The sequence below is a fragment of the Eulemur rufifrons genome, chromosome 6 (genome assembly GCF_041146395.1).
Source record: "Eulemur rufifrons isolate Redbay chromosome 6, OSU_ERuf_1, whole genome shotgun sequence".
Lineage (NCBI taxonomy): Eukaryota > Metazoa > Chordata > Mammalia > Primates > Lemuridae > Eulemur > Eulemur rufifrons.
Window position 1 is genome coordinate 10,846,920 of NC_090988.1, and position 144,179 is coordinate 10,991,098.

The 144,179-nt window shown below is 41.6% G+C and overlaps 5 protein-coding genes and 1 non-coding gene across 7 annotated transcripts in view; 2 read left to right on the forward strand and 4 right to left on the reverse strand.

The window, feature by feature from the left end:
* Positions 1-13,244: 13,244 nt before the first annotated feature.
* Positions 13,245-83,421, reverse strand: CCDC15 (coiled-coil domain containing 15). Its single transcript, XM_069468726.1, has 16 exons — positions 83,261-83,421; positions 82,710-82,898; positions 77,548-77,697; positions 76,737-76,928; positions 67,685-67,798; positions 62,670-62,789; positions 61,458-62,414; positions 58,394-58,504; positions 58,020-58,142; positions 56,669-56,743; positions 55,637-55,759; positions 42,818-42,910; positions 41,589-41,692; positions 15,123-15,299; positions 14,648-14,796; positions 13,245-13,423 (listed from the first exon to the last, which is right to left on the reverse strand). The coding sequence occupies exons 2-16, from the start codon at positions 82,887-82,889 to the stop codon at positions 13,302-13,304; spliced, it is 2,790 nt and encodes a 929-aa protein (XP_069324827.1). The 5' UTR covers positions 82,890-82,898; positions 83,261-83,421; the 3' UTR covers positions 13,245-13,301.
* Positions 83,422-94,901: 11,480 nt separating this feature from the next.
* Positions 94,902-104,524, forward strand: HEPACAM (hepatic and glial cell adhesion molecule). Of its 2 annotated transcripts, none has more exons than XM_069468727.1 (7): positions 94,902-94,986; positions 100,653-100,994; positions 102,058-102,339; positions 102,615-102,708; positions 103,254-103,483; positions 103,614-103,684; positions 104,222-104,524. In XM_069468727.1, the coding sequence occupies exons 1-7, from the start codon at positions 94,902-94,904 to the stop codon at positions 104,522-104,524; spliced, it is 1,407 nt and encodes a 468-aa protein (XP_069324828.1). The 2 variants fall into 2 exon arrangements, with proteins under 2 accessions (XP_069324828.1, XP_069324829.1); XM_069468728.1 differs by having other exon boundaries at positions 103,254-103,327.
* Positions 104,525-105,562: 1,038 nt separating this feature from the next.
* On the reverse strand, positions 105,563-105,830 carry HEPN1 (hepatocellular carcinoma, down-regulated 1). Its single transcript, XM_069468729.1, is given in 1 exon segment — positions 105,563-105,830. A coding segment is annotated over 1 exon segment (186 nt). The 3' UTR covers positions 105,563-105,644.
* A 16,015-nt stretch (positions 105,831-121,845) lies between these two features.
* ROBO4 (roundabout guidance receptor 4) lies at positions 121,846-135,446 on the forward strand. The gene is made up of 18 exons (XM_069468730.1): positions 121,846-121,915; positions 122,254-122,583; positions 122,841-122,998; positions 123,172-123,292; positions 123,576-123,703; positions 123,802-124,030; positions 124,293-124,405; positions 125,099-125,267; positions 125,425-125,610; positions 125,739-125,781; positions 127,718-127,854; positions 127,961-128,224; positions 132,201-132,308; positions 132,501-132,639; positions 132,764-133,000; positions 133,161-133,516; positions 134,461-134,667; positions 134,790-135,446. Exons 1-18 carry the CDS (start codon positions 121,846-121,848, stop codon positions 134,810-134,812), a joined length of 3,018 nt encoding a protein of 1,005 aa, XP_069324831.1. The 3' UTR covers positions 134,813-135,446.
* On the reverse strand, positions 131,351-131,457 carry LOC138385516 (U6 spliceosomal RNA). The gene has a single exon (XR_011233750.1). It is a non-coding gene; the product is annotated as a U6 spliceosomal RNA (small nuclear RNA).
* A 1,726-nt stretch (positions 135,447-137,172) lies between the features above and the next one.
* Positions 137,173-144,179, reverse strand: part of ROBO3 (roundabout guidance receptor 3) — a 15,308-nt gene continuing 8,301 nt past the window's right edge. Inside the window, exons 12-28 of the mRNA XM_069468731.1 lie at positions 143,883-144,049; positions 143,225-143,346; positions 142,813-143,038; positions 142,479-142,600; positions 142,052-142,223; positions 141,704-141,889; positions 140,967-140,990; positions 140,845-140,887; positions 140,489-140,628; positions 139,989-140,183; positions 139,679-139,817; positions 139,310-139,522; positions 138,776-138,927; positions 138,541-138,651; positions 138,172-138,330; positions 137,508-137,692; positions 137,173-137,210 (exon numbers count right to left, since the gene is read on the reverse strand). Of these exons, the coding sequence (XP_069324832.1) occupies positions 137,199-137,210; positions 137,508-137,692; positions 138,172-138,330; positions 138,541-138,651; positions 138,776-138,927; positions 139,310-139,522; positions 139,679-139,817; positions 139,989-140,183; positions 140,489-140,628; positions 140,845-140,887; positions 140,967-140,990; positions 141,704-141,889; positions 142,052-142,223; positions 142,479-142,600; positions 142,813-143,038; positions 143,225-143,346; positions 143,883-144,049 (2,368 nt within the window). The 3' untranslated portion in view covers positions 137,173-137,198. The remainder of the gene's footprint in view (positions 137,211-137,507; positions 137,693-138,171; positions 138,331-138,540; positions 138,652-138,775; positions 138,928-139,309; positions 139,523-139,678; positions 139,818-139,988; positions 140,184-140,488; positions 140,629-140,844; positions 140,888-140,966; positions 140,991-141,703; positions 141,890-142,051; positions 142,224-142,478; positions 142,601-142,812; positions 143,039-143,224; positions 143,347-143,882; positions 144,050-144,179) is intronic.

The window sequence follows — 144,179 nt, forward strand, 5'->3', positions numbered from 1 at the left end:
CCAATCTGAGATCTATATGGTAAATTTAACACTCTTGTTGCATCTGTAGAAATATTAATAATCGGATCCAATCTCATGAGATCAGCCTTATAACTTATTTTGTGATCAAGCATAGTCTTTCTTTGAGGCTATTTTTGATCAAAATGGGGAGGCTATAGAAAAAATTTTACGTTTCCAGTGGAAAATTATCCATTGTCTAGAGGACACCCCTCCGAAGTTATACGATTTTAGCCTATAGTTCTCCTAGAATTTTTTTACAATTCTGCAAATTGTAGATAAATGTGAAAAAGATCAGTTTCATCTCCATTTGCACATTCAAGCCAACATTCCCCTACCTGTATAAATTTGTACATTTTTTCCTCAACCTGGAACCAGTTATAACATCTACTTACTTCCCTCATGAATTAAATAAAATCTTTAGCACATGTTCATTTTGTATCTGTATGAGAGTCATGATTTTATCTTTTTCTGAAAAGTATCTTTTAACATATACAAACAATTATCACGGAAGGCAGAAAACCTACATGCTAAATAGAGTTACAAGTAGTATACTATGGTTAGATGGGGTAATTGCTTCTGAATGAAAGAAATCAGATAACTTTCCAGAGAGCAGGTGATAGTAGTACTTCGCCTTAAGGGTTATTGGAATTTTAAGATTGAGAATTTGAAGAACATTTCAGACAAACAAAAAGCCTGTTAATTCTAAGAGACACGCTTGCCAACTGACCTTGAATGCCAGCACCCAGCTTCCAGTGTCCCAAGCAGAGGCCAGCCTCAACACCATGATATTCATGTAGGGACGATACCCAACTCGGAACCAATCCCAGTGAATCTCCCTATAGATCATCCTACCTGGCAAGGCTTATCGTCCCAACTGCTGAGCTGAGGAAGGGCTCCTGGCAAACACAAAAGCATGAGGCATGATGGTAACTGGGATAAGAGGCTCATCCATTCAAAGCAATGTGTCTATTTCCTGTATGTCATATAGCAGACCTATACCACACACCATTCTATAGCCTAAACAAATTCCCCATCCCCTGCTGCCTCAGTGGGCCAGGTAGGTAGTGATATGAATCCAACTGTATCTTACTTCTGGAATCAAACTAAGTTTCATTAGTCGCTATTCATCTATATATTTCCATTTTGCAAAAGGTCAACAGGAGGAGGTAGGTAAGGGGTTCAGAAAGTGTTATACTTAGAAAGATACATATTTACAGAGCATTACCTAAGTCTCCAGCTCTCATTGTTTACCTGTGTCAGATCACATTCTTTGATGAATGGAGTCTACTAGACTAATAACAAATACCTTCACAGTTGTCAGAGACCTATGTCTAGCTAAACTACTGATTCCTGTTGTGTTGGCTCAAGCTCCAATCTTGCTCAGCTTTAAACTCTCTTCCCTTGATGTTCTATCGTTCATCTCAGTCTCAGTCCTACTCTTTGCCTTGTGTCTGTATAATCTCCCTCTCAGTCTCAGCTCTGTTTCAGGTCCCCACTAGTCTACAATCTTTGACCCAAGTTACTTCTAAGGTAAGAACAAGAAGTTACAGCCATGTGGAACAAGACTACCTGGTCCTAAGCCCTAAAAGACGAGCTGTATCACAGTCAAGTTTTATGTGTAGTATGTAAAGTCCTAATGTGTGACAGAAAAAGTTGTATTGGTCACCTGCATGGCAAATGCTTTGAACTCCGTAGAGAAACCACTGTGCCCACCTGGGAAAATAGGGTAGACATGTCCTCCTCCAGCTAAACCATAACTCAATCTTGGCAATGTGATAAGGTGGGTGGAACTTGTCAGATGAGGGTACCTACAGCTTTGAACCAGGAAGGATTTAAACATAGGCATCATCTAATCCTCAGGCTGAGCAATAAAGAAGGCGTGCTAATTTGCAATTTAAATGACACACCCATCCATTTGGCAAACTCTCTCTTCCTTTGATCCTCCACCTTCAAAAAAATCTGGTTTTAGTGGCAAGAAGGCTCAATGTAGGTTGGACCACTGAATAAAATCAAGTAACTAAATACAAATCAAATGCTAATGCAATCACAATCTAGGGACATAGAAAACTTCTCTTAGGCTGTAATACAAAAGCCCAAATTGGATATCCCTGTGTTCCTTTGCCTAACTAGCTTATTCTGGCTAAAATATCTGAACATCAAGGATTCCATGTACAGAATGTAAGAGACGAACACCCTGTCTCTTGAATTATTAAACACCAAGAACAAGGAATGAGTAAGAATATTCAGATATAGGACAGAGGACATATCATGGTGGTGGTGGTGATGACAATGGAGCTAATAATTCTGATATTACTGTCCAACATTTACTGCACCTACCATGTGCCAGCACTATGCTAACCGCTGTACATGCACTTTCACTGAATTCTCACAACTCTATGGAGTAAACACTATTACTATTCTCATTTTGCAGGCGATAAAACCGATGGTCAGAGACCCTAAGTAACTGGCTTAAGGTTACACAGCCAATATGTGGTAGAACCAGAATTTAAACTGTGATCACAATCTGAACCACTGCACAGACTACCCCAAGCAATAGGGCCTTTGAAGACAGCAAGAAAGAGCTTTGACAACAAAGAGCAATTTTTTCAATCTCTAGAGACTCTATTCAGAGGCAAGATAGAAACACAAATGACCTTTAGTATCCCCAAATTGAACTACATAAATATTCTCTCTTACCCTCATCTCACCCTAAGATTTCAAAGCTGCTTTTATTTACTAAATTACTATTTTGTTCTTTTGTCATTTCTATCCTATGTTCTCTATGGTCTTTCATCCTTGATTTCTTAACTTTTATATGCCTGGGAATTCACCAGATACATTTCATAAAACCAGGTGAGTGGGTGTCTATCTGATTACTCAGGGTGTGAGCTACATTAAGGAGCTTCATACAGATCTGGTCTCTGGAATGAACCTAATTTCTATTTAATCAGCCTTTTTTATAGAAGGCCACATGACACTGTAGGCTCTAGGTTCTCGTCACTGCTTGATTATAACTATGTCAGAAATCCAAGAACTAAGGCATACTACTTTCTCATTCAAACCTCCTATTATTTGGGAGGGTGGAGAGGAGGACAGTTATACTGTTAACAAAGTCATTTCGGGCTTAAGTTTTTTGAGGTAAATTACTTTAAAAAATCCAAACATACACTAAAATAGAGTGAACATCATGATGAAACCCCACAAACCTGTACCTACATTGACTATTACCAAGCTTTTGCTATACTTACTTCATTTCTGTCCCATTTTATTAAGTTATTTTAAAGTAAATCTCAAATATAATTTTATTTCATCCTTATATAGTTCAGTATCCATCTCTATATATTTTCTTACACATAACCATAATGCCATCATCATACCTAACCAAATAAATCACTTAGACTCTATTCAAATTTCTGACTGCTTCCAAGTTACCTTTTTTCAGACTGTTTCTTTTTTTTTTTTTTTTTTTTTTTTGAGACAGAGTCTCACTCTGTTGCCCAGGCTAGAGTGAGTGCCGTGGCGTCAGCCTAGCTCACAGCAACCTCAAACTCCTGAGCTCAAGCGATCCTCCTGTCTCAGCCTCCCGAGTAGCTGGGACTACAGGCATGCGCCACCATGCCCGGCTAATTTTTTCTATATATATTTTTTTTAGCTGTCCATATAATTTCTTTCTATTTTTAGTAGAGGTGGGGTCTCGCTCTTGCTCAGGCTGGTCTCGAACTCCTGAGCTCAAACAATCCGCCCACCTCGGCCTCCCAGAGTGCTAGGATTACAGGCGTGAGCCACCGCGCCCGGCCCAGACTGTTTCTTTAAATCAGGATCCAAACAAGGTACATACATTATATTTCGTGGTCACTATCCCTACCAATCTCTCTTAATCTAGAGCTATCTCCGCATTTTTTAAATTGAAGCCATTAACTTGCAGAAGACATTGGGGTCAGTTTTCCTATAGAATGACCCATATTCTGGATTTCTGCTTCTTGTGGCATAATTTAACCTGTTTAGTTCTAGTTCCTATAAATGGAATCCTCACAGCTTTTCTCTTTACATATTGTCATCATCTAAACCAGAAAATGATTTCAATGACTATTTTCTCAATCCCCTTAAGGATGGTATATAACTTGTACCATTCTAGGTGAATAGGAGAGAAGTTAATTTATTATTTAAATACATACAATGGATTCCTTAGAACATTACGGCTTGATTTTCTCCCAGACCCCAGATGAGAAAGGCTGAAAGGCTTGATTACATTCAGTTTCAATCTTTATTCTTTTGGCAGAAATACTTTATACAAGGCCTTGTACGCTTCATATTGCATCACATCAGTAGGCACACAGTGTCTCCTTCTGTCTCTTTTGGTGATGCTAAGACAGATTCATGGGTTCAGTTGTCTAATACATTCATCCATTAATTATCGTGGTACATGTTTAAGCATGAAGGGGACCTATGGCAAGAATTGAGTGGTAACTTCTACCAGGAGTACTCTCATCTTAGGGCCTGGAAAAGATGACTCATGTGGTACAACACCAAATTGTCTTAATCAAAAGGAATCAATCTGATGATTTCTCCTTGGCATACTCCTCAAATGGTAGTAATACTGAAAGCAAGATGAGAGATGGACCATTTCTTTCTACCCTGAAAGAGTTTTAAAAACCTAAATCAACCTATTTAAAGTTTTTTACCCAGCATTCCAGAAGGATATTTGCTTTTGTCTTTCTCTAAAATATTTCCAAACTCCCAAACACTTTTTCTAAGAAACATGAAAAAATATCCAATATAATACACAAAGCAAGTGATGCTCACTACACTTAGAAACTAAAAGAAATAGGCCGGGCGCGGTGGCACACGCCTGTAATCCTAGCACTCTGGGAGGCCGAGGCGGGTGGATCACTCGAAGTCAGGAGTTCGAGACCAGCCTGAGCAAGAGCGAGACCCCATCTCTACTAAAAATAGAAAGAAATTACCTGGCCAACTAAAATATATATAGAAAAAAAATTAGCCGGGCATGGTGGCGCATGCCTGTAGTCCCAGCTACTTGGGAGGCTGAGGCAGTAGGATTGCTTAAGCCCAGGAGTTTGAGGTTGCTGTGAGCTAGGCTGACGCCACGGCACTCACTCTAGCCAGGGCAACAAAGCGACACTCTGTCTCAAAAAAAAAAAGAAACTAAAAGAAATATTTTGCTTTCAAACACAGACTCTACATAAATAAACAGAAAATAATACCTGTTACCTCCTTTTTCACATCTTAAATGCCTAGAAGGTATGAAAGCAGCAGTTTTTAGCCTCTGCACCAATAGTCAGTAAAGTTGTTGACAGGCTTATTCCTGCCCATCATAAAAGGGCTTAAATAGGTAAGGGTGACGCCTGGACAATTAAGTAATATAGTGAAACAATGCAAGGGAGAGAATAAAGAAGTTTACCAAATCAAAGCAATTAGCACAAGATGTTTCAGGTTGGACTGCTCAGGAAAACATGTTGTACGAGCTTTTTGACGGTTATTACAGGAAAATTGGTACATGTATATCCTCTGCTACTACCATAATCCTGGAATTGCCTCTATCACACACACGGTTCCATCTCTTGGCACAGATTCTAGAAATTAATAAAGTTCCCTTCTGGGTAAGAGCCAAAGCTATGCTTTTATGGGGTTGTGCCTCTCTTGCTGGACTCTCCCATACTCTCCTAAACCCTTCTATTCTGCCTTCCTCTTCTACTTTGACCTACAAAAATTGCACTATGAGAACACGATCAGTGCTGGGGTCACAATAGAGGAAAATAAACTTGTACCACCCTTATTTCGTTGTCCACAAGTAAAAGCTACCACGAGTCCACATCTCAGCATGAAGAGTGAATGAAAAATGAGAGATCAAAAGTATAAAACATAATTAATAAATTCACAGAATGCTGAAGCTACAGGAAAGACGGAGGTATAACCTTCTTATTTTACAAAAGAGAAAACTGTTGCCCAGAGAAATTAAATTACTGGCACCAAGTCACAATGGCAATGAGGAAATGGAAAACAAAGCAAAATGATTCCTAATGACCTTATTGAGTAAAGATCACATTAGGCAAAACTACTAATCATGTAGGAATATTTGAAATTTTAAAAAGACATTTATTCATTCATTTAACAAATATTTATTAAGAGCCTATTATGTGCCAATCATAGCCTTAATAACTGTAGCATTGAACAAAAACAGACAAGAATCCTTGTCATCATGAAGTGTACAATCTAGTGGGCAGAGAGAGAAAATAAACATTAAGTAAAATATATAGCATGTTATACAGCTGTAAGTATCATGAAGAAAAAATAAGGAGACGGGATAGAGAACACTTATGTTTGGGGGTAGGTGAGAAGGTTGCATTTTGAAACAGGATGGTTAGGGAAGGCCCTCTGATAAGGCCTATTTGAGCAAAGATTTGAAGGAGGTAAGGAGAGGAGCCAAACATCTAAGGGAGAAGTGTCCCCAGGCACAGCAAACAACAAATGAAAAAAATCTGAAGTGTCCCTGGAATGTCCAGAGAAGAACAAGGTCAATGTAGCTGAGTAGAATGAGCAAGGGGAAAAGTAGTAGGAGATAGAGCCTCAGAAATAATCAGGATCAGATTTTGTAGGGCCTTTGTAAGGACTCTGGTTTTCCTGAGTAAAATGAATCGCCAAAGGAGGCTTTGAGCAGAGAAGCGGCATGTTCTTACTTATTTTGAGGACTGTTCTTTGGCTGCTGTGCTAAGAACAGTTTGTAGGGGACAAGTATGGAGGCAAGAAAACCAACTGGGGGGCTATTACAGTAACTCAGGTGAGACATGATGACGACTTGGACCAGGCTTGTAGTGGGGAAGGTACTGAAAAATAGTTGTATTTTGAGTATATTTTCAAGGCAGAGCTAACAAAGATTGGATATGGGTTGTATAAGAGACAGGAGTGAAGGTTGACTCCATGAAGAAATAGAGGATGGAGTTATTATTTACTGAGAAGGGGAAAACTATAGTAAGGAGAGGAAATTTTTTGTTTGTTGGTTTTATCAGTGAGTATGTGTAGGAGTGGAGATCAGGAGATTGGTTTGGGGATGTGTTAACTTTGGCTGCTGTATTGAGAAAATACATAGGGTGCAAGCAGGGAGATTACTTGGGAAACTCTTATAATAATCCATAGAGAGACAATGGTGGTTTGGACCAGGCATCTGGCAGTGGAAGTAATGTGAACTGCAGGTATATTTTGAAGTTAGAGCTGACACAATTTGCTGATGCAGTGACTGAAGATGGATGAGAAAGAGAGGGACAAAGAGGGGAGTCAATGATTTTTACAAGGCTTTTGCCTCAATAGCTAGAAAGATGGAATTGCTATTGACTGATATAAGGAAGACTGTAGCAAGAGCAAATCTGTGGAAAACCAAATGTCAAGTGGGCAGTCAGGGTTATAAGAGTCTGAGGTTTAGAGGAGCCATCTGGACCAGAGATATAAATTTGGGAGTTATCAGTAGATAGATGACATTTAAAGTCACGAGATAAGAAGAGATCACCAAACAAGCAAGTGAAAAGTAAGATAGAAAAGATGTCCCAGGACTGAGCTCTGGGACACTCCAATATTAAGAGATTGGAGATGGGGTAAAACATGGCAAAGGAAACTAAGAAGTAACAGCCAGTTGAAGTTGGAACACAGTCTCACTAAAATGTATTTAAGAGCAAATGTGAGGAGAGGAATAGGAGCAGCAAGTATAGACAACTCAAGAAGTTTTGTTATAAAAGGCAGCAGAGAAGTTTGGTGGTAGCTGAAGGAAGATGTGGGATAAAGAAAGGCGGTTTTTTTTTCTTTCTCTCCTTTCTTTAGTTGGTTGGTGCTTACGATGGGAGAAATCACAACAGTTTTATATACTTACTGATGGGAATACTCTAGTAGTCAGGAAAAAATTGATGATGCAGAAGAGAGAGGGAAGAAATGGTGAAGCAATGAGTAGGTGGGAGGGAACTGAATCTAGCAACAAGTCAGGGTAGGCCTACGATAGCAGAACAAACAGCTCATCCACATTAATAGGAATTAACAGATGCAAGTAGGTGGGTACATATGATGAGCTTGTGGAAGTTCCCTTTTGACTGCTTATTTTTTCAGTGATAGGGAAAGCACTGTCACCAACTGAGGGAGAACATGAGGAAAAACCTATCGAAATTTGAAGAAAGTAATGAAACAGTTATCTAGAAAAAGTTCATTTTTATTCAATGAATTTTCAGTCAAAATGCCTGCCACCTACTTGAAAGTTTGGGCCCAAATTTCATCCTGTTACCCCAACCCCCACCCCAGAAATCAAAATCTACTCATTTATGCTCAGTTCTTACCTTTAGGCCTTTTCTTTCTTTTAAGTCCCTGCTAATCTAGAAAATTGGTAGAATTTGTCCTTACAACTCTGATTTCACAAACTTGAAAATTCAATAAAAACTCTTAAGATTCTACCTCCTTTCCAAAGCATATTCATCCAATTCAAACAGGATTCACCACACTGCCATCATGAAAGGTCATGAAACTCAGGCTTCCTCTTTGGTGGCTGCTAGCTAGCCCAGCATTCTCAAACCCCACAAAGATAAATCACCAGACACTGGCTACATATGACTAAATTACAATGGAAAAACATACCCATTCTCAGTTGAAATTTATATTCATAGGCTGAACCTAAAAGAAGACTTGAAAGTTTCCTAATCCTATGCAGATCTAATCCCCTCATCATTCTGCTATTAACTTGATGTTGGTCAAGTCAAATCACCTGTTCCAGATTATGACACTAAAAAAATGAAACAAAATAAGCAAAAACCTTGTTGTGTAAGGCCAAAGAAACAAATAAATAAAAATCAATACAACTTATCCAAGGAATGCAAAGTGGTTTACCATATGAAAACCAATTAATGTAATATATACTATTAACAGAAAAAAACCACAACACATAATATTAACAGATGCAGAAAAAGCGTTTGACAAAATCCAACATCTTTCCATGATAAAAATACCCCATGAACTAGTAATAGAAGGAAAGGAAACTTCATCAACCTGATAAAGGGCATCCAGGAAATAACCACAGCGACCATCCTACATAATGGTAAAAGAGTAAATGTTTTCCCCCTAAAATCAGGAACAAAACAAGGACGCCCACTTTGCCATTTCTATACAACACTGTACTGGGTAGTATAGCCAGGGCAATTAGGAAAGAAAAAAAAAGTTCAAGTTGAAAAGAAAGAAGTAAAATTATCTCTTATTTGTGGAGTACAGAATCTTATATATAATATAAAAAAATCCCAAGATGTCCTCTAAAAAAGTGATTAGAACTAATAAATGCAAAAGTCAACTGGGTTTACACTTGTGATGCACAATCTGAAAATGAAATTAAGAAAACAATTCCATTTACAATAACATCAAAGAGAATAAAATACTTGGGAATAAATTTAACAAAGTACAAATTTTATGCTCTAAAAACTATAAAACATTGTTGAAAGACATTAAAGAAGACCTAAATGAATGGGAAGACATCCTATTTTCATGGATCAGATGGTAATAGTCCCCAAATTATCAACAGATTTAATGTAATCCCTATCAGGATCTCAGCTGGCTTTTTGTAGGAAGATGTTCTTAAAATGCATATGAAGCGGCCGGGCGCGGTGGCTCACACCTGTAATTCTAGCACTCTGGGAGGCCGAGGTGGGCGGATCGTTTGAGCTCAGGAGTTCGAGACCAGCCTGAGCAAGAGCGAGACCCCATCTCTACTAAAAATAGAAAGAAATTATATGGACAGCTAAAAATATATATATAGAAAAAATTAGCCGGGCATGGTGGTGCATGCCTGTAGTCCCAGCTACTCGGGAGGCTGAGACAGGAGGATCGCTTGAGCTCAGGAGTTTGAGGTTGCTGTGAGTAGGCTGATGCCATGGCACTCACTCTAGCCTGGGCAATAGAGTGAGACTCTGTCTCAAAAAAAAAAAAAAAAAAAAAAAAAAAAAAATGCATATGAAGCAAGGGACTCAGAACAGCAAAACAATGTTGAAAAAGAACAAAGTTGGAAGCCTCACACTTTTCAACTTCAAAACTTACTACAAACATACAGTAATCAAGACAGATTGTACTGGCATAAGAACAAACATTAAATCAATGGAACAGAATTGAGAATTCAGGAACAAACCCTTACATCTATTGTCATTCCAATGGCACAAATAATAGTCTCTTCAACAAATGGTGCTAGAACACAGGTTATCCACATGCAAATGAATGAAGCTGGACCCCTATCTAATACCATATATAAAAATTAGCTTACAATGGATCATGGGCCTAAATATAAGAGCCACACTATAAGACTCTTAGAAGAACACACAGGAGTAAATCTTTGCAACCTTGGATTAGGTAATTAATGATTTCTTAGGTATGACAAAAAAAGCACAATTCTCCAAAAGGTAAATGAATTGGACTTTATCAAAATTAAAAAACCTGTGTGCTGCAAAGAAAACCACCAAGAAAGCAAAAAGACAATCCACAGAATGGGAGAAAACATTTGTAAATCATGTATCTGATAAGAGAACTATACATAAGATATATTAAGAACTCCTGGGGGGAGGGACATATACCTACATGATGGGTGCAACGCGCACTACCTGGGGAACGGACACGCCTGGAGCTCTGACTTGGGGGGAAAGGCGGTACATGGGCAACGTATGTAACCTGTAATTCTGTATCCCCCATAACAATAAGATGAAATAAAATAAATAAATAAATAAAAAAATAAGAACTCCTGTAACTCAAAAATAAAAAGATAAATAACTCAATTATATAATGGACAAAGGATCTGAAAAGATAGTTCTCCAAAAGAGACCTTTAAATGCCCAATAAGCACATGAACGTCAACAGCCACTAGGAAAATGTAAATTAAAAATACAATGAGATACCACTTCATATCCACTGGGATGGCTGTAAGTAAAAAGACAGATAATGACAAATGTTGATGAAGATGTGAAGAAATTTGAACCTTTATACACTGCTGGCAGGAATGTAAAATGGTAAAGCCACTTTGGAAAACAGTTCACAGTTTCTTAAAAGGTTAAACACAGAGGTACCGCAGGACCCGGTAACTCCATTCCCAGGTATACACCCAAGAGAAATGAAACATGTCTATCAAAAAAACTTTTAAACAAACGTTCAAAGCAGTAATTTGTAATAGCTAAGAAGTGAAAACAATCCAAATGTCCATTGACTAATGAATGGATAAATAAAATGTGGTATATCCATAGAATAAACTGTTATACAATAGTAAAAAGCAATGAAGTACTGATACATGCTATAACATGGACGAATTTTGAAAATATTATGCTAAAGGAAAGAATCTAGTCACAAAAGATCACATATCATATATTCTATTTATATGAAAAGTCCAGAATAGGCAAATCTATAGGACAGAAAGTAGATCAGTGATTACCTAGGGTTGGAGGAGGCTTGGGGGAGGGAAAATGACGACTGACTACCAATGGGTATGAGGGATTTCTTTTCTTTATTTCTAATTTAAAAAATCTTTAATTGCCTTAAAAATAACCTAAAATTTATCACTGTAACCATTTTTAAGTATATAACAGTTCAGTAAAGTATATTTACACTGTGAAACTGATGTCTAGAACTTTTTCATTCTGTAAAACTGGAACTCTATACCCATTAAACAACTCCCCATTTCCTCCTAACCCCAGCTCCTGGCAACCACCATTTACTTTCTGTCTCTATGAATTTGACTACTTTAGTATCTCATAAAACAGTATTTGCTCTTTTGTGACTGCCTTATTTCACTTAGCATAATGTGGCAGTATGTGACAGGATTTCCTTCCATTTTAAGACTGAATAATATTCTATTGGATATACCACAAATTATTTATCCATTCATCCATTGGTGAACACTTGAGTTGCTTCTACCTCTTGCCTATTGTTAATAATGCTACTATGAATATGGGTGTGCAAGTATCTATTTGAGATTCTACTTTCAATTCTTTTGGATATACACCAGAAATGGGATTGCTGGATCATGGGGTCTTCTTTTTAGAGTGTTGAAAATGTTCTAAAATTTGATAGTGGTGATAGTTGCACAACCCTGTTGAATATACTAAAAACCACTAAATCTTACACTTTAAACAGGTGAATTGTATATGAATGTATATAATATGCATATTATATCTCAATAGAGCTATTAAAAAATACAGCTCTTAAAGGCTGAATCCAGTATATAATTACTTCAAGGACTTTGACTGAATGGGATAATTAATCTGGTTAAATACCAGTTAATTTTGTCATTCAGGTAATTTTGTCTCTTATTTTCAATGCCCTGGCTAGATGTTTAGGCATTTTTTGAGACATAACTTAAGTACTTCTTCAGCACTGAACATTAGAGAAAGTAGGAAAAAGAAACTGTCAGTATCTATCTTTAATTTATAATATTAAACCTTTTCATGTTTTGCATCAGGAAATACTGTGAAGAAATAACAAATTCATATCAACTATGGCAATTTTTATTTCATTTTCCCTTAGCCATATCATTCACCAGATATTTTAAAGATGAAAAAATAAGGCAGGACTTTATACATTTTGACTTCAGATTCCCTTTCTGAAATGTCACTCACAATTATTTCACATAGAACATATTCAAAAGACAGAGGGTTTATTCCCCTTTTTTGCAATAAAAAATTATACAATTAAAAAGTCCTATGTCCAATGTCGCTGACTAGGGAGAGAGGCAATACATTAAAAAAAAATAATGGAGCAAAAAAATTTTGAGAAAAAACATGCATCAAATTCAGATTCTTCTCATCTTTAATTCGTATACACAACTAGAAAAGCTAATGGCAATACAGATGGCCACTGATGCTCAGAAACTCATTTCATCACTTTCTTTTTGCTTCATCTAGGCCATTTTCAGTATTGTCAAGCTCAAAGATACAGTTTTAGAAAGATGATAAATGAGATAATCTCAAAGACTTCTCATGACCTCTTCTGATGAGAGCAAAGCAAAGTAAGAGAAATCTTACTTGTCTAACTAATCATTTTTTAAAATAATAAGCTCCATATGGTTCACAACAACGATGAGACAGGTTTGGAAGTCAACTTTCAACTTTCAGTCTTGGTTCCAAGGCAGAGATTGAAACAATGGTTTATGGTTTCATTATAAAGATAGTTATTATGTGGGACAGTATTTCCTTCCAGATTATACATCCTATATACTTTAACAACTTTTCTTAAAAAAAATCTCTCTTAAATGGGGAATGAAGGCCAAAATACTACCAGTTGATTTCAGAGTCTTATTACAGATTTTTCAAAGTCCGTCTGTGTGCAGAAGCAAAATTATGAATGGCAATTCGAAGAGTTGAGTTTCCCTCAGAGGTATCACAGGAATTGATGACTGAATGCAGTGCCCGAGTATATGCTGCAAATAAAGGTTTGTATAGTGATCAATAAAGTCAGATTCTAAACAACTCTCTTACTCTCTATCCTATTAGTACTGCTTCTCTACCCAGAGTCTCATAGGCATACACTTTAATTATCCACTGAATAAATATTTATTGAGTATTAACTACATGACAAGCAGTCGGTGAGGATAGAAAAGATAATGAAGAGGATGGATACAAAAATAATTAAATTGCCATGTAATATTTCCAAACCAGAGGCATATACAAAATGTCATCACAGAATGAAGTTGGGAATGAATGAATAATTATCTAGGAAAGGATGGAAATAATTTCCAGAAGTGGTAACATTTAAGGTAGGTCTTGAAGGATTAACAGGAGTAAAGGAAAGAAGGCATTATAAGCAGAGAACTGAGTGAGGTGCAAATGGTGTAAAAAATATGGCATATAATGGGAATAGCAAGTCTGATAAGGCTAGAGTAGAGCTTGGGGCCAGAGAGAAAATATGGCAAACATGGCATGCATTTTGGACTGTAATGTTTTAGAATAGAGGAATGGCATGACCAGATTTGTGTTTTAAAAAATATTAACTCATAGGACTGATAAGAAACTCAAATCATACAGATGCGGCACTAAGAATATGAATACTGGCAGTATTTTCATTGTGTACATGAGGCCTACATAATCTCCACAATGTATAAATCAATATATTTAAGGAGGGACAGGAAACAGAAACATTAGTGACAATAGGACAGACTCCATTTTTTTCTAGCTGGGTCTCCTAATATAGTATATACTGCTCCTCATTTTCTTTTGTTTCCTGGTAGAACTGGCAGTCTGATGTGCATATATACGGTAGTAAGTCTGTGTTACATACCACTAAAGTATTAATATTTGGGTTAATAGGGAATTCAACTGGACAGAGTCCTAACTTACATAGCCATAAAAGATAAAGTATAATAGTCTTCAGTTAAAAAAGGACCTTGAACCTAAGCCCTCCTACAACAGAATGAGCTGAAAATATTTCCTCAGCATAAATGGGGACAAAAAAATAACTGATCTCGAAGAGAAATATATAATAACTCACTATAATTATTTTTATTGCCTCATATCATTGTTTTGTAAAGAGTTTATAACAGTCTCTGATATAGAGTAAACAATCAATGGTAAATGACTACTATCACTATTCTTAATGGATTTTTAAAATTGTCATTAGGCTGTAACTATTCTTTCAAGAAACTTACCTCTGTGGTTTTTATAGAAAATACAATTATTGGCACAGGTATCAGGATGGGCATCCCAAAAATCAGGACCACAACAGCACAGCGGAGGTAAAGTAATATTATACAGCTGCATTTTCTCCTGGATCTGGGCTCGTAAAGCTTCTACATATCTATAAAAATAAAGTATGATCAGGCAAAGTGAACTACTAGAAAGAGAGTGAGTACGAATCCTGATTTTACAACCAGCTTTAACTGTTAAAACTATTTCATAGCTCTGTGTCTCAACTTTTCCTCTTTGTACTGGGAAAATTGCAGTGCTATTCCCAAACAGTACTAGGGAATCAAGAAAGATTCCCTATTTGGTGAAGTTATGAACCCCTAAATGAGGAAAAGTATGAGAAGACACAGTCAATTCTCATTTAAGAAAAATGAGAACACTGACTCCCTACTAAGTCTCCTCTAGAGCCAGAATTTCATGCAGAACTTTTCAGATTACCTTAGGTATTCCTTTTCTCTCTGTTGCTGTTTTTCTCTGGCTCCTTTTATTTCTTCAAGTTGTAACTGGGCTAATACCTCACTCATCCTCTCCTCTGGATATGGTTCTTCATGAACACTCATTCTTAAGATCCTCTGCTCTTCAGCATAACGTTGTTGCTCTCTCTTTTTCTTAATTCTGAGAATAAAATTATAATGTAGTTAGGAATTTCATAAAATTATTATTTAAAATTAGCTTCTAGATCCAAATAACTCAAGAAATTCCCAGAAACAAAGGAATCAGGAAATCAGTTTAATACCCAAAGAATATCTGTAAAAATTCCTGCTGGCTGATTTGAGTTTATCCTCTATCTCATCTATCTACATATTCTTTTAAAAGAGAATGAGCAACGGCTGCTATTAAAAGAGTTTTTCTATAAGAATTCCAGCACAAGAGCCTTCTCAGGTCAAAACTACAAGTAAACAGGACTTCTGTTTCTGGCCAAAATAGAGTAGCAAGGCCTGGATTTGTCCTCCTACCTTAAACAACCAAAAAAAAAAATTTAAAAAGTAAAGAAGTAAACCAGACAAATACAAGAAACAATGGTTTTCAAGACACTGGACATCAGGCAACAAAAGGCACTGGTTCCCGACAGATGGGAAACAAGTGAAGTAAGTAAGCTCTGTAAGTGCCGAAGATTACTACCTTAAAAGTTTCTGGACAGTGGCATGGGACAAGGGAATTAAAGTGGAGACCGGTGGGCTCCTTGAGTTGAGGAGACAGAGCTATGAGTGCAGGGAGACAAAGGCAAGTAGAGTTCACAAGACAAAATACCAGAGAGAAGAAAGCTGCTCAGAGAGAGAACCCAAGAGTTGAACAAAGAGTCTCCTCCTAGCACACAGCAGAGCACTGACTGGCCCACGTGTGCGAGGAAATGACCTGAGGCTAGGGAAAGAACCACCCCAAATAAGAGGCAACAGTGCCTACAGTTCACACAGCACTGGAAATAGTGCTTGTTCCCACGAGTCAGACGTGAAAAACTCATAATTCACAGGGATTTAGGTAGAGTATTCAGGAAAATCTTACCTTAGTCGTAGGGACTAACATTAGTTCTAGACTGAGCACTGCTCATGAGCCACCTAACAAATTATAAAATCAAGTCCTCTAAGTAACTTAACAGCATACCGAAACAAAGCCCAAGGAAATTTATAGGAATGCAAAGATATTCAGCAATCAACAAGGTAAAATTCACAATGTCAGACATCCAACCAAAGATTACCAAGCATGCAAAGAGGCAGGAAAACAAGAGGAGAATAATCAATCAATTAAAATGACCTAGAACTGACACAGGTGTTAGAATTAGCAGAGAAGGACATCAAAATGGTTACTACAATTATATTCTATATGTTCAAAAAGTTAAGATATAAAAAAGACTGAAATCAAACTTACAGAAATAAAAACTACAGTTTCAAAACTACAATGAGATAGAAATTATCCAAAATGAACCACAGGAAAAGAATCCGAAACAATAAAAAGAGTACAAAAACCTCCAAATAATCAGATTAAAAAATGGGTAAAGAACTTAAACATTTCTCCAAAGATGATATACAAATCGGCCAATATGCATATGAAAAGATGCTCATTATCACTAATCATCAGGGAAATGCAAACCAAAACCACACTGAAATTATCACCTCACACCCATTAGGATGGCTACTATCAAAAAACCAGAAAGTAACAAGTGTTGGTGAGGATATAGGAAAGTAAAACCCTTGTGCACTGTTGCTGGTGCAGCCACTATGAAAAACATATGGAGGTTTCTCAAGACAGTATAAATAGAGCCACCATATGATCAACAATCTCACTTCTGGGTACACATTCAGAATAATTGAAAGCAGGGTCTCAAGGAGATATTTGCACACACATGTTCACAACAGCATTAATTCATTACAGCTAAGAGGTGAAAGCAACCCAAATGTCCATCAGAGGATGAATGGGTAAACAAAATGTAGTATATACATACAATGGAATATTAATCAGCCTTAAAAAGAAAAACTTGTCATATTCAACAACATGGATGAGCCTTAAGGACACTATGCCAAATGAAATAAGCCAGTCACAAAAAGACAATGTTCTACTTATATGAAGACAATTCTACTTATATGAAGGCCTAAGAAAGTCAAACTCACAGAATTACAAAGTATAATAGAATAGCAGTTACTGGAGGGTTAGAGCAAAGAGAAAAGGGGAGTTGTTTAATGGATATAGAATTTCAGATTTGCAAGATGAAAAAAAGTTCCAGAGATCTGTTTCAAAACAATGTGACTAAGGCCGGGCGCGGTGGCTCACGCCTGTAATCCTAGCACTCTGGGAGGCCGAGGCGGGTGGATTGCTCAAGGTCAGGAGTTCGAGACCAGCCTGAGCGAGACCCCGTCTCTACTAAAAATAGAAAGACATTATATGGACACCTAAAAATCTATATAGAAAAAATTAGCCGGGCTTAGTGGCGCATGCCTGTAGTCCCAGCTACTCGGGAGGCTGAGGCAGTAGGATCGCTTAAGCCCAGGAGTTTGAGGTTGCTGTGAGCTAAGCTGACGCCACGGCACTCACTCTAGCCTGGGCAACAAAGTGAGACTCTGTCTCAACAACAAAAAAAAAAAAACAAAAAAAAAAACAATGTGACTATACTTAACACTACTGAAATGTACACTTAAAAATGAGTTAAGATGGTAAATTTTATGTGTTTTTACAATTTAAAAAACATGTCACATAAATACATGAATAAGTGAATTTAAAAAAGATGAAATAACTTGTTTTCAAACATATAAAGCTGAAAGAATTCATCTCCAGTAGACTTACAACTACAACAAATGTTAAAAGATGTCCTTCAGGCAGGAGGAAAATGATATTATAGGTCATATACATATATAAGGTTTTTCTTATTATTTAAATCTCTGTAAGTAACAACTGTCTATTTAAAACAAAATAATAATAATAATGTATTTTGTATGTAAAAGTAAAAAGCATAAAGGATGAAGTGGGAGAAATGGAAGTATACTATTGTAAGATTTCTTAAACTATTCATGAAGTAATACAGTATCACTTGAAGGTAGACTGTGAAAAGTTAGTGCTACATACAATAAACCCTAGAACCAATAAAATGACAAAACAAAGGGTTATAGTTAATATGTCAACAAAGGAGATCAAACGGAATCATAAAAATACAAAAGTAATTCAAAAGAAGACAGCAAAAGAGAAAAAAGGGGACAAAGAACAGGTAGAACAAATGAAAAACAAACAGCAAGATGATATACTATTTAATGCAATTAATAATTATATCAAAGGTAAATGGCCTAAACACCACAATTAAAAGGCAGAGACTATCAGATCTGACAAAAGTCAAGACCCAAATATATGCTGTGAACAAGAAATGCATCTTAAATATAAAGGTGCAAATAAGTTAAAAATAAAATGATAGAAAAGATATACCATGATAGACTAGTTAAAAGAAGGCTGGAGTGGAGATTAGCTATATAGGTAATATCAGACAATTCAGATTTCAGAGCAAAGAAAATTATCAGAGATAAAGATCACTTCATAATTATAAAAGAGTGAATCAATTAAGGAGATATAACAACCCTAAACATTTATGTACCTAACAACAGAGCTTCAAAATATGTGAAGCATTGTCTGACAGAACTACAAGGAGATACAAATCCGGTTACAGCACAGATTTCAACACCCTTCTCTCAATTGTTGATAGAATAAGTAGGCAGAAAATGGCAAGGATATAGTAGAGTTGACCAACACTATTAACAAACTTGTCTTAATGGACATTTACAGAACACTCCACAACACTTACAGAACAGCAGAATACATATTCTTATATTGTTAGGTTTTGAACTTGGAATATTTAGCAAGAGAGGCCACATTCTGGGCTATAAAACTGAAAGGATTCAAGCCCCATATATGGCACACTACTCTTGCACCATAATGGAATCAAATTAGAAATCAGTAACAAACAGATCCTTGTAAAATCCCCAAATGCATGGAAACTAAATACACTTACTTCTAAATAACCTATGCTCAAAGAAGAAAAAAAAAGAGAAAATGAGAAAAAAATATGTATTTTTTAGAGATGGTGTTTCGCCATGTTGCCTGGTTGGTCTTGAACTCCTGGGTTCAAGTGATCTTCCCGCCCATGCACCCACCTGAAATTAAAAGGAATTTTAAAGTGAATAAAAATGAATCTATTCATGTTGCTAAAGAGTATTTAGTGGAAATTTATATCACTAAATACTTATATTAGAAAAAAAAAAGGTCTCACATCAATGACCTCAGAAAAAAAAAGAAGAAGAGAAAATCAAGGCTAAAGAAAGCAGAAGAAAAAGTATAAAGGTTGAGTATCCCTAATCCAAAAATTTGAAATCCGAAATGCTCCAAAATCTGAAACTTTTTCAGCACCAACATGATATTCAAAGGACATGCTCACTGGAGCACTTTGGATTTTAGACTAGGGATGCTGAACTATTAATAGTATAATGCAAATATTTCAAAGTCTGAAAAAATCTGGAATCCAAAACACTTCTAGTCCCAAGCATTTCAGAAAAGGGATACTCAACCTGTAATAGAGATTGAAACAGAAATCAGTGAAATAGGAAACAGAAACATAATAGAAAAAAAATTAACACAATCAAAAGCTAGTTCTTTGAAAAGATCAATAAAATTGATAGATCTCAAGCCAGTCTGATCATGAAAAAAAGGACAGATTATTAATATCAAAAATAAAAGGTGATATCACTACAGATTCTACAGATATTAAGAGGATAATGGAAGACTAAGAACAACTTTATACTAATAAATTTTGTAACTTAATAACTAAATTTGGCAACTTAGAAATACTACCAATTCTATATAAACTTTTCCAATAAAATTGAAGAGGGAATACTTCCCAACTCATTCTATGAGGCCAGCATTACCCTTAAATCAAAACCTGACAAATATATTACACAAATAGCTTTTTAGAGAAAGAAAAGTACAAGCCAATATCTTGCAGAACATGGATACAAAAATTCCAAACAAAACGTTATCAAATCTAATCAAACAACATATTATTATAAAAAGATAATACATTATTACCAAGTTAGTGTACCCCAGGAACACAGAGTTGCTTTAATATTCAAAAATTAAACAATGTAATTCACATACACACAAACTTTAAAAAGCATATGATTATTTCAACAGAGAGAAAAATAATTTGAAAAAATTCAACCCCCTTCCTGATAAGAATTCTCAACAAACTAGGAAGAGAAGGAAACGTCCTCAGTCTGATAATGGGTATGTACGAAAAAGCTACAGCTAACATTATACACTTAATGGCGAAAGACTGGTCAAATGCTTTCTCTCTAAGATCAGGGACTGGCCATTCTCACCACTTTTATTCAACATTGTACTAGAGGTTCTAGCCAGTGCAGTCTCGTAAGAAAAAGAAATAAAAGACATCTAGATTTAAAGAAAGAAGAAAAACTGTCTTTATTTGAAAATGACTTAATCACCATGTAAAAAAATCCAATGGAACTAATAAATAAGTTTAGTAAGGTTGCAGGGCATAGAATAAATATCCAAAAATCAATCCAAAATTGTACATTTCCATATACAATCAGAAATGGAAATTTTAAAAAAGTACCATTTATAATAGCATCAAAAATATGAAGTACTTAGCGATAGATTTGACAAAAGACATGAATGACCTATACACTAAAAACTATAAAATATTGCTAGTAAAAAATTAAAGAAGGCCTACATAAATGGAGAGATATATCTGTTCATAGGTTAGAAGACTAAATATTGTTAAAATGTCAATTCTAAATTTTCCCCAAATGATCTATAGCATGAACACAATCCCAATCAAAATCCAAGAAGGCTTTTTTGTAGAAACTGAAACACTGATTTTTAAATTCACATAGAAATGCAAGGGCCTTAAAATAGCCAAGACAACTGTGAAAATAAAGAAATGGAAGGCCTAAATCTATCTGATTTCAAACTTTACTACAGAGCTGCACTAATCAGAACCTCATAGTATTAGTGTTAAGTATAGACAAACAGATGAGTGGAACAGAGGAGAAAGTCAGAAATAAATCCATATATATGGACAACTCATTTTCTTTAACACTTTTACTGAGATACAATTTATAAACCACAAAGTTCACCATGACCATAATGTAATTTGAGAACATTTTCATCACCCCATAAAGAAATCTTGTACTCATGAGCAGTCACTCTCCACCTTTGCACCACCAGCCCCCCACCCTAGCAATCACTTATTTTTCTATTTCTATAGATTTGCCTAGTTTAGACATTTCATATAAATGTGATCATAAAATAGGTGGTCTTTTTTTATTAGCTTCTTTCATTTGGCATAATGGTTTCAAAGTGTATCCATGTTATAGTATTAATAGTACTATTTTCATTTTTATTGCTGATATTCCATTGTATGTATATATCACATGTTATTTTTCTATTCATCAGTTTTTAGACATTTGGGGTGTTAGTTTCCAAAATGGCTGAATTTTACATTTCCCACCAGCCATGTACAGGATTCCAATTTTTCCACACTCTCACCAACACTAATTTTTATCTGTCTTCTTTTTCTTATAGCCATTCTAGTAGGTAGAATCTCATGGTTTCGTTTTGTATTTCCCAATAACTAATGATGTTGAGCATATTTTCATGTGCTTATTAGCCATGTATATATTTTCCTGGGAGAAATGTTAAATTTAAAGATTGTGAAAGACTGAAAATTTGAGTATGCAGCGTATGTGACAATAAATTGTGAATTGGTAGGACTTATGTAACAACTTATCAACATTTGAAGACACTGGTACTTGATATCCTCTTAAGGAAAATTTACCTCCACATTTTAAGCTGTAAAGTAACTGTTTAAAAAAGAATTACAATATATGACTTTTTAGATTTTCAGTATGTATTTTATGAATTGGGTACAAATTGAAATGTTTGTGTACTGATCCTCACCACGACCAATAAAATCTCAATTACAAAAAATAAATAAAATAAAACTTCTGCTTTTTAAAAGACAATGTTAAGATGAAAAGACATACCACAGACTGGGAGAAAATCTTTGCAAAGCATATATCTGATAAAGGACTTGTATCTAGATTATATTAAAGAACTCTCAAAACTCAACAATAAGACAACAATCCAATTTAAAAATTTAGGATTGAATGGACCACCAAAAATGATATATGGTTGGCAAATAAACACATGAAGAGATATTCATATACATATACTTTAAATATGTATAATTTATTATGCATCAATTATTCAGGAAATGCACACTACAATTATAAATACCTACTACCACCTACACACCTATTCAAATAGCTAAAATGAAAAAGGCTGACCATGGCAAGTGTCGGTGAGGATGTAAAGAAACTTGAAACCCCCTTGTACACCGCTGGTGGTAATATAAAGTGGTACGAACACTTTGAAAAAGTTTAACAGTCTCTTTAAAAATGAAATATACACCTACCATATGATTCGGCCATTATACTGGTAGGTATTCACCCAAGAGAAAAGGTAATATATGTCTATACAAAGACTTGCATAGTAATGTTGACTGCAGCTTTATAATATCCCCAACTGGAAACAACTCAAATGTTCATCAGTCCATAAATGGATAAACAAATTGTGGCATACCCACACAATAGAATACTATTTAGCAACAAAAAGGAATGAACTCTTGATGCACACAACAAGAAGGATGGATCTCAAAATCATCCAGCTGAGTAAAAAGAGCTGGACTCAAAAGAGTACATGTTGCATGATTCCCTGTATATAAAACACTAGAAAATGTAAACCCATCTAGGGTGACAGAAAGCAGATCAGTAGTTGCCTGGGGAGGAAGTGGTAGGGAGGGGAGGGAAGGAGGGACTTCCAAGGCCATGAGGACACTTTGGGGATGATAGATATATTTACTATCTTACTGTGGGGGTGGTTTTGTGTGCGTGTGTGTGTCACAAATTATCAAATTCTATACTTTAAATATGTATAGTTTATTATGCATCAATTATGCCTATTAAAAAATCTCCACTTACAAGTAGAGAGGAAATAAGCAGCTCATCAAAAAATGTAAGTAAAGAGCTTTTGTTAAGAAATTTGACTGACTCAAGACTAGAACTCATAAACACATGCTGATGAGGCCAGTTGCTAAAATTACTTTGAGACAAATGAGCTATTGTTTTCTGAACAGTAGTATGAGGCCAATCCACACTCGCACCACTTCAATAACCCATGGACTGCTGAAAATTCTGGGCTTCTATCCATTTGTGGCAGGCCATTGACTCCAGTGGAATTACAGCCTTCCATTTTGTTAAGATTAACACAGGTATAAGTTAAAAACCAAGAAGCCATCCTACGAACACTAAAAGATCAGGCGCTGGAAAAATAGACAAGAGGTGGTAGTTGTGAAACCGAGTCTGTCCAGATTCTCACAGCTAATCATTGGCCACCTCTAGTGACAAGGCCACTTTAAACAAGGATTTTCTTACAACTGCTCTCCCACACTTGCTAGTCTTTCCTGAGCTACAACTGCAAATCTAAATTGAGTATTCCTCGAAGAGTATAGAACATAGTTTTTATGGTTTCATTCAAACTCAAATGCAACATAAAGTTATAATAGGGGAGAGGTGAAAATCTCATTATTGCAACTTGGGCAGAGGGATATGTTTTTAAACCAGGGAAGATTAAGATTTAAAGGTATATTAGGCAATGTACTAGGAATGTGAGGAAGGTAATGTGGAAAAAGGCCAAAATAGGCACACACACACATCACACTTGACTTTAAAATATGTGCCACTTTGCTTTCTTAAAATAATGTGTGAAATGAGTTGGAGAATAAATGAAAAAGATTAAGAAAGCACAAAAGTTAAAAATGAGCCTAACATCACATATGCCCTAGGTTAGGGATCTACTACATACAGATCTTATTCTAAAAAGAGCCAGTAAAGGAAAGTAACATTCATATTTGTTAAGTTCAATAACTCCTAACCTTGTGAAATAAGAAAATGCTAAAAGATTTTCCTGTAAACAATGAATCAAATTGAGGTTTTCAATGATGAAGTTTAAATGGATACAAATGAATGACGACAGAGAAACTTACTTAGTGTAATTCTCCATGCCAACGATTCCCTACACCAGTAAACTAAGGGCTAAGGAAACACGTCAGCATTGTTTTTCAAGTGTCAACACCTTAGCTCTTGGTAACAGAATGATTACTAGAAACAATGGAAACAGCCTCTCTCCCTCTTCTCATAGCTATTCCTCTCCTCACAAACATCTTGAAAGAGAGTTGTCTAGATTTTCTGTCTCATTTCCTCACTTCTGGTCCACTCCAATATGGCTTTAAGATCTATCATCCTACCAAAACTTCTTGCCGTAAGGTCATTGGTGGCCTACAGGTTCTTCGTAGGGGCAATATTGTCCCCAAGTGGGCAAAAAGACTTAGATATTACAATAGTTTGTGGCTCTCTAAAAACTCATAGTATATAAACAGAAATACATTATATCTGTGTATTAAAATTTTATGGGGGAGGGGAATTAGGAAAAAAAATGTCTAAAAAGGTTCCATAGGGGAATAATGAAGAAAAGGTTGAGAAACCCTGATTGAGCATTTTAGTCCTCATTTTACTTGCCCTCTCAGAAATATTTAACATTGGTAACCACTCCTTCCTTCTTGAAAACTTTCTCTTCCTCAGCCTCTGTAATATACACTTTCCCTGAATTTCCTTGTATACCCCTCTGCACCATCCTCGTCTCCTTTGCAAGCCTATCTTCCCTACATTTTGTTCCTCACAGATCAGTCCTAAGCCCTCTCCCCAGGTGACTTTATGTATGCCCTCTGCTTCAGTTGCCACCCACTACCACCTGTAACTCACAAAGCTACAGCTCCGCCATAGACCATTCCCCTGAGATTCAAACCTATTTATCTACCTACAATTTGACATCTCCACTTGATGTCTCACAGGTATATTCCTGGGAAAAGAATCCACAGCTTTGGTCAGATTCTCAAGTTAAGAAAAACTGCCATATAGTAGTTTCAGAAGGGATCATAACATTAAACATAATAGTGCCAACCAGAAAAGTTGATAAAAACAATTATTCTAAAACAAGTTTCTATTCTTCTCTAATGTCTTCAAAGCTTTTGTTGTAAATATACCTTTTAGTTGATACACAATAGAAACTAGAGTAGGTCAGAAATCAGTGTCAATACATCTGTTTTTCCCAGAGCAACGAATATGAATACAATGATAGTGCTTTTCTGGTTATGCCAGAAGGGATTCTGAAACCAGTGTCAGGGCTTTCAGTAAAAGAGAGGTAAGAATATAAAAGACTGCTAATTGGTTTATAAACTTGCTAGACTGCACGTTTGCATAACTAAACAACAAGTAGATGTCAGTATTTACATCTTGAAAAGAATCCTGAAAGTATGGTGATACCACAGAGAAACTGCATTAAAAATATACATTCTTATAATTTCAACAATTTATAAACTTTTTGTTAGTCATCTTTCATATGATAAAGCCACACTACTAATTCTTTACAAAGTTGTACTAAAATAGAGTCCTAGAACCAAAAGTGAGGGCTATCTTTTGACTATGGATTCTTTCTTCCTGAGAAATCACAGAAATTTGCCAACACCAATATTTTCAAATAAAAGAAATCCCGCTTCTAAGATTAAGAAACAGGTTTACTTATTTCAGGAGTAAAAGAGGTGTCCTGTTAGAAAAATAACTTCTCAAGAAGGAGGAAGAAATATGCCTTGTTGGTACAACAAGATTAAAGTCTAATCTAACACAGTCTAAATCTCTCCCTACTGAGCTTGTTTTTCTGTTCAACCTTTCTCTCTGTCTCTCCATTCCCTGATTCTGATAGTATTCTTCCTTAGTGATTTCAGAAAGGAGTAAGTTCTAATGCATGATAGCAGACTAGGGTGACTGCAGTTAACAACAATGTATTATACCTTTCAAAATAGCTAGAAAAGAGGACTTGAAATGTACCCAATGGCTAGAAATGATTAATACTCTGAATTTGATCATTATATATTGGATGTAACAAAATTTCACATGTATCCCATTAATATGTAAAAAAAAATAATGTAACAAAAACAAAAAAAAGAAATCACTACTAAGAATAATTTAACATTTCCTACTGGACTCTCTACTTAGATCTCCTTTAAGCACCTTAAACCCAATTATGCCCCAAACTAAACTTATCCTCTTCACCTCTACAGCCTTCCTGGCAAATCTGTTTTATAGTACCCTATGTACCTGGTGGCCCAAACCATAAATCTGGGACTTATCCTTGAATTCTCTCCTGACAAAATCCTATCAGTTCTCTTAACTACTCTTAAAACTGCCTCCTCTTTGCCTCCCTGGCCTTGTCTTATGTGACAGGCCATGTTACAGACTTCAAAGAAGTTAGGTGATGAAGTCCAATAAATGTGGGGTTGAATCCCAGTTCTGCTACTTGCTAAATGTGATCTTAATCTTAGCAAATTACTTAACCTCTCTAGGGCTCATTTTCTCACTGTAAAATGAAAATAATAATCAAATCTACCTTACATAAGGTTATTGAAATGAGTAAATGAGCCAATGCCTCTAAAACACTCAAACACCATGCCTAGAACATGGCAAAAACTCAATGAAGGTCCTTGCAGGACTGTTCCATCTATGTAAAGCACTTGACACACAGAAAGTAGTATATAATAATCTTTTAGAAAATTAATTTCACCTCTCTTCTCTAAGTATGTTACTTTGACAACCTAACATTTAGTCTTAGTCATCTTGTCTATTCCCCATGATGCCTCTAAATGGGCCCTCACTTTTCAGGATAAAGTCCAAATCCTTTTTCATGATATACTAAGCTCTTTATGATCGTGTCTTTCCTTATTTCTTAAGGCTCACCTATTGCCATTCCTTTAGTTCCAACCACATTAAACTCAGAAGCGTCAGGTTCTCTCACGAATCACTGCTTTTGCAATGCTATTCCTTTTGCCCGAATTCCTACCCACTCTTTCCCCAATTCAATTCCATTTTGTCTTATACTATTTCCACTAATCCTTCAAAACTCAGCTCAGGAAGTCTTCCCTTTCCTCCTGCCACCTCATACCCCCAATTTTGGTTTCAAAACAGTCTCTGTGCTCCCATATATTCTTGTACATTTTTCTTCTAATGATAATAGCAGCAACTAACACTTATTGAGCACATACAATATGCCTGATTCTGTACTAAGCACATTTACATGTTACCTCATTTAATCTTCACAGCAAGTTTATGAGGTATATGCCATTATTATCCTTATTTTTACAAAGAAGAAACTGAGGATTACACAGATAACTTTCCCAAAGTCACACAGCTGGTAGGTAGCAGTGCTGGATCTTGAACACATATCTCCCCACGTTCTAAACCACACCTCCCCATGTTCTAACACTAAATACATGGTATTATAATGATCTATTTATAGTCATGCACCACTTATTGATGGAGATATATTCTAAGAAATGCATCTTTAGGTGATTTTGTTGTGACAACATCATAGAGTGTCCTTACATAAACCTAGATGGTACAGCCTATACACACCTAGACTATATGCTATTGCCTACTGCTCAGAGGCTACAAACCTATACAGCATGTTACAGTACTGAATACACAATGGCAAGTATTTGTGTCTATAAACATATCTAAACATAAAAAAAGGTGCAGTAAAAATATGGTATAAAAGATAAAAAATGGTACACTTCTATAAGGCATTTACCAGGAATGGAGCTTGTAGGACTGGAAGATGCTCTGGGTGAGTCAGTGCGTGAGTGGGGAGTAACTGTGAAGGCCTAGAGCATTCCTGGACACTACTGTAGACTATAAACACTGCATACTTAGACTACACTAAGTTTACAAAAAAGTTTTTCTTTCTTCAATAATAAATTAACCTTGGTTTATGGCAACTTTTTACTTTATAAACTTTCATTTTTTAACTTGACTCTTTCGTGATAACACTTAGCTTAAAACACAAATAGATTGTATAGCTGTATAAAACTATTTTCTTTCTGTATACACTTAGTCTATAAGCTTTTTTTTTTCCTGAGATGGGGTCTTGCTCTGTTGTCCAGACTGGAGTGCAGTGCAACCTCCATCTCTCAGGCTCAAGTGATCCCCCTGGCACAGCCTCCGCAGTAGCTAGGAATATAGACATGCGCCATCATGCCTGGCTAATTTCTTTTTTTCCTTTTTGTAGAGACAGGGTCTCAGTATGTTGTGCAGGCTGGTCTTGAACTTCTGGCCTCAAGTGATCCTCCCACCGTATAATCCCAAAGTGCTGGGATTATAAGTATGAGCTATCATGTCTGCCCATTATTTTCTGTTTTTTAAATTTTTTATTATTTCTTTACCTTTTTTTGTGAAAAACTAAGACACAAACACACACATTAACCTAGGCCTACATAGATAGGGCCAGGGCCAGGATCATCAATATCATGTCTTCCTCCTCCACATCCTGTCTCACTGGAAGGTCTTCAGGGGCAATAACACTCAGGAAACTGTCATCTCCTGTGATAACAATGCCTTCTTCTGGAACACCTCCTGAAGGACCTGCCTGAGGCTGTTTTATGGTTAACTTTTTTTTATATGTAGGAGTATACTCTAAGATAACAATAAAAAGTACAGTAAATACATAAACCAGTAACAGAGTTGCTTATTATAATCATCAATTTATTATGTAGTGTACTTATTTTATGTGCTACATTTTTTGGTATTTAATTTTTACTTATTAAAATACTTTAAAATATTAAAAGCCTATAAAATTAAGATAATGCTAGTACCAACTTGTTTTAATTCTTTTTTTTTATTTCAAAATATTAAGGGGGTACAAATGTTTTAGGTTACATGGATCGTTTTTGTAATGCTTGAGTCCCGGCTACCGGTGTGCCCATCACCCAAATAGTGTTCATAGTACTCATTAAGTTTGTTTATTCCTCTCCCCTCCACCCTCATCCCCCCTGGTTGATTTCCACTGAGTTTTACTTCCGTCTGTGCACAGGTGCGCTCATTGATTAGTTCTATTTTAATAGTGAGTACAAATGGTATTTTTTTTTTTCATTCTTGAGATACTTCACTTAGGAAAATGGTCTCCAGTTCCACCCAGATTGTTACAAAAGGTATTAATTCATCTTTTTTATGGCCAAGTAGTACTCCATAGTATACGTATACCGTATTTTATTAAACCACTCATGAACTGATGGGCACTTGGGTTGATTCCACATCTTTGCAACTGTAAATTGTGCTGCCATAAACTTTCGAGTACAGGTGTCTTCTTGATGAAAAGTCTTCTTTTTTTGGGTAAATACCTAATAGTGGGATTGCTAGATTGGATGGTAAGTCTACTTTTAGTTCTTTGAGTAATCTCCAAAGTGTTTTCCACAGAGGTTGTACTAATTTGCAGTTCCACCAACAGTGTGTAAGCAGTCCTTTCTCTCTGCAGCCACACCAGCAGCTATTGTTTTTGGACTTTTTAATAAAAGGCATTCTAACTGGGGTAAGGTGATATCTCATTGTGGTTTTAATTTCCATTTCCCTGATGATAAGTGACATTGGGCATTTTTTCATATGTTTATTAGTCATTCATTTTTCTTCTTTTGAGAAGCTTCTGTTCATGTCTTTTGCCCACTTTTTAATAGGGTTGTTTGGTTCTTTCTTGCTGATTTGCTCGAATTCTTTGTAAACTCTTGTTATTAGCCCTTTATCAGATGTGTAGCTTGCAAATATTTTCTCCCATTCTGTAGGTTGTCTGTTTGCTCTGTTGATTGTTTCCTTAGCTGTGTAGAAGCTTTTTAATCAAGTCCCATTTATTATTTTTTGCTGTTGCCATGATTGCCATTGAAGTCTTAGTTATAAATTATTTGCCTAGGCCAATATCTAGAAGAGTTTTTCCTACATTTTCCTCTAGAATTCTTTTTTTTTTAATTTTTTACTTTTCCAACAGTTAAAGCTGATCCTCTAGAATTCTTATGGTTTCATGCCTTAGATCTAAGTCTTTTATCCATCTTGAATTAATTTTTGTGAGTGATGAGAGGTAGGGGTCCTGTTTCATTCTTCTGCATGTGGCTATCCAATTTTCCCAGCACCATTTATTGAATAGGGCTTCTTTTCCCCAGTATACGTTGTTGTCTGCTTTGTCAAAGATCAGTAGGTTGTAGATAGATGGTTTTATATCTGGGTTCTCTGTTCTGTTCCATCGGTCTATGTCTCTATTTTTGTACCAATACCACACTGTTTTGGTTACTATAGCCTTGTAGTATAGTTTGAAGTCTGGGAATATGATGCCTCCAGATTTTTTTTTTTTTTTTTGCTTAAGATTGCTTTGGCTATTCAGGCTCTTTTCTGGTTCCAAACAAAGCATAGAATTATTTTTTCTAGATCTGTAAAGTATGACTTCAGTAACTTGATAGGGATTGCACTGAATTTATAAATCACTTTGGGTAGTATGGACATTTTAACAATGTTGATTCTACCTATTCATGAACATGATATGTTTTTCCATTTGTTTGAGTCCTCTGAGATTTCTTATGACTGGCAGCACAATAGGTTTGTTTATACCAGCATCACCATAAACACATGATGCACTGTGCTACAACATTAAGATGGCCACAACATCACTAGGTGATAGGAATTTTTCAGCTCCATTATAATCTATGGGACCACCATTGTATTTAGTCTGTCATTGACCAGAACATCTTTATGTGGCACACGATTACATTTATCTGCTTCCCTATTAGTCAGTTAAATCTATCTAGTAAGATCCTTGAGGATTTGGATCATCTCTTTCGTTTCTTGCATACCCTATTTCTAGCATAATGTCTACCAATTAATAGATGTTTAATATATAGTGGCCAAATCAATGAATGAAACCATATCATTTGATTTTTATAACTGGGTGAGGTAAAGGAGTTATCAATTCCCGTTTATAAAGCAGATGTATAACTATTTTATTAATAGAATGTTGCTAAAGTGGTTTTGTCTTCAGGTTAAATCATATAACCTCCATGCAAAGGTGGCATTAAATGATTTAGTTTCTTCAATAAGGAAAAGGCAAAAAATAATTTATAATTTTTTGCCAACTGCCAACTGTCAATAAGATTAAGTCTTGTGATGCCATCTGTAAAACAATCAAAATTTCATATTTTTTCCTGAGGTCAAGAATATAAATCCAAGCAAGAAAAGATTCTCCAGTAGGAAATACCAATAAGACAAAAGCCTTAAGCAGAAAAAGCTTTCTAAGAAGGTCAGTAGTGCTGCTAAAGAGGAATTCCCTACTGACTACACCATGTGGTAGGCATGTCATAAGAAGATTTAGGTGAGGCATAAAATACCCACAGCAGGGGTATATTGGCTTCAGTTAAATGAAATGAACTAAATTTCCACTTTGTCTTTTACCTGATAGCCTGTAAAATGCTTATATATGAGCACTGCAGAACTGAAAGATTTTTTGATGCAGATCAGATCACAATTATGACTAAAATATTAGGTTATAGTGAAACAAATCTGGTCTAGATATAAGAATGAACTTCCTGAGAGACAACATTATTAGATTCTGAAATTATTATACAGAGAGATTATATAACTACAGCTCTAAAAAACATTAAAAATAGAAAAGATCCTTGAAATATTTAAATAGAATTCTGCCTAAAAGTTACACTAGACATCTTCACAAAGATTTTTCTTCTAAGCATCCCCTACCCCAGTCAAAAACACACACACTTTTTTATTGCAACAGTTTTTGTCAAGTTGCTTTTAGGACAATAGTATTATAATGTATTTCAAGAAGGAAAAAAAGTATGAGAGAATAAAAACATATACAAAGAAACTATCAAACACCTCACAGGAAAACTATTCTTACCAGTGGGTTGCCATATAAAAATTTCAGGAGTCCTTGTACCCTTTGTTGCAAAATAAACAGGATATTCAGCAGCAAGGGTCCCCCTATCATATAGATACACTTAGCCTTCAAACAAACTAATGATAAAAACTTAAAAATTAAGAAATATAGAAAGGATAGAAAAAGGCGATTTATTTTACCATCCAAAGACAATTCTTTAACATCTGGAATATTTTATTTTAGTCAATTTTTTCATTGTATAATATGATTGTTATTAATGCAAAATGCTTTGTTTCCATTTGATCCACAGATTGGGAAAAGATCAAAGGTGATTAAGAAGCTGCCCTGGGGCTAGAGGAGGAGGCTCAGACAGAACCTCCAAGGACAGAGGCCTGCAACAGTAACCCTCAAAGGCCACTGTGCTCATATTTTACTTGGGATTTTTTCATTCATGTTCATGAGAGAAATTAGTCTATAACACTGCTTTCTTGTAATATCCTTGTCAGGTCAGTATTAAGGTTATGTCAGCCTCTATAATTATTTGGGAAATATTCTCTGTTTTCCATTCTCTGAAAGAGTTTATGTAAAATTTGATGCTATTTTTTCCCCTATATATTTGAAAAGAATCCCCAATGAAGATATATCAGCCTGGATCTCAACCTGGATTTTTCTTTATGGAAAAAATTTTTAATAACTGATTTTATTTCTTTCAGTGACTTGGGATTACTCAGATATTCTATTTCTTCTCCTGTCCATTTTTGCTGTTTTTTTTCCCCTCCGTAGGAGTTTATTTCATTAAAATTGTCAAATCTTTTTAATGTAAAGTGGTTTACAATGTCCTCTGATTATCATTTAATGTCTGTAGGCTCTGTAGTAATGGCTCCATTTCCATTGCTAATATTGGTAAATTATATTTTCTCTCTTTTTACCAATTAGTAAAAGTGATATATTCCTAGCAAAATTAAATTTTCAAAGAAGCAACTTTTGGCTTTGATTCCCTACATTTGTCTTCTGTTTCATTGATTTCTGCACTTATCTCTATGACTTCTTTTTTCGAATTTGATTTGCAGTTTTTTCCAAGCTTCTTAAGATAGACGGTTAAAACATTGACTTTTTTAGCCTTTTTTCCCCCTAATACTAATAATTGTAATCAAGGCTCTGACATTCCCTCTGAGCACTGCTTTAGCTGCATGTGAGAAATTTTAATGTTTTATCTTTATTATTTTCTTTTAACAGTATTTCCTAATTTCCATTGTAATTTTATCTTTGACCTAGGATCCACAGAAATGCACTGCTTCTTGACCGGGCACTGTGGCTCATGTCTGTAATCCTGGCACTCTGGAAGGCCAAGGTGGGAGGATCCCTTAAGGTCAGGAGTTCGAGACCAGCCTGAGCAAGAGAGAGACCCCATCTCTACTAAAAATAGAAAAAATTAGCCGGATGTGTTGGCACATGGCTGTAGTCCCAGCTACTCAGGAGGCTGAGGCAGGAGGATCCCTTGAGCCCAGGAATTTGAGGTTGCTGTGAGCTAGGCTGACGCCATGGCACTCTAGCCCAGGCAACAGAGCAAGACTCTGTCTCAAAAAAAAAAAAAAGAAAAGAAAAGACATATACTGCTTATTGATTTCTAGCTTAATATCACTGAATTCAGAGAACATACTCTGAAAAATAACCCAAAATATGGCTGACTTTGGAAAATGTTCCATGGGCACTTGAAAAGAATATATTCTGTCACTGTTCATTGTTGTTGTTTTTTTTTTTTACAAATGTTTTCATTTTGCTTAAGTAAATATCTAAAAGTAAAGTGGATGGGTCATAGGGTAGATCTATGCTTAATAGTATAAGACACTAAAAAGCTTTCCGAAGTGGTTGTGCTCTTTTCCATTTACACTATCATTACATGAGTTACAGTTGCTCTACATCCTTGCCACTATCTGGTCACTGTGAAGTTTGTTGTTTTTTTCCCCCTAAGCTATTCTAATGAGTCTGAAGTAGTACCTCATTGTAGATACATAGTGAGTTCATATTTTAAGATTATATTTTTCAATTATAGATTTCCTATTTGATTTTATTTTATAGCTTCCAATTCTGTGAAGAAATTCTCTATATTTTCATTTATTTTTTCTCTTTCTTGAGTTGCTTGAACATATTAATAAATTATTTTAAAGTCTTTGTCTGCTAACACCAATACCTGTGTCACCCATGAGTCTGCTTCTGTTGTCTATTCTTTCTCTTAGCTTTTGGACATCTGGACCTTTCTAAGTATGTACTTAGAAAATTTTGACTGAATATTGACTATTGTTTTTAAAAATTTAAAGGCTCTAAATGATGTTGTCTATAACCAGAGAGAGAGCACTATTTCTCTGCTAGGCAGAAAGTGCAGGGTTCATCATTTTAATCCAGTCCAGTTTGGACTGGATCAAGAATCAGGGCTGCTTTGCAGTTTAGGTAAGGCTTATTCTACAGCTGCTTAGACAAGCTTTTTAGTGCATGCTCTCCCTGGCTTTCAACTGAAATCCTGTTATGTACATTGGGCCCATATTCCTCTCCCCCAAGCCAGTGGGTCCTGAACTCTACATCTTCTCATCACCACAGACTAATAGATTCTTACTCTGCTTTCCAGATGTTTCCCACTTAGCTTTTGGCTTTCTTAGATTTTGGCAAATGTCTTGAAGAGAAAACTGGTCAAATATTTGTGACCCCTCAAGTCTCCAATTTTGTTGCTTCAGTTCCTTAAGATCACCAAAAACTCTGCTTGTTTCTGTCACCCAGCTGTAGCCTGTACCTGATCTAATTTCATGTTGAAACATATGTTGAAAACTCCTAAAGAAATCTTTAGTTCTCATTGTTCCTACAATTCTAGTTCTTTATTTCCAAATGTATGTAAGTCAGCCCTCCATTAGTACTCCACAGGTGCCTCAAACTCACTGTCTAAAACTGAACTCACTAGCTTTCTGACAAATCTGTTCTTTGGGCATTCCCTATCTATGTTAATGGTATTGCCTTTCATTCAGTTATCCAAGAAGAAAGTAAGAAACTACCCTTTACTCCTCTCTCAATACCAAACCCAACTGATCATCAAGTTCTATGGAGTCTAGTTCCTAAATATTATTAAATATGTCACTCTCTGTTCCAAGTGTCCTCATCATTTTCTACCACAACTACTGTACTAACTTCTTAACTGGACTCTGCCTTAGTTTTCTGTCTTATTCAGTCTATTGTGAACTCTGCTGGCTGTCAGAGTGATCTTTATGAGATACAAATCAGATAATAAGATTTTTGACTTAAAATCTTTCAACAGCTTTGTTATAGGTCCTCTGCCACTTTACTTCATTTGGGGTTTAGACACCTCAAGTTTTCACATTATTTCCCAGACATATCTTATGCTTTTATACTAAGTTCCTTGACCATCTGACAAACTTCAATTCATCCTTTAAGATACAGCTTGAGTATTAACTCATCTATAAAGCATTTCTTAACCTCCACAGACTACCCCTGCCTTACTTTTAGCAAAATAATTTTTTTTGTCTCTTTTTCTCCATTTGTCTGGCCATCCTTTGGTAGTAACAAGTACTTTTTATTATAATTCTATTTAATGCCAGATACAATGTTAAGGATGTTACATACATTTCTCTATTTAATTCTATCAACAAACTAGAAGACAGATATGATCCCCATTATATAATTAAGGATAGTGACACTCAGAGGTAAAGTAACTTGCTTAAGGTTACAAAGCTAATAAGCGGTACATTCAATTTAAGTCCATTTGATTCTAAACCTGTACTATGAACCACTATCTTGCCACATATTCAAGTTTATATTGTTAGCATATAGGACAATGTCTGGCATGTAGTGAGTTCTCAATAAATGTTTGCCTTGTTGTTGAAAAGTACTAAACAAGATAACCTATGAAAGCCCTAGTCAATTATAAAACTCTGCCTGAATACTACTATTTCCTTCCACCCTGATTCTGTTTATGTTTGTTTTTCTAATTCACCATCCTTATCCCTGTCCCCCCAAAACATATATTTATCCACCTAGACACAACTGAAATATAATAATTTCTTTTATTCTCCAGAAAGAATCAGTAATACCTTCTTCTGTGCTCTCATGGACTCTGTACCTATTTCTGGAATTGTACTATTAATAATTATATTACTTATTTGCATGCATTTGTTTCTCATCCCCCACCCAAGTTAGATTATGAGTTCTTCAAGAAAAGGAACCACATTTTATTTATCTTTGTATCACCTGAACCTAGGACAAAGCCTGTGATATGGAAGGTACTAAATTAATGTTTTCTGGATAAATGTGGAATCACTCTTAGACCTGGATAAGAGGGAAGTCTTTGCTATAGGACCCACATTTTTAATAGTCCCACTTTGGCCTGCCTCTTACCATCATGCTCCTCGAAAGGTCCACTAAGTGGCCAGGGGAATATGCACACCTGAAACCTATGCCAGCCCATCACAGCCTCTGCTCCAGGTATGCAGGTCACTGAAATTCTTTACTCCAACTTTCCAAGGCCATTTTCAGGGTCTAGACAGCCCTGTTCCCCAGATTTGTACTCCTGAGAGCAAACTGCACCTCTGATGTATGCACCTAAGCTCAGGGGAATGTTAAGGGATAGCTGCTTACAAGGCTTGGGTCTCTGGGCTGTTGAGCATAGCACATATCCAAGATTCTTTGCAGTACAAAATACAGCAATGGGTAAGAAGAGAAAGCGGGTGGGCTGAGGCCTGTCTCTCCCTAAGCTGCCATGTTCCTGCATGTAACTCAAAGTTGTCCAAGAATTACAAATTCGAACCTGAATTTCTAGGTTATTATGAAATCATATTTGTCAAGGTAGGACAACAGAATAAACTTCATTTAAAATTTTTTTAGCTTGGTTTATGTCATTTAAATATTTATCTGTAAGGTATATGAGCCTGCATTTATACTTGAGCTCAGTCCCACAAATGGTAGAGGCAAGCTTAAATGAGTGATTCCCATGAAAAAAGTATAAACATATGAAAATACATGTGAAAGCACTTAAAAGAAGCAATAAATATTTCCTTTGCCATGGCTGCTACACCAGTAGAAAATTTTTTTTTTTTAAAGAATTCATCTAAATAAAGAATATTTCTATTACAGAAACAATCATCCATTAAGATAAAGGAAAACTTATTAGTAATACTAGAGAAGAAAGGGATTATCAATTAAAAGATTTATTTTCTTTCACTGAGTTGAAATAGCATTGGAAAGGAATTAGGAAACTTTTAGGTCCAAAGACTATACATTAAGCTATGTGAACATATTTCTAGCACCTCACAGTAACCCTATAGCAATTTTTGTTATAGTATCATACATTACAAAATAAAGTTTTAGTGCCTTATTATGCATAGTAAGTCAATGACATCTGATGAAATAAAGCCTCAAATTAGATCCATAAGATTTCATTACAACTTTTTATATATTGTTTAGAAGTCAGGCGGCTCTATGAAGCTTGTCAAGACAATTAAGGTTGAGCTCTGAGGGGAATTCAGTAATAACTTGTATATTAAAAAAGATAACTGATAGAAAAGGACTTCCTCAACTTGATAAAGAACATCCACAAAAAATTTACAGCTAACAAAATACTTAATGGTGAGAACTATAAGTTTTTCTGCTAAGATCAGAAACAAGGCAAGAATGTACCCTCACCATTCCTTTATAACATGTACTGAAAGTCCTAGCTAATGAAACCGGACAAGAAAAGGAAACAAAAGGTACACAGATTGGGAAGAAAGAAATAAAACTCTGTTCAGAGATGACATGATCATCTATGTAGAAATAACAAAAGAATCACTAGACAAACTCCTAGAACTAATAAGTGATTACAGAAAGGTTGAAGGATATAAGTTTAATGTACTAACAGAAATACCAATCACTTTCCTATATGCCAGCAATGAACAGGTAGAATTTGAAATTAGACAATACCATTTACATTAGCATCCCCCCAAATGAATACTTAGGTACAAATCTAACAGAATATGTACAAGATCTATATGAGCCAAACAACAAAACTCTGATGAAAGAAATCAAAGAATTAAATAAATGGAGAGATATCCCATGATCATGGATAGAAAGAATCAATATCACTGAGATATCAGTTCTTACCAATTTGATCTACACAATCAATGCAATGCCAATAAAAATTTCATTAAGTTATTTTGTACATATCAACAAACTTGTTCTAAAGTTTACATGGAGAGGCAAAAGGCCCAGAATAGTCAACACAGTATTAAAGGAGAAAAACAAATTTGGAAGGCTGGAAGTACCCAAGTTCAAGACACACTATAAAGCTACACACCCCAAATGCTGCTGCAAGTGGACAGGCCTGCCTCCCCTACCAGCACCATGGCAGGCACCTGCACTTGTCAATTCAGGGGCCTGGGGATCAAACGGCTTCACTCACTACTACTAGTAGTGCCTCAACACACCTTCTGGGGGTCTCAAACAATTCAACAGCAAAAAAGTCAAATAATTCCATTAAAAAGTGGGAAAAGGATCTCAATAAACATTTCTCAAAAGAAGACATATAAATGGCCAATAGGCATATCAAAAAATGCTCAACATCATTAATCATCAGGGAAATGCAAATTAAAAACATAATATTGGCCGGGCTTGGTGGCTCACACCTGTAATCCTAGCACTCTGGGAGGCCGAGGCAGGAGGATCGTTTGAGCTCAGGAGTTTGAGACCAGCCTGAGCAAGAGCGAGATCCCATCTCTACTAACAACAGAAAGAAATTATATCGACAGCTGAAAAAATATATATAGAAAAAATTAGCCGGACATGGTGGCACATGCCTGTAGTCCCAGCTACTTGGGAGGCTGAGGCAGAAGGATTGCTTGAGCCCAGGAGTTTGAGGTTGCTGTGAGCTAGGGTGATGCCACGGCACTCTAGCCCGGGTAACAGAGTGAGACTCTGTCTCAAAAAAAAAAAAACAAAAAAAAACCACAACAAAAAAACCCAATATAATATCATCTCACCCCAGCTAGAATGGCTATTACCAAAAGACAAAAAGTAGCAAATGCTGATGAGGATGCAGACAAAAGGGAATTCTCATACACTGTTGGTAGAAATGTAAATTAGTATAGCAATTATGGAAAATAGTATAGAGGTTTCTCAAAAAACCAGAAATAGAACTTCCATATGATACAGCAATTCCACTACTGGGTATTTAGACAAAGGAAAAGAAATCAGTATATCAAAGGGATACCTGAATCCCCATGTTTACTGCGCCACTTGACAATTCACAATTGTCAAGATATTGAATCAGCCTAAGTGTCCATCAACAGATGAATGGATAAAGACAATGTGGCATAGATACACAATGGAATACTATTATGTTAAATGAAATAAGCCAGGTACAGAAAGACAAATGTCAACATATTCTCACTTATATGTGGGAGCAAAAAAAAAAAAAACGTGATCCCACAGAGGGAGAAGGTAGAATGATAGTTACCAGAGGCTTGGAAGAGGGGAGAGAATAAAGAGTGGCTGGTTAATGGGCACACATATAGAGTTAGATAGAAGAAATAAGTTCTACTTATTGATAGTGCAGGAGGGTGACTATAGTTAACAATAATTTGTTGTATGTTTCAAAATAGCTAAAAGAGAAGATTTGAAAGTTCCCAACACAAAGAAATGAGAAATGTTTGAGGCTATGGATATACTAAATACTCTAATCTGACCATTACACATTATATGCATATATCAAAATATCAAATGTACCCCATATATACAATTTTTACATATCACTAAAAATAAATAAATAAAGCTACAGTAATCAAGACAGTATGGTATTGGCAAAAGAACAGACAAACAGATCAATGGAACAAAACAGAAAGTCCAAATACAGACCCACATAAATACAGTCAACTGATCTTTGACAGAAGAGGAAAGGCAATACAACGAAGAAAAGAGAAGTCTTTTCAACAATTGGTGCTGGAACAACCAGATATCCACATCAAAAAAAAAAAAAAAAAAAAAAAAAAAAAATGACTCTAAACACAGATCTTATGCCTGTCACAAAAATTAACTCAAAATGGATTATAGAGCTAAATGTAAAACACAAAACTGTAAAATTCTTAGAAGATAACACAGGAGAAAATCTAGGTGACTTTGGGCATGGCAATGATTTTTTAACACCAAAGGCACAATCTACGAAAGAAAGAACTGATAAGTTACACTTCATTAAAATTAAAAATGTCCACTCTACAAGAGACACTGTAAGAAATAAAAAGACATGCCACAGACTAGGAAAAATGTTTTCAAAAGAAATGTTATTCAAAATATACAAAGAACTTTTAAAACTTAACAATAAGAAAACCACCAACTAGATTTAAAAATGGGCAAAAGACCTGAACAGACTTGTCACTAAAGACATACAGATAACAAAGCATATGTAAATGTGCTCCATATCTATGTCATCAGGAAATTGAAAATTAAAGCAATGAGATACCACTATACACCTATTAGAATGATCCAAATTCAAAATACTGACAACACCAAATACTGACAAGGATGTGGAGCAACAAGAACTCACATCTATTGATGGTGGAATGCAAAATGCCATAGCCACATTGGGAGACAGTTTGGCCGTGTCTTATAAAGCTAAACATACTCATACTGTATGATCTAGCAACCACACTACTTGTTATTTACCCAAATGAGCTGAAAATGTATGCCCAAACAAAAACCTGCACACAGATATTTATAGTGACTTTATTCATAATTGCCAAATCCTTGGAGCAACCAAGATGTTCTTTAGTAGGTAAATGAATAACTAAAATGTGATACATCCAAACAATGGGATATTATTCAGTGCTATAAAGAAATGAGCTATCAAGCCATAAAAAGGCATTATAGAAACCTTAAATGCATATTTCTAAGTATAGGAAGTCAATCTGAAAAGGTTACATACCTACTGTATCATTCCAACTATATGACATCCTGAAAAAGGCAAAAGCATGCAGACAGTTGAGTTCGATGGTTCCCAGGGGCCAGGGGTAAGGAAGGAGGAAAAAGAAGAGCCCAGAGGATTTTTAGGGCAGTGAAACTACTCTGTATGATACTATAATGCTGGACACATGACATTATATATTTCTCAAAACCCATAAAATGCACAACACCAAGAGGGAACCCTAATGTAAATTATGGACTTTGGGTAACAATCATTGTAGGTTCATCAAATGTAATTAATTATACCACTGTGGTGTACAACAGTGACAGTGGCGGAGACTATGCATGTACACGACATGGGGTATACAGGAACTCTGTGTTTTCCACTCAATTTTGCTGTGAACCTAAAATTTCTCTAAAAAATAAAATCTATTAGAAAATCAAACAAACAAAAAAGACATAACTGTTAACCATCTTCTAATACTCTACCCAGATCAAAAATAGTTGTTTCCAATATAGATCAGAAGTCAAAATCATTGCCTTTTTCTAAAATTTAGCCCCCAAAAACATCATAATTGGTAATTTAACGCTCATAATGAGGATCAAAGAACTTACTTTTCAATTTTCTTCTTTTGTTCTTTTTGCCTTTGTTGTTCTTTTACTTGTTCTCTCTCAATATCCATAAAAAGTCGTCTATGTCTCAGGTATTGCTTTTGACGCTAAAGGAAAGAAGTTAAAATTATTAAGATTCTGCTCTCAGAGGAGCAGAAAGAAAACCATATAATATAGAAATTACATGGGTTAAGTTTTTAATTTCCTTCTGTCTATGGTGACTCAGGATATCATATACAACAAGAATTTTATATTTTCAAGCACATAGCTATTACATGTTAACAGAAAAACCAGAGAAAGACGTACTCACTTAATTTGCCCTTAGTATAGTCCCTTGTCAATAGTACTTGAGGAAATGATTGTATTTGATATAAGATATGTATTATATTTACTCTGTATTCCCAAGTAGTAAGTACCATAAAAGCAGGGCCACAGAAAGAATGTGAGAGGTATTTTACAACAGAATAGTCACTTTAACTTTTCAAAATTAAAACCGTTATCACAAAAGCACCCTCTATGCCTAGCCTAACATGGCAGGGAGAATAGAAGGGCTGAAGTATATTAGAGCATCATACTCATAAATGGAACAAATATAATAAAAGCAAGTGCTACTACACTGCATGTGATCTGTTCACACCTCTGGATTTACATATTCTCTTTTAGGTACACAAGCTACTCAAAGGGCAAAAAGCATACCAGGGTAGTGCAGGGTTTTTTGGTAAAAGTTATTGAAAGCCTAAATAGCAGTTCTTAATATTGAGGAGGTATCAGAATCACCAGTGGTATTTTTTAAAACACAAATGTCCTAAATCTACCTTTCCGCATACTGGTTTAGTACATCTGGTTTGATCCAGATATTTGTATTTTGAAAAAACCTCCACATTTGATTCTGGTGCATGGCCACGGTTAACAACTGCTGGTTTAAACTAACTTTAGGTTGAAAAGAAAAAAAAAGGTATCCATAAACTAGTAATCTTTCTTTAAATAAGTTATAGTGACAAATATACACTAGCTGGAGAAATTCACTAGGATTAGATCTCTGATTTTACATCAATGTACCCTAATTTCTATAAGTTTGGAAGAGAAATTCAATATATTATGATTCAAGCAACTTTTCCTCCTTAATCTATGGAATTTGTGGTATTACCTCCTTAATAACTGTAAATATTTCTAATTTCACACATACTATGATAGTAGAAATATTGGTATCCAAAAGCAGTATTATTACATACCTCTTTCTTATCCTCTTCTTGATCTACTCCAGACTGAAATGCTAGTGGAGCTTGGAATTCAGTGCTTAATCCTGATTGATATTCATCATAAACCTGTTAAAAAGTCCAGTCACATAAAGTGAAAACATTACCAAAAGATACCCCTGTGAACCATTTTGATATTTTTATCTATGGATTCTTTTCTTTTGCAAACTAGAGTTCAACTGGATAAAGCTGTGGTCCCCAATGCCCAGTCCAGTCCATGGCCTGTTAGGGACCGGGCAGCAGAGCTCACCTGCAGCTCGCCCCACCCCCCAGGTCCCTCCCACCCAGTTCCTAAGTTTCATGGAAGACAATTTTTCCACGGACTGGGGGTGAGGGGGGCGTGGAGGGTGGGGGAGTGATCCAAGCATCATCTGTATATTTACAGCAGCACCCCATCACTCGCATCACTGCCTGAGCCCCGCTTCCAGGGGCCCCCACCCCCACCCCTTCCATGGGAAAACTGTCTTCCATGAAACCGGTCCCTGGGACCACTGGGATAAAGAACCAAAGAACAAATATAAAAGAATAAAAGAAAAAAGAATGAAAGGAAGCAGTTTCAAAAGGAATTAACCAAACAAAAAACAATAAACCAAAGAAAAGGATTCAGGTGAAAAGCACAGATGAACAATTAACAAATCAAAATGTTCAGAATGAAAGTTCCTTTAAAGTGGTCACTTGAAATCACTCTGTCATGAGTGTGCTTGGGATTGAATCCAAAATATACAGCCAGATTCTTTCATATCTTAACTCTATATAACCGCTTTCAATTTACACAACTCTCTGGGTGTGGGTCCAGAGAAAATATTGTATCAGTTAACTGGCATGGCATGCAGGAAACTGGGGCTAATTTCTACCCATATTTCCCAAGAAAGCCTTATGACATAACCTGGTATACCTGCTTATACATTGTATGGGTCAAATTATGATCTCGAACTTTTATTTTTTTTATTTTTTTTTTGTCCTTTATAAAATGTATATTTTGCATTTACTAATGCAAATGTGGCACACTGGTGACTACTGTACTATTAATACCAGTCTGTTTCCATGCTATAATTGTCCAATTGTCAGAACTGCAATTATAATGATGCTACAAAAGAACTGTTATACCCCCAAAAAATGAGGAAGTAGGGATGGGGAGTAGGGATGTAAAGAACAGGAAAGAAAGATAGGGTGCTGGTTTGGGCAGAGTATATTGTGGTATGTCATAAAATATTTGTTAATTTTTCAAGCCAAAAACATTTTCTTTACATTCTATAATTTCATACCAATGCCTTCATTCAAATTTGGCAAACATCAAGGAAAAGGTAATTAGTATCATATACCTCACATATCAGAAATATGAATGAGATGCCAATACATCGCTTACTTCTGAATGATGTCTCTGATGGTATGTCTATTTCAAGAATATATATATTTATATACACACACTACACATTGCACAAAACACTTGGGCATTACGGGTTAGGAACAGCACAGGGAGAATCGGAAAGTACTTTTTAGCTTGTTAAAACCCTTACTTGAGACAAAAATATGGTGGCACATTGTTGGGAAATTATGAAAACATAAGGCCCCTGTCCCATTTTTAATAGAACATCATTGAGGTACATTTTTATATGCTGTGCCACAGATTTGGGGTGGGGTGGGGAGATAAACACAAGCTTGACTTAATTCTTAGAACATTGAACTGGGGGTCAACATTAATATCTATAGAAACAAAGATTACTTGGCAAATTTTCCTAAGTCCCAAATGTGATGATCTCGAACTTTTAGAAATAAAAACTTTAAAATTTCTTTTCTCTCTTTAATTTAAAACTTATTTATCTTTCAGAAAGATTACAGGATACAAGATCAATATACAAAAATCAATTGTATTTCTTTTTTTTTTTTTTTTTTTTTGAGACAGAGTCTCACTCTGTTGCCCAGGCTAGAGTGAGTGCCGTGGCGTCAGCCTAGCTCACAGCAACCTCAAACTCCTGCGCTCAAGCGATCCTTCTGTCTCAGCCTCCCGAGTAGCTGGGACTACAGGCATGCACCACCATGCCCGGCTAATTTTTTCTATATATATTTTTAGCTGTCCATATAATTTCTTTCTATTTTTAGTAGAGACGGGGTCTCGCACTTGCTCAGGCTGGATCAATTGTATTTCTATACTTGTTTTTTTTTTTTTTTTTTTTTTTTTTTTGAGACAGAGTCTCACTTTGTTGCCCAGGCTAGAGTGAGTGCCGTGGCGTCAGCCTAGCTCACAGCAACCTCAAACTCCTGGGCTCAAGCGATCCTACTGCCTCAGCCTCCCGAGTAGCTGGGACTACAGGCACGCGCCAACATGCCCGGCTAATTTTTTCTATATATATTTTAGTTGTCCATATAATTTCTTTCTATTTTTAATAGAGACGGGGTCTCGCTCTTGCTCAGGCTGGTCTCGAACTCCTGACCTTGAGCGATCCACCCGCCTCGGCTTCCCAGAGTGCTAGGATTACAGGCGTGAGCCACCGCACCCGGCCTGTATTTCTATACTTGTAATGAACAATCTGGAATAAAATTAAGAAAAAATTTCCGCTAACAATACCATAAAAAAAGGAAATATAAATTTTATACTGTAAAACCTAGAAACATTAAAAGAAATTAAAGAAGACATAAATAAATGGAAAGGAAACCCCCTATGTTTATGGATTGGAAGACCTAATATTGTTAAGATGGCAGTACTCCCCAAATTGATCAACAGATTTAATGAAATCTCCATCAAAATTTCAGCTGACTTCTTTGCAGAAATTGACAAGATGATCCTAAAATTCCTATGAAAATGCATGCAATCCAGAGTAGCTGAGACAATCTTAAAAAAGAACAAAGTTGGAGGACTCACTATTCCCAACATCAAAACTTATTACAAAGGTATAGTAATCAAGACAGATTTTACTGGTATAGATAGACATATATAAATCAATAGAATAGAACTGAGAATTCACAAACTTTTACATTTATGATCAACAGATTTTTGATAAGACTAAGACATTTCAATGGAAAAAGAATAGTCTTTTCAACAAATGGTGCTAGGACACAGGTTATCCACAGGTAAAAGAATGAAGCTGGACCCCTACCTAACACCGTAGCTCAAAGTGAACCATAGGCCTAAATATAGGAGCCAATACTACAAGACTCTTTGAAGAACACATAGGAGTAAATCTTTGTGACCCTGAATTAGGTAATAATGGTTTCTTAGATATGACAACAAAAGCACAATCCATAAAAAAAAGTATTAATAAATAAATTGGACTTCATCAAAATTAAAAACTTTTGGGCCAGGCGTAGCGGCTCATGCCTGTAATCCTAGCACTTGGGGAGGATGAGGTGGGAGGATCGCTGGAGGCCAGGGCTTTGAGACTATCCTGAGCAAGAGCAAGACCTTGTCACTATAAAAAAAAATGAAAATTAGCAGGCAATATTGGCATATGCCTATAGTCCCAGCTTCTCAGGAGGCTGAGGTAGGAGGGTCACTTGAGCCCAGAAGCTTGAGGTTACAGTGAGCTATGACGACACTGCTACACTCCAACCTGGGTAACAGAGCAAGAACCTGTCTCAAAAAACAAACAGACAAACAAAAAACAAAAAAGCAAATACACATGTTCTCACTAGTAAGTCAGAGCTAAACAATGGGTACACATGGTCATAAAGTGGTGTAAAGGACATTGGAAACTTCTAAGAAGGGAAGAGGATGGGAGGGGAGTTAAGAGGTAAAAACTTACTTATCGGGTACAGTGTACCCTATTCTGGTGATGGGCACAGTAAAAGCCCTGACTTCAGCATTATACAATTCATCCATGTAACAAGAACACTTTGTATCCCCTAATATTTTGGAATAAAAGTTATTTTATAAAATTGAAGAAGTAATGGCCAATAATTTCCCAAATTTGGTGAAAGACATAAATTTACAGACTTAAAAAGTTCGTCACACCTGAAATGGGATAAATTAAAAAAGAATTATGCCCAGACACATTGTAATTAAACTGCCAGAAACAAAAACTAAAAAGAATTTTGAAAGCAGCCAGAAAAAACTGACATATTACATATAGAAGAACAATGATTCAAACAGTTACAAATTTGCTATCAGGGCCCAAGGAGACCAGAAAACAGTGGAACAATATTTTTAATGTGCTGAAAGAAAAGAACTGTCAACCCAGAATTCAATACCCAGTACAAATATACTTTAAGACTGATGACAAAATAGACATTCTCAGGTGAAAGAAAACTAAAAGCAAATGTGTCATCAGCAGACCTGCACTTAGAAGAAACGCTAAAGGAAGTTCTTTAGGCTGGAAGAAAATGATACCAGGGAGGAATGTGAAACTTTAGGAATTAAAGACAAGCAACAAAAAGGGTAAATATATAGGTAAATATTGTAGACTATTTTTCTTCCCTTAAGTTTTTAAAAATGATATGATTATTAAAAGCAAAAAAATTATCTGATGGAATTTTCAGTGTAGGTAGATGGCATACATATAACAATTATAAAGGGGAAAGGGTAAAAAGATTTATATGATTGTAAAGCTTCTATATTTACTTAAAGTGGTAAAATATTAACTCAAAGTAGACTGTGAAAGGTTTGGAATGTATATTGTAATCCTCAGAGCAACCACTATAAAATAATATAAAGAGATAGAGCCAAACAGATAACAGATCAATTAGAATGAAATTAAATAAAATTTAAATAAAGACACTTCTTCTTGAAGCCACGATACAATAATAGAATTGGATTTACCCTCCTGCCTGGAATGACTAAACAAACAAACAAACAAAAATCTATGAAAGAGTTGTTTTTGGACATTGGACATAAGGAAGCACAGGACAGTGATTCCTCATAGATGAGAAACAAACATAGTTAAGGACTACAATTGCCCAGCCTATTGCCTAGAGAATTTCCAGCCCACTGCACAAGAAGAGATCCTCAGGGATTCCAGACAGACCCTGCAGTCTCCCTGAAGAGCAATAAAAAGAAACCATACTGCACCTTCAACACTTTGCTTGCAAATCTCCTCAGCTAAATGTCTAAGTTCATTGTTTCCAAGTTCTGCTTTCTACACAAGTGTAGGACACAATTTAGTTAAGTTTTCTGCCACTAAATAGCAAGGATCACCTTTCCTCCAGTTTCCAATAATGTGTTCCTCATTTCCTTGAGCTTCACTGGCAGTGCATTTAATGTCCATATTTCTACCAATATTTTGCTTATGACAATATAGATATTCTCTAAAATGATACAAGCTTCCTGTCATGGACCTCAAAATTCTTCACCTCTACCTGTTTACCCAATCCCAAAGCCATCTCCACATTTTTTAATATATTTGTTGTAGCAGTACCCCATTCTCAGTATCAAATAGGAAACAGCCTAAATGTCCATCAATAGGAGAATGAATAAACAAACTGTGGTATATTCAAATAATGGAATACTGTACAGCAATGCAAAGAACAAACTACTCACGTAACAACATGAATAACTCTCATAAATGTTATCCTTACTGAGAGGAACCTTACATAACACAATTCATACTGTATATAAAGTTCTAGAACAGAGAAAACTGATAGTAGAAAAAAATCAGAACAGTGATTGTTTCTGGTAGAAAAAGAGTAAGGATTGACTGAGAAGGAGCATGAAGGAACTTTCTAGGCTATGCTAATCCTCTATCTCCAGATACAGGTTTGGATTACACAGACATATGTATTTTTCAAAACTAATGAAGGGTATTTAAGAGACCTTAAGGTTTATATAGTCCGTTTATGTAAATTTTACTTCAACGGAGGAAAAAAGCAACTGTAAACAAAATTAAATTCTAGTTAATGATATGCATGCTGAAGTGATCAGGGGTGAAGTGTACTGATGTCTGCATAACTTACTTTGAAATGCATGAGAAATAAGATGGATTGATGGTTGGAGAGATGGATAGATTTAGTAAAATGTTAATTGTGGAATGTAGGTAGTAAATATATGAATGTTCACAATAGCATGCTTTCAATGTTAAGTATGTTTGGAAGTTTTCTTAAAACAATTCCATTTACTATAGCTTCAAAAAGAGCAAAATACTTAGGAATAAAAACTTAACCAAGGAGGTGAAAGACTTGTTCACTGAAAACTCAAACATTGCTGAAAGAAATTAGAGACCAATAAGTGGAAAGACTTCCCATTTTCATGGATCAGAAGACTTATTATTGTTAAAAGTCAATAGTACCCAAAGCAATCTACAGATTGATGCAATCCCTACCAAAATCCCAGTGGTTTTTTTTTGTACAAATAGAAAAATCTATCTCAAAATTCATATGGATCTCAAGAGTTCCCAAATAGCCAAAACATGAAAAAGAACAAAGTTATAGGTCTCACACTTCCTGATTTCAAAACTTATTACAAAGCTACAGTAATCAAAACAGAATAGTACTGGCATAAAGATAGACATATAGACCAATGCAACAAAATAATGAGCTTATTAAAAAAATCCTGGCATATATGGTCAAATGCTATCAACAAGGAAACCAAGACCATACACTGGGGAAAGGACAGTCTCTTCAACAAATGGTGCCGGGAAAACTGAATGTACATATGCAAAAAAATGAACTTGGACCCTTACCGTACACCACGTATAAAAGTTAACTCAAAATGGATCAAAGACATAAACACAAGAGCTAAAATATAAAACTCTTAGAAGAAAACATAGGAGAAATGCTTCATGACATTGGATTTGGCAATGATTTCTTGCATATGATATCAAAAGCAAAAGCAACAAAAGAAAAAATAGATATATTGGACTATATCAAAATTTAAAACTTTTGCACATCGAAGAACACTATCAACAGAGTGAAAAGGCAACCCAGGAAATGGAAGAAATAATGTGTCTGATGAAGTGTTAATATCCAGAATATATATAGAACTCCTATGATTCAAAAACAAAAAAAACAACCTAATTAAAAAACAGGCAAAAGCTTTCAATAGAATTTCTCTTAGGAAGATATACAAATGGCCAATAAGCATATGAAAAGACGTTCAACTTCACTAATTATTAAGGAAATGCAAAAGAGTGCACTCATTGTGATAACCACAATGAGTTATCATTTCACCCCCATTAGGAGGACTATTATCAAAAAAACAGAAAATAACAAATTTTGGCAAGGATGTGGAGGAATGGAATGGAAATCTTGTGTACTGCACGTGGGAATGTAAAATGGTACAACCACTATGGAAACAGTATGATAGTTCCTCAAAAAATTAAAAACAGAATTCCCATATGATTCAGCAATTGCACTTCTGGTTAAATACCCAAAAGAATTTAAAACAGTGACTCAAACAGGTATTTGTATACTCATGTTTATTTTAGCATCATTCACAATAGCTAAGAGTTAGAAGCAACCCAAGTGTCCATCAATGGATAAATGGATAAATAAACCACAGAATATACATATAGAATAATAATATGAATATTATTCAGCCTTAAAAAGGAAAGAAATTAAGTCATGTTATAGCATTATGCTAAGTAAAATATGGCAGTCATAAAAGAGCAAATACTCATGTGAGGAACCTAGCATACTCAACTTCACAGAGAAAGTAGAATAGTGGCTGCCAGGGTCTGGAAGAGCAGAGAATAGGAAGTTATTGTTTAATGGGTATAGAATTTCAGTTTTGCAAGACGAAGAAAGCTCCGGAGACAGATGATGGTAATGGTTGCACAGCAGTGTGAATGGACTTAATGCCACTGAACTGTACACTTAAAAATAGTTAAAATGGGAAACTTTATGTTAAATATATTTTACCACATTTTTTCAAAAAAGATGTGCTTACATTAACATGTATATAAATGCTTATAAAGAGGACTAGAAGGATGAACGTAACTTTTGACAGTGATTAACTTTGAAGAGAGAATTAGAAGAATTAGAAGATGGGGCCTTGAAGAGGGACTTGTACATTTTTTCTGTATATTTCTACATTGTTTGACTATTTTACAATAAGAATTTATTCATGTATTGCATTTATACTTTTAAAAGTATATAAGCAGACTATTATTATCTCCCAACATTTCATTTTTAAACATTAAATTTATCACACATTACAAGAAACATAGAATCATTTCTTCATCATTTCATTCTTTTCTTTCCCAGATTCAGTCTTAAAGTATAAGATTTTTCACTTTTAAACTTTTCCAGGTGAAACTATATCCCATTAACACAGTGGTTTTAATTGAGGGATGGTATTATCCTCCAAGGTACATTTGGCAATTTCTGGAGGCATTTTGTTTGTCACAACCTGGGTGGGAGGACGAATAAAAACTGGGGACAGAATAAAAACCAAGGATGCAAGGAAATGGAAATATCTTCAAGAGGTTGTTAGTATACCTGAGTATCTGCATACCTATGCTACATGTAAAACATCAATGTATTATATTACAGTTTATTACAGTAAGTGAAAGAAGAAAGCTACAGAGCAATTAATATAATACAATGCCATTATATGAAAAGAAACACATGCACACCTATACCCAATCAAAACCACATTTTTGCGTACATGCAAATGCAAAGAAAAAGGTCTGGACAGATGAGCTTCAAACTGTTCATAATACATATGTCTGGAAAAGGGGAGAAGCTGAGGAAATGGAATAGTAAAAGACAACTCTGACGTTTACTTTTTACTACCTTTGCTTTTGTATTTTTTAAATTTTAATGAAAATACGCTCTTTCATTAAGCACTTTTTAGACACTAAAAATTAAACCAATTTCTAAAAATAAAAGGTTCTCTGGCTGTACAATGAAAGATAAATTGGAATGAAGCAGACAGCTTAAAGATAGGGAAATCAGCTGGAAGGCTGCTATAATAGAGAAATAAGGGCCTGAGCTAATATTATGAAAGTGGGAACAGAAAGGAAGATTGAGGTTTAAGAGGTGAAACCACTAAAACCTGGTACTATCAATAGCATCAAAGACTGAGGCAGAAAGGGGACTTGATAATTCCTACAATTCTGGCTTATATGACTAAGTGGGTAGAGGAATTGCTTGAGACTGAGCAATATGTTCAGTTTTGAACATCTTCAGTTTGAGGTATCCATGGAATATCAGAATTGAGATAACTGATAAGTACTAATAGTCAGAAGGTTGGAGCTCAGAAGAAAGAACTGTCCTAAAGACAGATTTCAAAATCATCATCACAACATGTAGTTGCTGAAGCCACAGAAGTAAAAATCACTGAGAGAGAGACTGTATTAAGAGATGGGTAAAATAGGGCAGAGCCTAAGGAACACACCAACAGAAAAGAAACCCAGGAAACAGAGAAGACTCAAAAAAGTGGCGAGAATTTTAGGAGTAAATCTGGAAGCTGTGGTGTTATAAGGCTCACGCCTATAATCCTTGCACTTTGGGAGGCTGAGGCGGGAGGATCACTTGAGGCCAGGAGCCTGACACCAGCCTGAGCAACACAGCAATACTCCATCTCTACAAAAAATAAAAATAAAAAAATTAGCCGGTCACAGTGGCATGTGCCTCAGCTACTCAGGAGGCTGAGGTAGAAGGATTGTCTGAGCCTGGAGTTCAAAGTTATAGTGAGCTATGATCAATCCACAGCACTCTAGCGTGAACAACATAGCAAGACCATAAAAAATAAAAAGTTTCAGTTATGTTATTAACAAGGAGAACACTGGTGACCTTGTAAGAGCAGTTCAAGAGTACTAGTGGGGACAGAAGTCAGATTATAGTTAACTGAGTCATCAATGGATGGCAAGATGGGGATAGTAAACATGGATTATTCTTTCAAGAAATTGGCTGTGATCATGTAAAATTTTATTTACAGGTCACAACTATGTCAAAAAACAAGAGTGACAAAGGAATTATATATGTTCAAAACAATTGTCTTTGAGTGATAGGTGATTTTTTTTTGCTTTCTACTTTTCTATATTTTACATGTTCTATAAATTGCCCATGTACCACTTTTTATTATCAGAAGAGAATAGTTGCTTCATAATTATCTGCTTAAAAGAAACTTGACTTGGAAAGGAAGAGAGAGGAAATGGCAGACAGAGTTAGACATAAACCCGAGGATATTTTTTTAGTGCAAAAGACTTGAGAATATTTATAACTTAAGAGGGAAGAGCTAAGAAAGGGAACGTGGTTAAAGATATGTTCATGATACACGATAATTAATGGAGCAAGGATCTAGAAGTAAAGAAGGCAAGAGAATCCAGAACATGGATCCAAAGAGAGACAACTCTTCCTCTAAGATAGGAAAAATAGGTAACAATGGCAAAAAAAAAAAAAAAAGAAAAGAAAAAGAAATGGTCAAGTGGTGGAGGCAGTTACTGTGTGATGGCTTCTATTTTCTTTACAAAAGTTAAGAGTATGGGGGTATGGCAAGAAGTTTAAGGAGTGCTTAAGGTTTAGAATAGTCAGTGTGGGGCACTAGAGAGGCAGCTAACAGAGAGGACAAGAAAAATGCTAAGCAGCACTGGGAACTCAGCCATGACTGGAAACTCTTAAGTATGAACATGTTACAAATCTATACTATTCAAGTATTTTCTCTCATAAATATGTATTATTTGGGAGCCCAAATGGAAAAAGGACTACTCTAGGATTGAGAATGTTCAGGGATAGCATGGCAGAAGGACAAGAAGAGGTTCAGACCACCAAAGCTGTACCCTGAATTGAATAGTCAAGAATAGGTATCCCTCTTCTGTGCTTTGTGAATGTCCTATGCATCTTTTATCAGTAATTATGTTGCTTCATAATTATCTGTTTATATATAAGTCTCTCTTCTTTAAACTGTCTGAAATTTTATTGTGTCTTATTGACAGCTAGTACTTAATGGCTAACACCTAATAGTTGCTCAATAAATATTTGATTGATGGGCTAATTCGTTTAAAACATATTTGCTGAGAGACTACCGAGTACTAGCCAAACACTGTTCATATAATGGTAAACAAAACAGGTATGGCACTTCTCTCATGAAACTTACGGACCAGTGGGAAATCTCTAGAGTATAAGAAAATATGTAAGTAAATAAATAAATAATTACAAATTGTTTTGAGAAGAAAATAAACAGAATTCAAGGATAGAGAAAAACAGAAAAGGGGAGATATATTTTTGATAAGGTGGTCAGAATAGTCTTTTCCAAGGAGGTGACAATTGAGCTGAAATCTGAAGGATGAGAAGGCACTAACTTTGTGGGGAAAAAAAGCAAGACTAACCAGGCAGAGGAAAAATCAATCATATGCAAAAGACCTTGTCACGTGTGGGGACCAGATGTCAGGTTTGTGTTCCCTGGTTCTTGGTTCCCAGTACCGAAGATGGTTACTGGTACCGAGTCGATGGAGCACATGAGCAGACCAAGCAGATGCAAGCAAAGTGCCAAAGTTTATTAAAGCATAGTACGTTCCAGAGAGGAAATGGGTCAACCTTGCAAGTGGAGGAGACCCTGAGTTTAACAAGATTTTCCCTTTTATGCTGATTCCCTAATTTTATGTTAAGAAGGTGAGGGGTGGAATATTCACAGTTTTTGTTGGAAAGGGGGTCGAATTTCCAGAACTGGGAACCCTCCCCATTTTTAACCTTGTAAGGCAATTTCTGGGGGTTGCCATGGTATTTGTAAACTGTCATGGTGCTGGTGGGTATAATTTTTACTATGTTAATGAGGGTAGGTCACTTGAGGATACTGTCACCTTACTTGTATGCATGCTCCAAAGACCTTCATTTGTGGCGTTGATCCTATCTCCACTTTGTGGCCTTTCTGGTTGGTCAGTCTTTGGAGACCCCCTATCGTAGACCAAACACCTGTTCAGTCCTTGGAAGCCCCCTTGACATGTCATCTGTTCCTTCTTGGAAGTTCCCTCTGGTTAGTTTGTTCCTCGTAGTAGACAAAGCATCTCCTAGCGCCATCTATTTCTCAATGGAAACCCCCTAGACAAAGCATCTGTTCCCCTTCCTCCTTGTCCCAACCTAACAACCTGAGGTAGGAAAGAGACTGGCATAGAGTTCAGGATATATAAATGACAATATAGAATAAAAATGACAGTATACCCTTAGGCAAACCTTACAGATCCAAACTAAAAATCACAAAAGAGCTATGGTTCAGTCTTGAAAACCTCAGTGCAAACCCTGCTTTCTGTCTTTTTTCTTCCTTTTCATTCTGCTCATTTAAAAAGGCCAAGAGGAAACTTCTCTTTCATATAGCCTAACACTGCTGGTTGTGTGAAGACTTTGTTTTTAAAACAATATAAAATCACAAAATAAAAATTATGCAGAGAGGGGTAATAAACTAGACTTCAGCTCAGCCATGGAAAAATCCTAGCAGGCCCAGGGTATTGTAACATTTTCTTTAAAAACTATATATCTTAACTCAATACCCCCAAACCTTAGGCAATATAACCCTAATAAGCTCCAGCCCAAATCTGACTAGTTTATTTCTTGGTGACCCTGCCTTACACTCTACTAGCTTACTGATGGAGATCTAGTCCTGGTCATTGAGTAGAAGATCCTCATAACTCTTACCCCTTACAAACTGCTCATTTCTTCCCTTCTCACAACATAAAAGACAATGGCCACCAGAAATATATCTTTTATAAAATAAAATAAATATAAAATATAATTTTTTGAATAGGCAATAAGTGCTCCCAATAATACCCTAGGTGTTAATAAGTGACCTAAAATAATCTTAGGTCAGGATGGTTTTGCATACCATGAAATAAAACAGGAATCTGCTTCTTGATCAGCCTTACCACTTCCAGTTTAGTAGGTGACTATAATCCTGTCTAAATCCCACTGCTCATACTCTATGGTCTGCTCTACCTGTCGTACGCTGGAAGCATCTCTCTGGTGCCTGGGTGGAAGATGCTGATGGCCATCCAGAAGCAAATCCTCTGGCCATCTTTCAGCTGTCCCAACAGATGGCTGCTGCCTAAAGTATAAGCTCTAAAAGATACAAAAGCACTTGCCAAATATGTGAGCAGTGACATAGTAGTAGTGATACTACTATAAGCTTCAGGGATAGCCCTGAAGTAATCTAAACAGGTCAGAATAGTCTGATATATTGTGGCATGAAAGTAGACATTATACTTCTTGTCACCATTATGGATCTTAACTGTACTTACAATGCAATCTTAAATTTGATCTACAAAAACAAGGATAATAGTATTTATCTCCCATGGTTATTGAGAGAATTAAATGAGATAATGCATATAAAATTCTAAAAGCGTTTTGGCTATAGTAAGTGCTCAATGAATGTAAGCTGTTATTCATAATAATATTAATACCATTGCTAATATTAATAAGAGAAAATGCTATCATCATCGTCGTCTTAACAAAGCTCTGACAAGTCCAGCCCAAGTTCTAACTAATTACTTTCTGCTGCTTACTCTTTACTATACTCTGCTCTACCTGCTCTCTGACAGAGCCTGGATCCTGGATTTCACGTAAAACATACTCATGGCGCTCTGGAAATAACCCCTTTCTCCTTCTTTCATCTGTCATATTACATGAGTCCTGCCGATAGTTCCTCTGCTAAATGGCAACATGAACACTGGACATAAATTATCCAAGCAGGAGCATCATGCCTGTGGGAACAGTAAAAGCTTCAGTGAAGGGGCCTGAAGTCATTTCAACAGGTCAAAATGGTGTGATACGTCACAGAACAAGAGGACATTATATTCTTTGCCCATTTTTACCAACATTAACACTGAAACCTCAAAGCAGTTACTACATTGCCCTGTCAATCTAGAGCCAAAACCTAAGCAATTTACTCACTGCTACTTACTCCTCACTATATTCCACTCTACTTACTCCCTGGGAGAGGCTAGGTCTTGAATACTGGGTGGAACATACCAGTGGCGCTTGAGAAGCAACTCCTCTTGCAAGCTCCCATTTCTCAAAAGACGAGGGTTGTTTGATATATTTGTCCTAAAGGAACAACAAAATACAAAACTGATTTGTCTAAGCAGAAATGATGGGCTGTTGACACTGTTGTAGACTTCAATGACAATCCCAGAGTAATGATACTAGGTGATGATAATAGAGCACAGTTAAAGGGATGTGTGTGTGCATGTGTTTAGCATAAAATTTCTAAACATACACCAAAGTAGAAAAAAATAGTATAATAAATCCCAAGATATCCTTCACCTGGCTTCAACAATTAGCAACACTTTTCTTTTTCATTTATTCTCCAACTTTTTTCCTAGAGTTTTTTAAAAGCAAATCCTAGATTATTCTGGTACATTTTGAAATTACCAAAGACATTATACTCTTAGCGTAACTCTGGAGGCCTTAGTTCTATGTATCCCACAAAGAAGCTAGCTTGACAAGCTTCAGTCCCAATCTCATGTAATACAGTCCTCCTACTGTGTTCTGCTCTACCTGTTCTCTAGGGGAGGCTTGGCCCTGGATTCTATTAATAGGTGTAACATACTGACGATATTCCAGAGGTAATTCCTCTTTCATTCTCTCATCTCTCATAAAAGATGAGGGCTACTTGAGAAACATGCTCCAAAGGAAAAAGAGAAAACAAATTTTCTAACCAGGGTAATATGCTAATCATAATATTGTAAACTTTAGTGAGAACGCCAAAGAAATGATACCAGGTAAAAATATCCTGATAGCTTTTGATATGAGTGAGGACACTAAACTTTTATTTCAATTCTGTAGACCTTAATTCTTAATTCCAAACCATGGACAGAATAATTGGACAAACTCACCAAATCTTAAATAATTTAGGATCTGATACTTCTTCCTACATTGTTGATGCAGGGGCAGTATGTTTGTGGTAATACTGTGAGCTTCACCAAGAGCTGAAGAATAATCTTGGTAAATTAAAACAGTCTAATTCTAGAATAAGATATGAATGTGACATATCAACCTTTGAAATGACTAAACTAATTTAATATAGTTCACTACACCAGGGTCTTTTGCACTATGAGGTGCAAGGTAGAACAGAAAAAAAAGGAGGATATACCAGTAGGAACTGTCTATGCCCATTCTTTCTGAAGCAGGGCCTCTGTTCTAATAGGATATAGGACTATCTTCCCACTAATGTGGGAAGGAATAAAAGATACTATATTCTTAAGTTAGCTCCAAAGTCCCTGATTCTATATTTCAAATTACCAGTTACTGAGAATTTATAAAACCCAGGTACTTTATTTCCTGTATCTTTATCTCCTTTTTTATTTTTATTCTGCTCCACCTGATCTCTGACGAGGTCCTGGTCCTGGGGTTTAGGAGGCACATACTGATAACCCGCCAGAGAAAAGTCATCTCTCCCTTTCTCATCTGTCGTATCAGAGTATGGCTCCTTAAAGTGTACTTTCTAAAGAGAAAAAAAATACAAATTATAAATTGTCTAGTAGAGGTAATACAATGGCAATAATATCCTAAGCTTTATTGAGAGCCATCAGGTAATTTTTCAAAACCCAGGATAATGTGAAACATAACAGAATAAAACAGAAAATGATTACTTTTTGTGAGTTCTGAAGTTTAGGGGAGAACAATCTTTGCAAGCTTCAAACTAAACCCTAAACAATTCAGTTCCTGCTGGTTTCAGTCCTTTCTCTGTCCTACCTTGCCCCTGATGGAGACCTGACGATGCCTGCATAGAAGATCCCGACGGACATCCAGAGGAAGTGCCTCTCTCCCTATCAAAATTGATGTTGGCTGCTTCAAACCTGCTTTCTAAAAAAGAACAGACACAAAATATCAATTGTTCAGTTAAGAATGACAAATTAACTAAGACTTTAGGTTTTAGTGATAATTCTGGAGTTAATGGAGGTCAGAGTATAGTTGGTCATCTTATGGAATAAAACAAAAAACTATATTCCATGAAAGTCCAACCATAACCGTAAATAATTTACTTCCTGCCTTTCTTCTTCCTTTTGGTCTAACTGATCTCTGGTGGAAGACTGGCCTTGGAACCTGTGTAAAAGGCACTGTTGGGTACTTGTGGGCCACTCCTCTTTCCATCTTTCAGCTGTCAAAGTAGATTCTGGCTGCCAGAAATAGTTTTCCTAATGAAGAAGATTAAAAAGAAAAAAGTAAGTTGTTCAGAAAAAAGTAATATGCTACTGCTAATACTTTAACACTTAGTAAGAACCCTGGAGTTTTGAAAACTTAATCAGGAAACTATTTTTCCAATTATGGATCTCCAAATCAGCTACAATATACAGGCATACTTCATTTCATTGTGCTTCACTTTATTGCTCATTACAGATATTACGCTTTTTACAAATTGAACGTTTGTGCAATGCTACATTAAGCAAGTGTATTGGTGCCATTTTTCCAACACTTGTGCTCACTTTGTGTCTCTGTGTTACATTTTGGTAATTCTCACAAAATTTCAAACTTTTTCATTATTATTATATGTTACGGTGATCTGTGATCAGTGATCTTTGATGTTACCATTCTAATTGTTTTGGGGCACCACAAACCACGCTCATATAATACAGTGAACTTAACTGATAAATGTTATATGTATCCTGATTTCTCCACCACCTGGCCAACCCCTCCCCCAGCCCACCCTAATCCCTGAGATACAATATTGAAATTAGGCCAGTTAATAACACTACAGTGGCTCCTAAGTGTTCAAGTGAAAGAAAGAGCCACATGTCTCTCACTTTAAATCAAAAGCTAGAAGTGGTTAAGCTTAGTGAGTGAGGCATGTCAAAAGCTGAGACAGACTGAAAGCTAGGCCTCTTGAGCCAAATAGTTAGCCAAGCTGTGAATCCAAAAGAGAAGTTCTTGAAGGAAATTTAAAGTGCTACTCCAGTGAACACATGAATAAGAAAGCGAAACAGCCTTGTTGCTGATGTGGAGAAAGTTTGAGTGGTCTGGATTAGAGAACAAACCAGTCACAACATTCCCTTGAGCCAATTCCTAATCCAGAGCAAGACCCTAACTCTCTTCAATTCTATGAAGGCTGAGAAAAGTGAGAAAGCTAAAGAAAAGTCTGAAGCTAGCGGAGTTGGTTCATTAGGTTTAAGGAAAGAAGTCATCTCTATAGCATAAAGGTGCAAGATAAAGCAGCAAATGCTAATATAGAAGTTGTAGCAAGTTATCCAAAGATCTAGCTAAGATCACTAATGAAGGTGACTACATTAAACAGATTTTCAATGAAAACAAAACAGCCTTATATCGAAAGAAGATGCCACCTAGGACTTTGACAACTAGAGAGGAAAAAAATCAATATCTGGCTTCAAAGCTTCAAAGGACAGACTGACTTTCTTCTTAGGGGCTAACGTAGCTGGGGACTCTCAGTTGGAGCCAGTGCACATTTACCATTCCAAAAATCCTAGGGCCCTTTAAGAGTGATGCTAAATCTGCTCTGCCATGCTCTGTGAATGGAACAAAGCCTGGATAATATAGCACATCTGTTTACAGCATGGTTTACAGAATATTTTAAGCCCATTGTTGAGATCTATTGCTCAGAAAAAAAGATTCCTTTCAAAATATTACTGCTCATTGACAATGCACCTGGATACCCCAGAACTCTGATGGAGATGTACAAGGAAATTAATGCTGTTGTCATGCCTGCTAACACAAAATCCATTCTGCAGCCCATGGATCAAGGAGTACTTTCCACTTTCAAGTCTTATTATTTAGGAAATACATTTCGATGGCTACATCTGCCATGGATAATGATTCTCCTAATGGATCTGGGAAAAGTAAATTGAAAACCTTCTGAAAAGGATTCACCATTTTACATGCCATTAAGAACATTTGTGATTCATCAGAGGAAGCCAAAATATCAACATTAAGAGGAGTTTAGAAGAAGTTGATTTGAACTGTCATGGATGACTTTGAGGGGTTCAAGACTTCAGTGGAGGAAGTCACTGCAGATGTAGTGGAAATAGCAAGAAAACTAGAATTAGAAGTGGAGCCTGAAGATGTGACTGAATTGCTGCAATCTCATGATCAAACTTTAGCAGATGAAGAGTTACTTCTTGTGATGATTAAAGAAAGTAGTTTCTTGAGATGGAAACTACTCTTGGTGAAGATGCTGTGAACATTGTTGAAATGATAAAAAAGAATTTACAATATTATGTAAACTTAGTTAATAAAGTACCAGCAGGCTTTGAAAGAATTGACTCCAATTTTGAAAGAAGTTCAACTGTGGGTAAAATGCTATCGAACATCATCACGTGCTACAGAGAAATCTTTCACAAATGGAAGAGTCAATTGATGTGGCAAACTTCATTATCGCCTTATTTTTAAAAATTGCCACAGCCACCCAACCTTCAGCTACTACTATCTGATCATTCAGCAACCATCAACATCAAGGCAAGACTCTCCACCAGCAAAAAGATTACAACTCACTGATGGCTCAGATGATCATAAGTACCTTTTAGCAATAAAGTATATTTAAATCGAGGTATGTACATTATTTTCTTAGACATAATGCTATTGCACAGTTAACAGACCATAGTAACATGTAAATATAACTTTTATATGCACTGGGAAATCATAAAATTCATGTGAATCCCTTTATTATTAATACTACATTTGCTTTATTGTAGTGGTCTGGAAGCGAACCCCCACATCTCCAAGGTATGACTGTGGCCCTTACAAATCCCACTCCAAACCCTAAGTACCTTATTTTTTCTTATTATATCTCCTTTCCATTCTATTTTACCTGATCTTTGGGTAGAAAATCCTGGTCCTGAAATTTGGTTAGAATATACTGGTCTTTGGGGGGAGCACACTGGTCTTTAGATAGAAAATCCTGTTCTTGACATTTGGGTAGAATATTTTCCTCTGTGGTTAGAACATGCTGGTCTCTGGATAGAAAATCCTGGTCCTGGTATTTGGGTAGAATCTTCTGGTCTCTGGGGAGAAAATCCTGGACTTTAGGTAGAAAATCCTGGTCCTGACATTTGAGAAGAATATTCTGGTCTTTGGAGAGAACATGCAAGTCTCTTGGTAGAAATTCTTGGTCTTCAGGTAGAAAATCCTGATCCTGACATTTGGGTAGAATGTTCTGGTCTTTGGGAAGAAAACATTGGTCTCTGGGTAGAAAATCCTGGTCTTTAGGTAGAAAATCCTGGTCCTGACATTTGAGTAGAACATTATGGTCTTTGGGGAGAACACACTGGTTTCTGGGTAGAAAATCCTGGTCTTTAGGTAGAAAATCCTGATTCTGACATTTGGGAAGAAAACTCTGGTCTTTAGGGAGAACACGGTGGTCTCTGGGTAGAATATCCTGGTCTTTGGGTAGAAAAGTTTGGTTTTGGGATAGAAAATCCTGGGCTGCCAACGCAATACTCCCATCTTCTAACTCAATACTCTGGGCTTTCAGCAAAACACCCTGAGTTGCTGTCTTAGGCTGGCCTTCTGGCTCAATGGCCTGGCGTTCTGGCTTACCAAACTCATATTCTGGCTTAGTAGCCTGGGTATCTGGCTCAAAACTCTGAACTTCCCGCTCAACACTCTGAACTCCTGTCAGATCACCCTCAGTTTCCAGCAAATCACCTTGAGCTTCTGGAAAATAATCCTGGGCTTCTGGCAGAATATCCTGAAGGCCCTGAAGATGTAACTGCTTTTGCTCCTCTTCTTCTATCATAACATATAATGGATCTTTGAATTTTACTTTCTAAAAGTGAACATAAACACCAAATATAAAATGTCAGGTAGTAGCAATACTCAAGGTTTTTTATAAGATTCCTAAAATTCTTAAAATAATATGGCAGTCAAACAATTTACTAGAATAAAATGTGAAATTATAGCCTTTGCCTAACTTAACGAAACCTAAATCTAAAATCCTAAACCTACAATCCTAAACCAGTACAACAGTACTAGCAATCCCTAATCCAAATCTCAATTAGTTTACTTTCTCTTATTGCTTTACCTGCACTCTGCTAAAAGGTTTGTCCTTGTCTTCAGAAAGAATATCCTGCTGGTTGCTCCCAAACAAATCTCTCCCTTTCTCATCTGTCATAATAGATGAAGATTCCTCATAGGCAGGTTCCTAAAGAAAAAACAAATATTAAAAAAAAAAAAAAAAAACCCACAAGATTTAGCTATTACAGGTAGAAACAACGTGACTGCAATAAAATCCTAGGCTTCAAGATACTACTAATATAATTTTAGTAGGTCAGCAGAATCAAACATTATAAAATGTCTACACTGCAGGACTGTACACTGAAGACCATAAGGCATTATTGAAAAAAATTAAAGATGATCTAAATAAATGGAAAGACATCCCATGTTCATGGATCAAGAGAAAATATTAAGATGGCAGTATTTCCCAAATTGATCTATAGATTCAGAATACCTATCAAAATGACATTGGTCTTTTAGGGGTGGGGGCAGAAATTAATAAGCTAATCATAAAATTCATACTGAAATGCAAGGGACCCATAAGAACAAAACATTCTTCAAGACAAAGTTGGAAGTTTCATTCTTCCTAATTTCAAAACCTATCACAAAGCTATAGTAATCAAGACTGTGTGATACTAGCACAAGAGCAGACATACACATCAATGGAATATAATTGAGAGTTCAGAAATAAACCCTCACATTTATAGTCAATTGATTTTCAACCAGGGTGCCAAAACAATTCAATGAGGAAAGAATAGTCTTTTCAACAAATGGTGTTGGGAATAACTGTGTATCTACATTCAAAAGAATGAAGATGAACCACTTCTTCACAGCATACATAAAAATTAACTCAAAATAGATCACAGACCTAAAAGTAAGTGCTAAAACTATAAAATTCCTAGAAGAACACATAGGAGTAAATCTTCATGATCTTGTGTTAAAAATATTTAGTAGATATTACATCAAAAGCACAAGCAACAAAAGAAAAAAAATTGGATTACACCAAAATTAAAAATTTTGTGCTGGCCGGGCACAGTGGCTCATGTCTGTAATCCTAGCACTCTGGGAGGCCGAGGCAGGAGGATCGTTTGAGCTCAGAGTTCGAGACCAGCCTGAGCAAGAGCAAGATCCCATCTCTACTAAAAAAAATAGAAAGAAATTAGCTGGACAACTAAAAATATATAGAAAAAATTAGCCTGGCATGGTGGCGCATGCCTGTAGTCATGTAGTCCCAGCTACTTGAGCCAGAGACTGAGGTAGAAGGATTGCTTGAGCCCAGGAGTTTGAGGTTGCTGTGAGGTAGGCAGACGCCACAGCACTCTAGCCCGGGCAACACAGTGAGACTCTATCTCAAAAAAAAAAAATTATGCTACAAATGATACCATTAATAAAGTGAAATGACAACCCACAGAATGGGAGAAAATCTTTTTGATAAAAGACTTGTGTCCAGAATATATAAAGAACACTTACAGCTTTATATACTCAATATATAAAGACAAATAACCCAAATAAACATCTGAATAGACATTTTCTCCACAAGAGGTAAGCAAATGGGCAATAAGCACATAAAAAAAATATTGAACATCATTAGTCATTAAGAAAATGCTAATCGAAAGTACATTTTAGTGGATGTGAAGATACCACTTCACATCCACTAGGATAGCTATAATCAAAAAGACAGACAATAATAAATATTGGAGGGGATGTGGAGAAATTAGAACCCTTATATATTGCAGGTAGAAAACAGTTTGGCAGTTCTTTAAAATGTTAAACATAGACTTACTGTATGACTCAGCAATTCCACTCTTAGAAACGCATGTCCCAAAAGAAAAGAATGTCCACACAAAAATATGTACACAATTGCTTATAACACAATTATTCATAAAAGCCAAGAAGTGAAAACAATCCAAATGTCCACCAACTGATAAATGGATAAACCAAATGTGGTACAGCCATAAAATGAAATATTATCTGGCAATAAAAAGAATGAAGTACTGTACTTATACATCCACTAAAAATGTGGATGAACCTTGAAACGTTATACAAAGTGGAAAAAAAAATAGTGACAAAAGACCACATATCATATATTTCATTTATGTTAAATGTCCAGAATAGATAAACCTATAGAGACAGAAAGTAGATTAGTGATTGCTTGGCATTGGGGATAGCGGGAGGGAAAGAATGGGCTTCTTTTAGGAGTAAAGAAAATGCTCTAAGTAAGACTGTGGTAACAGTTGCACAACTTCATAAATATACTAAAAACCACTGAACTGTACACTTTAAGTGGGTGAATTGTATGGTATATGGATTATATTTTAATAAAGTTTGGTTTAAAAAAACAATACTGGACATTGTAATCTTAACCCTTAATCCTATCCTTAATTAGCTGTGGATAGTTCTAACAAGCCATTGTTTCTCCCCCTCTACTCTTCACATTTCCCTACCTGATTTTTTATAAAATTCTGGTAATGTACAGTAGTTAAAAGACCTTGATGGATGTTAAAGGGAAACTCTCCTCTTCTTTCTATATTTATCCTGATGGATGCTGGTTTCCTAGAAAGTGCTTTCTGGAAAAAATAAATAAATACAAATATAAATGAGTCTAGGGAAGGAAATATCCTCATGATACTAAGTTGAGTTTTTGTGAAAGATCTAGAATGATTTTAGCAAGTTTTTGTAGTCTAATATAGAATAAAGGAAAAATAATAATGAGTTTGAAGTTTTACTTCAAAAGTACAAACAAATCACCCATATATCAAATATATGGTATGAAATAGCTTGGTAGGATAATACATTAACTGTATAAATGACAACGTGTCCATATTCTAGCCAGTGAAAATTTCAGAATATTCATGATTTTAGTCTTGGTGACCTGACAGAGGGCAAGCAAGTATATGTTCTACTTGTATTTCCAAATCTAGAACATTATAACAACCAGACAGATTCTAATATCACTAAAGTCTAACAAGGAAATGAAACTAGAGTTCAACTCAGTTATAGATTGTTCTTTCTGATTGGCAGTTTCCCATTTCACACAACTGAGAGGGTAGAAAACTCTTCAGATTTGAAGGAAAGACTTGATATAAGTGATAAGAAAAATTTCACTAATTTCTGATTAGTAGATTCGATTTGTTTCTGATATTTCTACCTGAAAAACACATGCATTCTTTGGAAGCAAGCAGTCAGCCTGAATTCATCACACTATAACAATAAAGAATTACACTTAAATGGCACCTCTGACGTATAAAACTGGTTTATACAAGGATGTTATCTCCAACTTAATCCTCCCTTATACTGGATAATTATTTCTGTCAGATCTATGAATAGCATTCTTTCTGGAAAAACACCAAGTGGAAGGTCTAAGCATGTTCCAAACAATTTAAAATACAGTCTTTAGGATCTGATAACCCTTTTTTTTGGTTTATTAGAAAGTGTTTAATCACCTCATTCTAACAGTATCCTGGTGTCAGTCTAATAGCTCAAATTATGATGCTGCCAAATCCATGGTAGGTATTAAAATTCTCAAGAAAACAAGCCTCTGAGAAGAATTTAGGTACAAAAGAAATTCTATCTTGAGAGCCACAACAAGGAAATGCTAGAAAAAGGGAACCACCATACTGAATGGATCTAGGTTATGTTACTGTATGTGGACGCACACCTATGCCCACTTGTTTTTAAATTTTAATTATAAATTTCTTAATTATCACTGAAAAGGGAGATATTATAGTTTAATATTCAACCAACTGCAAACATAGAGGAAGCAAATGTTTTTGATGGTTATGTTAAGATTCTTAAGGAAAAAATACTAAAGTACAAAAAATATATATATACATATATATATAATCCAGGAAAATGTAGGGAAGAAATAAATAGAAAGTTGAAGATGGCAAAAAAATAATAAAGTAAACAAGACTAATGGTCTATTTTACTAGATGCTGCCTATCAAAATTTGAAATTAATCCCAAAATTAAGTAAACACAGGAAAACACATGAACTTAGCATCCAAATTTGTGAACTCTGAAGTAAATAGACTCCAAAACAATGTCATTTTACAAGTATAGACTTAAATATCCTTTTTAGGTCTAGCTCCACATTTAGATTCCAATTATTCACTTTAACTTTATATTTTATATTGATTTTTTTCCTGATCAGAAGTAAAATATATACATTATGAAAAATGTTTTAAATAAAAACATAAAGAGAAGAAAATAAAGATCACCTATAATACTTCTACCCAGAAATAATCACTATTAACCTCTTGTGCCATTTCTATCCAGGCTTTTGTTTATGCACAAAGCATTCTCTCCTCATCTCTTTATTTTGCTTTATTTTCCTTCATAGCACTTATCACTTGAAATTATATTCTGTATTTATTTACTCATTTATTTTATGCTTCCCCAGTAGCACAGAAGCTCTTTGAGGGATCTTTGTCTATGTTTTCACCATTATAAGTCCTGTTTCTAGAACAATGCCTGGCAATCATGGATGTCCATAAATATTTGTTAAAAATATACACTTTTTAATTGAGATATCATATATAACTTTGTTTCCAACTTTATCACTTAACTTTACTTTTCCTTTCGCTTTCTCTTATCCTCAGATACTCTTTGAAAACATGAAATTTTTTAGAATGGTTGCATATGGATATACCATAATGTATTCAAGCATTCCTTACTACTGGATATTTAAGATTATTTCCAATTATTTAACAGTTGTAAATTATGCTGAGATGTAAATAAACCTTTATCTGAAATTTTTATCTCTATTTTTATGTATTTATTTATTTTATTTTATTTTATTCAGGAAATTATGGGGGTACAAACATTTTGGTTACATGTAATGCATTTGCACCACCCTAGCCAGGCTACAAGCATGTCCCTCCCTGATACACCGTGTTCCACTTCCATTAGTTGTGGGTTTACCCCTCCCCACCTCCACCCCCACCGGCACCCAATCAGTATTACTACCATGTGAACACCTTGGCCATATCTCTATTTGGTCATATCTCTATTTTTAAAAACAATGCGTTAGAAATTAATTTACCTCTTGGGTGGGAAAGCTTTTCCTTCCATCATCTGGAAACACTGATGCCTTTTTTATAGTCACAGTTTTAAAGGATGCCAGCCGGTGACGTGCCTGTTTCATAGTTTGACTAAGCTGCCAGAGAAAGAGAAAAAAAGCAAACCAAAACAGGTTAAAGTCTTTTTTTTTTTCAGTTTTTTAAAATTGATATTTTATATATTTATGGGGTTCAGGCATTTGTTACATGCATGGAATGTGTAATGACCAAGTTGGGATATTTGGGGTATCCATCATCTTGAGTATTTACCATTTCTATGTATTGGGAACATTTTAAGTCCTCCCTCCTAGCTACTTTGAAATATTCAATACATTGTTGATAACTATAGTCACCATACTCTGCTATCATTAGAATTTACCTCTTCTATCTAGCTGTATGTTTGTACCCATTAACTGACTTTTCTTCATCCCCATCTCCCACTCACAGACTCTTCCCAGCCTCTGGTATCTACCATTCTATTCTCTCAGGGTAAAGTCTTAATACTACATGTACTAAGTGTTCCAAGAGGAAGACAGCTCCCTATTATTAAAAAATGCCAGCCCTAAGACAAGAGGATTACTTGAAAAGGATACTTTGATCTGCTGATAGTGTGGTACAATATTATGGTCATTATTCTGAGAGACTGCACTTCACAATTTGATTTAAGGGCTGTTACTCAAATCAATTTTTATAATGTATGTCTTATATTAAGTAGATGCACAAAAACATCAGAATTTAAAGTCTGAATTAATATACTTGGAAATTACTGAGCTGACATATTCCCTACCTTCTATCCATCTTTTCAAGAGGGAGTTATTTCTTCAACTGGTCTTTACGTGCTTAATTTTTTTATCACTCCTTGCTAGAAGACTCTATTTCTAGCTTCCCTAAAACCCTTTTTGTCCCTTCTTTACATGTGTCCCTCTTCCACCCCTAATATTTGAAGACTACAGCTACTTAAAGTCTTTTTCCAGATCTTCCTTTCTCCAGGAAGCCTTCCTAAATCATTAGGTCATTAAATATGAAATGTCCAATTTCCAATCAAAAGTTTAGTTTATTGTATCTCAAACAAGAAGCAGTACAATTAATTAAAGTATGCACCTAAACTCTCAACACAGTTTTGCTATCTTAACAGTAGCTTGTTTATGCTAGCAATGAAGACGTCTGGAGAGCAAGTGGTAATGAAATCACGACAGGAATTTAACATATCTTATTGAGAATTCAATATTTTTCCTTGCAAGTTGTCCAAAGCCTGGAAGAAGTGGTAGTCAGTTGGTGCAAGGTCTGGTGAATACGGTAGATGACAGAGAGTTTCCAAGTCTGGCTGCTGTAGTTTGAGCAGCGTTGTTTGTGCAACGTGTGGTCAAGCGTTGTCTTGCAAGAGGATTGGCCTAACTCTCTTGAGCAATCTCAGCTGCTTCATCACAAGCATTCTCATCATTTCATCCAATTGGTTACAGTACATATCCATTATAATCAAATGACTAGGTTTCATGAAGCTATAGAGGATAATACCAGTGCTGAACCATCAGACACCATTAACTTTTTTGGATGAATATTTGGTTTTGGACTGTGTTTTGGCACTTCATCTTTATCTAGCCATTGTGCTGAATGCTTGCAATTGTCAAAAAGAATCCATTTTTCATCACACATAACAATACCGTGTAGAAATGGTTCACCTTTATGTCATGACAGCAAAGAAATGCAAGCTTCAGGACAATTTCTCTTCTGACACTCATTTAATTCATGCAGAACCCATCTATCCAGCTTCTTTACCTTGCCAATTTGTTTCAAATGGTCCCATATTATTGGAATAGTAATGTCAACCCTTGCTGCAAATTCATGTGTATGTTGAGATGGATTTGCTTCCACTATAGCTTTCGGCTCATCATTATCCACCTTGGTCTCAGGTCACCCACAGGGCTCAATTTCAAGACTAAAATCACCAGAACGAAACTTCTCAAACCATCAACATACTGTGCGCTCATTAGCCACATCCTTCTCACTTTGTTGATATTTTGAGCTGTCTGTGCTGCATTGGTTCCATAACAGAATTCATATTCAAAAATAACACAAATTTTTGACTTATTCATGGTTTCACAAAATTGCTCTAAAAATTTTTTGAAAGATAATCACAAGCCAAAATGTGTGTTTGAAAGACTGAGGATGTACCTTCACAATAAAAACAAAACAAGAAGTGTCAAAGTGAAATGTCAGAGATACCAACTGTCAAACTTATACTTAAGGAAATCAGACATTTCAGATTTAACAACCTAATAACTTAGAACAGAAACTCAAACATCTCAACAGAACCAATTTGTTTCAACTACTCTAAGTAATATTTGATAAATGACTATTGATATTAAATATGTTGACTTTGTATCCATTCCTTATCTCTATCAATAATAATTTCGGTATGTATCTATGTTGATTTCTTTTTCAGAGAAGCACAGACTATTTTATATTCCACAAGTCTGAAAAGAATGTCCCATTAGAGGAAAGAAGAAATAAACTATGTATTTTTTTAGGATATGCACTACATCATGTGGAGGAAAAATATATCCCCATACTACTCAGTGAAATTACGGTAAAGCCAGCACCACTTCTAACTCATTCATTGAAAGTTTAATGGTATCAATTATCTCTTGAAGGGAAATGATGACTATGACTTACAGATGTAAGTAACAAATACTTTATGATTTTTACTAATAAAAAGCTAGGGATAAAAACACTCTCACTACCAGCCCAGTGTGTGTGTGTGTGTGTGTGTGTGTCACTCTCTCTCACTACCAGCCCAGTGTGTGCATGTGTGTTTTAAAAACAGTGTATCACCTCTGCTCTGTCCTTGCCTCTGGAGGTCTATACCTCTAGCTAGAGAAATCAGATTGAAATATATTACTCTTTGTTCTGCCAAGAGGACGACTTCTAGATTTGGTTAGCTGCAAGGTGGCTAAAAGCACCAAGATAGAGCTATTCACAATGCAAAAAGAGATATACAATTAGTCAAAGTTATTAAAAAAAAAAAACAGAGCCATGAATACATCTGTTTTTATTCATTGCTAAGTATGGCAGGTATTACTGCCCTATACTATGTGACCAGGATTCAAAATTTCCATTGTAACAAATTTAAAATAGGGGTTCAGAATCTTCATTTCCCCATCAAATCTAAACCTCTATTAGAGTTAAATTGATTACAGTCCCTTAAGCAGGATATTTCAACTGGTCCAGCAACTGGAATATGCACCATGTTTATTCTGTTTCTCTGCCATTACCATAACCCTTCACCAAATCTCAACTTTGGAAAGGCCCTTTCAATGACCTGTCATGAGTGTTGTAGTAGACAGAATAATGGCCACCCAAAGATACCAGGTCTTGATCCCGGGAACCTGTAAACGTTATAAGGAAAAAGTGTCTTTCCAGGTGTGATTAAGTTAACAGTCTTGAGATGGGGAGATAATCCTGGATTATCCATATATGGGCCCTAACTGCCATCACAAATGCCCTTAAAAGAGAGAGGTGGAGGGAGAGTCAGCATACAGAAGAAGAAAAGGTAATGTGAAGATGACAGGCAGAGATTGACGTGGTGCAGTCACAAGCAAAGGAATGCCAGCAGACACCAAAAGCTGGAAAGTCAAGGAACAAATATTCCCTTAGAATCTGCAGACAGAGCATGGTACTGCTGACACCTCGATTTGGGTTCAGTGAAACTGATTTTTGACTTCTGGCCTCCAGAACTGTGAGAGGATAGATTTCTGTCATTTTAAGCCATTAAGTTTCAGGCAATTTGCTACAGCAGCCACAGGAAATTAATATAAAGACCAAAGTTAGTAAAGAATTAAACAAAAACATAGAAAATAGGGGGATATTACAAATAAAATTATGTAATAATTAAAGTTGACAGATATATAAGTACATTTCTCTTACTGCAAGATAATAGTGATCATTACCTGTATATGTGTTTGTGAGTATGTGTATGGGTGTGTGTGTGTGTGTGTGTGTGTATATATATTTTTATGTATGCGTATATATTTAAATGAGCAGGTTTAAGTGTACATATGTATATGTGCATGTGTTATATGTGTGTAAATACTCAAAATATAAATTTTGAACAAAATTTTTTTATACTAGAAAATTAGGCACACTCTTCATTCTTTTGTAGCTGTTAATTGTTATTAACAAAGACTATCACTAAATCTCTGAAAAAAACTTAAAGATTCCCTGATGGAGATGAATTACTCTTAATTACAGCAAAAACCTAGCAAATGAAAAATCAATATAACTACAGATAAAATAAAAAATCATACATAGAAAGAACGTAATCATTGTTTACTCCTGACGCACTTGTGATTAGTGTTTACACAGTCATAACAATATAACAATATAACTATAAAGAGAGGGTGAGGGATGGAAAGAGTACATGTGGAGTGGCAGCAGGGGATAGAAAAAGGGCTAAATCCTCATCCTTCCTAGTGGGACTCAATAAAAATGTCTAAATTTTTTTTTGAAAACTCAAGAAAGAGCACTATCAGCATATTACTTAGAAATATGAATACCAAAAGAGAAAACTAAAAGAATTCAAATAGTTGCTTTCCAGGAGAAGGAAATGAGGGAATGCACAAAGTACTTCTATTTTTTAATTACAAACATTGCTACAACTATGTATTTTACTCATTTAAACTATGTGCACATATAATTTTAATAAAACTGAAGGTGTAAAAAAAGGGAAAAAAAATTCCCTGACAATTTCCCTCAAAAAGCTTCCTCTCCAAGAACCACATAAGCATGTATGTGCATTTTGGGTTTTCATATTGCATATATATATATATATATATATATGCATATATATCAGACTTTAGGAATATCCTAGAGAACATGAGCCTAAATTTTCTTCCATCCAGTAGAAAAAACATTGCCAACAAAATTTTGCTTGTAGTAAGCCCTATCCCAGAGGTACCAGACAACCAATCACTGTACCCTCCAAGGAAAACTGCAATGCCCACAAGCCCTAATAAAGGGGCAGCCCTTGGTAGCCTCCTCCCCAGCCTTAGCTGATTGGAGCAGGGGTTACATAGCAGTGTATCAAGTTAATATAGGTCTTGATGCAATGTCTTCTGTATACAAAAGGTGAATTTTACACACAGAAACATAACTTTAATAATTAGCAAAGGAAACTGGGCACAGTGATATGTGCCTATAGTCCCAGCTACTCAGGAGGCCAAGATGGGAGGATTGCTTGAGCCCAGGAGTTCAAAGGCCAGCCTGGGCAACACAGCAAGACACCCCGATCTCTAGACATAGACCTAATGCAAAAAGGCAAGCTGGGTCAATAAAGATTCCTAATCTCAGGTAATGAACTAAGAAATATTGAGATAAAAGTCAAAGACTGGACCTGAACCTAAAAGCTCCTAAACTAGAGAAAAGAGGCAAAAGGAGGCTCAGGTATGCCAAAGTTACCAAACTGTGAAGAGAAGAGAATAGCAGTTAGTAGTAGCAGAAAAATAAGTAAATAAGAGAGGAGCACACAAGTAGAGATAGGGTGACTATCCCAATTTTGCCTGGAACGGTCCCAGTTTTAGCACTGAAAGTCCTAAGACCTGGGAAACCCCTCAATACTAAGCAAATGGGGAAGGCTGGTCACCCTGTAAGAACAACTGAATCAATCAAGTTAATGATTAAATACTAATGTGAAGATCAAAGACCCCATGTTCTTGAGGCCGTTGGAGCTACCTCAGATGCATTAAAACTCTCCAGCTGTAGACTTTTTAAGGGAGTTTGGACTTGTATGAGATTCTGATTCCTCCTTTGTTACCCCATATGTATTGCTGACATAAACCTTCTCCTTGCTTGGGTTAGCTGGAGTTCTTGCAGCCAAAAGAGCCTAACTGAAACAGTAGTTTTTCCAATGGTAGATTACAGAAAATTTAGCAAGTTATTTCACATTACTTAAACCTTTACTACAGAAATTAATTATTTCCAGGGTTTTAAAAAGCTGGAAAACTAGTACTGTGAAGAGAGAATAAAAATAAAAACAAGATAGTATAAGACTGAGTGAGAAACAAATAAAAAGCTGGAATAGACCAGGCTAGAAAAGAAATAGTGGCAAACTGAATAATATATAGATAAATAAAAAGTTGTTATACGGTGAGACTGAAACAATGATTAGTTGTTCTTCAATTCCCCACCAAAATGCAGTTGTCAAGGGACACCATAGGAACTCAATGCCTAAAGATAAATATCAATCCTAACAAAAGAAGGGGCTTGGTTCTATTTTATGTGACCACTTGAATTTCTTCCAGTTCTAAAATTCTTGTTCCTAACTTTAGGTGCCTAATCTTATCTGATCTTCAAACAAGTAGGCAATACTAAATATTAAGTAGAAAGTGCTGTGGGGTGGAGGTGGCAGAATAAAAGAGACTCTGGCCAAATCACATTTTAAACACAGCATTGTGTTCACTTTGGAGGTTCATATTTGAGAAGAATATTAAAAAACAAAATAGCATGTAGAAGAAATCAACCAAGACATTAGCAATATAGAAACCCCAAAAAAGAAAAATGATAACTATAATTAAATACTTGAAGTGCTCTTAGATGGTATTTTATTTTTTATTGCTTGAGGGCAAAACTAGGACCAATGGATAAAAGTTATAGGGAGGAAGATTTTGACTCAATATATTGAAAAAAACTGTAGTAATTTTAAGTGTTCTAAAAATGAAAGAAACAGTCTGAGAAAATAGTGGGTTGCCCAGTAGTGGAAGTGTTCTAGCAAAAATTAGATGGCCATATATGTATTAGAGATCATATAAAAAGAATTTCTTAGAAAGAAAAAGGTTGGACCAGATAATATCCTTTTTTAACATTTAAAGTTTAGAGAAATTCAAACGTATACAGAAGTAGACAGAACGCTATAATGAACCTTCCTCCATGGACATATCACCCAGCTTTAACTTTATTAACCCCTAGCTTGCTTTATCCGTAACTCCCTACTTTACCTCACCCTTATATTATTTTGAAGTATATTCCAGACATCAAATCATTTCGTCCTTAAATATTTCAACATGTCAAATGAACTTTTAAAACTCTTCCAACTATAAGGTTCTATGTTTCTATGCTCTGACACAAGAAAACTGAAAAGTCTACTAAGATGCAGAAAGTGAATTATGTTCACCATTTGTTTTACCAGTTCTAAATAAACTAAGCGAGTTAGTGCTTGAACACTATCTCATTGTCTAGTTTCCTAGTGACATCTAGTGGATAAAAACTGTAACAGAAGTGGTCATCATTAAAAGGCATCTATTGTCATGGAGTTGCATGGGCAAAAGTTTACAGGCCCAAAATAGTTGTTTAAGTCACTAAACATTTTTCTTTTCAAGGAAAAAAAAAACGGGGCATAAAAGCTTTGTAAAATTTTCTAACATTTAAGGCTTTTCATAACCTGATTTCCTCCTATCTAACCTCATTTTCTGTTTCTCTCCTTTATAAATTATCAGAAATGTATTAGAAATGTACCATCATTTATTAACAAATATTCCAAGCTCACTGTAGATTCTAGGCTTTTAACCGTTCCTCCCATCTCAAAAATTCTCTTGAATTTACCAATTAAATTCAGTTTACCAGTTCAAATTGTATAGTTCAATTCCATCTCTTCCATCAATTCTTCCCCTATTATTTCCTTGGAATTTAAAAATTTCTGAACTCCCATAGCACAACTTTATTGCAAAATACAGCAAACATCTCTACACTATTATCTAATAGATTGGGAGTCTATTACTCTTATATCTCTATACGGAAATATAACCCATGGAGGGTCCTATTTAACATTTCATTATTATCCCTACAATGCTTAAAAAACACAACATATTCAAATACTGCTGACTGAGGGGTTCTATTCATACATTATACAGATGAAGTAAAATCCTCACTACAGTGAGCTTTATAGCTACAAGCACAATGAAAGCAAGGACTGTGTCTGTCTTAGTCAATGTTTTATCCTTCGTACTCTATGCAGTGCCTGGCTCAATAAATATTTGCTAAACAAATTGTTTATAATCTTTAAAAAGACAAAAATGATTACTACAAACCGAAAAACAAGAAAATGTCAACAGTTTTGGACAAAGAAAAAAAATTTTTTTAAGTATTTCCACATGATAATACATGCTTCTAAAGCTTTCCCTATTTATGCTACTAGCACAATCAGATTATGACCAAGCATGTTAACTTAAGCAGTAATATAGCTTTTATTTTCACATAGTCTTCATTTCCCACATTTTCTCTCTTGCTCTCACCAACCCTAGGAATATGTTTTCAAATTAGATGAAGAACAATTACCAAAGCAGAGTTGAAAAATATTTGAATTGGACAAAAGCTCAGGTACGCTAAGGAGGAAGGAAGTTGGCTCGATGGAATCAAATGATTTGAGTAGATGAGGCTACTCACAGTGGTTAATTTATAAATATTAGATATATAAAATCAGTCACTAAATAAAATTTATATCTTCCCCAAACCGTGGATATGTTAAGCATTAACTATATTGTTACTTAACCTATAACTATAGATCTATAAATTGTGATAATCAGACTAAAAAAACAGAAATAAGAAAAAGGAGACAAAGATAAATAATAAATGAAATGCCCCTTATATGTACTGAAACTCTTTGCAACAAAGGTAAGAATTACTTCTGCCTATGCTACAAACTGACAATAACTTACCCAGAACATAATTTCAGTATAATTGAGAAATTCTACGTTCTTTGATCACTTCTTTCTAATGTTTTGAATTCTTATACTTTGGCATCTGTCTTTAGATAATTCTAAAGTGTCTTAATGAAAATAATGTAAATCTAAAATGTATATATAAAAATAAGCATTATCCCACTATGCTCCACTTTACAAGGGTAAAAAAAGAGGTGATTAAAAAACGAAGTTGAATATTATAACCCTTAAACTTAATCCTTACTTCATATCCTAGATATATCGTATTTTTAGTTACAGGATGGAGAAAAAAAATTATAGACATAAAACAAAATGAATATGTACTCACAGCCTGGGCTTGTTTTTGGAATAATTTGTTCTGATTCTCTCCATCTTCTATTTCATCCTCAAGCATCTGGGAGGCGGGTAACCTAAAACTTCCAATAGCAGCATTCAAATTGTGTGGAAAAACACTTGTCCTTTTAGGAGTTAAATATGCTGGATCTGAAGATTGCATGGCTATAGAATCTTCTTTTTCTGCCTACACAAAGGAAGAAAAGGGGATAGGGAGATTCCACTCCAATTCAGACAATCAAATAACACCTCTAAGCAGCCCAGAAGATTTTAAAATGGGGCAGAGGGCAGGGGTAGGGTTTAGCTGGCAAACGAACTAATGTTTACCAGATACCTGGTAATAATAATTTAGTTTACCTGTGCTAATAATTTAGTTTATCTCATCTAATTCTCACACAATCCTGTGAGAGAAGTATCATATCCCCATTTTGTAGATGGAGAAACTGTAATCAGTGAAGTTAAGTAATTAGCCCAATGTCACACAGCTAATAAGTGGCAAAGCCAGAATTCAAACTCAAGTGGGAAACCAAAATTCTGACATTGTTTCTATTTGGTGAAAGCAAAAAAGTGAGTCAAAACAACATAGCAATGAAATATGGTTTCTATACATACTAATGGCCTCACTAGTTAATCAGATTATATAAAGCATGTAATAAGAAAAGTAATTCTGTTACTGCCTAATTAGCTTATCTCATAACACATATTTTCTTGTTTCTTTTTTTTGGTGGGGGGGGTTGTCCTTTTATAAACCCTTGTGTTGAGGGCTACACACATACTTTCTTACTCAGGCTCACTTTTGAACTTACTGCTTCATAAAATTTCTGAAGCTGTTGCTTTTTCCTCAGCCTAATTTGTTGATTTACTCGGCGTTTGACTTGTCTCTGAAAACGTTTCAAAGCTTCTTGTTTTTTTCTTAGCTGTTCCTTTAGTTCTTCTTCAATAATATATGCTGAAGTCTTTAAAGATGAAAGATAGAAAATGAACTTAAATGTCAGCAGTTTTGTCCATTAGGGCTGTTGTAAACACACAACAGTCAGGATACAATCCTGAAAAAAATGTCAGTTCTATCATCCAAAATTCCCAGGGGTTCAGACATAGCTAGTGAGTACCAACAACTTAAACCAAATCACAAACTAGAAATTGGAATTTGTGAGTACTCAAATCAAATCTTACTTTTTTATTGAACTGGAACTAAAGGTGTCTTCATTAATTCTTAATAAACTAATGCAAACCAATCTTGTATTACACATTTCCTAAAATGAGTAAACAGTCCAGCCACACCAGATTGCTCACCACTCATCAAATACATCCTATTGTAAAATGACTTTATATTCAGAATTATGCTCCATTTTTAACCTTCCATGCCCTTCTTCTCATCTCCACCAGTCTTCAAGACTATCTAATACCTACCCCGGGTACCTTCCACAACACTGTCTTCCTCTGAGCTCTCTTACGCTATAGCAACTCTCATTTTACTGTTAACCAAGTACAGTACTTCCTGACTCCCCTGCTAGAGTCAGGGGAGGGCAGGAAATGTATTTAATTCTCCGTCATTTCCCCTACAGCATACCATACAGAGCGTTGAGTATAAAGGTACTCAACAAATATTTATATAATTGTTCAATTCCAAAACATATTCTAAACAATCCGGAACATTTTGTCCCATTTGATGCCCTGATCTGCATTCACCTCCTCTAAGTGCTCTGAATAACAATCACAGAAAGCATAATAACAGCAGTTAACGTTATTAAGAAAAAGCACTTTACATTATACCACTCTATCCTCAAATCTACCTTTGGTAGAAAGTACTCTTACCCCTTATGTTAAAGATGAGGAACCTGGAATTCAGAAAGATTTAGCAATCTTTAGTAGTAGACCAAGCTCCTATTAGCAGACTAGTAGCAGAGCTAGAAGATTCTGACTCTAACCTTACGTTCTATCCTGTATTGCTTTTCTCTTGACCATGTCTTTCTTTCATTAGGAGTTTTTAAATTAAATAAAATCATCATCATACCTCCTATCTATTCCTTCTTCTAACACAGTGATTGCAATTTCTAATTCTGAAGGGTACCTCAGATTATTTTACATGCTGTCATTAAATTCTCAAAATCAAATAATTCAAATTTAAGTTAAATTTTCCATGAAATCTATCCCATAAACTATTCTACAAGAGTATGGACCATAGGAGTGGAGTGTTCAACACAAATATCAAAGAAAAATTAGGCAAAATAATTCCGAAGGAGAGATAGATGAAACAAAGCCTAAACAACTGACCCAGGTTAACTCAAGCCCCAATAAGTTTAGGGCATTCAGCCTCTTTCTTTTACTTCCATTTTCTTTGTCCATTCCTCTTTTACTTGATCAGATTATTAAACATCTCATTAAAGTGCATGATTGATTAGATTGTGGATCTTAATTGTAAAGCAAAGATAAAAGTATACCAGATTTCAAAAACATATTTTTCTTAGCAAATGCCATTATGCAAGACAACCAGAACCAGAATATGTTTTGGAACTGAGCAATTATACACATTTATTGAGTACCTTCATAGTCAAGGCTCTGTACTATATGCTGTAAGGAAAACAAAGAACTAAATATATTTCCTGCCCTCTAAGAGTTCATAATCTAGTGGGTACTGTACAAGTACTGTACTTGTTCTGTGGGGAGTTCAGAGGTTCCCAGAGTCAAATAAATTTTGGAAATGCTGGGTTAAACAAAGTTAAATATTGTTTTTATTGCACAACTAACTTCTAATGGCCTTTTTTGTACCCGGTGAACTATCCAAGGCGGCAATATAGAATGAAGAGTTTCTCAAAACAATCAAAGAACACATTTTAGATAATTCACGCATGATGGAATTAATGCTTGGATCATGTAGCAGTTAGTCTCCAAAGATGATCTTTACTCCTCCCCTCAATGAATCTTCCACACTGAATTTGGTCTGGCTCTGCATATCCAACAAAACGAGGCAGAAGTGTTCGCTTTCTGACTTCCCTTGCAAAGTCATAGGGCAACTTCCACCTGGGGCTCTTGGAGTGCTCACTCTCGGGGAAGCCAGCACCATATGAGAATTTTGACTACCCTGAGATTACCGTGGTGTGAGGAAGCCCAAACTAGCCAAATAGAGAGGCCATGTAGAAAGAGAAACATATTCAGCCAGCCCCCAGCCATTATAGTCATAGCCCAAGTGCCAGATATGTGAGAAAGAAAGCCATCTTGGACATTATAGTCCAGCAGGTGCCACATGAAGAACCAAGGAAGCCAACCAATAGCCAGAACCCAATCAAGCTGTCCCAGACATGTCCAGCTAGTTGAGCCACACCAGCAGAGGCCCCAGACACTGTGGAGCAGACAAGCCATCACCCCTATACCCTGTTCAAATTCCTGACACACAGTATTATTTGCTTTATGCCGCTAAGTTCTGGGGTGGCTTGTTACACAGCAAAAGATAACCAGAACAATTTATAAAATAATGCAATAGCCACACAATAGCCATATATAATAGGACAGCAATGTCTCTTGATGCTCATTTAATTATTGGGGGGAGGTGGTCTGAGGCTATGCCATTTTTAGGAACCCTGATGGACCCTTGGCATTTTGGGGACCAAAGGGGGTATGAGTTTCCCTTTAGAATAGACGTGACCAACCAAGCTTTAGAAGTAACTATTAAGCATCTATTTTGAGCTGACAAAGTTACATCTATTAATAAGGGTAGATTCCCAGATGAGATAGGCTAAAGCAATAAAGAGTTCTATTAGATGCTTGATCAAACTCCCTTTGGCAGAATTTTTTAAACAAGAAAAATGAGACATATTTACGCATGTTCTAAGACTTTAGTATTTTGGGTTAATGTGCAGGAATACGAGATTCAACCCTTTTTTTTTTTTTTTTTTTTTTTTTGAGACAGGGTCTTGCTCTATTGCCCAGAGCTAGAGTACAATGGCACAATTATAGTTGACTGCAACCTCAAACTCCTGGGCTCAAGCTATCCTCCCATCTCAGCCTTCCTGGGGCAACAGGTGTATATCACCACACGGGCTAATTTTTTAACTTTTTTATAGGTGAGCCACCCATGCTCAGCCTTCAACCCTTTGTAATATAGAAGAAGCTTGACAGTACCAAATTTTAAGCATTTTGATACATTACAAAGATGTCATAACTAGAGCAATTTAAAAGAGGTCTGAACAACTTAATTACCAAAATACCTTTGTACCAAATCTTACTGGTTTTTCTAGGATGTTTCTTGCATTCATCCCTTTTCATTCCCACTTCAACTACTCCTTTTTCAAGGCTTTTCCTCTCCATTCCTTGCAACTAAAAGTGTTTTGATGCTACACTTAATGGTTAAATTGTTACAATTATATTCTAACTTGTACCCAGGATCTAATCTCTCCCTAAACTTTAAAAACTCTGAAACAATCTAATCAAAACACTGTTTGATCATGAAATTCACTTGTAAATATTAAACAATTAAAGTCTTTTCTTTCTCCCAAATTTCCTATGGTTCCCTACCACCCCTATTTTCCATAATCCTGTCAACCCCATTCCTCTGCTAAACTTTACACTTCAATCAATCTAATCTACTCTTAAAACCATGTACATACCTTGTTTACTTGCTATTCTCCCATTCTCCTTAATAGAAGACTCATCCACTTCTCTGATTATTAAAATTATTCATTACACTTTCCTAGGTCACATCAACCCAAAGTCATACCTTCTTCTTTGATTAAGCATTATATTCTTAACATTTAATCATATACTGCTCAGACTCTTACAATTCTTTTTTGAAAATAGAGGAGGAATAAATCAATGAATACGTATGCACAAACATAAGTAAAATAAGTGGCTATATTCCATTGCATTGCTACTTAACATTTACTTGAAACATGTCTCACTGCTCCTCTGAGATCAAGTAAATTAAGGGAACATACCTCATACTTTTCCACTCATGTTCAGCAACCTGTGTATACATACAGAAGACATTTTGTGCATGCCACAAATATTTACTGAGTGCCTATATTTATTAGGCAATATTTATCTAAAAGTGAGGATGTGAGGATAAATAAGATTTGTTCCCTATGCTTAAAGAGCTCATACTGCATCAGGAAAAGTAGATATATAAGCAATCTACTAAAATACAACATGGTAAGTGCCACAATAAAATTAGAACAAATAACTAAGGGGCACAGTTTGTTGAAAGACTATCAAATACCTTCTTACAAAACTGCCCTCATGTGTTAATTGGTATATGAGTCATCACGTAAACATGCACACATGTAAACTTTGCAAAAGTTTCTCTTCCTCTGAAATGCTCCTCGCTACCATCTGTATTTATTGCATTTCCATTCTTTAAGGACCAACAAAGACTATACTCCCTCATTCATTCATTCAACAAATATTTCCTAAAGACCTACTATATGCCAGGACAGGAATAAACAAGACATAAAGGTGTCCTCACAGAATTTATAGTTAAGACTTTCTCAGAATCTCAGTTAGAATTTCCTTCTCCTTTATTCTATTACTGTATTTTGCCTGAATCTCCATTACAAAATTTATCACAAAATTTAAGTAATCAATTAATGTTACTTGAAGTGTGGCCCACTGTCATCTGTACTAAGTTACAGAGTATCTGGAAGATGTACACAACGTCTGTGCATAGCAAGCAATCAAGGGTTTGTGAAGTAAACTGATACATATATATATAGAGAGATATCCTGGTCCATATAGATTATAGTCTGTATAGTAAGTGAGCACTAAATATTTAATTATGCCAACTAAAGCTGCAGCAAGTTTTGGCAAATATATGTTTGTTCTACAATCCTAATGCAAGAACAGAATGACAGAATAGAAACAGCATCCTCAGACTGCTCATCTTTATCTAAGCATCAAGGATTAGAGAATGCTCATAAAAAGCCCGGGCTCGGGGGGAGGGGGCTTCCCATCATATTTGGATCAAACTGAAACTCACATATGCTGGGATTTCCGAACTATTTGCTGAGGCAGGTTCCACCCATACCCCAACTGGTACTATAGCCTGGTTCCTCTCAGCCAGCACTGCCAACACGTTCTTGCTCTTCAGGGGGTTTAAGGCCAAGGGCAACCTTGTGGTTTTTCGAGACTTCTTGAGGGGAGCCATACTTCCTGGCATCTGTGACTCCTGGTTAGGAGAAAGGAAAAGCTTAAAATCTTCAAACCACCACGTTAAAAGCTCAAATCCTAACACATCGGCCACAGGCCCCTGAAAGGAGAGAAGCCTTAGGGGAGGCAGAAGCCTGGCAGGGAGTGCAAAAACAAGGATTCTAGAGAAAAAGGAAGAAAAGAGGAAAGAAGGGAAGAGATATGGGAAGAAATAAAGAGAAAAGACAAGGTTTTTAAATTGCCTTCTCGAAGGAACAGGGATGAGGGAAGAGAAAAAAAAGGATCGGACTAAGAGAACGACGATTGTGCCTAGCGTCAGGCACAGAGAGGTGAGAAGGTACGAGAGACAGCAGCTGCCAGAGGGAAAGGCTGGGGAGAGACCTAGGTCAGAGGCAGAGTCCAAATACTCAGTATCCGGTTATGGGGAGAAGCGCTGAGCGGCTGTGGGAGTCCCGGGCCAATTAAAATCCTGCTTCTGAAGTCCCGGGGGCCCACTCTGCTGAGATAGCAGTGGCTGGGTGTCCGCTGGGTGTCGGCCCGCAGCTCGCTGCAGTCTCAAACTGCTCAGGGCACTAAGGCAACCGTTCAAGTAAACCGCCACTTTCGGGTGGTCGGCCCCGCCCCACCCCGCCGCGGCCTGTACCGCCCCTTCCGGGCCCCGCGTCTCCTCCCGGGGCTAGGGAGGCCTGAGAGGCGGGGTTTCAGGCCGCGGTGGTTTCGTCACTTCCTCTTCCTGTCCGCCTGAAGGGGCGGGAAATGGCGGGTTCGCGGGGTGGTTGGGTAATACGTGATGCGGGGCGCAGCCGGCAGACTGCGGAAACCTGCGTTGAGGCCATCCCAAATCCTCAAGAAAAGGGATAGGTTGGGCTGATGATCTTGCCGACCGGGCGGGCCACGTGTCTCACTCAATTGAGTGAAGCAGGGGAAAAGGATGGTAAAGGAAGGCAGGGCTGGCAGGGCTTCCTCGAGGAACAGACTAAGCTAACTATAAATTATTCCGATCCTTTGTACAGCTCATTACGTTTACAACGCGATTTCATACATATTCTTATATTTAGCATCACAACCTCGTGAATGTCTCCCTTTGTCCAAGCTCTGGTGTAATCCAGGGACAATTATCCCTGCAGGATACCCATTTATTCATTCATTTTAACATACATTCTTGCCAACTTTTTATATACCAGTAATGTTGTAAGCACCGGAGATATATAGTCATGAAGGAAACAAATATCGCGTGCTCAAGGAATTTACAATAGAGTGAGAGGAAGTAATAGAATAAACACATGACTAAGTAAGTAAATGTGTCTTATGCTAATGCATTCTGTGGAGTAAAAGCAGAGAACGAGGATAGGGGGTGTGTTGAGGGTGGGGAACGGGGAAATGAAATATTAGGTAGGATGTCCAGAGAAGCTTCACTGAGGTGCTTTTGAGCAAAGACTTCCATGAGGTAATGGAACAAGCCAGTGTAATCTTCAAGGAAGGGTTTTATAAAAGAGTGTTCCAGATCTAGGGAATAGCAAGTGCAAACGCCCCAAGGTGGGAGCATTGCCTAGTTGAAAAACAGCTAGGAGGATAGTGTGACTGGAGCAGAGTGAGAGGGGAAGAGTGCTGAGACAGACGTCAAAAATTCAGAGGTGGGACATTATGTGGAGCATTGTAGCTACCACAAGGTGTTGAGATGGGGAGCCACTGGAGGGTTTTGAGCAAAGGAATACCGTCATGTAACTTAAATTTAAAAAAATAATAATAATTCTGGATGCTGTAGTGAGAATAGACTGAAGGGGCAAGGGTAGAAAAAAAGGAAACCAATTAAGGGGCTATTTCAATAATTTCAAAAAGGGATTATAATGTCTTAGACATCTCTACCAAGTGGTGGTAGAGACGGTGAGAAGTGATTGGATTCAGGATATATTTGGGAGGGAACACTTTCAGGATCTGAATGTTTGAATATAGATTGTGTGAGAGAGAAAGAAGTCAAGGAAAACTCCAGGGGGTTCATCCTCAGCAACTGACAAGATGGAATTACCATTTACCGAGATGGTGAAGATGGTGGAAGGAGTAGTTTGGAAGGGGGAAGATCAGGAGATCAGTTCAGGACAGACAAAGTTTTATTTATCTAATCAACATCCAAGAAAGTAATATGATAAAAAAAAAAAGTATTTGGAGCTCAGAGGAGAATTCTGGGCTAAAAATATAAATCTAAGAGTAGTTGCCTATGGACTTAAAGCCATGAGGCTGGATGGAGTCACCAAGGGACTGAATAGAGACAGATAAGAAAATAGGCCATGAGACTGAGCCCCAGGGTATTCTAACTTTACAGAGGCGGAAAATAAGAAAAGGAGAATGCAAAGAGATTTAGAAGGATCAGTCAGTAAGCTGCAGAAGAAAACTAGTGTGATAACCTTGAAAGCCAAGTGAAAAAAATGTTCCATTTAGAAGGACAGACCATCTGTGTTAAATCCTGCTGATAGGTCAAATAAGAGAACTTCAGAGAATTTACTATTGGATTTAACAATGTGGAGGTCATTGATAACTTTAAAAAGAGTAATGTCTTTGGAGCAGTTAGAAAGCCAAAGCCTGATGGGGTAGACTTAAGAGAGAGTGGCAGAAGGAATTGGAGACAGCAATTTTAGACAATTCAATGAGTTTTGTTGTAAAGGGACACAGAGAAATGGGTGACTGAATGTAGAAGTAGGGTCATAGGAGAGTTCTTTTCTTTAAGATCATGGCATATGTTTTTTGTTAATGGGAATTATCCAGCAGACAGGAAAAAACTGATGATGCAGGAGAGAGAAAGGAGAATTTTTGGAAGTACAGTCATGTGTCACTTGATGGGGATACCTTCTGAGAAGTGCATTGTTAGGTGATTTCATCATTGTGTGAACATCGTAGAGTATACTTACACAAACCGAGATGGTATTACCTACTACACACGTAGGCTATATGGTATAGCCTGTTGTTCCTAGGCCACAAACCTGTACGGCATGTTACTATACTGGATACCCTAAGCAACTGTAACACAATGGTAAGTATTTGTGTACCTAAATTCATCTAAACACACAGAAAACATACCGTAAAAGTACAGTATTATAATCTTATGGGACTGGCATCATATATGCAGTCTGTCATTGACCAAGACATAGTTATATGGCACATGACTGTATGCCCTTATGTGGGCAAGAGGGAATGGGATCTAGTGAACAAGTGGAGGGATTGGCTTTAGCTAGAAGGAGGGATAGTTAATTATAATAACAGTGAAGTTAGAATATACAGTATACTGATAGTTAGGTACTGTGGTGGTAGGAGCTTGTGGAAGTTCTCTTCTGATTGCTCTATTTTTTTTTTTCTGTAAAATAGAATTACAGTCAGCCTCCAAGATGGCCCCTAATGAGCCTCACCTCTTGATGTTCATACCCCTGGGTAGTCCCCTCCCCCATTTTACCTAGGTTGGTCTTTATGACCAACAGAATATGACAGAAGTGAGGGTATATCACCTCAGAGATTAGGTTATAAAAGACACTGTGTCTCCTTTCCTCTAGGGGAAGCCATGCATGTCATTAGTAAATCCTATAAAGAGTTCCACATGTCAAGGAACTGAAACCTCCTGCCAAAAGCCCTATAACTAAGCTTGGAAGTAGGTCCTCCAGCCCATATCAAGTCTTCAGAAACTGTACTCTCAGCCAGCAACTTGACTGCAACCTCATAAGAGACCCTGAGCCAGACCACCCAACCTGAAACTGGTAAGATAATATTTGTATTTTAAGATGCTAAATTTTGGGGTAATTTATTACACAGCAAGAGATAACTAATACAGATTAGTTGTTGTATAACTAATTAGTTACACAAATTAGTGACAAATTAGCAAGGTCATTAGTTAATAATATAGAGGGAGAGATGTTGGAGGTTGGAGGAAGGAATAGAAGGTATAAAATGGTTTTGCAGAAGAGAGGAAGTGTGAATTAGAGACATGTACAATTGCTAGATGGCCTTAAGGACCCACGTGAGGTTCATGATTATGAGTTTAAAGTGAGACCAGTCAGCATGGTTGAGTGTTTTTCTTCAATTGTATGGTTATAGGCATGAAGTACATGGAGAATTGAATTTTAGCCTGGGTTGAGGTCTTGCCAGGATATTACTATCAAGCAAGAAACGGGCAAGAGAGTTGAAGATTAATACAAGGGAGTAATTAAATTATTGGTCATGGAATTTAAGGTAGGTAATGAGGGAAGAGAAGGCAAGTGGCAGATAAGGGACAGTATAAAGTTGCTAGGGTCAAGAGGTTGTAGGTTCCCAAGAGGTTGGGGGTCTAAGGCTTGTTAGAGCAGGATACTAGAAAGAACGTGCTCATAAGATAAGAGGTGGTGGTCTGAGCCTGGGATGCTTGAACTGAGAGTATGGAGGGGCTGTGGTTATTGGTGTTGTCCAAGTCTATGGTATGACCAAGGGAGGAAGTGCTGAGGAAGGTTAAAGAGCAGGATCACTGGAGAAGAGGAGGACTAAGAAATGAAGGGCCAGAGCATTGAATGGATTATCCATGAGGATATTGAAATCACTAAAAAATATGACAAGAATAGTGAGAGCCAGGAGCCACAATCTTTAAGGAATTTCAGGAAAAGCCCTAGAGGTTGGTAGATGAGTATAATTTGGAAAGCAGTACATGGTAGAGTCTGAAGACATAAGATTCAAAGTTAGGGGTGAGCTTAAGAAAAAGGGAGCAGATAGTTTAGAAATGGTACTGAGTGAGTGAGTAGTAAGAAGGAAACCCATCCCACCTCCACCCAGAGGGGTAAGGAACAGAAAACAGAGACTACTTGAGAGGGCCAGAGGAAGGCTGAATTGCACATCTCCATACACACACACACACACACACCCCCCAACACTTGGAAGAAGTATTAATAGGAAGCTCCTTGCTCTCTCCAACTTTCTATCTCAAGGTCTGTGCCTCCACTTGCAGCTGGGTAAGTGGTTTCGTAAGAGTCTGTGCTCTCCATATGTCCAGAGAATTCACATCTCAGGCCTGCTCCCATTTTCTGATCTCTTTAGCAAGGCTCATATTCTCTATGGCCAGAGTTAGCTTTTTTAGCAAGGAAACTGTTTGCTTAGAGATGTCTATCTGCTTCAGAAACTTAAAAAAAAAAAAAAATGGGTGTTGCTGGCAGCAGATTATTGAGCCCCTGCTCCAGAGTACTCCTCATCAGTTGGATAATCTTTTTTCTTTGTCTAGGGGATCCCTGGTCATGTCTGCACAAAGCCCTAAGTCACTGGGTCCTTGGCAGCAGTCCACCCCACACAGAACTGATTGTTTCATGAGCACCAGGGAGCAATTTGCTGTTTGGTCACTACTCTCCTATTTATGACTGGCTGACTCATACCTGTAACAAATTAGAAAACTTGTTTACAAGTCAGTCCTCAGGGCCCAGCCTAAAGAGACCCTCCAAAGAAGTGCCAAACTGACATATCCCCACTCTCAGGGGGACGGGATGTTGGGGACTCAGCCTGAGGCAGCTGAGTCACACCCACTTTCACTCCCCTCCCCTCCCCAAGCTTGTTTGAGCAGCGTCTTCAGGGCTAACCAATGTCCTGGGCTATTTCCTGAAAATGGACCACAGTACTGTCCTCCTTGGTTCCTCCTCCTCCTTATCCACCTCTCAAAATGACCTTTCTAACTGGAATAACTAGAGGGTTCCTTCTGCTTGCCTATGCAGGCTAGATTTTTGCTGTAGCATTTGACTGTAAATGGCACCAAGAGCAGATTGCTCCAGTTTAGCCTAGTTTTCTCAACAGCATCTGCTGTGCTGCTTTTTTGCAAAAGATTCTCTAATTTTATCATGGATACAGAAGTCTTTTTTCTCCTTCCTCTTGTGGTGTGATGAAAACTAATTAACCTGGACTTCTCAGCATCTCTCCACATGACCAAATATTCCTCTAAGGTGGTCAAGAGAAGCACTGCCCAGATCCTCCTTCAAAGAAGGGCTTGTTGGCCCAGCTTTTGGGAGTACTGTAGTCCCTTCTACTGTTCGCTCCTTCAGGGACCGCCTCACCCTCCCTTTGAGGAGCAGCTACACCCCATAACTGATGGATGTGTGCATGTAAAGTCCCAGCCATTTGGGTTTAACTTGAAATAACTCTGATGGGCCATGATTTCAGCCTCAAAGAGACCTGCAACGTTTCAAGCAGGTGATCTAACCAATTTAAAGTCCTTCTCCCTATTCCCTGTTGACACTGAGGAGCCTCTGAATTAAACTAACTCTCAAGGCTCCCCCACCTTTAGAGAGTCTAGAGACTTTCTAAATGTATGAGTTAATAAAGTTCTTTAGCATTACTACCAATTTTCATTAGGTTTTATATTATTTGTAGCATGGACAGCCTTGAGATGAGCAAAATATCAGACTCACTTGGTAAATATAGGAGAATAAGGGAGACAAGCAGAAAGAATCAGAGCTACCTACAAACATTTACACCAGGAGCTGCCTCATAATTGAGTCCTCTAACTCCAGATCCAGGTTTTGTATATCCATGCAATATGCTTCCTCTCCAATGTGACTTCTTTGAAGCCAAAGAAACTTGACTGAGGTAGGAGACTTTAACTTTAATATAAAGCTGGTTTTGAACAAAATTATTTTATCTATCCTTGTTACTTATATTATTCACCATACTTTTAACTTTTAAAAATGTACTCAGGCCAGGCGCGGTGGCTCACGCCTGTAATCCTAGCACTCTGGGAGGCCGAGGTGGGCGGATCGTTTGAGCTCAGGAGTTTGAGACCAGCCTGAGCAAGAGCGAGACCCCGTCTCTACTAAAAATAGAAAGAAATTATATGGACAGCTAAAAATATATATAGAAAAAAAATTAGCCGGACATGGTGGCGCATGCCTGTAGTCCCAGCTACTCGGGAGGCTGAGGCAGGAGGATCGCTTGAGCTCAGGAGTTTGAGGTTGCTGTGAGCTAGGCTGACGCCACGGTACTCACTCTAGCCTGGGCAACAGAGTGAGACTCTGTCTCAAAATAAAAAAATAAAAAAATAAAAATGTACTCAAAGTATAAAAATTACAATCATTAAAGATACTTTAAAAATGTTGCAAGCTCTAAAAGCAATTTTAAAAGAGGAATATTAAAAATGTTTTATAGATGGCTTTTTAGATAACTATTTAGAGAAAGCCAAACCATTCGTGTGTGTTCTGCTATGATTGTTAAAATTATCCACTAAAAATAGTCACATTTTCTGTATGCCAGATCTCTAGGGACCTCATATTACAGGACAGAAAAGAGACTTTAGAGACAAACTTGAGTTTATATTGTGGGTGTGTGATTTACTGTCTGTGGTTAAGTGACATTATCTGAATCTTTGTTTCTAGATCTATAAACTGGGGTGTAATAGTTGACCTTTCGGGGTTCATTTGTTTTTTGTGATAAGTAAGGTAATATATGTAAAAAGTAGCACACGTGATAGATTTTCAATATATGCTTACTAATTTTTTTTTTAAGGAAGCAACATAGAAGTCATAAAACTTTAGGAGATTTTCATTTGTCTGCCCAGCCTCCCTCTCCCATTTCCTCTAATAACGGCCCCAACAGTGACCCTAGGATTAGGCACATAGCCCAGCCTGGAATAGTATTTTATTCTCCTTACTACAGTCATTGATCCAGAACTGTGTGTGTGACCAAAGCTAGGCCAACTAGAGTCCTCTGCCCGGATTTTTTTTTTTAACTAGCTCCACCAAGAATCTTCTCCTCCTTGGATGATAAGCTGCACTGTCAAATGTGTTAACCACCAGTTACATATGCTATTTAAATTTAAATTAAATGGAATGTATAATTTATTTCCTCAGACCCACTGGCCACATGAGGCCAATGGCTACCATACTTAACAGTAGAGATATAGAACACTTATACTATCTCATTTCCAATTGTTCCTGCTCCCTCCAAAATTTTGTTACATGATGCAAGAAATTCCTCCCACACACAGAGTTGTTAGAAGGTTAAATAAAATAATATTCTAAAAGATAATTTGTAAAGGGCAATGCAAATATATTATCAGTTATACGTGTAGATGCAGCTTTCCCAACTGTATTCCAGCTCCTAGACAGGGATCGTGTCGTCTATTACTTCCCCCCCCTCCCACATCCCGCTGCTCTTATTCACATCTGGAACATGGAGTACTCTTCACACAGTAGGCAATTATCAGATGCTGGCCAGCTGATTTCCATTTCTGTGCCTGCCTCTTTGGGAGGAGGATGAGTGAAGGGGGGTGGGAGCGAATCCTTCTCCGGGACATGGTTGGTGGGTGGACATCATCTGAGGACCTAGGAGAGAAACAATGAAGCCTTTCATGGGTTGGGGCGTAATTTGTGGCTTCCCTGTGATTTTTCAACCTGTTTGTATTTGAGCACTGAAGCTTTACAGGAACAGAACTCCAGAGATGTTCTCTAGAAAGTCCTGCTGCATCTTAAATAGGTCTGCAAAAGCTGGGTCTTTCCCTTTAATGCCAATTAATTTCTCCTCTTTGTTCCTCCAGAGAGTTGCTGAACAGGGCATGTTTAGCAACCATGGGCACAAGCCTGAGTTTCTTTCAGTTTCTGAGGGGGCAGGAATTCTATTCAGAAATCAAAAATTTACTCTCAGCATAAAAGACTTTGATGTTCTCCCCCATTTTCCAGCGTGGAAACAGGAACACCTCCTCTCTGCCTTCCAAAAATTTACCCAGGACCCCCTCGCCACCCCTGGCATCATGTATTTCTCCCAAAAAACTCCACGCCTTGGGGAGACACCATATCTCCGCAAAATCCTTCTCCTCTGAGTGACTCTTCATGGTTACAGAAATCTGCAGGCAGCAAAACCAGTGTTCAGAATGAAGACCCTGGGAAGGGTAGGAGGAGATTTTTGACTCCATCTCCACTTTCTACTTGATGTTTTTCAGAAGTGACCCAGAGTAGGGCCACCAAGGAGAACTTTAGAAAGAAAATGAATTTTAAAAAAATGTCCTTGGGGAGGGCCATTCCTCACTGTCCAGGCTTACAGAAAGCTTGTTTTGTTCCTAACGGAGCTGGCTAATCTGTCTCTTGTTCAGAGGTTGCTGTAGGAGCTGGGCCCTGCCTCCTCTCAACACAAAGCCTCACACAAATTCCTTGTTTCCCAGGCAATGCTCTGCAGCTCCACAAATTCTCTGGCTAGTGTTTGCCTCCTGAGTCCTCTCTCCATTCCGGCAAACTGAGCTTATGGTAGGGACAATGCCAGTACCCTTCACACGTAGGTTGAACACAACAACAAAACAAAACAACAACAACAACAACAAAATAAAAACCCAAAATACTTACAGCAATATTAGCGTGCACAAGGAATGGGCAGAGAGGGCCTCTTTATATCCCGAGCTTAGTCAGAGAGTAGATGCTGGGAGCAAAAGGTTAGACCAGGAGGAGGACTTCCTACTGATAAAGTAGGGGAGTGGTCAAAAGCCTAAGCTTTGTTGGTGATCAACCTGGGTTCTAATCCAAATCCTGCCACTTAGTAGCTATGTGACCTTTGCAAGTTGCTAACCTCTCGAAAGTTTAGATTTTTCTTGTTTGTAAAATGAAGCAAAATGACTCATCGAACACTCAGACAGACAAAGGAAAGGTAGCGCCTTCATGTCTTTGTAGCCGCTGTGATCTTCCAGGTGAGCCTCTCGCCCCTCAGGGTAGCAGAGGAAACCTGAATGTCACTGCATTCAGTGTTGTCATGTAACGTAAGCCCAGTCTGGTCCAACCATTTTAACATTCTCTTTAGGTAGCTCAGTCTCTGCTCAGACAGCTCAGGCAATGGCTCCAGCAGTCTTTCCGATTTCCTCCCCCAACACCAGCTCCTCTCTAAGAAGGGCTGGGGTAAGTGTTGGTGCTGTGGCTGAGGTGACCTGTGGCAGCAGGGGGAGAAAGTGTCCCTGGACCCATGTGGCATTCTCAGGCCTGGTCTCTGCCCAGAGTCTAGGCTGCTCCCTCGGTTTCTTGGATGAGCTACATGCTGGCTCCCACCACAACAATTGGTGGCCCCAGCTGCTGCCTCTGGCCTCAAAATCCCTATACACTGTAGCACCTTTGCTCCGTCTTCTACTTTCTGCCAGTTTGCTACCTTTGCACACCTCTGAGTCCCCTCAAGGGTTTGTGGGCACTTTGAGGCCCTTAAAATTCTATGTGGGTTTGAAGAGCCTAACCACCATCCCAAGGGGTCAGGGCAGATATGGAGAACTTATAATAGATCCTCTTAGGGCTCCCTCTGTCACATTTTTCTTTCCACGGTCCTTCTAGTTAAAAAAAGCAGACTTGAGGCTTTCTATTTCCTGAACATCATATCCTCCTTTTACACCCATCTTATAAATCTCAAGGCCTAGCCACCACGGGCAAAGGGCCACTCATCTGCGCTGCAGGGGAACCCTGTGATCTGGTCCACGTCTGCTCAGTGGTATGTCAAAGGGGTAGATAAAAGAAATTAGAATATCCTTTTGTCCCTAACAAAGACTGGCTTTTAAGCCTTTTGTCTTGCTACTGATTTTAAAATATTGTTTTAAATATTAGGAGCTGAATATTGACTTTTTCTTTTTGTTTGTGGACCTGCTGTAACAACATTAGCTCTTCCAGAGGCACACAGGTGCCTTGAGTTGTCTAGGGAAAAGTTATAAACACAGAAATGCAAAAGGAAAAAAATCCTATTTATATATTTCAGAATATTTTTGAAATTCCTCTGTGAGGTTCAAAATCAATGCTTCCAAATGCTTCATCCCCTGCCTGGGCTCAGATGGTCTATGCAATGATGCTTCAGTTCTAGAAAACTTGGGCCCTCTCCAGTGTGTAAAAAGAGTATTTAGAGAGATAATTGCTGCATTTATAAAACCAAGACCAGGGTTCGAGATGATCAAGAGGGAGTTGTGAACTCTGGTCTCACCGAGATACAAAGATCCTTGCATGAATGAAAAAGAAGATAAGGCAGTTTAGAAAAAGTTTAAAATGTCAACTTTGTAACAAAGAATTTGCTAGGCATTCTGCTGTAGTAAGTCTTTATCAATCCTCCCAATAATTCCTTCAAGGAAGCTATTGTTTGCCTCATTTTACAGAAGAAAAATGGGAGGCTCAAATTAATGGTGAGACCCTCCCAAGATCGCAGTTACTAAGTAGTTACTAAGTGTTCGTTCTGCTGGCAGCCCTTCTGAGAAGGTGGGGACACACGAGTGGGGGTCAGGCTAGAGCTAGGGTGTTTCTCCTCTTCACAGCCTTGAGACAGAAGGGCACAGCTAGGCTGTTAAGCTGGTAACAGGACCCCAGGATGCTGGCTGTTAGGGCATTACCTTCATCTTTGCTCTGACATGTTCTAGAAAACTGGCTGGAGGTAGGGGAACGAACAGAGTGGCTTCTGGAGAGAGGTCCCCAGCATCTATGTGATTCTACAATAGAAACGAGAATTCCAAGCAGGATGAGGACAGGTGTGAACATAAAAGAATTCAAGCCATTTTCCAATCTTCCTTCTTTTGGGTGCAACGGGGGTTTTCCATTTCTTCAGCAGTTGTCTGGAGTCTCTCACTTCCCAGCTTTTTAAAATCTCCTCTCCCTCCCTTTGAGAGTTTATTGGAAGTCTGTCCTGGCACATACCCTCCTTCTCAGCAACAGGGAGAGTGAGGAGGAGACAGGGTAGGTTGAGTGTGTCCAGCCCAGCACCTTCACTGAGCCAGATCATCATCTCCCCTGGTAGTGGGGCTCAGCACAGACCAGTGACAAACTGCTGGGCCACTGGTGCCCCCCATGTTGGAACCTGCATTGGAGATTATCTCCTAAGCAGATACCCCCTTCCAAACGGGGGATGAAGGGCTTGCAAACTAGAAAATGCCAGGTCTGAGAGAGAGGAAAGAACAAGTCCAGCAATACACAGAGCTCTGTGTATTCAGAGGGAAGTTGGCAGTGTTGTGTTCGGGCAGAGAAACTCCGAGTGGTACAAAGGGACGTGCCCAGAGTGGAGAAATCATGCTAATTGTCTGCACCAGAGCTGGAGATCGCCACCCAAAATGAAGAGAGAAAGGGGAGCCCCGTCCAGAGCCTCCAGAGCCCTGCACCTCGCTCCTTTTGTCTACCTTCTTCTGATCCAGACAGGTAGGAGACCAGAAGGGTAAGAAAGGGTCTGGAGAGAGGACCCGGGGCTTTTACAGGAGAGGGAGGGGAGAGTTGAGGGCCTGAATGCCTTTGGGGCAGGAGGAGGGGAGATTGCTCAGCTGCCGTGGGAAGCATGTCAGTGAATCCAGGCATTAGTGTTGACCATACTTCTTCATTCCATGTGCCTTCCGCCCGGCCCCTGCCCCCCTCCCGCAAAAGGCTGCCTGACTGCAGCTCCCAGGGCATTCAGTACATTAGATGAAGGGCACTGGGCCATTTCTTATGGGATGACTTGTTGGCGTGGGCCAGTCCAGCATTCTTTCCAAGGGATTATAGTGGGGCTTGGAGGGAGGGGTGGGGGAAATCTTGGTTTTTTACCCCCCCCCCAACTCTGGCTTCTCTGAGTGTAAAACAGCAAAGGAGATGTAAGAAGCTTTGGAGATACTGAGCCGGCTGGTGTGGGAGAGTAATACCAACCTATCCATAATCCACCCCACACCACAGATACCTACCTCCTGTGTCACCCCCTACCAACTCCTTGGAGAATTGCTCTTATTTTAAATATACGTATTTAGGTGCACACACACATGCACACACAATTACAGAATTCAGAACTTAGTGGGGCAAACAGAAGCAGAGATCATTTTAATAAACTGAAGGAATCATGGTGAGTCAGACATGCAGATAATGCACAGGAATCAGAGAAAGGCCATCTACCCCCACTCAGGAAGCTGGTGCTGGTGGTCCTGGGTGAGAGTGGGGAATGTCAGGGGAGGTGTCCCAGTAGAAGGAATGTCTGCACTGAATGTTAAAGGATGAGAAAAACAGGAGTGTGAATGGGCATTACGGTTGGGGAAACGGGCAAAGGTTACAGCTTGAAATGGCATCGAGTGTTTTGGCAGGGCGGAGCAGTTCATCATTGCTGGAGAGGAAGGTATGATTGAGTTAGGCAAGAGCCTTGTAAAGCACACTCAGGAGCCTGGAATGTAATCTGTAAGTGATGGATGGGGGAGGGGAAGTGAATGATTTTTTTTAATCTGGGGACTGGCAGGGTTAGGGGGTGCCTTTCAGACAGCTCAGGCTGCAGCGAGGCATTGGAGGGGAAACTAGAGGCAAATAAGATAAGAAAGGAAGTTTGTTTCAGTTTGCTAGGGCTGCTGTGACAAAGCACCACAAGCTGGGTGGCTTAAGCCTGCAGTCCCCAGCCCTGGGCCACGGAGCAGTACTGGTCTGTGGCCTGTTAGGAATTGGGCCACACGGCAGGAGGTGAGCGGCAGGCGAATGAGTGAAGCTTCATCCGTATTTACAGCCGCTCCCCATCACTCGCCCCCGATTTTTCTGTGGAAAAATTGTCTTCCATGAAACCAGTCCCTGGTGCCAAAAAGGTTGGGGACTGCTGGCTTAAAGAACAGAACTGCATTGTCTCAGTTCTGGAAGCCAGAAGTTGGAGATCAAGGTATGGACATGCTTCCTCTGAAGGTCCCAGGGAAAGATCTGTCTCAGGTCTCCCTCCTCATTTCTGGTAGTTCCCTGGCTTGTGGCAGCATAACTCCAGTCTTCACACGGCGTGCTCCCTGCGTGCTCCCTGCGTGCAAATTTCCCCTCTCTATAAGGACACATACTGGAGTAGGTTCACCCCCTTCTTAACATCTACAAATGACCCTATTGTCAAATAAGGTCGCATTCTGAGGTACTGGGGCTTAGGACTTCAACATATGCATTTGGGGGGAGGTGGACACGATTCAGCCTACAGCAGGGCTATTGCAGTCTTCCAGGAGAAAAATAACATGGACTGGAATTAAAGTGAAGGTAGTGGGAATGTGCGTTGAGAGATTTTGAAGGTAAAATCAGGACAGGATCCAGAGAGGCGGGGAGGGTTGCCTGTAGTATCCAGAAAGTCAAGGGAGTTTTCAGGGGTAAATCAAAATGAGCAAATGTGCCAAAGAGGTCCAGTATGACAAAGACCTGACAGGATAGCAACGTAAGAATATAACGCATTAGCCCCGACATTTATACAGTCAGTGATGCACCCATACCATAACAGCAGAGAGGGATGGTTTTCTCAGATCATCAGTAATTAGGAAGGCTATTAAAAACCACAAGTAGAAACAATGTTTTTCCTTTGAGAAAACGAAACTGTGTACTGCCTTTGGATTATTGCATGCAATTCTGATCACAGAAGACAGACCCAAACAAAACAAAAAACTCCTCAGATAAAAAGGGACATAGTTGTGTCCTTGGTGTTAGAGAATATGGACAAGGTGTATATAGAGCAAATATGAAAATGCAAGTTTGGTACCACCCCACTGACACTTTTAAAAGGTAAATTTAAGGCGAATACTGGTAAAAGGAAACTTTTGCCCAGCAAAGGGAGCACATGAAAAGAAGTAGATGATGATTTCTTTAAGAGAAGAGGCTATTAAGGGAATCCAAGGCCATTTGCAGGTACATTCTTACACTTTGAAATTTGACATTCCTTGGCGTCACAGCAGGACAAAATCCTACGGGGGTGGAGTGGGGGAGGGCACTGACCTAACCCAGTATGGCATCATTTAGGTGGATAGGTACATCTTGCTGAGATCTCAATTTCCTTTTGTTCAGCTTCCAGTGGGAACAGAAACTTTCTACATAATGATGCCTCAGAGACAAAGATTAAGTTAATCGCTTCTCAAGGTTGAATAGTCCTAGCTCTTTTATTTCCACTCTGGACCTTAGTTGTTAGCCATTTCCTCATTTCTGTGTCCTTCTTTGGCTCCTGTCCCAGTTCTCTGTGTCCCTTGAAAGTTGTGGAACTCTGAACTTAACACAGACTATGATTTTGGCTAGAGTTTTGCGGAAACAGTGTTTGCTCAGCAAAATGCTCTCTCTGCCAACTTCTGAGAAAGACTCCTCCATTTACCTATGGACACGTGCGTACACATCCCTTTGAGTCCTGGGCACACTCATGTTCACAGTCATGATGAGGATACCCACCTAGATGGGAGTGAGGCCTGGGGCAATCCATGAGCTGTACCTTCTCCAATGTTTTCATCCAGAATAAATCCAGTTTATATTGGCAGAAAGAGCAGATTTCAGGAGGAAAGACATCACAGAAGGGCTCCTGGGCCCTTGGATGGGATAGGGGAGTGTGGGAGCCAAGGAAGCTCAAGGGAGGCCAGAAAAGACAGAAGGGGAAGGGGGAGTCCCTTCCATTTGTCCTTGGGGCTGTCACTGTCCGGCCTCCTAGAAGAAGGAAATGAGAATCTTTAAAGTTTGGTGCTTGGGGTCATTACCCAGACTTGGTGAACTCCAAGATGGGTCTGCATATGTAGTCCTCATGTGGGTACCCCACTACTTCAGACTGGTCCTGAGAAAGGGGATAGGTGTTCCTAGCTATTTGATTATCACCACTGTAGCCTTTAACGAAGCTCAATGATTTTCTTCGGGGCCACCTCAAGTTACACATACCAAAGCCTATTTACATATTCAGGGAAATTTGAAAGCTTGCTTTTCTAAATCAATCCAAACCTGAGACCTAGCAGTTGCTAGGCAGGAATTCCTACTTAAATAATCACAGAAAATAAGAATTTGAAGAAACCTTAAGGATCAAGTGGCCAAATGGATTTTAGTCTCATACACAGAGCTATAGGGATTCCTAGTTACTCCTCAAGACTCTGGTCCCCACCACCTTTTCTACCAAAGCAGGTGAGCCGGAACCATATTGCATTTCTTTCCATTTTTATATAAGATTTTGTGGGAGTTAAAATACCACTAATAAAAAATATTTGAAAGTAGTTAATTTTGTCCATTCTACCTGCTCCAAATTTAGACTTTCCTTCAATAACAAGCATATGATATTCAGATATTCACTCACAGCAGCTTTAATCATTAGAGTTGTCTCTTATCACTCCTAAGGTTTTATTATTCCAACATTCCTGGCAGGTAATGGATCATAGGATGTCAGAGTTGGGAAAGCCCCTAGAGATCATCTGGTCCTACCACTTCATTATCCAGAGGAGGAAGCTGAGGCCCAGAGAGGTGAAGAAATAGCCAACTGACCTTTCCTTGATCACTTCCAAAGATGAGGAGCTCACTACTTACCAAAGGCACTTATTCCAAAAAATGGATTGAATAAATTTATTAAATAAAATTTGCTTTGATCTTCACAACTAATCTTTTAGTTTAGCTGTCTCTTGGTTTGGTCTGGGCCCTCTAGGACAAGGAGAGGAATAAGGTATAAAAAGATACAGCTCAGCTTCCCAAACCCTAAACTGCAGCAGTAGCAGAGTGAGAAATAAGGGTGAGAAAGAAAGAGGGAACTGAAGAGGCAATGGCAGTCAAAAGAAGCAGCTTGGGGTCCAGAGGGACTGAGAACTAGCATGTATGTGTCCACTCTGCTAAACTCAGCCCTGTTCCCAACTGGCCTCCCTTCAGAAGACCCTCCTTCAGGCAGCTGAAATGCTCTACAAGGCCAGGTAACACCAATGAACAGCATCTGTTCAAGCCCCAAAGTTCCTAAAATATCTCTGAAATGTGAGATGTGTCTCTGGATAGGGCATCCATTAAACATAATGATAAAAATCCTAGAATTACAGGGCTGGAACAAACCAGTGAGGCCATCTAGCCTACTACTCATTTTACCTATGGGGAATCTGAGCTCCAGAGAGATAAGTGACTTTCCCTAGGTCATACACCAATAACAGGGCCCAAATCTCTGATGCTCAATCCTGTGTTCTCTCCATTACACAACAATAAGTGATATGCATATTGTACTTCACAATCCTGTGGACTTGATAAGGCATTTGCTGCTGTTATTATTATTATTGTTTTATAAATGAGAAGAAAGAGGCTTAGCAAGATTACTTACCCAAATCCACACAGCCAATGAGTGGTAGAGCCCAGTCTTACAAGGCCCTTCTGATTCCAAACTCTTTGTTCTACCCATGCCAAATCTCTCCTCTAGAGGGAATACAGACTAGGCTTGAGTTTGGGTGAATTCTCCAAACCACCTTCCCAGTTGCAGGACTGTTCTGCACCAAGCAGGCCTAGTAAGATGCTACATGCAGCTGGAGTGACGATGGGGGAGGCTCTTGGCATGACTGGGAAGTGGTCAAGTTGTCTTCAAGCCCCTAAGCTTCCCCTGTACTGGCACTGTCTTATGACACACTCCTTTCTTTGCAAATCTATGTTCCCTTGCTTTCTCCATGTCCCCACACTCCCAATCCCCAACCAGAAAGATCTGACAAATTCACCCTGAGGTCTAAAGCCCTATAAGCTTCAGGGACTAGGGATTTTTTTGCCTGCTTTGCTCACTGGTATATCCCAAGGACATAGAACAGTCCCTGGCACATAGAAGATATTCATTTCTATGAATGAAGCACATAATGCTGTGGGTTAGCTGAAATCTTCTGCAAGAGGAAGGCAGTGGGAAAAAGTGCCAGAGAGGCAGAGGGCTAGATGCGAGCAGGACTGAGGGCCATGGGATAGCTGTGAGGGAGGACGGAGGAGCAGGGAGCACAGAGCTACCATGGGAGAGGAGATGGCACCCACAGGTAAGAAGCAAGGACTGGCGGGAGTGAAGGGTCCAGAGGGGCGAGGCTTTGGGAGATCAGAGGGCTTAAAGGTGGAAGTGGGCTAAGGAGCCCAGGGCCTGACGCTGCCCTTTTCCCATGGACCTCTGTTTGCAGACCCCCTGGAGGGGGTGAACATCACCAGCCCAGTGCGCCTGATTCATGGCACTGTGGGGAAGTCGGCCCTGCTCTCTGTGCAGTACAGCAGCACCAGCAGCGATAAGCCTGTAGTGAAGTGGCAGCTGAAGCGGGACAAGCCAGTGACCGTGGTGCAGTCCATCGGCACGGAGGTCATCGGCACCCTGCGGCCTGACTATCGAGACCGTATCAGGCTCTTTGAAAATGGCTCCCTGCTTCTCAGTGACCTGCAGCTGGCCGATGAAGGCACCTATGAGGTCGAGATCTCCATCACCGATGACACCTTCACCGGGGAGAAGACCATCAACCTGACAGTAGACGGTAAAGTGCTCTGGCAGGGAAGGAGGCAGGACTGATGACTGGGACTGGGGCAGGGTCTGCCCAGCACACTTGCTAGGCCCAGGGAAAACCAACTCAAAAGGCACTTGGGAGCTGAGACTAAGCCAAGTGGATATCAGAAGTTGGCAGATAGGGCCAGGCATGGTGGCTCGTGCCTGTAACCCCAGCACTTTGGGAGGCTGAGGCAGGAGGATCCCTTGAGACCAAGAGTTGGAGACCAGCCTGTGCAACAAAGTGAGGCTCCATCTCTACTAAAAAACAGAAAACTTAGCTGGGCGTGGTGGCATGTGCCTGTAGTCCCAGCTACTCTGGGAGGTTGATGCAGGAGGATCGCTTGAGCCCAGGAGTTTGAGGTTACAGTGAGCTATGGTGAAGCCACTGCACTCTAGCCCAGGAAACAGAATGAGACCCTGTCTCAAAACAAACAAAATCCCCAAAACAAAACAAAAACAAAGAAAAAGAAGCTGGCAGATAGGCACAGCTAACACGTATAGAGTGCTTACCATATGCCAGAAACTATTTTAAGTGCTTTGCAAATGTTGACTTATTTAATGCTTATAATAATCTAGGGATAGTTAATGTCACTATTCCCATTTTGCAGATGAGGAAAGTGAGGCACAGAGAGACTGAGTAATGTGCCTAAGATCACATAGCTAGTAAGTGATAAAACCAACATTTGAACCCAGACAGTTGGACATAGGCATAGCCCAACTAAAATATCATCCAGCCTGGATCAGTTTCAGACATTAAAGCCCAGTGGTCATGGAAAAGCATTTGGGAGGAAGGGAATGAGGGTAGACGCCACTGCTGTCTTGTTCCACCTTATAGCCCCTGTGCCTAGTTGGCACTCAATAAACAGTTGGTGAATGAGTGAATGAATAAGTGATGGGAAGGACTGGACTGAGGATCCCTGAAGGGTCTTCTCAGCCCACAGACTGAGTTGAAAGGTGGGCGTTAAAGGTGTGTTGGAAGGTAGGGAGAGAACAAGGGGAAGGGAGAAGCTTTTTAGCTGATGGCTCACTGGCTCCCCCACCCTGGGTCTCAGTGCCCATTTCAAGGCCACAGGTGTTAGTGGCTTCGACCACTGTCCTGGAGCTGAGTGAGGCCTTCACCCTGAACTGCTCGCATGAGAACGGCACCAAGCCCAGCTACACCTGGCTGAAGGATGGCAAGCCCCTCCTCAATGACTCGCGAATGCTCCTGTCCTCCGATCAAAAGGTGCTCACCATCACGCGTGTGCTCATGGAGGATGATGACCTGTACAGCTGCGTGGTGGAGAACCCCATCAGCCAGGGCCGCAGCCTGCCCGTCAAGATCACCGTGTACAGTGAGTCTCCCTGCCTGCCCTCCTTAAACACTCCAAACCCTGAGGGGCAGGTGCCCATGAGAGAGAGAGTGTCACTAGAGGAGGTGCGCAGATGGGCCAACTATCCATGGAGGACAGCAACAGGTGGGCAGGCGGGCTCTGTGCAAGCTCCACCATCGCCAGCCGTGCTGCCTGGGCCTTCTTTTCTCCTCCTGCCCCCACAGGAAGCTCTGCTCACCACCTGTTGCCCCCTTCTCTGAAGACTTTCCCACCTCTCTGCTTCTCTCTTTCCCTAGGAAGAAGCTCTCTTTACATCATCTTGTCTACAGGAGGCATCTTCCTCCTTGTGACCTTGGTGACAGTCTGTGCCTGCTGGAAACCCTCCAAAAAGTCTGGGTAACTCTCCAAGTTCCACACCTTGAGAACTCTAATCCTTCAATCTGTCCTAACCCCAAGCTCTGTTCTTTTCTTAAGTTTCTTTAAACGCCTTTCCTCCCAGCACTCTGCACCTCTTCCCAGGAGATCCGTTTTTCCATTGTGTATGGAACAGCATCCTGTGCTCACAACGCCCGACAACCCCAGCACAATTAACAATGGTTGCACTTGCTGAGCACCTTTTCTGGGCCAGGCACTGTGGTTGTGGTTAGCACGCTACCTTTTAAGTATGACTATCTGTGGTTTACAGATAATGGTAACGAGACTTGGATTTGTGACTTGCCCACAGTCACAATGCTAGTGATAGATTCAGGGTGCCAACCTAGATGTGACTCATTCCGAAGCTCAGGGACTACCTCCTGCTCCCAACCTCACCCACCCATCTTCCAGTCACAAGGCCTCTTTTATGGCCTTCGGATCCCTTCCTGTGTTCCCCCCTGGATCTTCTCCTGCTCACATCCAATAGCCCTGCTCATGGAGGGGGCTGGATTAATTTGCAGGAAGCAGAGGAAGCTGGAGAAGCAAAACTCCCTGGAATACATGGATCAGAGTGATGACCGCCTCAAACAAGAAGGTGAGTTCCCAGCCACCCACTCACCCATCCCATCGCCACTCACATCAGTGGAATGCTGGGAAAAGGCAAAACTGGGCAACAAGGAAACCAGCTCTGCAGGGCCCCTTCCTCCACCAACTGCACGAAGACTGCAGAGCAGGGAGAGGTGTGGCCAAGGTAGGACCGGGAGTAGTCACACATGTTGGTGGAGGCTGTGATGGGCCAGGTGGGGAGTAAAGAGCATAGGTGCCGGCTGGTGGAGAGAGTCTGCACCTGGACCAGCCATCCCATTCTTTCCCCTGTGTAGCAGACACCCTCCCACGAAGTGGAGAACAGGAGCGGAAGAACCCCATGGCACTCTACATCCTGAAGGACAAGGTGAGCAGCTCTGGGCTGGGCACCCCACAAATACGCAGTGAGGCCTTACCATGTGCCTGGCACTAGGGAGCCATACCAACCTGCTACCACTTTATAAGACTCAGAATAACCCTGTGAAATATCTGTGCTGCCCCGATTTTAGAGATTAGAAAAAATAAGGCCGGGAGATTAAATGACTTGCCCAGGAGTAAACAAGTGAATTAACCTACGTTTTTGGACACTAGTTTTGGTGATTTCCCCAGTATTCCAAACTACCTCTGCCTTAGGCTGTCCGAGACAGGCGGAAAGAGGAGAATAAAGGGCAAAGCACTCAAATTAACGCATTTCGACATTTACTGAGCACCTATCATGTGCCAGGCACCATGCTAAGTGTGGTGTACTGCAAGAAAAACGAGACCTACGTCTGCCGCCTCCAGAAGGTGGCAGTGCGGAGGGAACTGTGCCTCCCTCACCTGGGTACTCCCAGCGCCCTCTAATACAGGCACGCTCCCAGACCGGGCCGGCTGCCCGCTGATCCCCGCCGCGCTGTCTTTGCAGGACTCCCCAGAGCCCGAGGAGAACCCCGTCCCGGAGCCTCGAAACGCGACAGAGCCCGGCCCGCCCGGCTACTCCGTGTCGCCTGCCGTGCCCGGCCGCTCGCCCGGGCTGCCCATCCGCTCGGCCCGCCGCTACCCGCGCTCCCCAGCGCGCTCCCCCGCCACCGGCCGGACGCACACGTCGCCGCCCAGGGCCCCGAGCTCGCCCGGCCGCTCGCGCAGCGCCTCGCGCACACTGCGGACTGCGGGAGTGCACATAATCCGCGAGCAAGAGGAGACCGGCCCAGTGGAGATCAGCGCCTGAGCCGCCCCGGGACGCCAGCGAGGCACCAGCGCTCGGTGTCCGCGGCGGCCGGGGGAAGGCCCGGGGAGTCCGGGCGCGGCGCCAGCCGGGCTAGGGGAGGTCTCGGGTGGACGTGTGTGAGCATGCGCGGATGGGGGGTGGGGGGCGCTGCAGCGCGGGCGGCCATGTTGATCTGGTGGGGAACCGCGTGCGCGTGACTTTTGCTGCCGGTTTTCTGCCTGTGTTCTCAGCAGGTATGGGTTGTGCCCTCTTAGGACCACATAGATTATTAAATTTCCATCCCAGTCCCCAAAAGGATTTTTATGGAAACTAACATCAGTTACCTAACCCCCGTGACTACCCTAGGGAGCTCTTATATTGCCCATCCGCTGCCTTTCCCTCCGAAAGAACGTCTGAGTCCAGGAGCACTTTTTTGACAAGCCCAGATTGGAAAGGCCACTTTCCCAAAACGCACAACTGTACTAAACTAAGAGGTCAGATGCTGGTCCTGGGTGTGCAGGGACCGTTCTGAGCACTCGGGGAGTCACTGCAAAGACAGTGCCTTGGAGCACCTTCCGTGGGCACCTGGTACCTGGGTGCCTCCAGGTCGGTGAGGGAGGAGCACAAGCACCCTCCTTTGCCCCCTGGGCCAGAGCAGGGGCAAAGGACCTGCCGCGCTCCAACTCCTGCAGCGCCTGCCTCCTCCCAAAGCCTCCCGCAGCGCCTGCCCTGCCAAGCATTCCTTCTGTCTGTGTTCTTGAACAGAAGAGAGGGATGAGCTCATTCCTATAGAGAAGTGGATTCCCACTCGTCTCTCTGGCCCAGATCAAGGGAGGAATTGTTTTTAAGCCCTCAAACTCATACCTTCTCCCTGGCTTCCTCACAAAACAAGCCTTTCAAACAATCATTACCCTCCGGAAGGTTGTTGAGCTTCCTTCAGTTGTAAGAGAATAGGGTTCTAATCTCCAGAGGAATGGTAGGGGGAGGAGGAAGTTTATTGCTTCCCAGACTGTGCGGGGAGGAGGGGAGGTGGACAGGATCCAACCGTTGGCCTCGGCCCTCACTCCCACCGTTTGCTCTGCTCCCAGATGCTCCGATCCCCTGACACAGGACAAGGGCAGACTCCCTAATCACACTAACATCAGAATAAGGAGAGGCTGGGCCACTGTGTAGCCAGGCCATGCCCATGCCACCGCCTCTTGCACAGTTCACAGGAGAGGCAATAATCTACTGTGTGAGGTGAGAGGGCAATTCAAAAGCTGAAAGAGAAGGAGGCCCTCTGTGTGTGCCATCTTCTCTTCCCTAATGCCTCCAAGGGTCCTCACATCCCTGGCCCCTTCCTGACCACGTAAGCTCCAGTTCTGACTCCACCCTCCCATGGAGCAACTCCCCAGACCCGTGTTACCTCCCACCTCCACACTTAGGCAAGTTTTGTCCCAGCCCCAAGGGCACCAGCATTTCTAGTTTGCCTCCTCTGCCCTCGCCCCATCAGCATGCCCGTCTCAGCTCCCTGTCCCTATGCACTTCCCAGGCTCACTAGAGAAGGCGTGACTCCCTAGCTCCCCTGACTTTCCCAGGCGCCTCATCCATAATGAGATCATGCGTGTAGAGGAAAGTTGCTCAGGCAGGTGGAAGATGCAGAGGTCCCTGCTGGTCAGCTGTGAGATGCACAGTGAAGGTTAGGGGGAGATGAGAGTGGGCCATACCCCGGTGCTGAATACCTGAGGGGCCAGCTTCCCAGGCTCAAGCCAAATCTGCCTTAAATTGGGGTGGTAAGTAAGGAAGTGGTTTTTTTGTTTTTGTTTTTGTTTCGTCTTGTTTTGATCTTCATCTTTGTATTACTAGCATCCAGCAGAGTGCCTAGCACATACTGGATGCTCAATAAAGTTTTGATGAAATGAAATGACAACTTTATTCTATTTAAGCAAGGAGAACAAAATGAACAGCTTAAACATACCAGTCATTTTCCTTTTTTCTTCTCATCTTCTTTCACCATCCTTCACCCTCTTTCTAAACCCCAACTTGTCCACTCTAACATTATCATCACTCATCCATTCATTCATTTATTCATTCAGGTGTTCTTTAATTTATTCACAAGCATTTGCTTACCTGCCATGGAGGAGGCCATGTGCTAGACACTGGGGATACAGCGTAACTATGTCAGGAAGACATATAAGTAAACAGATTATTATAATGCACTGTATAAAATGTGATGACAGAAGGAGGTGCAAGGTGCTCTGGAAGTATGTAAGAGAGCCATCTAACCCAGATTAGGGGTTGTCAGCAAAGGTATCTTGGAGGAAAATGTGCCTAAGTTCTGTGTTAGAAAGATTAGTTAATCTGGTTTTTAAAAGGATGAAAGGACACAATCCAATCAGAGGGAGAAGAAAAGCACCTAACATTTTCAGAGATTAAGATCAACCAAAGACTAGTTAACAATAAAAGATATTAAACACACAAGGAAACAAATCACCATGAATGAAAGTCAACAGATATAAGAAACAATAGATTTAAACACCTAAAGCCTTGAGATACTGAACTTATCAGATACAGATTAATTATGGACTACTTAAATGAAAGATAAAAATTACAAAAATAAACAAGAGACTATCAAAAGTGATCAGATTTGAAAAGAAAATAGAAATTTTATAAATAAAATTTATTGAAATAAAAATATACATAAAAGGGCTAAATAACATTGAATACAGCTGAAGAAAGGGTTAGTTAATTGGAAGATGGGTCTGAAGAAATTATTCAGAATAAGGCATAGAGAAACAAAGAAATGAAAAATCTGAAAGGGAAAGGTTAAGGGATATGGCATAGAGAATGAAAATGTGTAACACATTTAATCAAAAATTCAAAGGAGAGAATACAGAAACTAGAGGAGAGGACATATTTTAAGAGTTAATGACTAAAAATTTTCCAGACCTCATGAAAAACATAAATACACACATATAGGAAGGTTAACAAACAAGATATATAAAAATATTTCCACAACTACATAAAATGTAGTACAACTACAGTATGCCAAAGACAAAGAGAACATCTTAAAAACCAAGAGGAAAAGATGGATCTTCTACAGTTAGGCAAAAAATAGTAGTGGAAATCATTAGAAAGTAGATTAATAGCTTCAAAGTGATGAGCAAAAATAACTATTAACTCAGAGTATTGTACCTAGCAAAACAAACTTTCAAATGGGAGGATAAAATAAAAATATTATCAGATGAACAAAAATTGGGAGTTTACTATCAACAGTAAAAGAGGTTCTGAAAGAGGAAGAAGGAAAATCATACCAAAAGAAAGGTTTGAGATGCAAGAAAGAATGGTAAGCAAATAAATTAATAAATAGGTAGGCAAATCTAAATAATCACATATAAAACAATGATGATAATAATATCTAATTTGTGGTTTCAAAACCTGACAAATAAAATACAAGAAAATAACATGATGTAAATTGAGAGGGGAATTATCAGACGTAAACTATTCCAAGGTCCTTGAATTCTTTGGGAAAGATGAAGTGGTTAAACTTCAGATTTTATTATGTATTCAGGGGGAAATCATTAGGATAACCACTAAAAGAATAGAATCAGAATGTATAGGCTCCAAACCAATAAAGGGGAGAAAAGAATAAGAAAATAAGCACAAACTCAAAGAGAAAAAAGAAACATAGAAAAAGTAGGTCAATAGCCAAAAATTAGATGGTAGTAACAAGGCTAAATTATCAATGGCCAAAATTCAACAGTTAAAATACAGAGATCTGCCAGATGGTATTTTATTTTATTTTATTTTTTCTTTTTCTTTTTGGTCAAATCCTGAGATGTCAGATAATATTTTAAAAAACTCAACCATATGCCATTTAAATGAAACACACCCAAAACAATGATTTGGAAAAGTTGAAAGTAAAGTAATGGGAAAAGATATACCAGGCAAAGACTAAGCAAAAGGAAGTTGAAGTAATTATTGACATAAACAGATTTTAGGACAAAAAGCATAATTAGTAGGGTGACCTTATGTCTTGTTTGCCCAAGACAGTCCTGACTTACCCCTTTTATCCTAGCATTATTATTACTAGCATACCTTTCAAACCCCAAAATGTCACCCAATAAAACATATCACCACTCTTATTAGGAATAAATACTTGTCTTGAATTTGAGTGCAAATAATTTATTTCCAGAAACACCAATATGGTAGTACGGAAGTGAACCAGGAATGAGATCAAAGCCAATATAGGATGTGTTATCAAACTGGTTCACACTGTGGGGAACTGGAGCTCAAGTCTATGGGGACCCCTGGCAGACAATGTTAAACAGACTTGAGGATAATACAAACTAAGAGGCCAAGAAGTTAGGATATTAATGTACTAACTCCTCATTCATCATTAGTTTAGGAATTCTTCTGGAGCCTTAAGAAGCTTACCAGCACTTCCTGCTTGCCCTGTGAGGGGTCCGAATATGTTTGGCAAACAGAGTTGCAGGTATTCACAGAAAGCAGCCTTCAATGTAGCCTGAGAAGCTAAAAACAGAGCCTCAGCAGTGTCTGCGACAGAGGATAACTACTAATATTAAAAGAATTATTTCACCAAAAGTGTATTAAAACTGAATTGTGTGCAACTAATTAATTAGCCTCAAATATATGAAGTAAAAATTGATAGCATTACGGAGAGAAATCTATAAATCTACTTCTGCGGTGGAAAGTCTCAACACACCTCTCTTGAGCCCTTAAAAAGGTAGTTAAGTCTTGTAAGATTTTAATGGTTCAATACATAAGCTTGCTTTTTTGCAAATGCATAAAATCTACACCAATTAAAAAATATATATTCTTCTGAAGAACATATAAAACATTTTTCAAAAATTGACCATATGCTAGAACATAAAATAAGGCTCAATAAATTTTTAAAGAATTATTATCACACAGACTTCATTCGCTGACCACAAATTAAATTAAAAGTCAATAACTAAAAATTTTTATATAAATTTCCATTCATTTGTATATTTTAAAACAATTCATGTGTCAAAGAAGAAAGCATGATAGAAATTTTAAAACCTAAATGTGAGCCATAATAAAATACTATGTATCAAAACTTGTAAGATGCAGCAAAAGAGGAAGATGTAACCATTAAGAGGAAGGTTCATGGCCTTCAGTACTTATATTTAAAAAGCAGAAGGGCTGCAAATTAAAGAGTGGAGCAACTGATTTAAAGTGTTAGAAAAGGAACAAACAAACAAAGCTAAAGAAAGTCGAGTTTTAAATAATGTAGATGAAAGTAGAAATTAGTGAAATAGAAAAAAGGATATAGTAGAAAAGATCAGCAAAACCAAATGTTAGTTCTCTGAAAAGGTTATTTTAAAAGCTTAAATAGGCCAGTGCGGTGGCTCACACCTGTAATCCTAGCACTCTGGGAGGCTGAGGTGGGAGGATTGCTTGAGGTCAGGAGTTCGAGACCAGCCTCAGCAAGACTGAGACCCACCTCAACTGAAAATAAAAAAATTAGCCAGAAACTCTTCTTACTATAAATAGAAAAATTAACCAGGCGTCGTGGTGTGCGCCTATAGTCCTGACCACTCAGGAGGCCGAGGCAAGAGGATTGCTTGAGCCCAGAAGTTTGAGATTGCAATGAGCTAGGATGATGCCAGGGTGAGAGAGTGAGATTCTGCCTCAGAAAAAAGAAAAAATAAAAGTTTAAATAATTGATGACATTGATCAATTGGTGAAATTGATTAAGGAGAAAGAACATGAATATAAATGATATTGTGAATAAAGAGGGAGAAATAACTATTGATTCAGTGTAGATGAAAAATATAATTAGAGAACAATGTGAACAAAATTTGTCTGAAAACTCAGGCAGAATGGAAAATTGTCCAGAAAAATTTATCTTGCCAAAACTAACTCAAAAAGAAGTAGGAAGCCAGAATAGTCATCTTACCATTAAGAAACTGAATCAGAAAAACAAATTAAAACCTTTCCACAAAGAAAACATCAGCTTAAATGGTCTTTAGGTGAGTTCTATCAAATATTCAAAAAACAGATAATTTTCATCATATACAAACGATTCCAGGAAGTAGAAAAAGAGTGAACACTTTCGCACTCATCCCATGAAGTCAGTGAAACCCTGATATCAAAATGAGACAAGGAAAGTATAAAGAAAAAAGTTACAGGTCAATCTCTTGAATATAGATACAAAGTATTCCAAACAAAATATAAGCAAATGAATCCAGGAATGTATAAAAAGAATATCTATTATGACCAAACTCTATTTATGCCAGGAATGCAAGAATAATTTAACACTAGAAAATTCGTAAATATCATTTGCCACGCTAACGGATTAAAGGAGACAAACTATCTCAATAGATGCCAAAAAAAAGCATTCATAAACTTTAATACTTAATCATGATTAAAAACTCTTTGTTGTTGTTGTTGTTAGAGAAAAATCATTCTATTAAACAGTAAGGACCCCAGCCTGGCCATCGAAGGGCCGAGAATAAAGAAACCTGTGACTTTCTCTGTATTGTTCCTGCTTCAGGTAGCAGGTCTCCCTGAGTCTCTTTATTCTGCCTCCGGAGACCCCAGGCAGGAGGCTCCCTCCTGCTTTGGGTAGCCACAGAATTCTTCAGTTTCAGGAAGCCTAGTCCCTCTTGGCTTGTGCTGGTCATTGCCGGCAGTGACTCTGAGTAGGACCTCGTCTGGTGGACCAGCTGCTATCAGGCTGCTCTGCACCATCTCTCTGCACTTAATTCCTCGGCTAGCACAGTGTAGACTTTTCATGCTTCTGCCCAAGAAGGAACTCTAGAGGACTGAGTGGAGGACCCTCAGGTGTTCTTTCAGGTCATTTTTGGCCCTGGATGTTCCAAGCAGCCTCAGTTTCTGAGGCTCCTTGTCCAGGGCCAGTTAGGATGGAAAGGGGCCCATGGCTGAGGAAGGCTCGGGCAGAGTGGCTGAGCTTGTACCTCCAGTGGTGGAATGTAGAGGTCACTGCAGAAGAGGCATTAGGTGTCTCAGGGGAGCTCAACATTTCTCCTTTCTGCAGAGTGGCTCAGCCATCAGCCTTCTTCTGGGTCCGCCTCCTGCCACCACACTGCAAGCGCTGAATTTTTGGGCTGCGGCAATTTAGCTCTTTGCCTCCACCACAGCCCGGCGTCTCTTGGGGGCCTGGCATTTCTTGGGAGCTGGGCTGGGGGGTCTGGGGGCTGGCTTCTCTGCTTCAGCCTTTGCTGGTGTGGCCAAAGGAGCATCCCCGTAGAGACGGTAGCCGCCAACCAGGCAGTATGTCTCCCCATGCCAGCTCACCTGAGCTTCTCCACGCCCTCGGTAGAGGACATGGCAGTAACCACGTATAGGAGGAGAAGTGGGAGGTGCTGGTGCTGGAAAGAAAACCAGAACTGATCAGTCACTTTTGCTTTATACACTGTGCTGTCACGATGTCCCCGCTCTTATATCTCTTCCTGTATCTGGCTGAAGCCCTCCCCTCTGCTTTGCATCCCAAACACAGCCTTGGCCTGTCACTCCTATGGGTCCCCTAGAGAGGGGACACTGACTGCAAAAGCAGTTCCCTGGAGCCTGCGGCAGCAGCAGACCAGGATGTCCTCCCCATTCCCAGAAAGAACAGTAGAACCTCGAAATAATTGCAGTAGGAACCCCCTCAGTCTCTCCCTTCCACAACCAAGGAAATAGTCTTAAGTTCTGTCACTTCTGAGGATTTCATGGAAGTGGTTTTCAAGCTCTGGAAGAAATGGTCTAATATAAATCAGGTAAGAACCCCTCCCACCCTGGCAGCTCCTCTTGGGCCTCATTCATACAGCCTGTCTCAACCATACTGAGCTCTAGCCCTTTGGCACTTTTGTCTAGATTTTGTAATACTTTCTGAAGGCCAAATGCTGAAGCGGAGTGACCAGGAAGGTCAGAGCCAGACTCTGGGTACCATGTCTAGGCTCAAGGAGACTTGTTTCCTGGGCCGCCACTTGCTCAGGCTTCCAGTCTCAGCAGCGCTGCGTCATTCTCCTCAGCTCTCCGTTCTTCCCAGCCACAGGACACCACCCTTGCCCCCCAGGACTCAGCGCTCAGACTGGGATGTATCTGAAAGGGCCCTTGTGTGTGTCTTCAGGACAGCACAGTAAAGGTGCCTGGGTCTGAAGGGCAGGTTCATGAGCATCCCTCAATAGCTCTCCTCAAACTGCTCCATTTATCACTTGCCAACAAAAACACATTTGGCTTTTGCTAAGAGGCCAATCAGGAAAGGGTCTAACTGGAAGCATATTGTAGTTCAAAAGGGAAAGCTAGATTTAAAAAAGATTAGGAACTTTAGGAGAACTTGCTCAGAGACAACATTTTGCTTGCCCTCGGCAGTGAGCAGGAACACTGTGGATCCCTGAGGGGACCCCAGGCCATGGTACTACTTATGGCTAGAGAAGTTCTGCAGTGGTAGGCAAGCCCAAGACTGGCAGCCAGGTGAGGTTGTGCATACTCCAATGCCTCTTGTCCAGATGCCCGGCCTTGGCCTACCTGCAGTGCAGCCCTCCCAGGGGGCAGAGGATAAGTTACAATTGACATAGAAGATCCGGTCAGACATTCTCTCTCAGGCAACCAAACAGATTGGTATCTCGTAGAGAAATGGTAGGGAAGTTTCCCAAGGGTGCCAAGTTTCCATGGTTACCTTGCCATGGAAACTGAGAAGGCCTGTGAGGTCATCACTACCCAGTGAGGTCACATAAGCCTGGGGGACCAGGCCACAGAGTTTAGCTGACCACCCCACCCCCAGTCCATGGAAAAATTGTCTTCCATGAAACTTAGGAAGGAAGGGGCGCACAGCAGGAGGTGGACCAGCGAAAGCTTCTTCTGTATTTACAGCCGCTCTCCTCCCCATGGCTCTCATCACCGCCTGAGCTCCCCGTCCTATGCCCCACCTCCTACCTCCTCCCCGTCCGTAGAAAAATTATCTTCCATGAAACCAGTCCCTGGTGCCAAAAAGGCTGGGGACCGCTGACATAAGCAATCTGTGACTTTGGGGGACAGGCTTCAGACCCTTGCAGTTTTGTGGAGGAGAGTAGGGCAGAGGCAGAGAGGAACCCTGCCTGGGCCTCACATCTTCCTCCCCACCCTGCCCTAGTCAAATATCCCCTCCCTGTGGAGCAAACTACGGGCTGTCACAGATAGTCCCGGTGACCCCAGGAGGGCAAGAGACACCCAAATTCTGAGATTGGCCAGAGAGGCAAGATTAACCTACGAGGCAGCTAGCTTGCACAGCACTAACCCTAAGCATTCAGCAGTTGGAGAGACGGACAGAGGGATGGACTAGGGGATCAGGGCAGGCTCCCTGGAGATGGGCCTGAAGGGTGAGGTGAGATTTGGACACATGGAAAGGAGAGGGAAGACATTCCAGCTGGGAAGGATAAAAGAAAAGACAAGCTCCTCTCAACCTTGTTCTGCCCCAAATATGAATTCACAGAACTTTCATGTTTTTACAACTGAGGACCCCAAAAAATCAAGAAGTTGGGGGCCTGCCCAAGGACACGCAGGTAGTAGAGAATTCTGCTCAACAGTAGGGCTTCATTTGGAGCTCCAGATTGATAGCTGATAGGAGTGCAAGGACAAGCTCATCACATTTACAGGTGATGAACACTGGGAGGGATGTTACAGGTGCTCCAAGGCAAAACGAAGGTCCCAAATGGCTTCAGAAGGTGGGAATGATGGGCCTTTTCTTTTTCTGAGACAAGGTCTTGCTGTCGCCCAGGCCAGAGCACAGCGGCATCACCGTAGCTCACTGCAACCTCAAACTCCTGGACTCAAGCAATCCTTCTGCCTCAGCCCCCTGAGCAGCGGGGACTACAGGTCCACACCATCATGCCTGGCCAATTTTTGTATTTTTTGTAGATACAGGGTCTCACTATGTTGCTCAGTCTTTTTTTTTTTTTTTTTTTCAGACAGAGTCTCGCTCTGTTGCCCAGGCTAGAGTGCCGTGGTGTCAGCCTAGCTCACAGCAACCTCAAACTCTTGGGCTCAAGCAATCCTTCTGCCTCAGCCTCCCGAGTAGCTGGGACTACAGGCATGCGCCCCCATGCCCAGCTAATTTTTTCTATATATATTTTTAGCTGTCCATATAATTTCTTTCTATTTTTAGTAGAGACGGGGTCTCACTCTTGCTCAGGCTGGTCTCGAACTCTTGAGCTCAAATGATCCACCCGCCTCGGCCTCCCAGAGTGCTAGGATTATAGGCATGATCTTGATGAACCTATTTTAACGTGAAATTCAAGACAAATTCATGACAAGATAACAATTCGAAATGACAACCTTATCATCACACTCCCCTCTCTTCAAAAAACGTACACAATGACAAGAAGTCCCACCACCACGACAGGGTAAGATGTGGGCTCAGCAGCAGCCCAGGAGAAAAGCGGGCTCTGCGCTGTGAAGAGGTGTTGCTGAGAGAGCATTTGGTCCCACTCACAGAGACGACTCTGCCCTCAGCCTGCTCAGGCCCACACGAGGAGCAGCCTTTGGGTCAGTGTGGCCAAGACTCTCCTGGCAAAGAGAGAGAACCTTTAGGAGTAAAATCCTTAAACTAGAAACAAAAGACAACTTTCAAAGCCTGATAAATAGTGTCTATAAAAACCAACAGCAAATATCATTCTTTTTTTTTTTTTTTTTTTTTTTCTTTTTTTTGAGACAGAGTCTCGCTCTGTTGCCCGGGCTAGAGTGAGTGCCGTGGCGTCAGTCTAGCTCACAGCAACCTCAAACTCCTGAGCTCAAGTGATCCTCCTGTCTCAGCCTCCCGAGTAGCTGGGACTACAGGCATGTGCCACCATGCCCGGCTAATTTTTTGTATATATATTTTAGTTGTCCATATAATTTCTTTCTATTTTTAGTAGAGACGGGGTCTCGCTCTTGCTCAGGCTGGTCTCGAACTCCTGACCTCGAGCGATCCACCCGCCTCGGCCTCCCAGAGTGCTAGGATTACAGGCGTGAGCCACCGCGCCCGGCCGCAAATATCATTCTTAATGGCAAAACTTTAAAAGTATTCCTTTTGAAACAAAGAAGTAAATAAAGATACTCACAATCACTCCTTCTATTCAACATTGTACTGGCAAAGTGAGAAAAAGAAATAGCAATGTAAAGATTGGAAATAAAAACCTAAACTGCCATCATATTTAGATTATATGATTTTCTAAGTAGGAAATGTAAAAGAATCTACAAACTGTTAGACAAACATCAGGGGTAATTCAGTTCTTTATTGCTCTGTAACAAACCACCCAATACTGAATGACTTAAAACTAACCATTTTATTCGCTTACAGTTCTCTGTGTCAGCAATTTGGGCTGGACTCAAGTAGGGAATTCATTTGCTGGTGCTGCCGGGGCTCACTTACGTGACTATGTCATCTAGGGACTTGAACTGGAGCTGGATGCCTAAGACGGCCTCGCTCATACGTCTGGTGATTGAGGCTGGCTGTCGGCTGGCAGGTTTGGGAGTCCTCAGCTACAGTAGTTCATCTCCACTCCAGGCTAACCAATGCTTTTTCACATGGTAGTCTTACAGCAGCGTTTCAAGTGGGGAAAAGCAGAAGCTGCAAGGCCTCTTAAGGCTTAGACTTGGAAGTTCCACAACATCACTTCCACTAAATTCTGTTCTATGCAATTCACAACGTCAGCTCAACTCCCCAAGGAGTTGGGAAAGAGGTTTTCTTCTTGAGAGAGGGGAAACAAGCATTGCAAAGGAACAAACATGCAGGATGGTAGGGATTATTGCAGCTATCTTTGCAAATTAATCTGCATCACAAAGTTTAACAAGTTAACTAAGAATACATTTGACAAAATATGTGTAAGATCTGTATAGAGCAAATTACAAAACTTTATTCAAAGACATTATATAAAATGTAGTATATGTATACCATAGAGTACTACTCAGCCACAAAAAAATTGGTGAACTAATATCTTTTGTATTAACCTGGATGGAACTGAACCCCATTCTTCTAAGTGAAGTATCACAAGAATGGAAAAACAAGCACCACATGGACTCACCATTAAATTGGTACTAATCAATCAACACTCATGTGCTCACATGGAAGTAACATTCACTGGGGATCGGGCAGGCTGTGGGGGAGGGAGGATGAGTTAATTCACACCTATTGGGTGCTGTGTGCGCTATCTGGAGGATGGGCACGCTTGTAGCTTGCCTCAGGCAGTGGCGAAGGCAATTTATGTGACCAAAGTGTTTGTACCCCCTAATATTCTGAAATAAAATAATAAAAAATAAAAAAGACATTATGTAAGACCCAAGTAAAGAGATATACGTGTTCAAGAATAAGAAGATGTAAATGTTAGTTTTTCTATATATTCAATCAGTTCCAATGAAAATTCCACAAGATTTTCAAAGACCTTAACAAGCAGAAGGCCCAAGAATAGCCAAGACATTCCTGAAAAAAAAGGGGGGAAGGAGAATCACCCTGCCAGATGTCAAAACTTCTTATAGTTGTGGTGATTGAGACAGTGCGGTATACATGCAGGAATAAACAATAGGCTAATGAAACAAGCTACATATACGTGAACATTTGATGTGTGAAGGAGACATAGCAGGTCACTGGGACTGAGCAGTAAATAGTACAGGGATAACTGGTTACCATTTGGGGAAAAAAGGACATTCCCACCTCAAGCTATATCAAATAATCAGTTAGTGATAGTTCAAAGACTTAAATGTGAAATTTTTTAATTTTAGAAGAAAATATGGGAGAATATATTTTTGGCATTAGTGTAGAGGAGATTTTCTTTAAAAATAGAAAGAATGCACTAAACATAAAAATAAATATTAATAAATGTATCTACAGATAAACTAACAAATTTTGTTATATTGTAAAGAAAGAAAATATAAGGCCAAAGTTGGGGGTTTTTTGCAATATCTCTAATCCAAATAGAATTATTTTTTAGAATATGTAAAAACTCCTAAAAGTTATTGAGAAAAAGACAAATAAATAAAATTTCAAAGAAAGAAAAATGGGCAAAAGGTAGAAACAGATATTTCTCAGAAAAGAAAACTCAAATGGTGAGTAAATACTTGGAAAAAAATACTTAGCTTTATTATTTTTTAACCAGGCAGATGCAAATTAAGACAACTATAAAATACCATGTTACATACTAAAAGTCCACCAACCATTCTGAGGATATAGCTCAAGGACATTGGTACAACGGACTTGGAAAACAATCTGCCAATGTCATCTAAAGTTGAATATTTGTATGCGTTAAGACCCAGAAATTCTACTTCTAGATTTATTCCCTAGAGAAACTCTTAAACACTTCCATGAGGAGATGTATAAAGTATTAGAGCAACACTTTATAATAGAGGAAGAAAAAGAACCACTTGATACACTACATACATATCAAGGAAATTGTCAAAGACACTCTTCTGCTAAGAATCATTGCATGTCCTTTCTTCCTGACAGCGCTTGATTTAGAGTGAAGTCTTGCTTCCTTGGACCCTCCTCAAAATCACCTAATCAAAGCTCAAATCCTGTAATGGGTTCTTTCTAACAACACTCTTACTGAGACACTACGTGGTTCCCCATGGCGTGCATTCTCCCATGCTGCAAGGAGTAGTTAACCCAACTTTTTCAACAAGTGTGTTCCTGGTGGTCTTTGGCTGGAGAGCATTGACAGGCTGAACACAAAGAACAGTAACTGATCTCCCCTTCTTCCCGGACATGTGAGCAGATGGTTAAATATCTATGTCAGCAGCTGGGCAATATTTGGTCAGGATGTGACCCATACTCATTGGTACTGAGAAAGTCAAGAAAATGTAGGGGTGAGAGTATGAGATGTGATGTTGGGTCCCAGGGACCCAGCAATTACTCATGATGTTAATGGGACCAGGAATGAGGGAATAGAAGCTGTGCCAGTGAAGTGGCCTCAGGGCAATTTTTCTAGCCAGCTAAGAGGAGGTCATTACTGTCTCCTCTCTTGACTCAGTTCCCTCCCCCCATCCCCCACTACTGGCATCTTGGGATGAAGATGAGAATTTGGAGATTGGGACTGAGCAGACTCAAGCAAAGAGGGGGAAAAAAATAAACAAGAAGGCAGAAGGGTGAGGTCTCGAGGCCAAACAGTGCCTAGGGGTGGTTGGGACTGGCCGTGGCTGGGTGGGTCAGGGAAAGGTGGATGCTATTCCAAAACATTCACGGGACAACCAACGCATGTCCAGTGTTTTCACAGCACTCTTATATCCACTGTTCATAAACCTCACGCGGACAGAAGTGCATGAGGAAAGGGCGCTCAGAGAGGTTCTGTGACTTACTCAAAGTCTCTCTGCTAAGGAGAGGTGGAGGAAAGATCTCACCCTAAGTGCAACTAACTTCAATCCCACATGACTTTGTCCCTTTTACTCCACCCACTTGGCCAGTAGGAGCCTCTGGCTGCACCTTTAGAGAACACAGAACAGGAAGCCAGAGAAGTCAGGAGCCAGAGGTGAAAAGAAATTTCCTCTGGAGGGTGGTTCAGAAGGGTACCAGATCCTTTTCCTCTCTTCCTCTTACAAGCAACTAAGGAGCAGTTAAAAAAACATGAAACCCTAGAACTAGGAGTGAAGGAAGATGCTATTTAAATGGGTCACTGGGTATAACTGGTCACTGGGCCTGCATATCCCCAGGGTCCCAGAGCAGAGCTTCCCTGAAATAACGGGAGGTGGCTCCCGTGGAGTCACATCGTCCCTGTGACTCATGCTGTCGGCTCTTCCTTAGCTTGTTGAAATGAGACAAGCAGGATGCTGCTGGGCCGGTTGCTGGAAATGAGCACCCGGGTCTCTGGGAGCCACCCAGACAGACCTCATGGCTGGGAAGTCCCCTGGGCCATCACTGCAGGGGTCCCTGAGTGCCCTGGATGCTTGGGCTGAGCCAGGAGAAGGAATCCTCATGTCCCACAGGAACAGCTCAGGGTAGCTAGCCCCACCAACAGCCTTCAGCTCTTAGCACCCGGCTCTCCAGAGCCCGGGAGTGCGGACAGGCTGTGCTGAAGTTGATCTCCAGGCATGGGGCATGTGACCGTGGGGCAGGGGCTGTTCCTCAGGGTCCCGGAGCCTCTGAGGCTCTGAGGGACACACTGGCACCACTCCTTGCTGTCTAACCCATCTGTTCTCTCTCAGCTGAGGTCAGGGGTACTTGGTAGATGAGAATTCCTTTGAGATTCGCCTTCTTTTCTCCTGAGGGAAACTTACACCATCTTTCTGGATTGTAGAGATTTGAGTAAAGTTGGCATTATAACATTAGCAGAGAATCTGGCTAGATGTAGAAGCAGAAGAAACTAAAGGAGGACTGCTGACAGCAGCATCCTTGGGGAGCTGGCAGTCACGGAGTCAGACGCTCTTGGAGACTGTACCTGGCAAATCCCAACTTGGCCATATATGCAGTAAATCCATCCTCCCACCACATCCTTTCTTGTCTCCCCACTGGCTGACTTCAGTGTCCGTATGAAGATTCCCTTTATCACTCTGGCCCCACAGATCCTTGGCCCCATGAACTCTACTTCACTCCGCCTACCCATGCTCAAGCCATGGGCGTTGCCACCACCCTTACTGCCTCCACATCTGAAATCCCAAACTCTGTTCCCTGACCCCCATTCGTATCCTTCCAACTCTGTCACTCTATAATTTTCACTTTATTCTTTACCCAATGAAACCCCCTAGTTTCTAGAGACTCTGGTGTTCTCTTGCTCTGATTCTGTCTTAGTCTTGGTGTGGGTTTGAGGGAAAGAGGAGGAGGAGAGGAGGAGGCTTCCACTTGATAGGCTGTCAGGGCTGTGGTTGGCCCTGCAGCCCATCTGGGAAGGGGGAGGAAGGGAGTGGGTCAGCTGGGGTCGGGGCCCTGCAGAGAAGTGGGCCTGGAACAATTGGGAACAAAGGCTGGATCGTCTTCCGGCTGAGCTCCACAGCCTGGCCTTGGCCTTCCGGGAACAGCTTCAGGAAATGGCTGAGATTCCAGATTTGGAAGGAAGAGACCTGTAAACTGGAGCTGAGCTCTGAGAAGGGAGAGCAGCCTCTCTCTCGGTTGGAGATGGGTGGCGGGGGCAGCAGGATGACAGCTGACATTGCAGGCTCAGAAGCTGCAAGTCCTGTCTGCTACAGACACAGACACAGGGTCTCAGGACTAGAAAAACTCTTCAAAGATCATTTGTTCCAACCAGATTTCCAGGACCTGCAAAATAACCCTGCCAAGGATGCTCGAATAGTTGCAGTGATGGGATGTGCCTAAGAATAAGTAAAAAATACTGGCTAACCTTTACTGATCATTTATAACGTGTCAGGCACTGTATGTACTAAGTGATTTCATCAGCACTCCAGCTCTCAAGGTAGGAACTATTATTATTATTCCCAGTTTACACATAAGGAAACTGACTTACAGGGTTAAGTGAGGCCTCCACGAAGCTATTTCATCCATCTCTGAGCTAAATATGGACATGCTCTGTGGGAATCTGCCAGCTTGGCCCAGAGGCTGAGTCCCTCCTATCTTCTGCCCTACCTCACCCCTGCCCTATGTGTCCCTGGGGAAGGGGACCGTGGGATGACAGCCCACCCCTGGTCCCCTCCACCCCCCTGCCCTCTGTCCTCAGCTTCTCCATGCTGTGCCCTGAGACTCTGCCTCTGGGTGGCCACCTGGAAGCAAAGGGATAAGGGTTGGGACTCAAGGATAAGATTTTTTCTTTTTCTGAGGCACAGTCTCACTCTGTTGCCCGGGCTAGAGTGCTGTGGCATCAGCCTAGCTCACAGCAACCTCAAACTCCTGGGCTCAAGCGACCCTCCTGCCTCAGCCTCCCGAGTAGCTGGGATTACAGGCATGTGCCACCATGCCCAGCTAATTTTTTCTATATATTTTTAGTTGTCCAGCTAATTTCTTTCTATTTTTAGTAGAGACGGGGTCTCACTCCTGCTCAGGCTGGTCTGGAACTCCTGAGCTGAAACGATCCTCCTGCCTCGGCCTCCCATAGTGCTGGGATTACATACAAGGATAAGATTTAAATAGAGTGTTAGGGCTGAAGCATTAAGGCTATGGTTGGAGTTATGGTTAATGTGAGGACTCCCTTTAAGAAGTCTCAGACTAGATCATAAGGTGAACTCTAGGGCTGAAGTTAGGGCTGGGGAGATGGCTTACAGAGGTCGAGGTCAGAGAGTTTCTCCCCTCTGGTCTCCTCCCAGTTCTCCGAGGCGCTAAGGGCCAGGCAGGAAGCATCGGTTTCCTCAAAGCCGCTTCCCTCCTGGGGCAGTCTCCGTCACAAACAACCACCACCGCCCCACCCCGCCCCTCCTTCCCTCTCAGCTGTGAGCTCAGAGCAGTAGGACAAAGTGCCTGGGACAAGGACGGAGGCCTGAGAGTCGCCATGGGCTCTGGAGGAGTGAGCCTCCCGAGGGCCCTGCAGCCCCTGCCCCTCCTGCTCCTGCTCCTCACGGGTGAGTGTGGCCCCCCTCTCCCGGCCCACACTCCCTTGATCCAAGGCCTGGTCAGGGCAGGAGAGGGTCACTGGCTCCTTTGCTTCTCTTTTGCAGTGGGGGTACCAGAGATGATGATGATGATGATGATGAGTATGTGTGTGCGTGTGCATGACACAGCCGTGGCCTGGATGCCATGCACGTTGGCCCTCTCCCCTGTCATTCCCTGCTAGCTTATCTGCCCTTCATGAGCACAGGCCACCAGGCAAACTCGCACACAACAGAAGACAGACGAGGCGAGGGCAGGGATTTGGGCCGTGGAGGTGGTCAGACCCGGCTCTGCTCCCTTTCCCTCCCAGGAGGCATGGCTCAGGACTCCCCGCCCCAGATCCTAGTCCACCCCCAGGACCAGCTGCTCCAGGGCCCTGGCCCCGCCAGGATGAGCTGCCGAGCCTCCGGCCAGCCACCGCCCACCATCCGCTGGCTGCTGAATGGGCAGCCCCTGAGCATGGTGCCCCCTGACATACACCACCTCCTACCTGATGGAACCCTCCTGCTGCTGCGGCCTCCTGCCCAGGGACATGCCCACGATGACCAGGCCCGATCCACAGATCTGGGCGTCTACACCTGTGAGGCCAGCAACCATCTGGGCACAGCAGTCAGCCGAGGTGCTCGGCTGTCTGTGGCTGGTGAGCCTGGGAAGAGGCCCAGGGCGGGGCAAACCTGGGCTGAGATGTTGCCCAGAGTTGAGGGAAGTTCGAGGGGATGTCTGTGAGCAGGCAGAGGCCTGGGCTGGGAGACTCTGGAAAGAGAGCTGGGTTGGGGCCGGCCCTGGGAGCTCCCGGGAGGTGGGCAAAGCAGAATGGGGCCAGTGTGGTAGGGGAGGGGAGAGAAGGGGAGCGGAGGCTGGGCCCTGCTCCCTGTTGACCCTCTGTCCTCCCAACAGTCCTCCGGGAGGATTTCCAGATCCAGCCTCGGGACACAGCAGCTGTGGAGGGCGAGCAGGTGACTCTGGAATGTGGGCCGCCCTGGGGCCACCCAGAGCCCACAGTTTCATGGTGGAAAGATGGGAAACCCCTGGCCCTCCAGCCAGGGCGGCACACGGTGAGTGTACCTGTCCCCATACGCCTGGGCACACCCTGAGGGACAGGCCTGCTCTCTAGCCCCCTGGCCCCTGGCAGACTTTGAGTGAGGGAGGGCAGTGAGGCCTCAAGCTTCCCTCTGGCCTCTGAGACCCTCCACACAGGGGAGGCCTCACCGTGCACCTGCCCTGACAGGTGTCCAGGGGTTCCCTGCTGATGGCAAGAGCAGAGAAGAGTGACGAAGGGACCTATATGTGTGTGGCCACCAACAACGCAGGGCAGCGGGAGAGCCGAGCAGCCAGGGTGTCTGTCCAGGGTAAGGCAGAGGGTCAGCTGAAGTCTGGGCCAGCTGGGGGCTCCAGTGAGGGTGGTGTGTCCTGGTTTGGGCTGGGGTTGGGGTATGTGGGGCTCAGCATGGGGACAAGGGTCAGGGTGGTGGGGGCCTCATGTACGGGAGGTTCCCCCATGCTAGTGCAGAAATAGGAGTGCCAGACCTGGGGACTCCGGGAGTTGGCTTCCTCCGTGGCTGGGGAATGTTCCACTCCTCAGTTCCTTCACTCCGGCCTATAGGCCCCATCCCAGCCCCATGCTCCCCGCAGAGCCCCAGGACTTCAAGGAGCCTCTGGAGCTTCTGGCCGTGCGCATTCAGCTGGAAAACGTGACCCTGCTGCAGCCGGACCCCGCAAAGGGCCCCAAGCCTGGGCCTGCCGTGTGGCTCAGCTGGAAGGTGAGCCCAGATCCTAAGGGTGAGAGCCGTCCAGAGCTCAGGAAAGGGCTGGCCGTGAGCTCCCTGGCTCCTCACCCTTCCTCCCGCCTCCTCCCCAGGTGAGTGGCCCTGCTGCACCTGCTCAGTCCTACACGGCCTTGTTCAGGACCCAGACTGCCCCAGGAGGCCAGGGAGCTCCATGGGCAGAGGCGCTGCTCGCCGGCTGGCAGAGCGCAGAGCTTGGGGGCCTCCACTGGGGTCAAGACTATGAGTTCAAAGTAAGACCATCCTCCGGCCGGGCTCGGGGCCCTGACAGCAACGTGTTGCTCCTGAGGCTGCCAGAACAAGGTTAGGGACTGATCCCCCCACAACCCAACAATATCCCCTCTGGCTCCTTCTTGCTTGGGGACCCCTGGACTGTCCCACTCCAGTCTGGGGGGATGGTGGGTTCTGCTCCTGGACTCACTCACTTCTGCCCTGGCCAGGCAAGGAGAACTGTGAGAAGCTTGTGTTTTCCTCAGGGGGGCTCTGGCTCTGTCCTTCAGTCCAGATCTCTTCCCTAGACTCCTCTTCCTCAGCACCCCTTACCGCCTCTCTTCCTCCCTTCCAGTGCCCAGTGCCCCACCCCAGGAGGTGACCCTAAAACCTGGCAATGGCAGTGTCCTTGTGAGCTGGGTTCCACCACCTGCTGAAAACCACAACGGCATCATCCGTGGCTACCAGGTACCCCCCACAAGCTGCCACAGCCCTTTCTGGTGGTACCAGGGCATCTCTTCTCCCCGGAGTCCTGCAGACTCTTGCTCTGGGCACTGAGAAACAGTACCTGTGTGGAGAAGCAAAGGAAACTTACTTTTGTTGAGCGAGGACCTACTGTCTGTCAGACCCTGCCAAGCACTTTGCCTCCACGATCTCATTTCACCTCCCAGTCTACCATAGGATATTATCCCCAATTTACAGACTCGGAAAGTGAGGCTAAGGCAACAGGTGAAAGAAACAGAACAGGAATCACACCGGGTTGTATCTGACTCTAAACGTCTAAGACAGTGGTTCTCTAAGTGTGGTTCCTGGACCAGCAACATCAGCCTCACCGGGGAACTTGTTAGGAATGCACGTCCCCAGGGCCTTTCCTGGGCCTGCTCAATCAGAAACTCCCTTCCAGGTGATTCTGGAGCACCCTGAGTTTGAGAACCACTGGTCTTAGGCATATTTTCACAGATTGCTTTTGCCCTTGTTCTGTTGGTCTCACTCGAGAGACTTGTAAAGGAGAGGGGCCTAGGAATCGTGGGTGCGTGTTGGGGGGCTCCCCAGGTGGATGGCAGGGCAGGCCGACCATGTGCCTGGAGTCTGGCCTGCAGGTGGCAGGTGCAACTGCTGGGACGGTGCCCAGGTGGCTGCTCACCTTTGCTTGTGCCTCAGGTCTGGAGCCTGGGCAACACCTCACTGCCGCCAGCCAACTGGACTGTAGTGGGAGAGCAGACCCAGCTGGAGATCGCCACCCGAATGCCAGGCTCCTACTGCGTGCAAGTGGCTGCAGTCACCGGCGCTGGGGCTGGGGAGCCCAGTATCCCCGTGTGCCTCCTTTTAGGTGAGGGCAGTGCCCACGGGCCCCAGCCATACCCTGCACACCCATTCCCACCTTTTGCTCCTCCTGCTCCTGCCTCACACTTCCAGCTCCTACCCCTTGTCTGCTGGACCCTCACCTCCTCACCTGCCCCTCTGCCTGAGCTCTGCACCCCATATAGAGCAGGCCATGGAGCGAGCCGCCCGAGAACCCGGTGAGCATGGTCCCTGGATCCTGGAGCAGCTGAGAACCACCTTGAGGCGGCCAGAGGTCATTGCCAGCGGTGGTGTTGTTCTCTGGCTGCTGCTGCTGGGCACCGCTGTGTGTATCCACCGTCGGCGCCGAGCTGGGGTGCACCTGGGCCCAGGTGAGAGTTGAGGGAGACCCTAAGGTGGTCAGGCCTCCCCCGAGTTCAGCCATAACACTGCAGGGGCTTTAGATCTCTGGCCAGGTGGTGGAGCCTCTGGATTTAGCCCTCCTCCTACCTTCCTCCAGGTCTGTACAGGTATACCAGCGAGGATGCCATCCTAAAACACAGGTGAGAGATGAAAGTGGCTTGAGATGGGGGAATGGGGAGGCCAAGGGACAGTGGGGCTGAGACAGAGAATTGAATGGGGTACTAATCTATCTGCTAGGCAGTTTGAGGCCCTAGTACCTGAATCTCTCCTGAACTCCAAGTGAGAGTTCATTTCTTTTTCATCAATGTTTCTATCACACCAGTTGACAGGTGAGTAAACTGAGACTCATAACGAGTGACTTTGCTCAAGGCTGCACAACTAGTAGCTGGCCTCCTGGATCCCTAATCCAGTGCTCTTATCACCCTCCTCTTATTAACACACACCACATGCTTCTGCTTTCTTACTCCGCTGGGGGAGAATAACTGGCATGGCCAGCTCTGGTGTCTGAAGTTCTCTGCAAGCCCAGCGTGTACTGAGCGAGCGGTGCCTCTGCGTTCAGCAGATCTCCCGCTGAGCTCTTTCCTGCACCGTAATCCACCCCCAGCTCCAGCAGAGGGCGCTCCACCCCTACAGCATAGATTTACTCTTTGTTCTCGAAACCAGGGCCAGACTGTAGGCACTTCTGCTCCAAGTGTGTTTGGCTGCCAGAGCAAGTCTGCGGTTGTGAGACAAGACACTAAGAACACATCCTTTTTTCTCCTATTGGCTGAGTTTTACACGAAGTAACCATTTTATCTCTCTGCCTGCTTCCTTGGCTCTTTATCTTGTTAGATTTCCTCTGGGAGGTTTCACACTCCGGGTCTGTATCTATCAACACAAGTTATCAAGCACCTACTGTGTGCCAGATACATCCAAGCCTGGGGCTGCCATTTTGCCGCCAGATTCTCAGCCCAGAACAAGATTCCAAGCTGGCTGGTGGTGTGTTCCTGAGTTTTTCTGTGCTCACTGGTTTCTCTCTTCTTGTACCTCCTGGGCTTTGTCTGGTCTGCCCTGAACTTTCTCTGTCTCCCCTGGGACCTTCTCTCTTGTACTTGAGGGAGATGCTATTCTGATCATTTATTTGGTTTATTGACTCCTTTGGCATAGTCTCCATGTGCCAGGAATGCTCAGCCTAGGCAGAGACAAGCATGAGAGCATTTGAGTACTATAGTGTGGACAGTGCAGAAGCACGTACAGGCTACATGGAGCGGGGCAGGGGAGGGAAAGACAGGAGAAAGAAGATTCTGCATTTACCCTGACAGTGAGAAGGGGAAGGGCAGAGGGAACAGCAAGCAATAGCCTGCTGCCTCCACAGGGAAAGACAAGCCACTGGGGTCTGTCCGGGACACAGAAGGTGAGATGGATCCGAGCAAAGGAGAAAGTTAGGGAACTGGGGGCCAGACCAAAGAAGGTTCACCCACCCCGTTAGCCTTGCTGGGCACCTGGGCTCTATCTTGGCAAATGGGGAGCCATTGAAGGTTTTAAGCAGAGAAGTGCCTGTCCTTAAAGGATTGCTCAGGCAGCTGGAGGCCAACATCCATGCAGCAAGCTCCTGCTCTGCCAACTGAGTGATCTCACATTTCCTCATTTAAACTCACGTCATCAGCCTTGAGTGTAGAAGGCCTTAGTGTTGCTGTTTTACAGATGAAGAAACTAGGGCTCAGAGAGGCTAATGCATTTATATACTTACCTAAGGTTGCACAGCTAATCCTGGCAGATAGGGATTTCAAACCAGATTTGTCTGGCTCCAGATTTTCTGTCCTTTACATCTCAGCATACATAGCTGTCTCTTGTTAATACCTCCTAGCTCTGGGCAACTTGGATTTCCCTTGATCTCGGGATAGAAAGGGGCGCTGAGTCTGGGGCACCAGGTCAGAGATCTTAAGGAGTCTGTGAAGGGCTGCAAAGTAGTAGTAAGGATAAAGCCATCCGTCTCCTCAACCCCTTCTGCCACTCTTGGAGCTGGAGGTCTTGGCCAACGAGGTTCTCTCTTTCCCCTGCTTTTCCCCACCTCACCCCCACCCTCCACTGTCCCAGGATGGATCACAGCGACTCCCCCTGGCTGGCGGATACTTGGCGTTCCACCTCCGGCTCCCGGGACCTGAGCAGCAGCAGCAGCCTCAGCAGTAGGCTGGGAGTGGACCCCCGGGACCCCCTAGAGAGTCGTCGCTCCTGTGAGCATGCCCAGTGGGGGCACAGGCCTGGCGGTGGGGGGGCAGGGATCCCAGGGTTGGGAGTGAGATGTGCTCACCATAATTCCTCCTGTCGTTTTGATCGTAGTGATCTCCTGGGATCCCCGAAGCCCGGGTGTGCCCCTGCTGCCAGACACCAGCACTTTTTATGGCTCCCTCATCGCTGAGCTGCCCTCCAGCCCCCCAGCCCGGCCAAACCCCCAGGCCCCAGCTGTCAGGCGCCTCCCGCCCCAGCTGGCCCGGCTCTCCAGCCCCTGGGCCAGCTCAGACAGCCTCTGCAGCCACAGGGCACTCTCTTCTCCACGCCTGTCTCAGGCCCCGGCAGAGGCTTGGAAGGCCAAAAGGAAGCAGGGTAAGGAAGCGGAAGATAGACAGAGCTTGAGCTGGTAGTAGGAGGACCCGCGAGTGGGAATGTGGTGGGAAAGAGGCCTTGAAGCCAGGGATGGGCTGCAGGCCCCAGTAGCTTCCATTCCGCTCTCCAGGTAGACTCAAGGCATGTTTCTCCTATCACCAGGGCACTCAGCCAGGAGTGTGCTTACCTCGGCTTTTCTCTGCACTGTGCCCTTGTTTTGTTTTGGCCACACCAGCAGTGAGCTGTTTCTGCAGTTAAATCAACTTAGCACACATTTAATATGTACCACTACGTGCCAGACGTGGGGGACACAAATGATACCAGACACAACCCTTGACCTCTGAAGGCTCATGGTTGTCTAACGAAAGAGCCGACTAGCTTACAAGTAATGCCAGAGCCCGGCAGAATGTGACCAGCACTGGCCAAAGCCTCAGGCTCCCATGAACTTATCTCCTTGTGCATTACGTACAGGTGTGCTTGGGCATCAGCTCCTTTCTGGACAGATTTCTCTCCTGTCTTCCAGCTGTCTGCTTTGACTTTACAGAGAGAAATAATTATAGTCTCCATTTCTTGAGCAACTACTATATGCTAGGTGCTTTACTTATATTTGTTACTTCACTTAATCCTACCTAGGTATTATTTCTCTAATTTTACAGAGAAGAAAGAGAGTCAGAATGATTGGGTAACTTGCTCAAAATTCCACAGGTACTGAGCCACAGAACTCAAATTTGAATTCAGGATGGTCTGCCTCCGAAGGCTACTCTGAATCTCTCAGCTCCCTTGGGAAATCCTATTCTCTCTGCTGTTTCCTCCCATTCTGACCTGCAGAAGGCTGACCTGCACCCTACCTGCTGTCTTCATGAGTCTTCTGTGCCGATTAGTAAGACTTAACAAATGTTCTACAGCCAACTCTTTTTTTTAAGTGGATACAATCCAACTTTTATTAAGCAAAGATGGATTAAGAGTAAGAGCTTGTTCATTACCCAGAATTTTATGACTCTAAATGTTAGCAAAGCTGGCATTTTTACCAGCTTTGCCTCAGAGCTATTGCATTATAAATCCTTGGTGATAATGAAACACCAGCTAAAAAGAGGTTGAATAAGTCTCATTTTAAAAACAGCCTTTGCACGGAGAACTACACTGACTTTAATGGATTGTCTAGCCTCTCATAGAACATTAATACTATGGGGAAAAGGTGAGTGGTTTACTAAAACCAGTTCTTAGGAAGGGGTCTAATTCTGAGATGAGGCTTCCTAACCTGTGGTTTAGGTCCTCAGTTCACCCCCTATTTCTCCTTACCCCAGCCCCATCTTACCACTGTCCCAGGGTAGAGCAATTGCAGTGACTCTCCTTGGCTGGTGGGCACATGAAGTTCCACCTCTGGCTCCCAGGACCTTGGAAACAGCAACAACAAGATCATGCTATGATCTTGCCCAGAGCCATGGAGTTGATTCTTCTGCTGTCACCTCATCCAAAGACAGATGTTTCTGCCTTTTCTAAAACTGTCAGGCTGTTTCAGTGCCATCACTCCCCTTGACCTGGTTGTTCCTTTTTTTTTATTATTTGATCTTAGTTGGGGTTTTTCTCTACCACTGATATTCTCACAACTGCACTCTCCCATCTCTCATCCATTATATTAGGTTCCTAGTCTGCTCGCTTTGCCAGATATATGCACTGAATATCGTCATCCATTTATTATTTCATTCAAACAAATATTTATTACAATTCAAGTATGTCAAATGAGATTTGACCTTTCACCTTGATTACATTTTTATTGTATAGTTTCTGTCTTTCTTTTTTTGAGACAGGGTCTGGCTCTGTTGCCCAGGCTGGAGTGCAGTGGCATCATCATAGCTCACTGTAACCTCAACTCCCGGGCTCAAATGATGCTCCTGCCTCAGCCTCTGGAGTAGCTGGGACTACAGGCATACCACCACGCCCAGCTAATTTTTCTATTTTTATAGAGGCTGGATCTCACTGTATTGCTCAGGCTTGTCTCGAACTCCTGGCCTCAAGGAATTATCCTGCCTCGGCCTCCCAAAGTGCTGGGAGATAGGCGTGAGCTACCATGCCTGGCCTAGTTTGTTCACGTAGCATTGAAACTAAAGTCCAAGTAACTCCAAGCGAGGTGGAAGGAATCCTTTTGTTACCAGGGTCCCTTAGAGAAAATGAAATGGGCTGGGATAAATATGGCCTTTTCCAGGCCTGGCTTTTTCCCTTCCTTTTCCACTCAAACCAACCAACCAACTTGTGCTCACATTTCTGAGCTTAATTAAGAAGCCAGGCACCAGACAAGACAAAGCTGATGACAGTGGAGTTGGAGCACCAACCTGGAAGGTGGCCCCCAGGGCTCTGTAGGTCATATGAAAATTAAGGGAAATGAATAAAAACCAAACCAGCCAAAATACAAAAGGAAACTCTGATGGAAGAAGTCTAGACATTGTGTGGGTTTTCATCCCCGTGGATCAGAAGGTCTGGCCACTGGTACATGGATTCCTAGGGCCCAGGTGGGGTCTTGGTCAGTGCCAAAGCCTTGGTCTCTTCCCTGCTCTGAAGCTGCCCATAGTGGCTCCCAGATCTTGAGATCAGACTGACCAGATAACTCTACCAATAAGAGAGACCCTTTCCTAGCTGAGCTTCTAATCATGTGATGCTTATCTGAAGGCCGTTCCTTTTCTCCTTTTTTGGATGTTCTCCTGGTTCCTGATCCTGGGAGAATCTCTTCCCTCTATTACCCTGTTCCTCTCTGGTTTGAATTTCGATCCCTTTGAGTTCTAGCCTGACAAAGAAGCATGCTCACAGGGCGTTGCCATGGCTCAGGCTGTCCTTTCGGTTTCCTCATCTTCTCTGTTGTCGAGTTCACTCAGAGCCCTGTCTCTCCACTGCCCATGCAGGCAAGAGTATAGCTGCCGTCTCAGATGGGGCTGCCCTCACCTTGCGTTTACCTCACATCTCTGATATCACCCATGCATTCACTTGTTCATTCAACATATGTTATTTTTTTTTTTTCATTTTGGAAAGAATTTAGTAGATGTTCTATTGTTAAGTGCACCAGATGCTGGACTTCTGAAACAAGTTATGCTTCAGCATAACAGCATTTTCTATATATTTCTGTTCATGATGCTTAAAAATATGGAACGATTCACGAATTTGTGTGTCATCCTTGCGCAGGGGCCATGCTAATCTTCTCTGTATCGTTCCAATTTTAGTATATTGGAACGAAGCGAGCACAACATATATTATTGAGTATCTACGGGCAGGGCATTGCCTCCCAGGTGACACCAACACGTTTTCCTGTTCTGGAGCTCCTCTTCCCACCAGCTGACTCCCTCCTGTCACAGCAGTATTGTCTGGGGCTTCCTGTTTTTGTCCCACCCACTCAGCTCAACCTGACAGTCCAACCCATCTCCCAAGTGAGGGACAGTCAGGTCTCCCAGGGCTAGAATCACATGAGATGTTTGCAAGGTGACAAATGGAAATTAATAGATACTGTCCAAGAAAAGGAGGAGTATTTGTCTTCACAGAGCCAAAATTCATGAGGAGAGTAGCGATGCGAGGGTGTAGAGACCAGGAAGACCGAAATGAATACAGTCAAGGAAAAGCAAGTTGTTTTTTAAAGTATCCATTAGGCACCAGAACTTTTGAAATCTGTTTTTATTTATTTAATTGCCAAACCCATCATTTGAAGTGATTATTTACAAAGGAAACTGAGGCTCAGAAAGGTCACCGGCTCCCTGAGGTCACACAGCTGAGCCTGGCTACGAGGGTGGCCTTCTGACACCAAGCCTGGTATACTTTGCCCCCTGTTAGGGCTGCTGGTTGAAGATGGGGGTTGGGGGATGGAGGGGATTGCGTGAGAGGCTTTCGTCTTTTCTCTGTGTTGAGGGTCACACGAGCTGAATTGAATCACAGGCTGAAGGTAGAGGCTGCAGGTGGGGTCTGAAAGGCCCCCAACCACCAACTCTTTGCTTTACAGAGCTGCACCAAGCCAACAGCTCCCCACTGCTCCGGGCCAGCCACCCCATGGAGCTCCGGGCCGGGGAGTTGGGAAACAGAGGCTCCAAGAATCTTTCCCAAAGCCCAGGTGAGGGGGGATGGTCCCTGAGAGGGAAGTTGGGGGTGAGGCAGGGTGTAGGGGACCCTCTGGCGGGCTTCTCCTCCTGTCCCTGGGTAGGCTGGGTGGGTGAGGTGGGGGGACAGGAAGCTGAGGGGGCTGGGTGGGCTCTGGAGCTGATGGGGAGTCTACCATTCTCATGCCCAGGCCACTGTTCCCCAGGAGCCGTGCCTGGAGCTCTGGTTGCCTGGCGGGCCTTGGGACCGCAGCTCCGTAGGTCCTCGAATGAGCTGGTTACTCGCCCACTCCCTCCAGCACCCCTCTCTCCTCGTGGAAGCCCCACGCAGAGTCAACAGACCCAGTAAGGCAGGACTGGGAGGTTGGGGGTGGGGTGCGTGCTGGGATTGGACCGGCTGGGGGGGGGCTGGACAAGGACTTGAAGAGCAGCACTGATCATCCTGCCATCGCTCTCTGCCCCCAATCAGGCACCTGGTGGCGCCCCAAGCTCCATCCTCTGTCCCGCTGCCAGCAGCGCCCATCCCCATCCACAGCCCCAGTGGCACCTCCAGCCCCCAGGCATCTTCTCTCTCTGGCCCCAGCCCAGCTTCCAGTCGCCTGTCCAGCTCTTCACTGTCCTCCCTGGGGGAGGATCAGGACAGTGTGCTGACCCCTGAAGAGGTGGCTCTGTGCCTGGAACTCAGTGAGGGTGAGGAGACCCCCAGGTGAGTGGCCGGAGAGATAAGCACAGAGCCACAGGTGAGCATGCTACAGGAGTATGCTGATCTCTTCCCCGCCGCGCCCTGCCTCCATCACAGTGTTTCTGCTGCCGCACCACCCTACCACGCCCTGACCATTGCTGCCTTCCTTTTTGCCTCTTCCTAGGAACAGTGTCTCTCCTGCACCAAGGGCTCCTTCACCCCCCACCACCTATGGATACATCAGTGTCCCAACAGCCTCAGAGCTCGCAGACATGGGCAGGATGGGCGGAGGGGTGGGGTCTGGAGCAGGGAGCCTGTTCCCACCTCGGCCCTGCCCCACCCCGACCCCCAGTGAGGGCTCCTTGGCCAATGGTTGGGGCTCAGCCTCAGAGGACAATGCCCCCAGTGCCAGAGCCAGCCTCGTCAGCTCCTCTGACGGCTCCTTCCTTGCTGATGCCCACTTTGCCCGTGCCCTGGCTGTGGCTGTGGATAGCTTCGGTTTTGGTCTGGAGCCCAGGGAGGCAGACTGTGTCTTCACGGGTACGTGAGATCACCCCACCTTATTCCTCACCCCTCAGAGGGTCACAACTACTGTAAGACTCCCCTTGTCCCCAAGCAAGAGGCAAGGCTTCCCAACCATCATCATCTCTTCATCATTATTGTTAAAACAGCTACTTTGTATTGGATGACTACTATGTCCCAGCTACCAGGATAAGCACTTTATATACATTTAATATTAACAACTCTATGAGGAATATTTTTTATTTCTTTTCTCCAAAGGAGGAAACTGTAAGTCAGATAGGTTTATTAACTTGCCTAAGGTCACCCACAGAACAAGAACAAATTGTCCAATTCTAAAGGCTCAAGGCAGCCAACTGCAGGCCCATTCCCCTGCCTCCAAGAGTCTCCTATTGCCCAGATATTGGTCTCCAGGAAAGGCTGCTCCAGCCTCTTCCAACTCTTCCTCTTGCCCGGTCCATGGCAGGGGCCGAGGAGCCACTGGGCTCACCCCTGCCGTGTCCAGCAGAGTGAGACCATTATCTCCATGTCAGCAGAAGGTAGCTCAGGGCTCCCTTCCCCACACACCCCGGCAGATCCCCCACACCCATCTCACTAACCCTAACTCTAACCCGTGCCCCCAAGAACAACAACCAGGCTTGAGGCTTATGGTGCACAGGAGGGCAAGGATTATCCAGGACAGTTGTGCCCATAATGGAGAGAGAAGAAAGATGCCCAGGGAATGGGAGAGTGAAGAGAGGGTACAGACAGACGGCCAGAGCTGGGCAGGGAGGAAATAGTTCAAGCTCTTCTCTCTAAGGAAACTGATGGATTGGGCCCTTGGGGATCTGGCCACTGAGTTGGGGCTAGGTTATGTTTGGGGCTGGGTATATGCCCTAAACTGGTCCTAAACTTTCTGCCCTAAACTAGTCCCTAGAGACTGAAGGTCACCCCCCCCCCATAGATACCTCTACCTTCCCTGACAGATGCCTCATCACCTCCCTCCCCGAGGGATGACCTCTTCCTGACCCCCACCCTCTCCCTACACCTGTGGGAGTGGAGGCCAGACTGGTTGGAGGATGTGGAGATCAACCACACCCAGCGGCTGGGAAGGGGGCTGCCTCCCTGGCCCCCTGACTCTCAGATCTCTTCCGAGAGCAGTCGGCTCAGCTGTCCTGTGCCCAAGGCTGGTGGTAAGTACCGTCTGCCTGGCTAATGTGGCCATCTTGACCAGAGGGGCTCTGGGGAGCAGCCCAGAGGAAGCCCAGGGCCTGGCAGGAGAGCTCAGCGGGAAGATGACTCCACTCTCCTTCAGCTTCTCCCATAGATTCCTCATGAACTGTGTGCCTGAGAGTGCCGAGAAGAGAATCAGAACCACTTCTCCCATCCGCCCACAAGGCCTGGGCTGTGGCGTGTGAGTCTTGACCTACACTTCTCTGCAGTTGGGGTCCACCTTCCCTGACCACCAGGAGCGTTCTCCTTCCAGGATCATGAAAACAAATGAAAGCAAAACAGAGTAAGAGCAAAGCAGACCTGGAGCTCTCAGGAAGCAAAACATCACCTCCACCTGACTCCTAGACATTGCTTTCTCCTCTGTCCACCCACTCCCACAACCAGGTCATTTTGGCTGAAGGAGCAGCCTGTCTCCTGCTCTCCCCACCCACTTGGATCGGGGGAGGTGGAGGAGCCAGAGGTGTCTTCATGGAGGACGACAGAGACTGGTGGGAGAGGGCTGTGGAGGAAGGAACTTCTCAGAACCTCCTCTCAGCGTTACCTGGCCTCTCCTCTAGAGGCTCGCTCAACTCTCCCCAACCGCAACATGCAAAGGAAATATGGAGGAACGCCATTGAGGCAGTGAGGTCCTCCCTCCTGCCAAGGCAAATGGTTCAAGGCTGGGTCTAGGGAGGAAGGGAGGTGTGAGAATGTGAGACAAAAGCACTCTCCTCATACTGTTGTCACTATGAGCTTAAGAAATTTGATACCATAGAACTGTAAAGACTTGAGTGCTTTGAGATCATTCCCTGGGGCACCATTTTGGGGAGGACACCTGGAGAGACAGCAAGAGTTACCTGAGTTAGGAAGAGATCAGCATTCATTGACACTCAGGGAGTGTCACTCATTTCTGTTCTGCAAGTGAAGGGAGGACGATGTTCATCCACTAGATGCTAAGCAGAATGGAGGAAAGGGAGAGGTGGGGTGTTTCAGGGGCTGCTGGTCCTGCCAACATATCCTGAGAAGACAACTGCTTTCAGCTATCCCAGATGGTTTCTTAATATAGATAAAGTAGTTAAATTCCACAAAAGGTAGAACCACCTGCAATGGTTGGCTAGCGAACACCGTTCAAACAAAACAAAAGAACGGGGAGATGGGTCTTGCAGCAGGACTTCCAGGGCCTGAGCCACAGAACACCATGGAGGCGGGCAGGTCTGTGTCTTCCTTACTTGGCAGGAAAGGGCAGGGGGGAATCCACAAGTTATACAAGTTGGGGGGTGGGGGCAGTTTGCTACAGAGCATGACCGGGGCCACAGGAAGATACCTTTAGGGAGGGCCGATTCAGAAGCAGCCCCCCCAAACCCAGCAGAACCCAGCAGCTCTTCCCCGAGGCCCCTTAAGGTTCAGAGGTTGAGCTAGGCGGACCGGGCCTGGGTGCTTCCTGAGCTACATCCATCAGGCTGGTCTGAGCTGGATTTTCATGGTCTCAGGAGGAGGAATCAGTACTCCAGATACACATCTGTTCCTCTCTATTTGCTTTTCCATTTTTAGACTTTGTTTTTCTTTTAGCTTCCTGGTAAAATTCTTTTTGAAAACATTCCAACCCGGTTTGCCAGCCTGAAGGGGAAAAAGGGATTTGTACACACACGGGTCCAAGTGGCAGGCGAGGGCAGGGCCTGGGCTTGGCGGGCAGCGGCCACGCCCCAGCGGCAGGGCAGGCCTGCGCCAGGTGGAGCCAGTGAGAAGGAAGCAGAACCCCAGGTAGCCGATGAGTGGGTGGGCTGTGGGGGAGGCGCTGATGGGGACGATGGCGTTCATGGTGACAAGTTTTAACAATTCTGTGCTAGCCAACCCAATCATATCTGGGGCCAGTCTGGCCAGGAGGTGCCCCTTGGCACACGCCCTCTGTGAGGGAGTCAGGGGGTCTAAAACATGCTCTTCTTTCCTGCTGGGGCTTCCCTCATAAGATCCTCCTTTCTCTGAGTTTTTTAAGATTCTTTTTATTGTGAGGAGCATGTTTCCTTACAGGACAGTACACACCCCAGAGGAGGCCACTGTCAGGACTCGATCCTCCGAAGGTGGGACAAGATTCTCACTATTCGCCATTTGCAAAGTCTCTGTGGTTATAGCTGGGGGACAGTGGGCTTCAGCTCCTCGGGAAGCAGGACAGGTCAGTGTCTCTTAGCGCCTGTGCCCACCTCATGTTTTGGCAGAGCTCAAAGGGAAGCAGAAGCTACCGGTGTGCCCTGGCAGTGCCCTTCTTCCCAGCGTCCTGCAAGAAACCAGCGAGCAGGGCCCAGGGCTCTGATCAGACTCTTTTTATTGTTTTGTTTACAAACAGGCTTCGGTTAGAAAGAGATGGAAAGGGAAGAGCTGGCTCTCTGGCCACTCAGCCAATTAAAGCTGCAGAAGCCAGCATCGCTGCGGGAGGGAGGGGACACCTGACCCGGCTCCCCTTTGCTCCCACTCGCTGACCATGGAACGCCCGGTATTCCCATTGCCTCACTGAGGGTCATCTTGGTTCCTAGAGAAAGAGAGAGAAGCGCTGCTTTGTCAAGCCCGGCCCAGGGCACACAGGCCGCAGGCGGGCTCAGCCCTTCTCCCGGTCCAGTCCTCCTGTGGGGAGCCCAGGCTCCCCTCTCATATGCCATCGTGCTTGCACCCCTTGCCATTTCTTCTACAGCATTCTCCCCGGCCCCTCACTCTCTGGGTCCCCTCCTTTTGACACTCCTCTACAGCCCTTTTCTACCTTCCTGCTTCCAGTCACCCCTGGGCCCACCCTCCCTGGCCCTCCACCCTCCTCTGTGCTTTCTGCCCCCACCTCTCGGCGTTTCTGTCCTGGCCTTTGGCTCTGGCTTCGGCTCCGGCTCCGGCTCCGGCCAGGGCCCCGGGAGCCCCGAGAGCTGCTGGAGCCCCTGGAAGAGTTGCTGCCAGCTGTGGAACAGGTGCTGGTGCCCTGGCCCCGGGACAGGAAGCTTGGTCTGCTGTATGGGAGCCAGGCCTCTTCTGCAGCACAGGAGGGAAGGGCAGCGGGCCCAGGCAGGGAGAGAACATCACTGCTCGCCCACCTTGCCACCCGACCACAGTGCCAGCTCTGGGAGAAGACTGAAGGGCAGGCACAGGGCTCAGCAGCCTGGGGGCTGAGAAGCAGAGTGCCCAACACATGGCCTTGACATACAGGTGGTCAGAACCTGTGGGGAGCTCCCAAGCAGAGGGAGCCTCGGGGGATGCGGGGCAGAGCACCCAGGCCCCACTTTTCTCTCGTCTGGGCTTCCGTCCTGGGAAAAAACAGAACTTGGGGACTTCAAGGGACTGTGTTCAGAGAGGGCTAGAGAGACAAGGGAGTCTTTGATGTGGATCAAATGCATGAACCCAACTGTAGGGAGGGGTGAGCTGGGCACCATCTGTCCAACTATTAGCCCCCAGTCCCAAAGCCCACCTTCCCCTGTGGCAGTGGCCCTCCCACCTGCCCTGGCCCCTCTTACCAGGGTGAGGCCCCCGCTGGGCCCCCAGGGGCATGGCCTGCACCGCTCTCCTCTCCCCACTGCGCTCCCGCTCCAAGGAGGACATGCTGCCTGCTGCTCTCAGCCCTAAGGCCCAGTTGGCCTCTTCCTCTGGCGGCGGCAAGGGTGGTGGGGGCAAGTCTGGGGAGGGACCTGCCTTCAGCAGAGTCTCCCGCCTCTCCTGACACTAACCTTCCTCCCACCTCCTCTCCCAGGCACCAGGAGGCTGCCAATGAACAGCCTTCTGATTTGGGTCCAGTTGCTCCCTCTTCCAGACTCCAGAGCTCACCTTCGGTTCCCTGCCTGCCCACCTCCCCAGACTGCCACCATCTCCCAGGCATGGCTCCTCACCCCCAGGACTGTGCTCCCTCCTATAGGGAAGAGCCCTGGGTTTCTTCCGGATCCGGGCATGGGGTCCTTGAAGTGGGGGAGTCATCTCCCCAGGCACCTGCCGGGTTCTCCCTGTGGTGTTAGGAAATGAGGGGAGGCACAAGTAAGGGAGAGGGTCAGAAGAGGCCTGGGGTGAGGGGGAGAAAGCACAGCAGTGGGTACAGGGAGGGGGCGAGCGGAAGTTCTACTGACTCACCTGGGCCACTGCTGGCTGTGCTAGGGGCAGGGCTGGGGCTGAGGTGATGGGAGGTTGAGGGGCCGGCACCCAGGCCAGCAGGCCTCCCTTCGTGGCTGCCCAGAGTGGGCTGGGAGACACTGAGAGGGGAACTTGGCCCAAGGGGCACCCTCCTGCAATGACATGAGGCCTCAGCATCTGTTCCCACCACAAAAACTAAGTGCCTGCTATGTGCCAGGCACTGTGCTAGACACTTAGCCTAATACTCAGATGAACAAGACACAGCCCATCCCCCATAAGACCTCCTAGGCTAGGGGCACATGAGGAAAGCCATGTTGGAAATGCCTCAGGAAGCCTGCAGAGTCGCTCCAACAGAGAGACAGTCTGAAGGGAGGGAGAGGCCTTGTCAGCCTCCACGCTCCTGCCCAAATCACACTTCCACTCAGACACAGCCCTGAGACCTCTGTACCCCAGACTCATCCATCCATCCATCCAGTCACTGAACAGATATGTACCAAGGGCTTGCAATGTATGTGGTACTGTATACCTCCCTACCTGGGCATCTGATGGAGATGGGGCATGTCAGTGGGGGGCTGGGGAGGGTCAGGAGGTGAGGGGGTAAGAGTGGCTGTGGACTGCTGGCCATAGGAGGGTGTGGGAGAAGGGATTTCCCCTTGGGATGGGGTGACCAGGCACCCTCCACTGGAGCTGGGCTCGGTCAGGTGGCTTCTCTCGGGCATTGGTGGGCACCACTCCTCTGGCTCTGAGCTGGGGGAAAGAGGCAGGAGAGAAGTCAGAAGGATGAGTAGCTTCTATACCTTCCCCTTGGCCTTCATGTTGCCCCCTTCCCTTTCTCTGCCCCCACCCAGGAGCCCCCAGGCTGGTACTCGGTGTGTGGGCAGCGGCAGCAGGGAGCATCCTTACCTGCCCTCCAGCTCCGCCTCAGGCCCCTCCAGGCAGCTCAGTTCACAAGAAGGGGGAGGTGGGGGCAGGGCTTCCGGCCAGTGCAGAGAGGGCATCTGTGCAGGTTTCCCCAGAAGCTTCACTTTGCCTCCCCTGGCTCCTGAGGAGAGTAGGATGGGGACATACCCAGAACAGGCAGGAAAGAGCCAGAGATGAGACAACATGTCAGAAGGAAGGGCCAGGCTAGGTGCCAGAGGGTCAGGGTGCAGGATACTCTTTGGGGATATGCTTGTCAGGGATAAAATGGGGGTGTTAGGAGTTGGAGTCATACCACTGTCCCCCTGGCTCCACTCTGGAGGAGCATACTGGCTCCAGGTGCCTGGATCCCCTGAGGGATGCTGGGGGAAACCCCCGTGGAAGGTCTGCAGTTCCTCTGCAGCTGGGTCAATGGTGCTGTAGACAGGACCCTCGCCAGAGGTGGCAGTGCCCCGGGCTGTCTGAGCCAGGTATAGGGAGATTCCTGCTTCTGCAGAGGAGAAAGAGGGAAGCCCAGGGGAGAAGGCAGGGGACAGAGAAGAAAAATAGAAGACAACAGGAGAATGGAGGGCAAAAGCAGATCCCACCAGATCAACTTCTTCCCCACCCCCACCTTGCATCCCAACCCAGGGTGAAGGTCAGGTCTGAGAGAGGCTCCCCCAACTCACATCCTCCCCAGGGGCTGACCGACCTCAGGAAGACTGGGACTCCTCGGCTCCCTTCACTTTGCCCCAGGAGGTTGAGAGAAGTGTGCTGGGGGCCAAGTGTGCCCCTGAGGGAATTAGAACTCCTCACCATTGTAATATCTGTCGTCTGGGTCAGGATTGCTGGGGCAGCAGCTTCCCCTGGGCTCCTGGGCTGAGGGGCTTCGAGAAGGGCGGGGCCACGAGTCTGCCAGCCATGGGTAGGGGGCAGGGCCAAGGCCCATGGGTGGCCTGAGGGAGAGTAGGTAATTGTTGGGGACAGAAAGCCTGGAGGGGCCAGCAAAGGTAAGGGAGGTGGCGGCCTTGGAGAGGCAAGGGACAGTGGTAATGGTGGCTGAGGGTGGGAGGTGGGGATACTCAGCAGGGGCGGGCAGTGAGCCCCGGAGGGGAAGGAGGGTGGTCTCTTGGTGGAGAAGACTATCCTCGGGAGATGGGTAAGAGAATTACCTGGAACTGGCTCCAGAGAGGCCCTCTGAGTGCGGGAAGGACACTGGGGAAGAGGAGGGGAGAATGAGTGAGAGAAGAGCCCGTGCTGGGGGTCCAAACCCCGCTGGGCAGAGATGGCTTACCTGCAGGTGTGTAGGCAAAAGAGGCTTCCGAAAAGGAACCCGTGGGAGAAAGAACAGGGAAAATGAGAAGGGTCAGAAATACCCATACGCTTGTCCACTCCTTGGCCCCGGTCCCAACTCCAGCACTCAGGTTGCACCCTGGACCAATTTCATCAGAATTGCTGGGGATGGACCTCAGGTGTCAGTATTTTTTTAAAGCTCCCAAAGTGATTCCTATGTGTAGCCAACCAAGATTGGAAGCCACTGACCTCAGAAACCTCAGAATCTCTCCAGAGACGTCCCTTACTGAGCAGAACTCAGGTGCCTGTTTCAGCCGGCCCTGCCTTTCCAGCCAGACCCAACCTCCCAGTTTAGGGCCTGGGGCCCGGCCACGCCCACTTCTCCAGGCCCCGCCCCTCCCTCCGTCCGCCCTCCCAGTGGCTTTCCGCCTCCAGACTTGCCGCTTCCTTACTGAGCCTGAGCTGCAAAGCCTGACCTCTTCTCGAGGCGTTTTAGGGGCAAATCTCACCCCTCTCCGCAGATCCAGGTCCTGCCCCCTCTTGGCCCGCCCTTCCCCAATCCTGTCAGCTCTCAGTGCCACCATGCGACCCCGCCTCTCCCCAGCAGCTGTGCTCGCTGTGCGCCCCCTCCTTCACTGCCCCGCGGCGGACCCCGCCCCTCCTCGCCAGCCCGCCCCGCCCCGCCAGCCAGGCTCCGCCCACTCCAGGGCCGCGCGCACCACCCAGCCCGGCTCTCACCGGTGTAGTGACTGAGTTCCTTGCGCTGCTTCCGCCGCCGGTAGAGGGCGGCGCAGAGTCCGAGCAGGAGCGCCCCGCAGGCGGCGCCGCTGCCGGCCAAGAAGGCAGGCTCCCGCAGCACCCTCGCCAGCCGCTCCGCCAGCCCCGGGCGCACTTCGAGCCCAGGCTCCAATTCCGGAGGGGAGGCTGTGGGGGCCAGAGGGGTAAGGGGAGGAGGCGCCCGAAACCCAGGAGCTGGGAAAGCGCCACTCCTGACCCCGCAGGCACAGCTGTCCCGGGACCCTCACCGCCCCCCACCCCAAAGTTCCGGAGTCCCGCCCAGCCACGCCAGCCCACCTCCAGACTCACGCAGCTGCACCAACACGGGGGCACTGGCCACGCCCACGCCAGCGCTGGTGGCCGCCGAGACCTGGGTTCGGTAGAGCAGACCTGGCAGCAGTCCCCGGAGCATCGCAGAGCGTGCCCAGCCTGCCGCAGACCGGTTGAGGTGGAAACGGCTGTCATTGCCCAGGCACCAGATCTAGGGAGGCCGAGTCTCGAGTTTAGAGAGTCAGAAATGGGATTCCCGCCCCACTGGAAAACTTAAGGTTCCAAATGGTACAGGGAGCTTACTCATGCATGATTCAACCTGGAGACAACACTCTGAAACCTCTCCTCCCGCCTAACCTCATTCCAGGGCCCAAAGCCAGTCTAGGTTCCCTCCACCTTAATCCTAGCCCCTACATCCTCCCTCTCCCTCCCAGCCGCCCATCCAGTCCCTCCTCAAATCCTGTACCTGATATTCCGTGATGACCCCATTTTGCTGGGAGGGGAGTGGAGGTTCCCAGGACACAGTGATACTGCTGTTGCCATCACCCCCCAAGGCCACTGCCACTCCCTGGGGGGGACCGCTGGGGGCTGGGCCAGGGTGCAGCATGGAGAGAAAGACACAGACAGTCATTGCAAACTGCCCCTCCTGCCCCAACCTTCAGCCTCCCTGTTCTGACGACTCAGGGAACTGAGAGGCATCCTTCCTTCCACCCACTCACCTTGCTCTCCCCCGGAAAATTCCACCCTCCCTCACTCCCTCTTCCCTCTTGTCCATCCCTTGGCTCTGTGGCCCTCCTTACCCTCCTCAGGAATGCTCCTGGTCACAAAGGGGCTTTCAGCTCCTAGCCCCTCCTGGCCTTGGACTTGCACCTTTATCTGGATTTGGGTCCCTGGGGGCAGTCCTCTTAGCACAGTACTTTGCTGGTTTGGGGACTGCATGTCCAGCACTGTCCAGCCTCCCCCGTCAGGGCCTGCCACCCTCCAAGACACCTGGAAACCTTGCACCAGCTGGACTGGGCCATCTACCTGCAGGAGACAAGACAAGGCCTACCAGAGGGGGAAGCTGGAGCCACACAGGCCCTCCAGGCCCAGGCCCTCCTCTACTGATGCCACCTTCCCCAGCCACTCACCTCCCACCCTCCCATACTCCTGGAGGCCCTCACGTTCCCATCATCATCCCCGCCCTTAACCTCATCCCGATGCCACACTCACAGTCCAGGACACCTGCAGGGTCCGGGGCCCAAGGACTATGGGCTCCTTCATACGCACAGCCACTTCAGCCAGTCCCCACTGGCCTCTCCATGGGTCCTCCACTGGCCTGGATGGGTTGCTGTCTGGTGACCAAAGAGCCCACTCAGCTGAGGCCACCAAGGGCAGGGAGACAGGACTGAGAGTATGCTTGTGTCCTACCTCTGCCCTGCCCTGCAGGCCGTACTACTTAGTACTGCACAGCACACCCCAGCACAGGAGGCTGCTCAGGGGAATCGCTTCCAGAACTTGGCCTGGGTCCAGCTAATCTGAATATTCTTTCTGCTGCACTACATGTGCATCCTTTAAAGGTCTCAGATCCTCATCTCTAACATGAAGATGAGCCCTCCAATGTTCCTTCCAGTCTTAATAATCTATATTAGCTATGGGTAAAAGGCTCATAAGTGAGAAGCTACCAAGATGAGTAAATATTCCCCTTCCCCCACTCCCTTTTCTCCCCTATGAGAGGGAAACATGGCCTCCTATTCCAGGCTGGCCACCAGTATAGACCTGGCAGAGCAGGAAAGCACTGTATGAACTGCCATGGTGTCATGGTTTTGGGGGAGGGGGTGCTCTATGATGTTACTTGTCATACCCATGAGTCCAGGGACTCTGACCTTACCCTGTGTGCGGACAGGCTCAGAGACAGGGCTGGGCTCACTGAGGCCCCAGGCTCCCACCGCTCGCACCAGGAACAGGTAGATGGTATTGGGCTGCAGACCACTGACTGTGTGTGTCTCCAGCTGCACGCCATCTGCCACTGTCCGCCATGTGTTGCCAGCTGCTTGGCTACAACAGGAATGAGGTGACAGGGTTGTCTAAGCCAGGAAGCCCCAACTTGTCTACTCCATCTTATCCATTCTCTATGGACCCCTGCTACCTCCTCACCTTGGGAGAAGGGACTGGAGAATCCCGCCCC

What these genes read in the sequence shown, in the direction of transcription:
- CCDC15 (XM_069468726.1), bottom strand. Translation starts at nt 82,889, where the DNA reads ATGCCAGGAAGTATGGCTCCCCTCAAGAAGTCTCGAAAAACCACAAGG. An exon ending in TTCAGAAATTTTATGAAGCA is followed by an intron (nt 76,929 to 77,547) that starts GTAAGTTCAAAA and finishes TCCTTTGTGTAG; the next exon opens with GCAGAAAAAGAAGATTCTAT. An exon ending in AAAGCTTTCCCACCCAAGAG is followed by an intron (nt 62,790 to 67,684) that starts GTAAATTAATTT and finishes TTTTTTCTTTAG; the next exon opens with GAACCTGCCTATGAGGAATC.
- HEPACAM (XM_069468727.1), top strand. Translation starts at nt 94,902, where the DNA reads ATGAAGAGAGAAAGGGGAGCCCCGTCCAGAGCCTCCAGAGCCCTGCAC. An exon ending in CGTCAAGATCACCGTGTACA is followed by an intron (nt 102,340 to 102,614) that starts GTGAGTCTCCCT and finishes CTCTTTCCCTAG; the next exon opens with GAAGAAGCTCTCTTTACATC. An exon ending in TCTACATCCTGAAGGACAAG is followed by an intron (nt 103,685 to 104,221) that starts GTGAGCAGCTCT and finishes CTGTCTTTGCAG; the next exon opens with GACTCCCCAGAGCCCGAGGA.
- ROBO4 (XM_069468730.1), top strand. Translation starts at nt 121,846, where the DNA reads ATGGGCTCTGGAGGAGTGAGCCTCCCGAGGGCCCTGCAGCCCCTGCCC. An exon ending in GAATCTTTCCCAAAGCCCAG is followed by an intron (nt 132,309 to 132,500) that starts GTGAGGGGGGAT and finishes ACTGTTCCCCAG; the next exon opens with GAGCCGTGCCTGGAGCTCTG. An exon ending in GGCAGACTGTGTCTTCACGG is followed by an intron (nt 133,517 to 134,460) that starts GTACGTGAGATC and finishes CTTCCCTGACAG; the next exon opens with ATGCCTCATCACCTCCCTCC.